The sequence below is a fragment of the Vitis vinifera genome, chromosome 14, assembly GCF_030704535.1.
Source record: "Vitis vinifera cultivar Pinot Noir 40024 chromosome 14, ASM3070453v1".
Lineage (NCBI taxonomy): Eukaryota > Viridiplantae > Streptophyta > Magnoliopsida > Vitales > Vitaceae > Vitis > Vitis vinifera.
Window position 1 is genome coordinate 4,915,978 of NC_081818.1, and position 114,023 is coordinate 5,030,000.

At 36.4% G+C, this 114,023-nt stretch overlaps 7 protein-coding genes across 11 annotated transcripts in view; 4 read left to right on the forward strand and 3 right to left on the reverse strand.

The window, feature by feature from the left end:
* The first annotated feature begins 888 nt into the window (after nucleotides 1–888).
* Nucleotides 889–20,506, forward strand: LOC100259022 (sodium/hydrogen exchanger 2). 2 transcript variants are annotated; one of them, XM_059742408.1, is made up of 15 exons: nucleotides 889–1,548; nucleotides 2,636–2,941; nucleotides 3,420–3,538; nucleotides 5,300–5,397; nucleotides 10,690–10,749; nucleotides 10,836–10,882; nucleotides 10,968–11,162; nucleotides 11,279–11,325; nucleotides 18,355–18,421; nucleotides 18,560–18,660; nucleotides 18,782–18,883; nucleotides 19,033–19,171; nucleotides 19,265–19,327; nucleotides 19,544–19,627; nucleotides 19,838–20,506. In XM_059742408.1, the coding sequence occupies exons 2-15, from the start codon at nucleotides 2,765–2,767 to the stop codon at nucleotides 20,159–20,161; spliced, it is 1,623 nt and encodes a 540-aa protein (XP_059598391.1). In that variant the 5' UTR covers nucleotides 889–1,548; nucleotides 2,636–2,764; the 3' UTR covers nucleotides 20,162–20,506. The 2 variants fall into 2 exon arrangements, with proteins under 2 accessions (XP_059598391.1, XP_059598392.1); XM_059742409.1 differs by having other exon boundaries at nucleotides 889–1,537.
* On the forward strand, nucleotides 6,321–9,621 carry LOC132255016 (uncharacterized). Its single transcript, XM_059742410.1, has 2 exons — nucleotides 6,321–6,699; nucleotides 7,530–9,621. The coding sequence occupies exon 2, from the start codon at nucleotides 8,439–8,441 to the stop codon at nucleotides 9,381–9,383; it is 945 nt and encodes a 314-aa protein (XP_059598393.1). The 5' UTR covers nucleotides 6,321–6,699; nucleotides 7,530–8,438; the 3' UTR covers nucleotides 9,384–9,621.
* Nucleotides 20,507–22,932: 2,426 nt separating the features above from the next.
* LOC104881434 (inactive FRIGIDA-like protein 2) lies at nucleotides 22,933–31,159 on the reverse strand. Of its 2 annotated transcripts, XM_010661690.3 has the most exons (4): nucleotides 30,147–31,159; nucleotides 23,943–24,118; nucleotides 23,496–23,844; nucleotides 22,933–23,381 (listed from the first exon to the last, which is right to left on the reverse strand). In XM_010661690.3, the coding sequence occupies exons 1-4, from the start codon at nucleotides 30,811–30,813 to the stop codon at nucleotides 23,032–23,034; spliced, it is 1,542 nt and encodes a 513-aa protein (XP_010659992.1). In that variant the 5' UTR covers nucleotides 30,814–31,159; the 3' UTR covers nucleotides 22,933–23,031. The 2 variants fall into 2 exon arrangements, with proteins under 2 accessions (XP_010659992.1, XP_010659991.1); XM_010661689.3 differs by having other exon boundaries at nucleotides 22,933–23,844; nucleotides 30,147–31,110.
* Nucleotides 31,160–31,583: 424 nt separating this feature from the next.
* On the reverse strand, nucleotides 31,584–49,398 carry LOC100241913 (vesicle-associated protein 2-2). 2 transcript variants are annotated; one of them, XM_002266230.4, is made up of 9 exons: nucleotides 49,018–49,398; nucleotides 48,215–48,299; nucleotides 47,345–47,415; nucleotides 47,168–47,249; nucleotides 45,809–45,924; nucleotides 45,560–45,742; nucleotides 44,810–45,127; nucleotides 33,163–33,240; nucleotides 31,584–32,119 (listed from the first exon to the last, which is right to left on the reverse strand). In XM_002266230.4, exons 2-9 carry the CDS (start codon nucleotides 48,261–48,263, stop codon nucleotides 32,006–32,008), a joined length of 1,011 nt encoding a protein of 336 aa, XP_002266266.1. In that variant the 5' UTR covers nucleotides 48,264–48,299; nucleotides 49,018–49,398; the 3' UTR covers nucleotides 31,584–32,005. The 2 variants fall into 2 exon arrangements, with proteins under 2 accessions (XP_002266266.1, XP_010659989.1); XM_010661687.3 differs by having other exon boundaries at nucleotides 48,709–49,369.
* Nucleotides 49,399–68,311: 18,913 nt separating this feature from the next.
* Nucleotides 68,312–73,245, forward strand: LOC100257302 (acyl carrier protein 1, chloroplastic-like). Its single transcript, XM_002269140.4, has 4 exons — nucleotides 68,312–68,494; nucleotides 70,002–70,103; nucleotides 70,998–71,120; nucleotides 72,842–73,245. Exons 1-4 carry the CDS (start codon nucleotides 68,429–68,431, stop codon nucleotides 72,968–72,970), a joined length of 420 nt encoding a protein of 139 aa, XP_002269176.1. The 5' UTR covers nucleotides 68,312–68,428; the 3' UTR covers nucleotides 72,971–73,245.
* A 487-nt stretch (nucleotides 73,246–73,732) lies between these two features.
* Nucleotides 73,733–79,372, reverse strand: LOC100264088 (protein CANDIDATE G-PROTEIN COUPLED RECEPTOR 2). Its single transcript, XM_002269032.3, has 6 exons — nucleotides 78,570–79,372; nucleotides 75,826–76,017; nucleotides 74,551–74,713; nucleotides 74,346–74,448; nucleotides 74,171–74,252; nucleotides 73,733–74,036 (listed from the first exon to the last, which is right to left on the reverse strand). Exons 1-6 carry the CDS (start codon nucleotides 78,882–78,884, stop codon nucleotides 73,959–73,961), a joined length of 933 nt encoding a protein of 310 aa, XP_002269068.1. The 5' UTR covers nucleotides 78,885–79,372; the 3' UTR covers nucleotides 73,733–73,958.
* Nucleotides 79,373–96,839: 17,467 nt separating this feature from the next.
* The window catches only part of LOC100260652 (coiled-coil domain-containing protein SCD2), a 71,135-nt gene continuing 53,951 nt past the window's right edge, over nucleotides 96,840–114,023 (forward strand). The window contains exons 1-12 of one of the 2 annotated variants that reach the window (XM_019224699.2): nucleotides 96,840–96,929; nucleotides 97,049–97,368; nucleotides 99,797–99,845; nucleotides 100,032–100,347; nucleotides 101,096–101,171; nucleotides 101,411–101,452; nucleotides 101,799–101,861; nucleotides 102,792–102,841; nucleotides 102,929–102,956; nucleotides 111,695–111,769; nucleotides 111,888–111,998; nucleotides 112,084–112,144. In XM_019224699.2, coding sequence (XP_019080244.1) covers nucleotides 97,057–97,368; nucleotides 99,797–99,845; nucleotides 100,032–100,347; nucleotides 101,096–101,171; nucleotides 101,411–101,452; nucleotides 101,799–101,861; nucleotides 102,792–102,841; nucleotides 102,929–102,956; nucleotides 111,695–111,769; nucleotides 111,888–111,998; nucleotides 112,084–112,144 — 1,183 coding nt within the window. In that variant the 5' untranslated portion in view covers nucleotides 96,840–96,929; nucleotides 97,049–97,056. Of the gene's footprint in view, nucleotides 96,930–97,048; nucleotides 97,369–99,796; nucleotides 100,348–101,095; nucleotides 101,172–101,410; nucleotides 101,453–101,798; nucleotides 101,862–102,791; nucleotides 102,842–102,928; nucleotides 102,957–111,694; nucleotides 111,770–111,887; nucleotides 111,999–112,083; nucleotides 112,145–114,023 lie in introns of both variants that reach the window. The other variant, XM_059742849.1, reaches the window with a different exon arrangement.

Below are 114,023 nucleotides of genomic sequence, written 5' to 3' on the forward strand. Positions count from 1 at the left end.
AATCTATTTTTTCATTTTTTTTATTTTTTTTTACTTTTAATTTTTTTTCCCTCACATTTTCCTTCAAACTTATCGGGAACCAACTATAATCTTATTTTTTTTTGGAACCAAATATAATTTAAACATTTTTTTTTACTTTCTAGAATTCTAAGATAACCTTAAAGTTAATAAATTATTTTTATATATTACTTTAAACTTTTTTTTTCAATTATATGACTCTTTTATATAAAAATTAAATAATTTAAAAATATACAATTTTTTTGTAATTTTAATTATATTTATTTATTTATTTTTTATAGTAAAATCAAATATGCTAAAATTATTTTTCTTTAACAGTTTTCTTTCTTTTTATAGTAACCAAACATAGGGCAAGGAAAAGTTGCTATAAAAAATTCAATTTATTTAGTTTTTCAAATTATATTTATTTAAAGACATAAAAAAGACAAGTTGTAATACATATGAAAGTTATTTTTCCAAATAACCCTACTTAAAATTACGTGACAAAACAAACAAGGCATAGTATTGTCATTTTCAAAACATGCATGTGTTGAAAATACGTCATGTAAGTCAATCATTGATGGCCCATTTGTAAAATAATTTTGAAGGTATTATCACAAGAGACGTATCTAAATAATTATTGTGGCATTTTCTCATTAAATGATGGTTGATTTTTCCATCCACCACGTGCTAAATTTTGATTGGTTCAAAATATAGCTTCTATCACATTAGATAACACCCCAACGCAAGGACAGGTGGCCCACAACTTCAGGGTGTGCTAAGATACATTTGATCCCACAGTAAACCCATGGTCCCTACGGCCTGATGTGGAGTAGGGTGTTTAGTTAAAAAGTCAATGGTGGTAATCCAACAGTACCCTCTCATTCTGGCCTATACACGTCGTACCTTATCAGCTTCTTCCCCGCACCGCACGGCTTTGTCTCTCTCCATCGGTGATCCGTCTATCTGGAAATAGTTTTCTCGCCTGTTTCAGCCATTTTCTTTCGCTTTCCAGAATTTTCATCCCGTAGAATTTAAACCTCTGCGAATTATAAAAAGGGAAAAAAAAAAAATCCATTTCCTCCGCACACGCACTCTCTCGTTTCAGAGTTTTTACTTTCTCTGTTCACGAGCCAAATCTCAGCGAAATTTTATCACTATTTCTTCACGCTTCTCTCTGTCAAAGGATCTCCGCAGAATTTCTCACAAATTTTCCATTTTCTCTCTCCTTCCAGAGTTTTTTCATCTTCCAAAATCGGAGCAAAGTTCTGTCTCACTCTCGAGATTTTTTTTTTCAAGTCTCCTCTAAAAAGAATCTCTTCAAGATTTTCTCTTCAACTTATTTAATATCTCATGTTATAATTGTCCTCGTATTTGCACATTTGGATCGAAAATCAGCGCTGAGTATTTGTAATTCGGTGAGAAATTTGAAACAGAGGTTGATTTCTGAATCTCTGTTCGATTTTTCCTTCTATCTCAGAAAATTTGGAAGACAATTGGTGGCTTTCGAGGATGGCGTATTCCGTCCTTTGCCTTCCAGGTGAAGCGTTGGTGAGTTTTATATGTTCTATTTGGTTTCTGAGAAAACGAGAAGTGATTGAAGAGAAGAAAGGTTATTGAAGTAAAAATTTTTTTATGCTGTTTCAGTTTTGAAAATGAAAGTTGCTTTCAAGTTTTTTGAATTAAAAATTGTTTTATGCTGCTTTGGTTTTGAAATGAAAGTTACTTCGCTTTCATTTTCTCGAGGGCCGTAAGAATCAACTTGTTTTGGTTTTTTTGCATAGTTGATCTGAAATGTGTTTTCAGAGTTTTAGAAATTCCTCCTTCATTTTGCATCAAAACGAATTCCTTATTTTATGAGGTTTCTTGCCCTCCTTTTAGTAGCTGAGAATATTGAGGAAAGAAAAAGAAAAGAAAAATTAAAATTTTCCAAAATGAAAATAATAAAAGATCTGCTCAATTAAACTGAGTACTTCTTCCTTAAATTTCTTCATCAGCCAAACGGACCACGATTGGAACTTGAATTCATACTTCTGGTTTAAAAAAAAACAGAGCTTATTCATACTTTAATTGATCTGACTTCTATTTATAAAGTTTTCAAAAAAGAAAAGAGAAATAACGGCTTCTAACAATGTACTGAGAAAGTTGAGAAAAAGAAAAGAACAAATTTTGAATCTCATGTTCTGTTTGTTTTTAGTGTTTCAAAGATGTTCTACTTGCCTAAACTGACCAATTAGCCCTTTTATTATTTATTTATTTATTATTATTATTATTTGCAATTTCTTACCAATGGAGCAAAGCTTTACCCTCCAATTGATTCAAAGGAAAATGAGGAGAATAAAAGACACTGATTTATTGGAACCTTGTGTTTTATATAATGTTTGTCTCTCCTCAACCAGGTGAGTTGAGTGAAGGTTTTTTATTTCCTAATACTGACTAATGAAAAAATGGGAGGCATAAATATTTTATTTCTTTTCTCTCCTGTCTTATATGAGAAAATCAAATAAAGGATAATATTTTCATTTGTAAGTTTTCAGTTAGAAGCATTTTAAATTTCAAAAATTGAATTTATGATGAAATTAACTTTATCTTTGCCTAATTACCTGAATTTCACGTGCATGCTGGTTGGTTTTTGCAGAACTTGTGTGCTTTCTGAGCATTGGAGATTCCTGAGATGGACAGTTCAGAGACATAGATTCTGTAGCTTGCGTGAATAAAGTGATTTGAATTATCAGTAATTGGCAGCTTGGGTGTAGTATATCTGGATATGATGGCTTCCCAGTTTGGTTCAATGTTGACAAGGTTGGGTAATCTATCCACTTCTGATCATGCTTCTGTGGTGTCCATCAATCTATTTGTGGCACTCCTTTGTGGTTGCATTGTGATTGGTCATCTTCTTGAGGAGAACCGGTGGGTGAATGAGTCAATCACTGCCCTTGTGATTGTGAGTCTCTGATCTTATTTTACACTGTGTGCTAAAAAACTCTGGTCAAGACAAGAATATAAAATAATGCTTATATTTTATTTAAGGATAACAAAGAACTCACCTCAGTCAAGTCTTTGCTATTGTGAATTTTCATTCTTTCCTTTTGCTTGGTTGGTTGAGAGAGTGAGGAAAAGAAATGAAGGAAATTTGAATTTCATGTTCTATTTTCTTTTGGTTCTTGATAAATGAAGGACTCTCCTCAACTGATTTGTTAGGCTTAGGCGAGTGGAGGTTGTTGTTTCTCTGGTCTTGAGCAATGAAAATTTATTTTAGATTCAAAATATTAAATTATTTTCATTTCCTACCTCTTCTAGCAACCAAATGGGGATGTCATGTTATTGCACTGTGAAAAAGTTAAAATTTGTTTGTGAGTAAAATATTTCCTCTAAGTCTTATGACAGCAGATTATAGTTGTCTTTATATGGATTGATGGCAGGGTGTGTGTACTGGAGTTGTTATTTTGCTGACAAGTGGGGGAAGAAGCTCACATCTTCTGGTCTTCAGTGAAGATCTTTTCTTTATATATCTTCTTCCGCCCATTATATTTAATGCTGGGTAAGTCTAGCATTCCCATTTAATCTCTTGGAAGAATGATTTATTTAATGCTGGTCTTCAGTGAAGTTTTTATAGTTCTTACTAGTACTCTTGAATGATTTATTATACCTTTTCTTAAACCGCATTGTTCAGTTAATATGCTTTATGGCACTTGAGTCTTCTTGAATCCAGAATTTATCACTAGGTTTACTGCTATTTGGCCATCAACTTTGAATATTTTGGATTAGGCTATGGTCTTTGATTGTTGTCCTTTATAAATTTCTTTTGTGTAAAGTATAAACCACAAAATCAACCTTGGTTGCCTACTGAATGTCTATTCTATCTGGATCCAGATTCAATTCATAAACCCTCTTGCACTTTCTTTAACCATGAGAACCCCTTATTATTATCTATACTGAAAATTCCACCTCCCAAAATTTGTTCTCCCCACCACCCTTTATAATCCAAGGTATGAAAAAAGTTTTGTTATTCGGTTTAACCTTGTTAAATATGATTAATAGTTTGGTTGTATGGAAAGCTAAATTTTGTTATTGTTGGGGAAAGAGCTAGGGAGATTCCAGGTTTAGTTCCATGTACTAAAAAAACATTACAGATAAAAAATGTTTATTTTGTTTCAAGCAAATAATTCAATAGTTAGAAATTTGGATTAGATATGGATATGTATATCTAACGTAGCTGAGTTTTACAAATCCAAGATTTAATATACTGGTATGGGAACCTGCCAGAAGGTGTAAATCTAGGATATTGCATTTTTGCCTAAGATTTTTGATAAGCACAAAATGCATATATATTAAAAAGCGCCAAAAGAATGCACCAAAGTACACGGTATGTATACAAATAACACCTAAAAACACAATAAACAAGAGAGAATACAAAAAAACACCCTCTCTTAACAAGAACCCAATCACTCTACAAAATCGAATAAAGACATAGAACCTATCTTTATGTACATCTTCACTCATGTAAACAAATTTCTAAGAAAGGAGTTCTTAAAATATTGATTCAAATCCTCATTATCAAACAACCTTTGATTCCTTTCTTTCCATATAATTCAAAAAATAAACAAAGGAGCTACTCTCCAAACCTTCTAGTGTCTTTTACCCATAAGGGGACCATGCCATCCTAGGAGAGCTTCCTTAATAGTAGCAGCTCACAACCATTGGATACCGAAAAGAATAAATAGCAATTGCCAAAGGACCCTAATTTGATTAGAAACACTTGCATTTTGAACTGATTAATTCAATAGGTTGACAAGATAATATGATTTTCAATTAATCCTGAAGTTTTCAACAATATGTGAAACTGTTATACTGAAAATTTAACTATGTACTCTACTGAGTTCTGTATCACTGAAAGATATCCAAAGTTCAGAAGATAGCCCTGCTTTCAGACATCTCTTTGTTGCCTATGTTGTAGTTTTGACCAAAACAACTAAGTAATATAATGACGGCAAATTTTAAGGTGGATGACATGCTGAACTTTTGCTTTTAATATTCTGTAATTCTATATTCGATATATGTATTCCAGTCATCTAAGTTTTCTTTTACACTTGAAATTCAGCACGGTTAGAATTCACTCATATTTCTACTTGTGAGCAGAACACCATCACTTCTTGCTAAAGTACTGATATGTTCTTTTTTATTCACATTTTAAGCTGTAACAAAGCTTTCTGGTAATCTGCTGTTTCAAATGATACCCTACTCATATATATGGATTTTCAATATTTCTGAAATTCTTCTCCGAGTCCTTTTTCTGTGCCAGGTTTCAGGTGAAAAAGAAGCAATTTTTTCGGAACTTTATCACTATCATGCTGTTTGGTGCGGTTGGAACACTAATATCTTGTGGCATAATAACATCAGGTATGTCTAACCACCTCATACTGTTGTTGTTGTGATATATGCAAGTCCCTGGAGTAGTTTGCAGAGTCATGGTAAAATCACTAATAGAAAAGACTGAAAAGGATTAAAGAATGAAATGCAGGATATAATAGGAGAAAGTTTAGAAATCTAACATTTTGAGACACTTGGTTGGAGTTTGTCGATTGCTGGAACTGATAATAATAATTGCAACTCTAGAATGTGTTCAATGGTGGAACCTCGTGCTTGAAACAAAAAATATTGGACCTTAAGCACTACAAATTTTTATCAGAAGTGGAAAAAAAAAAATAATACTATTATTAGATGAATCATGTCTTTTCACTGGTACTGGCCCAAAAAATAGAGAATGAGTCTGTTATAATTAATAAGGTGATAAACCATTAGTTTTGGCCTTAAATTTCGCATTCCTAAGCTCTATACACTAGATATAAGGTGCTTATAGAGGTCCTGTTGCTTTGTAGCATAAGTTGGTAAACCTGACACAAGTAGAGTTATAGGAAAAATCTTTATAGATTTAGAGCCATGATTAAATATTTACTTTAAGGAATACATATTACTATGAAGCTCAACCATTCATTGGCTGTCTGTGCTGAGTACTCATAATTTTTAGTTCATTTCATGAATCTTTTTGGTCTAACTAGTCCTGATACAGTGGTTTTAGCTACTTATCTAGATATTCGGTAGTCATATGTAGGAGGAAGTTATCACTTGTCTTTCTTGTTTTGAGGATAGACAATGGGATGTATGTAGATCAGCAGTTTATTTTGGTTTATTTTAACTAAATTTACATCTCAGAAATAACCTGGACTACAATAACATAGAGCTATGAATATGTTTTGTGTGTTCAAATCACCTCTAGGCTGTAATTATCAAAGTTTTCAAAGGCGTATCTCAGGCGCGCCTTAGGGCGAGGCGAGGCAAAAACGCCCTGACGCATAAATAATAAAACGCAATGCGAGAAAGGCGTACACCTTTTCCAATGAGGCGTGTCTGAGGCGCGCTTTGATCGCGCCTTTTACGCTCCGAGAAGAAGGCGCACGCGTTGTAGAAGTTGATGTGGCTATGAAGAAATTAAAAAAAAAAGCCCTAACTGATCCCTAAAGCAAAACCCGAGTCCCGATTGAAGGCAAACAGAAATTGGGAGAAAAACTCCAAAAGGAAACCCTACCTGAAGCGGCGACGGAGTGCTCAACCTCAGGCGGCGACCAATCTAGAGCATCTTCTCCGGCGACGACCAATCGCAGAGCATCTTCTTCGGCGGCAATCCTTCTCGTTCATCTCCAGGTATGTCGCGATCTCCCTTTCTTCGTGTCTCCGATGCTTCCCCCGCTCGGCTTCATCTTGTTCTCCATCTGCCATGGTTTTCTTCATCTTCCATGGCAGTCGACAAATTGACGCAGAGAGGCTGGCTCACTCTTGGCAGTCGGGGTCTCCTTCTCGTTCTCGTTCATCAAATTTTATTTTTTAATCAAATGCCATCCAATATATATGCATATATATATAATATATATATCTATTTAAATCATTTGACCCCAATTTTGACGAGCTCTCTACGCAGAGAGGCTGGCTCTCTCTTGGCAGTCGGGGTCTCCTTCTCGTTCTCGTTCATCAAATTTTTTTTTTAATCAAATGTCATCCAATATATATGCATATATATAATATATATATCTATTTAAATCATTTGACCCCAATTTTGACCAACTCTCTCTCTGAGACTCTCAACCAGCAGCCGTTTCTCCTTCACCATTTATATTTTGTAAATATTCCAACTTAAAATTATTTTTATATTTCTGGTCTAATTTTATTTTTCACCCAAACCATTTTTATTTTCTAAATATTTCAGTAAATTGGCTGCTTTAAATTATTTTTTTATTTTTGGTTTAATTTTTTTTTTCACCCAAATTTTCTTTATTTCATTATTAAATTCTAATTGAAATTTATGTGTATAATTTTTAAATTCTTCTAAAACAAATATTGATTTTTTTAAATTAAAACCAATTAAATTTTGAATTTCATTTTTAAATTCCTTTCAATTATGTCTTGTTATTATTTTTTAGTCAATTATATTATTATATAGAAATTTGAATATTATTATTGGTGTTTTTTTTTTTTAGAATGAGTTCCTCCGATTCGAAATATTCAAGAAAAGATTTTGTGTGGAAGTATGTTATTGAAGTTGCCGGGGAGCAATATTTAAGACGTAAATTTTACAATCAAAGATGCACGGGAGGGGTGACTAGACTCAAGCATCACTTAGCCGGAACTCATCATGGTATGAAACCATGCAACAAGGTTAGTGAAGATGCTAGATTGGAATGCAAAGAGGCATTGGCCAATTTTAAGGATCAAAAAACGAAAAGAAATGAATTGCTCTAAGAAATTGGTATGGGTCCAACTTCAATGCATGAGAGTGCCTTGTCTAAAACAATAGGGACATTAGGGAGTGGGAGTGGGAGTAGGAGTGTAAGTGGGGGTGGGGAACCTATTCCTAGGGGACCCATGGATAAATTTACCACTTCACAACCTAGACAAACTACTTTGAATTCAAAGTGGAAGCAAGAAGAAAGGAAGGAAGTGTCTAGAAAAATTGGTAGGTTCATGTATTCAAAAGGTCTCCCATTCAACACTGTGAATGATCCTTATTGGTTTCCTATGATAGATGTTGTTGCAAATTTTGGGCCCGGGTTTAAGCCTCCATCTATGCATGAATTGAGGACATGGATTCTTAAAGAAGAGGTGAATGACCTAAGTATCATTATGGAAGATCACAAAAAAGTTTGGAAACAATATGGATGTTCAATTATGTCAGATGGTTGGACAGATGGAAAGAGTAGGTGTCTTATCAATTTTTTGGTGAATAGTCCTGCTAGCACTTGGTTTATGAAATCAATTGATGCTTCTGATACAATAAAAAATGGGGAATTGATGTTCAAATATCTTGATGAGGTGGTTGAAGAAATTGGAGAGGAGAATGTTGTGCAAGTCATCACTGATAATGCCTCTAATTATGTGAATGCTGGAATATGAGGCTTATGGAAAAAATGAGAAAATTGTGGTGGACTCCTTGTGCTGCTCATTGTATTGATTTGATGTTGGAGGATATTGGAAAGCTAAATGTTCATGCTACTACACTCTCTCGAGCTAGGCAAGTTGTGAAGTTCATATATGGGCATACTTGGGTTCTTAGCTTGATGAGAACATTTACAAAAAATCATGAACTTCTTCGTCCAGCAATTACACGATTTGCTACTACATTTCTTACTCTCCAAAGCCTTTGTAAGCAAAAGCAAGCTCTTATAGCAATGTTCCCATCAGAAAAATGGTGTTCAAGCACATGGGTTAAAAAGGTAGAAGGTGTGAAAACTCGAAGTACAGTGTTGTTTGATCCAAATTTTTGGCCTCATGTTGCTTTTTGCATAAAGACCACTGTTCCATTAGTTAGTGTCTTGAGAGAGGTTGATTCAGAGGAAAGACCAGCCATGGGTTATAATTATGAGTTGATGGATTCAGCTAAGGAGAAGATTGCATTTAATTATCGGGGCGTGGAGAGAAAATATGGCCTAATTTGGAGAAAAATTGATGCAAGATGGACTCCGCAACTTCATCGACCTTTACATGTAGCGGGTTATTATCTTAATCCTCAATTGCGGTATGGAGATAAGTTCTCTAATGCTGATGAGGTGAGGAAGGGATTATTTGAATGCATGGATAGGATGTTGGATTATCAAGAACGTTTAAAAGTTGACATTCAGTTCGACTCATATGACCAAACAATGGGTGAATTTGGGAGTCGTATTGCAATTGATTCTCGAACATTAAGAAGTCCTACAAGTTGGTGGATGTGTTTTAGGGGTTCAACACCGGAGTTGCAAAAGTTTGCTATTCGAGTCCTTAGCCTTACTTGTAGTGCTTCGGGATGTGAAAGAAATTGGAGCACATTTGAGTCGGTAATACTTTTATTTTTGTAAATTTTTATACATATATTTCTATGTCAATGTTAGAGAACCTTATTTCATTTTAACACATAAATTTGATACTTTTATTATTTGTAGATCCATACAAAAAAAAGAAATAAACTTGAACATCAAAGGTTGAATGCTCTAGTGTATGTAAGATACAACACTAGATTGAGAGAGCGAAGTCTACAAAGGAAACAAAATGTTGATCCGATTTTGGTAGAGGAGATTGATTCAAATGATGAATGGATTGCAGAGAAAGAAGATCCCCTCCTCCCCCTTGATCTTTGTTGGCTTCAAGATAATGAGTTATTCAGTATTGATGCCATTAGAGCTGTGTCATCCAACTCCCAAGAGACTGAAACATCATCGGATCACATGGTTTCTTCACATTCCTACAAAAGGAAACATAATGAAGTACCAAGTAAGTACTCAAAAATTGAAGTCATAAATTTGATTAAATTTAATAAAAAAACTTATAATATTTACACTTAATTAATTCTTTATGCTAGGTACAAATGGAGGCAAAGGCAAAGAGAAGGAGTTGAATTTGACACCAATTGATGAAGATGAAGATTTACATGAAATGGGGATACATGATAGTGGACATTTTCCTACTATTGATACATTGGATGAGGATGATGATGACCTTGAGGATGAGGATTTAAGTTGAAACAATTGACTCTAGTTGTTATTTTATGACTTAGTTATGGATTTTTTGTAAAAGTTTAGAACTATTATGATGGTTGACTCTATTTTCTATTTCATGACTTAGTTATGATTTTTTGTTAAAGTTTGAAACTATTAGTATAGTTGAATCTAGAATCTATTTTATGACTTTGTTATGGTTTTTTTGTGAAAGTAGGGTACTAGTATGCTTTTTTTTTTTTATGATTCTAATGAATTGCTTTCATGTTTCTATTTATGCTATTTTATTTTATATATTTTAAAATATTAATTAATTATATAATGTGAGGCTCAAAAAGCTTACGCCTCAACGCCTCGAGGCTTACGCCTCGCCTCACGAACACAAAAATGCCTCGCCTTACGCTTTCGCCTTTAAAAACTTTGGTAATTATAGAGAGAAGGGTAATCACCTCTAGGCCGTAATAAGTTTTTTTTTGCAGTAAGCTTCTTTGGTTATTTAATATGTATATGTATATATTGATATAATTTTGTAAGGAGCTCACAATGAATTTTTTGAGGTGCTAGATGGTCATTGGTATCGGTAACCATCATGTTTGGATTGGTTCTAAGTAAATGGAAATTTTTTTAGCATCATCTGAACATGATTGTAATTCTCTTTTGATTGACACAGGTGTTATGCAATTCTTTAGTAAATTGGATATTGGTTCCTTCGATATAGGAGATTATCTAGGTATTACCTGATCTTATTATTTTGTTTCACTAAGATTTTCAGTTTCCCAATTTGAGCTATTATTGTTTTTTCCACCTTTTCTTTAGCCATTGGTGCGATATTTTCAGCAACAGATTCTGTTTGCACGTTGCAGGTATGGTGCATTACAAAGTTATAGCAGCCAGACAACAATGGTACCAATAGTTGTGAAACTAAACCTTTTCCTTCTGATGATGCAGGTGCTTAACCAGGATGAGACGCCTTTACTTTATAGCCTGGTCTTTGGGGAGGGGGTTGTAAATGATGCAGCATCAGTTGTTCTTTTCAATGCAATCCAGAGCTTTGATCTCACCCACACCAATCTCAGGATTGCTTTGCAGTTTATTGGCAACTTTTTTTATTTATTTTTTACAAGCACTATGCTAGGAGTCGTAGTGAGTCTCTCTCTCTCTCTCTCTCTTGATCTCAATCTTTCACACAACTCAAACACACATTTTTTTTTAATATGTACAAGCTAGGAATAAATTATGCAATCTGTTTGCCTTTGCAGGCTGGGTTGCTCAGTGCTTACATTATCAAAACTTTGTATTTTGGCAGGTATGTTACTTTCATGATCAATGTCATTTGAATCATATATCAACTTGCTTTCCTGCTTTATGTACTCTGTTTTGTATAATTTGATGTGACCTGATCTAAATATGATATTGATGAGGCATAATTTGGCACGTATGTTACAGTCATAGCCTGGAGGAGTGATTGGCTTGGTCTTTTCTTTTTTATGGTCCAATCATAAAATTAAATGTTCAATGATGTCATAGGATAGTGTAAAGAAGGACTATAGGCATACCTAATCAATTAAAATTTGCTCAAATTTGATATATTGGGAGACACTTTAGACATTAGTTCTGTTGAAGGTCAATTGACAATTTGTTTTATTGTATTTTATTAGTAGGTTATCAAAACATTTCATGTCACTATATGGTGTGATGATAAACATTTCATGTCACTTCATGGTGTGATGATAATACTGTCAGTGGAAGGATTTGGCATTGAATGGACTCAAGTGGAGTTTCGAAAGGTGGAAAGTGTTGGTTTGCCGTAGAATCTAAGACGTTTGAAATCTCCATTGAAGTGGTCCGAGGTAAACTGAGAGGAACTATTTTGGAGAGGAGTAAAGGCTTTTCCTCTTGGATAAGATTTGGTGAAAAGAGCTTAAGTCTACTGTTGGAAGGTGTGGAAGCTTGGTGTAGAGGAGAGTCAAATTCGGGGCGTTTAAAAGTTTGGGAAGAAGGAGGAAGAAAATTTAGGCTGAATTGTCGTTCTAATGAGGCTGGGAGGTTTTTACTCTGCTCGGTCAGAGATGTGGAAGCTAAGAAGTTCTGTTTTGTTTTTCCAGAAGGAAATGGCTTGGTAGGGGGTTGGTTTCTGTTGGCTAAGAAGTTAAGGGCTCTTGGGGTCTCCATTCCAATTGTGAGGAATAGCTTCCAGTTTGATCTAAGTACTGGCAAGGTGGGGAGTAGTGTCAAAGGTTTAGAGAATGAGTCAGGTTCGTTTGCAGAAGTAGTGAAAAGGAAGACAGGAGAGTTAGGGGATTCTTTAAGGGTGCACCTAGGGGAACATGAACTGTTGTGTAGGGAGGAGCAGCTAGGGCGTTGTCTGATGGGCTGTTTTGGTGGTAGTCCTGAGTCCATTCCTCTACTGCCTTCTTTGAAGAGATGGGCGTTTGAAAGTTGGTTGCTTAAGGGGGATTTAAGAATTTCCAGGCTGGGTGGGGCCCTTGTGTTATTTGAGTTTCAAAACAAATGGGAAGCTGATATGGTGCTTTTAAGAGGGAGCAGACAATTCAAGAATAGAGATTTTCTCTTGCAAAGGTGGGGACCGGAAGTGGGGTGCACTTGGAAAGAGAGTCTTGCTAAGGAAGTTTGGGTAAGGGTTGTAGGACTTCCTCTTCATCTTTGGAGTAAGGAGGTTTTTAAGAGAATTGGAGAGTGTTATGGGGGGTTTGTAGTTGTGGATGAGGAAACTGCTTTCTTCTCCCAGCTGCAGTGGGCTCGGATTTTGGTCAAAGTTTCGCGGAAGAAATGGCCAGGGTCTCTGCAGGTGGAGGCTGGTAATTCTAGTTGGGAGCTTAGCCTGTGGTGGGAAGCTTCACCGCGAGTGATGCAGGCTGAGTCAAGCTCCTGGTAGCAGATGAGAAAAGGATGTGAGGTTAGGGATGAAGGTGGGGGAGTTTCACGCGCTAAAGCTAGATTACGGGAGCCTCAATTTGAATTTCAAAACAGGGGGTCAGATGTGCAGGTGGCGTGTGGCAGTGGACTAAAGACTGCTGACGGTGTAAGGGGCAGGCCGACAGTAACTCTTGCAGCAGGCTCCTCAGTGAGTGGGCCTGGGCCTAAGTCTGGTTGTTGGGTGTCTTCAAAAGGCGCAAGTGGGCCGGTTTTAAAAGGAGCAACGGGTTGGGCCGAGGGCCTTTCTTCCCTAAGCCCTGTGGTTTCGGGCTGGGGAAAGGTGTGAAAGGAGCCTTTTGAGCCTTGGAATCCTGAGGCCCATCCGAGTCCTTTTGGGGAGCCCGTCCCTTCTAGGGCTCCCTCTGAGTTTGTTGGGAATAACGCGGGGTTGGAGTAGGAGCTACTGGCAGTGGGAGACGCCGGCAGCAAGGTTTCGTCTCTTGACCGTCTAAAGCTCACCGATGAAGCTCTTTTGGATGAAGCATCCAGGTACCCCCTTCACCTCAAACTCCCTATTCTCTCTTTGGGGCTTGGGGTTTCTTCTCCTTCTACTCCATTCTTGGGGCCCGATGTTGCTGTGATGGGGAACGGGGGGGTTTGCAGTGGGATGTTTGGGGTAGCGGAAGGAGCAAGGAGTAGGGTTCCTTTGCGTGAAGAGAGGTTGGAAGTCTTTTCAGCCTGCGAAGGGTGGAACTTGTCTCCGTGGGCTGCGGGTGGCGGTGCAAAGGGTCTGAGCTAGCTATAGTTCCATTTGGAGTGGATTTAGAAAGTCCATTAGCGGAGACGATGGCCCTTCAGCTGGATGAGGGGGAAGGAGAGGAAGGATGGAGTTCCAGTTGCCTTGCGAAGTTCAGTCGTTGTCTGGGTATGCCGACAGAAGGGTTTGAGGAGGAAATTTTGTACCTTTTGAGGATAATGAGGGGGAGAATTGAACAAAAGAGCCAGGACAGGAAGTATAGAAAGACGAAGTCTTCGGCTTCAAAATCCAGTAGGGAATTAAAGAAGTTGGAGTGGACAGTAAGCTATAAAAGAGCTAGAGTGGCTACCAATGCAGGCAAGTTTGGAGGGGCTTCTGGATTGGGGTGCAAATGAAGATAAGGATTTTATCATGGAATGTTAGAGGGGCAAACGATAGTGATAAGAGAAAAATCATTAAGTTCGTCATAAAATCCAATAAAGTGGATGTGGTGTGCCTGCAAGAAACTAAAATTAAGGAAATGAGTACGGGGCTTGTCCGCAGTCTTGGGGTGGGAAGACATCTTGACTGGAGAGCAATCAATTCTAAGGGGGCAGCTGAAGGTGTTCCGGTGTTTTGGGACAATAGAGAGGTTGAATTGTTGGAGGTGGAAGAAGGGATGTTTACAATATCTTGTCAGTTTAAGAATTGTGTGGATGGGCTGAGGTGGGTGTTCACTGGAGTTTATGGGCCGGTGTGCAGTAGGGATAGAGAGGATTTCTGGGAGGAACTCGGGTCAATAAAAGGGTTATGGAGAGATCCTTGGTGTGTGGGGAGAGATTTCAATATGGTCAGATACCCAGAAGAGTGTAATAGGAGGGGTGGGCTTTCTGCGTCAATGAGGAGATTTACAGAAGTGGTGGAGGATTTGGAGTTAAGGGACTATCCTTTACAGGGAGGTCCTTTTACATGGTGAGGTGGGTTAAATAACCAGTCCCAGTCTAGGCTTGACAGGTTCTTAGTGACAGATGAATGGGACAGTATGTTCAATGGGGCCGTGCAGGGAATCCTTGCTAGAACAGTCTCTGATCATTTTCCCATCCTCCTAAAAGGTGGAGGTTTGAAGAGGGGTCCATCATTGTTCAGATTTGAGAACATGTGGTTGGAAGAAAAGGGGTTCATGGATCAGATGAAGAGGTGGTGGGGGAGTTTATCTTTTACTGTGTCTTTCAGCTTTGTTCTGGATGCAAAACTAAGAGCCTTAAAAGATATTTTAAAGGTCTGGAATAAAGAAGTTTTTGGTTTAATTGATACTAAGAAGAGTCAGGCTCTTAGTCAGGTGGAGTACTGGGATGAATTGGAGAAACATTCAACTCTGAGTTTGGAGGATTGTGAAGCAAGGAAGGAGGCTAAGGAGGCTTATAAGACTTGGGTGTTGAGGGAAGAAATTTCTTGGAGACAAAAGTCTAGGGAACTGTGGTTGAAGGAGGGGGACAATAACACTAGATTCTTTCATAGGATGGCGAATGTGCATAGCAGAAGAAATTGGTTGTCCAAGTTGAAAGTGGATGACTGTTGGCATACCGAAGAAGGGGGGTGGCGTCTTGTTGTTGAGGGGCTGTCTTTCATGAGGTTAGCTAGCAATGAGGCTGTGGGGTTGGAGATTCCTTTTGCGGAAGGAGAGGTGTTTACGGCACTTTCAGATCTAGGCAAGGATAAAGCCCCCGGTCCGGATGGCTTTACCATGACTTTTTGGTTGTTTTGTTGGGACGTAGTGAAGATTGAGATAATGGGTTTTTTCAAGGAATTCCAAGAGGGGCGGATTTGTTAAATCTTTGAATGCAACTTTCTTGGTCTTAGTTCTAAAGAAGGGAGGTGCAGAAGATCTGAAAGATTTCAGACCTATCAGCCTTGTAGGCAGCCTCTACAAGTTGTTGGCCAATAGAATTAAAAAGGTGATGGGGAAAGTGATTTCGGAGTCCCAAAATGCCTTTGTGAAGGGTAGACAGATTTTGGATGCAGTTTTGATTGCAAACGAGGCTGTGGACTCAAGGTTGAAAGACAATGTTGGATGGGTGTTATGCAAGTTGGATATAGAGAAGACTTATGATCATGTTAGTTGGAGCTTTTTGTTGGCAGTTCTTAAAAAGATGGGTTGTGGGGAGAGATGGATAAAGTGGATAGATTGGTGCATCTCCACTGTGAAATTCTCCGTTTTAATTAATGGTTCTCCATCCGGTTTTTTTCAAAGCTCGAGAGGGTTGAGACAAGGAGATCCCCTCTCCCCTTACTTGTTTGTGATAGCCATGGAAGTGTTTAGTAGTATGTTGAGAAGGGCTATTAGTGGGGGCTTCTTATCTAGGTGGAGGGTGAGTGATAGGAGTGGTGTGGGGTTTCAAATCTCACATTTGTTATTCGCGGATGACACGTTGGTTTTTTGTGAGGAGTCTTTAGATCAGATGACTTATCTAAGTTGGCTTCTCATGTGGTTTGAGGCGTATTCAGGGTTGAAGATCAACTTAGAGAAGAGTGAGTTGATCCTGGTGGGAAGAGTGCATGATATAGAGGGATTGGCCTTGGAGTTGGGTTGTAAAGTGGGTGGGCTTCCTTCTTGTTATCTGGGATTGCCTTTAGGGGCACCTTTCAATTCATTGGCTGTGTGGGATGGGGTTGAAGAGCGTTTTCGCAAAAGGCTTGCTATGTGGAAGAGTCAATATATATCTAAAGGAGGGAGACTCACCCTAATAAGAAGCACTCTTTCTAGCATGCCTATTTACTTTATGTCTCTTTTTACTTGCCAAGAAAAGTGAAGTTGAGATTGGATAAGATTTAGAGGGATTTTCCGTGGGGTGAGGGAGCTCTCATCCAAAAACCTCACCTTGTCAGATGGAACTTGGTTTGCTTGGGAAAAAAGAAAGGTGGGCTAGGTGTGAGAAATTTAGCTTTGATGAATAGTGCTCTTTTGTGCAAGTGGAATTGGAGGTATGCTAATGAGAGAGAGGCGTTGTGGAGGCGTGTAATTAGCCTCAAGTATGGCGAATAAGAGGAGGGATGGCGTACTCGGGATGTAATTGGGAGAAACGGTGTTGGGCTTTGGAAAGCAATCAGGAAGAAGTGGTGGTTGTTAGATTGTAGCCATGTGGGTAATGGGCAAAGAGTGAGATTCTGGAAAGACAAGTGGTGCGGAGATGGGCCACTTTGTGAGTCCTTCTCCTCTCTTTTCTCCATTTCCATGTCTAAAAATGCTTGGGTTTCGAAGGTTTGGAACCCCGTTGGAGATGGGGATGGCTGGATTCCTCTTTTTGCAAGGGCGTTTAATGATTGGGAGATCGATTTGGTGGAGCGTTTGTTGTAGAAGATCCATGCCTTCAGGGTTCAAAGGGAGGAGGAAGATACAGTGATATGGACAGCTTCAAATGATGGTGCTTTCTTAGTTAAGTTTCTTTATTCTGTGTTGGAGCGGGGGGGTTCTTCTATGTTCCCTAGCGAAAGAATTTGGAGGGTAAGCGTGCCTCCAAAGGTAGCTTTCTTTGCTTGGGAGGCTTCCTGGGATAAAGTCTTAACTTTGGAGCAACTTCAAAGGAGGGGGTTCTCTTTGGCAAACAGGTGCTTTCTTTGTCTATCCGAAGCAAAAACGGTGGATCATTTCTTACTTCATTGTGTTAAGACGCGGGTCTTGTGGAACCTTCTTTTCTCCCTTTTTGGTGTATCTTGGACTCTTTCGTGTACAGTGAAGGCAACCCTTATTGGATGGAGTGGAGTGTTTGTAGGGAAAAGGCGCAAGAGGGCTTGGCAAATGGCTCCTTTATGTATATTTTGGTCAGTCTAGAAGGAGAGAAATAGACTAGCTTTTGGGAATGAGGAACTCTCACTTCAAAGGTTGAAATATTCTTTTGTATGTAATCTTTGGTCTTGGGTCAGGGTTTCCTTAGTAGAGAGCCCTTCTTCTCTTGTAAGTTTTTTAGACTGGATAGGCTCCTAGTAAGGGAAGGCGATGTGTATACTCCCTGTATACTTCGAGGGCACTGGTTTTTTGGTGTTTCCTCTTTTTGATTAATATACTTACTTTTTACTTATCAAAAAAAAAATAATACTGTCAGTGCAAATAATATGTATGATGTTTTCTTATTTATAAAAATTGTTTCCTTTTAAGATTGATATTACTGGTTGAAAAAATTGGTTAAGAGCTTCTGATTCAATTGATTGGACCGATATTTGTTGTTTTCTCCTAAAACCTTGTCATATCATTGGTTTGATTCAGCTTTCGCTATTGTTGAGTGTAACAATCTTTTTCTGGCAAGTAACATTTAATATAACAATTTATGGACCTTTCAACAAGAAAGAATTTCTTTCTTCTTTGTTTTTATGTTGTATCTGAATTTGTTCAGTCTACATTACATGAAAATTTTCCTACTGAAATTCCAGGTCTGTGCTCTATAATATCATAGGCTTCTCCTACAAGCTTTTGAAATCTTGATCATAGAGATGGTAATTGAGTCAGGGAAGCGTAATGTATCTGTATGAAATGGGGATGCCATTGGCACACCATTATTGAAAAGAGATTTCATTGCATTTGGCCGGATGAAATTAAAAAATTCTGTTATTTGAGTCCCCAATTTTATTTTATGATAAAACCTCAGATCATGTAGGAATACATATAATAATACGAGAATAATCATACTAAAGACAAAATACACTTACAGAATTTCTGACAAAATCCAGGCACTCTACTGATCGGGAGGTTGCCCTTATGATGCTTATGGCATACCTTTCCTACATACTTGCTGAAGTAAGATTTCTTTTAACTTCTTGGGCACTTCCCTGGCCCCTGTTGTCTATTGGCATTGAGTGTTCTATTTAGATTCAACAGTAGATATATCAATCATTTAAAGTCTTTCCATTGTTAGTAACTTTGGTTGTCCTGCAGCTATTCTATTTGAGTGGCATTCTCACGGTATTTTTCTGTGGGATTGTAATGTCCCATTACACGTGGCACAATGTTACAGAGAGTTCAAGAGTCACTACCAAGTATGTATTTTCCTGAAAGCAATTGGAACATTTTTTGGTCAGGATTTATATTTTTATTTCAAAAAATAGGTCATTACTGGCTGTATGCCTGTTTTAATTTCTGTCTATAAAATTTCCACAGGCATGCTTTTGCGACCTTGTCATTTGTAGCTGAGATTTTCATCTTCCTTTATGTTGGTATGGATGCCTTGGACATTGAGAAATGGAGATTTGTGAGCAAAACGTATGTTCTTACTATCTGCAGAAGCATAGTTTATCTATTTATAAAACCCCTCAATTTGGAAACAGATTATATGCGTATGTATTTTTTTTTTTTTTGCACAACTTGAACATTATTCTCACTTGTTAATCCCATAATTGATATTTCGGCAGTCCTGGAACATCAGTTGCTGTGAGTTCGATACTGATAGGTTTGGTTCTGGTTGGAAGAGCAGCTTTTGTTTTTCCCCTATCCTTTTTATCCAACTTAGCCAAGAAGAACCCAACTGAAAAAATCACTTTCAGGCAGCAAGTGGGTGCTTCCTTTTTTCCTTGATGTTTGGAGTTCATCATTCTAACTTACCAATTGAATTACCAAATCTTATCAACATTTTTCATTGTGTAGGTTATAATATGGTGGGCTGGTCTCATGAGGGGTGCTGTGTCTGTGGCCCTTGCTTATAATCAGGTAAAATATGGATGAACGTTTTGTTCTGTGGGGCTAATAAGACGATCACCATAGGTTTCAAGAAAAATTATTGGTCGATTTACGAGTTATAAATTGTAAGAGGAGAAATGTATTTGTGGATGGTGAGATAGATTCATGCAATTTCAAAAGGGCAGGAGAGGTTTTATTAATTTAAAAAAAAGGATATAATTCCTTATGGTGTTACAATATATGCAGTTTGCAAGGTCGGGACATACTCAATTGCGATCAAATGCAATCATGATTACCAGCACCATAACAGTTGTTCTTTTCAGCACAGTGGTAAGTTCTCCTGCCTGCATCACAAAATACTGCTTATACTAGACTTTGGTGGTTTCTCTTGGGCATTAGAAAGATTTATATTTCCATCATTTTGAATTCAGAGCACAAAATATTATATAGACTCGCTCTTTGAGTTAGAGCTTACATGTTTAAGCACCAGATTGCGTGAAAATGGAGGGTAAAGTTAAGGCTTTTGATGGTATTTTTCAGGTATTTGGTTTAATGACTCAACCTCTTATAAGATTCTTGCTTCCTCATTCAAAAAACACAACCAGCATGGTATATTCAGACTCATCAACTCCAAAATCGTTTGCGGTGCCACTTCTTGAGAGCGCACAGAACTCTGATGCTGATATGGGTGGCCATGGTTTCCCACGCCCTAGTAGCCTTCGCATGCTCCTGACAACCCCGTCTCGCAGTGTTCATCACTACTGGCGCAAGTTTGATGATGCCATTATGCGTCCAATGTTTGGTGGGCGGGGTTTTGTCCCATTCGTTCCTGGCTCACCAACTGAAAGGTCTGCCCCTCAGTAACAGTGAGGAAAGAGCCGCAAAAATACAAGCCTACATGCACTGTGAAGAAGTCCAAATATGTAAGTCTGCTTGGAACCTGTGCTAGTGTTGCTTTCTGTGAGCTTTTGGTGTGGCTGATGAGAATGCGTTTGTATCATATTTTATCATTATATCTTTCATGTATTATATATAAATAGCTTATTTCATTGGCCCCTAGTGTCATCTAATGAGGGTTGCCCAATAAATTGATTCATCCGGTCTTTGTATCAATAGAAACTTCTTGGGTTTTAGTAGGAATTTAGTGTAATATTTTTCTAGTAACTGTTTATATTTTGAGGATTAATAATCGAACACCACCTTTGCTTTTGGGTTCTGCTTCACATTTTGAATTTTGGGGTGGGTTTGAACTGTGAAGATGGATATTGATACTGAAGAGCCATGGTTTTACCCCAACTCATTAAAGTTCATTTCTGTATACACTGATAAAATGTGAGGGAAATGATTAACGAATGAGCTGTAAGATCATTTGTTAACTGCTCTGCTCATATCGAATTATTACAGCCTCTACCATTTAAGCTCTAGCATTACAGTGGAAGTTGAACGCTATTTTTAATGGCTGCCCTTCCATTTTGTAAAGCTAGTTTTCTGTTCTATGATTCCGCCGAGATCTGTTAAAGGAAAGCATTTTTGGACTTTTACGGTACATTTGGCCATGTTGTCTTAAACTTGTTTTTAAGTTAAAAAGGAAAATAAAAACTTGTTTTTTTGGTGTGTTTAATGAATTATTTTTAAAAATAATCTTTTTGTTTTGGTTTTGTAAAAGCATTGTAAATTTAATTTATATAATATAAATTATATTTGATTCAAGTCTTGTTAAAAATGGAAATAATTTTATTATTATAAATTAATTAAAAAATAAATAGTTTTTATTAAAACATGAATAATAATATTATAATAGTCATAAATTATTTTTTTTTATAAAAAAATATATTATTTTAGTATATGTTAGAAACATATTAACATATTCGTAAAAAAAATTTTAACACGAGTCAAATTTTTTATATAGTACGAATTAATAATATAGTATTCTATAACATTTTGATTTAATATGCAATTAATTAAATCAATTTTTTGATTCAAAATTATTCTTAAAAGTAAAAATTCATTAAATGATTTAAATTGTTATTTATTTCTAAATTTATAATTTATTTACCTAAATTAAAACAATTTATTTAAATCTATTTTTCGAGTTCTAAATTATTTTTAAAAAATTTTAAAGTCATTAACAATTATGTATTTAAAAAAATAGAATGGCTATTAACCAATTTTTATTCATAAATGGTATTAATAAATTTATTATTTGAATTTCAAATTATTTTTTTAAAATTATTAAATTTGTTAATGAATCCAACTTATTAAGTTTTGTTTAATTTGAAACTTATTAGCTTTGATTAAAAAAAAAATAGAAAATAATAATTCTATATAGAAGAGAAACAAAATAGTCATTTTAAATTAATTTTTGTCCAAAACAATTATAATATTAATTGAATTATTATTAAAGTTTTAAATTATTTTTTTAAATTATTAAATTTATTAACAAAGTCAAGGGATTAAATCTTGTTTACTTTGAAATTTATCTTAGGAGAATTATGTTTTGGGGGTAGATGGGCCCCCAAATTAATAAAAGGTCCATATAACTCTTCAAATTGAGCCCAAGACCCAATGAAAGTATGGAAATTGAGTTGAAGGATATCATCCTTCAGTATTTCCAACAATGCCCTTCGTTGATTTTGAGAAAAAAATTAATATTTTTGAAAAATACTTTTATTTAATTTAAATTTTTTTAAAATAAATATATTTAATTTAATATTTTTTTAAATACTTTAATTTAATTTAATATTTTTGAAAAAAAAAATTATTTAATTTAATATTTTTGAAAAAAAATTTATTTAATTTAATATTTTTGAAAACTACTTTTATTTAATTTAGTATTTTTGAAAAAAAAATTATTGAAAAAAAATTATTTAACTTAATTTTATAAAATATTTTATATGTGTTTTTAAAGGGTATATTTGTCCGTTACTATTTCATATCCTTCAACTCAATTTAAAGAGTTATATGGACCTTTTGTTAATTTGGGGGTCCATCTACCCCCAAAACATAATTCTCCCATTTATCTATGTCATAGTACAAAAAAAAAAAAAAAAAATCAAAAAATAAGGATTTTATGTAAAAGATAAATAATAAAATTATTTTAGACCAATTTTTGTCCAAAAATTTATAATATTAATTGATTCACTATTTGAATTTTAAATTATTTAAAAAATTATTAGACTTATTAATAAATCCAAAATCCAACGATTAAATTTTATTTAATTTGAAATTCATTTGCTTAGTAAAAAAAATCAAAAAATAATAATCCTATGAAAACGATAACTAACAAAATTGGTTTAGACTCATTTTTGTTCATAAATATATGATATTAATTGATTCATTATTTAAATTTTAAATTATTTTTAATAATCATTAGACTCATTCATAAATCAACATATTAAATCTTGCTTAATTTAAAGTTTACTTACCTAATTAAAAAATTGTAAAAATATGATAAACTAACCCATACATTTAAAATAAATTTTGATTTATGATCAACAAATGTTATTAAGTTTCATAACTTTTGTATTAACTAAATCAATTTTTTATTTTTAAATTACTTTTAAAATTAATTAATTTTATATATCAAATACAGTTTGATTTGAAATGTATTTACTTAATGAAATGTTTTAAAGAAATTATAAAAAATCAGAAAAGTATTATATTTTGAGATTTTTTTTGTATAAACCCTCCATGGCCAAGTAAAACCATCTGTAGAAGGTTAAACAAGAGGCAATCTAAGGTGGATGCTGCTGAGGTGGTAAACCATAGCCACCAACATAGGTCACCGGCCTGTAACCAAGTGGCAATGGCACATTACCAGAGTAATGAGGGACAGACCAATTGGGGTTTGCATTAGCAGCCATGCCTGCAGGTGTTCCAGCCAAATTAAACTGTCTTGTGCCCAGATTTGCAACAGCACCCGGGTGGGTTGTGGTCAGACCGAACTGCCCAGTGCTCCAACTTGCTCCAAAACTCGATCCATACTGCTGAGCTGGTGGGATCATATATTGGTTGACAGGATTGAAATTAGTCAATCCATAGTGTCCAGCCGATAAGCTCATATGTGGGTTAGTGCGAGCGGAGCCTGCCAAACCATAATATCCAGGTGGTGCAGTTAAGTATGGCGCCGCTTGACTAGTCAACAAGCTGGCCTGCTGGAGATGGTATGATTGCATAGACGTAATAGAGGAGGAAGTACCAAAATGACCCTTTGGGGCAGCTCCTGCTAAAACAGCTGTCTGGCGGCGTTTATTTCCACTCTGCTGATTCGATTGAGCTTCCAGTGCCACAGCACTCCGCTTTTTTCCAGTCTGTTGTTGAGGCTGAGCCTTGGAGGCAGATGCAGGGCCAGTTGCTGGAGAGGAGGGGGCAGGGGATGGAGTGGGGTCAGTGGCAGCAGCAATAGCTTCATTCTCTCTTTTTAGCCTTTTGAGCTCTCCAATGTTTCTGCGCAGGGGCTCAAGCTGGAATTGGGCTTCAAGCTTGTATTTAGAGATGCACTTTGCTACAGCTCTCAGAGCAGCCAATTCTTTGCTTGCAGCCTCTTTCTATGGGGAAATTTAATGAATGCCGTATGCAAAGGATGGCAGTTCGCTCTTAAACATAGGAAGTCACTCATGGAATCATGAACAAGAGGCGTACATACCTGTGCTTCAAGTGAGAGCTTTCCCTTCTTGCGAATTTTTTTAACTGCCTTCTTGGTAAGCCTCAGATGAGCTTTGATCAGGTGTACTGGTGGAAACAACTTGACAAGCTCAAATTCGTAAATAAATTTCATGGCCTGAATTTGCCTCCCCTTCGTGATGAGTTTTTGGATGAATTCTGTACAATTGGAACATATAGTTCAGATATCATCACACTGGCATAGCAATATAGAAAGCAACCAAAAATAACTTTTCAACACCTCTATTCATCAATACACACAAGGAAAATGCACATCTTAGATGGGGCTGCTAAAAATAGTAAGAAGCAAACATGAGATCAACAGTAAACTAGATCATTAATCAAGCAAAACTCATAATAAATAAGAGCAGGATTCACATCAAGGACATAGTTAACAGAACTCTTCCTGGACAAACATTGCAACCACTAGGAAAGCTAGTCTCTGAAATTAATAGGAAATTATTTCTATTTCCTAGGATATCTTTCAGATACCTGATGAAAATTATTGAACATAATTATCCATGGCAAATGTTTCATCAATCTTAAAATCTCTCCAAAACATCTAAGTTTCCATGTAGCTTGAAAAAAGAAAAAGAAAAAAAGAGGGATGAAAGTCTAGGAGAGGAGTTCATGCGTCTTCATTAGACTGCATATCATAGTGGTTGTAATAGTATCTCATGTGTCATTTTGTTAAAAGCATCAACTAGCATTATGTGAACAAGGCTGGTTTATCCAGCATGTTTCCTGTAGAGTGTCATCCAACATATGGTAGGAGCCACCTTTCATGTATTTGAAAAGTGTAGATCGTTTGTGCTGCAGGCACAACAGTAATTCAAGTGGCTTTTCTAATTTTATTTTCATTTTGTACTTTTTCCAAACATTAGATCCAGTCTTAAATTGAAGTTCTGAATAGACTAGTGAGTCTATACGATACTCAAGGCAGACCTTAATTTTTAGATTCTTTGTATTGTATTTCCAGTACTTCATATTTGTTTTGAATATTCTGGCATTAGGCTTTTCGATCTTCTTCAAACAGTTCTTTTGATGCACTACCATCTGTATGTGTATGAGGTCATGGTGCAATAAAAAAACTGAGGAAAATGAAATGAAATGGATAATTCAGATTAGTTTCATTGAATCATAGGAGAAATGGGCCATATACACACTGTGCTAGGCAACCATAGATCTTAGTATTGTAGAATACACAGTTATAATATCCAGCCCTTCTCGAGGTTCACAATTCATGCAAAGAAAGCCACTTTTAAGAAGGAAAATGAAACCAAATTTCCAATCCTAGAGTCACCTGCCTGTTCCACATCCAAAGAATGAAATAAAGAATTCAATGAAAAAACACATTCTTGCACCTCCCAAACCACTGAACCCAACCTCCATGCGTGGCAAAAACCCATACAACCTACCTAGGAATAAACCTCATCTTTGGCTTCCAGTCTTAAACTGTCCTCTAAAATCCCAGATTCAAATGCTTTTCTTTCCTCCACTTTCAACGTATGTAATAAGACATTTAGCCTCCTTTTCAAAGACAATAAAAGGGGGGTCAGGAAAATCCATCCATAAGTTAAAACCTCTGCACCAAGCACCATGCAGTAAAAGCATGAAACTGTCATCCCAAAGATGGAAATATTTAACCTTCACCTTGTTGCCAAACCAATCCTCACCCAGGCTTCCATACTTCTAGACAAGAAGACATCTTCGTAAACTATCTTGTCCACTGTATTTCTCAAGAATCATTTCCTAAGAGTGCTTTATTCATGATCTGCAACTTTCTAAAACCCAAGCCCCAAACCTTTTGGGATGCACACAGAATTGCACTCCACTAGATTATACTTGAATACCTTCCCCATACATATATTTCTTTGAATCTTCTCAAACTTCCTAGCCACAGTCTCAGGTATGGTTAAACAGAGAAAACATCAGGAACCTAAAAAGACTACTGCTGCCATCTGCATAACCTCACTCTTTACAAACTTACCTTCAACTGAGACCCAATGCACCATCTGCATACAGAATCTGACACAGCAGCACTGACAAAACAAACCATTTTCCCTTAGGCTAAAATCCATCAAAGAATCATTGTTCCATAGCCTTGGAGATGAGGCTCCTAAAAACCTCCATGCTAAGATTGACAAGAATGGAAACCATGGATCACCCTAACTGATGCCTTTGAGGACAACAATGACTAACACTTGATAGGACTTCCTTACACTACAAGCCAAAATTATTCTCTTTTTGATTGGCAAAAAAAGAGAACATACTTAAGGTGCCTTAAAAGAGCACAACAAAGTACACATGAGGTATACAATATGTGGCAAAATGCCAAACACAGAAAGAGAACAAAAAACAACCTCCCTCTCCTTACTTTAAGTACAACTAATCTACAAAGCTTGTCATGAACATTAGTTGGTGATCAATGTACATCTTAACCCATTCCAACAAGCAAAAGAATATTTAATTGCTTGATCCAACAACTCGGCATCCTCAAAGGACCTCTTGTTTCTTTCCTTCCAAAGGTCCAAAACCAACATAAAGGAGTGGCCCTCCAAGTTTTCTTTTGCTTCTTCCCCACAATAGAATTGTGCTAGCATAAAAGATTTTCTCTAACCATGGAGTGCATCACCCATGTCACATTAAACAAAGAGAAGACCAATTGCCACAACATACTTGCTTTGGCACAATGAATGAGTAAATGATCAACTGATTCTTCTTCCTATTTATACATGCAGCATTTGTTCGAGATTATCCAACCCCTCCTTTTGAGTTTTGAGTTGGTCAATCATTAGAATCTTTCCCAAAAAGGCTTCCCCCGCCCCCAAAAAAAAAAAAAAAAAAACGAACACTATCTTCATAGGCACCCAAATTATATTGGTTGGAAAGAGGCCCCTTTCTACCCTAGGGTAAGGATGCGTAGAGGGATTTAACTGAGAAAATGTCACTCTTGTTTTCCTTCCAACAAGAGAGAGAAAGACGATCCCCTTGCCTCAAACCCTGGGAACTCTGAAAAAAACTAGAAGGGGATTCATTGACTAGAACTAAGAATCCTACCGTGGTTATGCACCATTTAATCCATCTAACCCACATGTCACCATATCCTATGAATCAACATCGAGATTTAGAAATCCCAATTTATGGTTATAAGTCTTCTCAATATCTATTTTGCAAATGACCCCATTGTTAGAACTCTTAAGCCTCAAATTAATAGTTTCATTGGTAATAAGTACCACATCCAAAACTTCAGCAAAGAACTTGCACAATACCCTAACCAAGTTGATAGATCTAAAATCTTTCAACTCTTCTACCCCACCTTTTTTTGGAATAAGGACTAAGAAGTTGCATTTAAACTTCTTTGGAAGGTAGTGTAAAGGTACCATGATCAAAGAACTCTGGAAAAAAAAAAAAAAAAAAACCCCGTGCCTCATCTTTGACAATATCTCGACGAGCTTGCCAAAAAGCCATAGAGAAACTATCTGGTGCTAGGGTCATTTCCCCATATAACTTATATAGGGCAGCAAACACCTCCTCCTCTAGAAAAGGCTCATCCAAGCTCTTCAACTAGTCAATCCCTAAAGATATGATATTCATACCACTATTTCTAAACCTCTAATCCCCTAATTTGAAGCCATAGAAACCCCATTCTTTAACTCAACCTCCTCAATTAGCCAAACACCATTTACTTTAACCTTGGTCAAGAAATTTTTCCTATAACACACATTGGCCATTTTGTGAAAAAAAAAAAAAAAAAAACTTGTTATTTTTGTCCCCATCTCTTAACCAAATTTCTCTTAATTTCACCTCCACATAGTCTTTTCCATTGAAGCCCACTTGCTAAACTCCTCCACCGTCACCCTTTTGGCCTCAACCACCATAATCAAAAAGATATGCTTGTCTCTCCTTAGAATCCAAAAGACCAATTCGGTTTAAAGCCTCCAGCTTCCTAGTAGAGACATTCCCAAATATCTCTTTGTTCTACAGCTTTAGGTCTTGCTTAAGTGTCTTCAGCTTCTCTGCCAGAATGTGGCTAAAGGACCCACTCACAGTATACCCGCCCACTAACTCCTAATGAGATCTTTAAACCCTTCTACTTTGAGCAAATATTATTCTATCCTTCCCAAAAACACCATAATCATGATAGGCACGCTAAGAACTGCAATGTACACAAACAAGCCTTCTAGATATCTAGCCTACATAGAGAAATCACAATATACACAAACTAGCCCTGTACATATCTAGCTTGCAGAGAACCCAAGGATTGGTGACTAAGATTCCATCCCCTCAAAGGTTACCAAAAACGATAGAGAGAGGTAATGAATTCCATGACCCAAACAATAAAGGGAGCAACAAAACATTTTTCATCTTGATAATTGAGGACTCCATCCCCTCAAAGGTTCTTGAATTTATTTCCTTCCAAGTAACACCAAGCCAAGCAAAGAGGAACCACCGTATGACCAAAAAACAGTAAAGGGAGTAACATAACCTCTTTTAGCTTGGTAATTAAGATTCCATCCCCTCAAAGGTTCTCAAATTTTTTTCCTTCGGAGTACACAAAGCCAAGCAAAGAGGAATTGCTCTTCACTCCTTTCTCCTATTGTTCTTGATATACTATTATTCTAACTTAGAAAGAAAACCATAACCATAAAGCCTATGAAACCGGGGAATGAATTGACAGGTGTTTAGTGGTTCCTCCTTACTGTTGTATAAGTAACCAACCGATCAAGCTCCAACTTCCCAACTTAAGACTGCCCATAGTCAATATTTTTTTCCCTAAATTACTATTTCAAAGAAAGCCATTTTTAGACAGGAAATAGATCTCCAAAACCTCTTAAGCATTCAACCTTCACCTTCTTCTCCTTCATCTCAAGTTTGCCAAAAATCTCTCTATTCCATCCGTTCATTTCTTATTCAAGAGCAGATTTTTGGAGAAGTGAACTAGGCCATCTAATAATATACCAAAAGTACCATCATCCACCTTGTCCAAGAACTTTTTCTAAGCCCATACTTTTAGAATAGACACAGACCTTGCCCAAGCCAAAACCCCTTGTAATACAAAAGATGGACCTATGAGGAATGATTACACCCCATCATCACAGAAAATGCCTTCCACTTGCAGGGGAAGGAGGAAAATGCCTAACTTAGACAAACTTGATCCTCTTCATAGTTGGACCATGTGAACTACTACATCCCATTGGCATAACCAATGAGCTAATTCATGGAGGACACAAAAAAATAAAAAATAAAAAGGCAGAAGAACATGCTATACTCATAACACTTTTAATGGCATGTATGATAATGACAACTCCAGCATGTCCAGAGATTCTCATCCATAAAAGCGCCCAGTTACTTACAAGGAAGTAAAGGCATAAACAAATGCTAAGGTATTACTCCTCCCCATGCACGAAGGATGGAGAAGGTCACCTCCTATAGATCGTGAAGGTGACTCTTTAGAGCTTTCATGGACTCAGGCCCATGGATGGAGTGGGTGTCTAAAAACACCCTTATGAGGATAATATCTAGCTATATCTCCCCCAAAGGATGGAGTGATGTAAACTGAGCCCTCACATGACTAGTGTCAACTCACCTCCCCCTTCATAGGTATTGTGTTAACCTAATCTCTAGTAGGGGCTGATGTCAACTTGACCTGTCCATGGTGGTTGCATGGAGGTGACTCCTAGAAAGGTGTTCAACTGACCTCCCTTAGAAACATGATATTTGCATGATTCCTCCCTTCTCTTTGTGTGAGTGGTATTGATATGCACCTCCTTCTATGTGAATCCCATTCCTCAAAATTTTCCCCATTCCATGATCTCTCCATTGAATGCCCACGCTTATACAACTACTTGGGTCAGAAGTATATCTAGGAAGGTCCTACATGAACTTGGTGCATGATGATCTGTGTTCTAAAGGCGCAAGATATGCAATCAACAAACTTAATTTATTACATGGAGAGATAAATAAGATGAATTTCCCAAAACTGAAGACGAAAATAAATGTTATATAATATATAACATGGGCTTGTTTTATTTCATTCGCTTCCTACCATTTCATGGCAACTAATCAGAAGTTTATAACAAAACATGCAGACAACAACATTAACCATTCAGTGCATGTGCATGTGCATATGCATATACAACATACATATAGAAATTCATGGAAACCCAACTCTACCAAAACTCACCAGGCATCTTCTCCTCAAGCTCAAGAACCCGACACAACTCTGGTGCCCGATCCCGCACTGCAACAACCTCAAAAAGCTCCAAAAGATCATCTCTATCAAATTCCCCCACCAACCCATATATCCCCAAAATCTCCAAAAACCCCATTACTTCCCCCATACTCTCCATCCTCATCTTCTCCTTCCACTCCACCGCCAACCGCCTTGCCTTCTCCCTCACCTCACCGTCGACCTTCGGCGGAATACTAACTAACTGAACCAACTGCTCCAACAACAGCACGCAATGCCTAACGACACTCTCCTCAAAATCACCCTCACCGTTCTTCAAGAGCAGCAGAATCGCATCCAAAACTAGGGTAGCTGGACTTGGCGATGATCGAAGGGCGTCGGAAACTTGGCTACGAATGGAATTGGGTTGTTTGTGGCTAAAGAGATTGATGAGAGTGGACGGATTCGATTCAATTTGCTGCAATTGAGATTGGAGTGTCTCGAGGCGGTTTCGGATTGAGGAATGGAGAGAGGAGAAGTGGGCGTCGAGGTCGGACCACTGGAGAGTGAAGGAGGCGACAGAGGAGGCGTTGGATTTTAGGGTTTCGAAGGCTTGTTGGAGGGCTTCCTTCTTCGATTCGGCGAGTTTGAGGTCCGCTATGATCTTCTCCAGTTTCGACATTGTTGGAGAAACCCCAGCCCTACCCTAGGAGGAACAAGAAGAAGAAGAGATTGGCTCATAAAACGCTGCGTTTTGGCGGGACTCCGCCGATTTCGTGTTCGAATCCATGTCTTGTTTTGCTTTGGCCTCCGTCTGCCCTAATAATTCTAACAAATTTTTTAAATCAATTTTTGAAAAACGTTAAAATTTATATATATGATGTGATTAGAGTATCTCAAAAATATAAATTGAAGAATTTGCTCAATAAAAAATACTAGCTTTTACAGAGAAAAATAATTAAGCATAAATTCATAGTGGAAGTCGGAAAATTCTTTTCTGAGTTCCAATTTTTTTATTCCAATTTTCAATGGTTGTACAAAAGTGAAAGGTTCCGATTTATTTTACATATTTTTAAATATTTTCTATAATATTTTATTTTCAATCATTTTTCTTATTTATATAAAAAATAATTAAAACATATTTTCATAAAACACCTTATTTTCAAAACAAGTTTTTAGAATGTTTTACGTCAAAAAAAAATAAAAAAAATATATATATATATATATCTCAAAACATGTTTTCAAATATAGAAAATAATTTTCATTTGTAAGAGTAAAAAAACATTTTTTAAGAAAACAAAGACAAGGTTGCTATTTTTAAGAACTGTTTTCTGAAAACGGTTTGACAAACTAATTTTTTAAACCCAAAAAGAGTTTCTTAATAAATAATCCAAACATGCAGAGGAATAGGAATGGAATCCAATTCTCATTCTCTAGTACGCGATCGACATATGACTTGAAAACTCATTCCCTTTATTCATATACGGGAAAAGGGTGGGCTACTGTAGAAGAACATAAGCTTGCTACAAACGGGTTTCTTCTCCTATCCCATTTTCCCTGATGAAAACAAAATGACCACTTTTAAGAGACCAACAGTATGAGATATTGCCTACCCAACTCATTCATATATGTTTTCCTTTTTCAGTTCTCATAACATCATATTTCTCAGGCCATCCTTCAGCATATCTTAAAACCTTTTGCATATACACACAAAATATTTATGATCCTGGTGAGGATTGGCAACACTAAACAAACTTTCCCTCCATGCTATTTTGCATATTAGGTTAAGAGGAGACCGACTACATTTCTGATTACTTACAAATCTTCTGTGGTCGTCTCTGCTTATGGCTTCGTTTCATACTGGTTGTTCTTATTCAAGAGTGACAAAGGTATCCAAGCATGATACTGACCAGTGCCACCATACATACAAATAGAAGAGGAAATCCCGCCTGAGCTCTCCTTCCACTTCTCTTGCTTTGAAACACTGCCTGTCAAAAAGAACATGCCCATGTTTTAAAACCAAAACCAAAAAGAACTTATGTGCAGCAATAACTAAAAAATGAGTTATAACGGAAAAATAAAAGGACTTGTGAAGGTACAAGCGGCATCTGCAGAAGATTTCCCCCCCCCCCCCCCCCCCTTTAAACATGTAGCTGCATTCAATTAAATATACATAGCTTGAATCAGAGATTAATTTAAAGACAGATTTTAGAGTTCACATGGCAATTAAGAAACAATTTACAAAATAATGAAAGATCACTACTGAAGTGATTGCTTCTTTACAAAATCCCAATAGTACTGCCAAAGTCATATGAACCCATCAGGCTTGGAAGCTTTATCCCTACTCTAGGAAGACAAGGCAGAAAACACTTCCTCCTCTGAGAAAGAAGCTTCCAAGCTCCTTGAGTCCACATTTTCTAAGAAAGTGGAAGGCATTCTACTGATGCTAGGATTCTGGTCCCTCACCTTCATTGATTTTGCAAACCACTCTTCAACATATGCATCCTCAAAGCCAAACCCCAATCACTCTAATGCTAGCCATGTAATCTCTTCTTCTGCTGGCATTGGCCATTTTATGAAAATAGCCAGTGTTCTTACTCCACTCCCTTAACCACAGCCCTCATGACTTCCGCCCCTAAAAACTACATCTACATATATATATATATATATATATATATATATATATATATATATATATATCTTTTCTTCCTTCTCTCTAAATATTCTTAAATTTTTTCTTTTTTAAATTTAATAATCTGCTAAGAAAGTTGAAAATAAAAAATAAAAATAATATTAAATCAATCAAAACTACAGAGTCATATTCAAAGCAAAGTAGGGGTATTCGACAAGAATCTCACACCCACACCCATGTCATCTCTTGTTGACAAGTGTATGCTAAGTGAAATTGGAGAGTTAGGGTACAGCAGACTAGAGGTAATTTATGAAACATATCGTTAGGGTTTATGGCAGTGATTCTGGACATGATAACAAAAAATAATAAAAACAAAAAAGATGCAGTTAAAGGAGTTACTAGTTCTTGTTGTAGATTCTCCCTCTCTTGAATGGTTAATCTCCTCTCTTCTGTTAGCTTTGAAATGGTAACTTCAGCCTGCAAAGGAAGAAGACGAAACTTGATGATCACATCCCTGGCACATGAGGGAGTGGAAATGCAACCATGAGACATTGTTGTAGACATCCACATCACTAAGGTAAGTGAGAAATTCAAGTGCAAGATCAGGCGTCCCATGAAGTATGAGTCCTCCAAAACAGATTTATAATCACAGATGGTTCTCAAAAATTAGAACATGCTTTTTATGGTATTAGGAAGTGCAGTGCACATGTAATCATTGTGAATACCATGGGAAACAAAATACCATCTGAGTGGAACGACTGAATTTCCATGGCATGTGGTTCATTTGTTTAGGCCTACATAAATTCAACTCAAGAAAGCCTTAATCCAAACTTCTGCATGGTTAGTTCTAAATAGAAAATTGCAACACTATTTTAATCAATAGAGGAAAGTTTTAATCTTATGGAACACTGAGACATACTTGCATGTCTAAGCCCAATTGCATATAAAACTTTCTTTTTCTATTTTTGACAAGCATATGAAAAAAAATACATATACTAAAATAAAGAAGAATATATACAAAGAAATATAGCAAAGGCACACTACAACACACAAGAAGTATACAGAAAAAAAATAAGAAAAAAAAGGTCTTGGAACCAAACCTCTTCAGCTATGAACCTAAGTAATTAACAAATTCAACACACGGAGAAGCCTCTGCTATACCATTCCTTACACAATCCCAACAAATTATACACACACAAAAAAAAAAAGGGTCTTTGAACGCTTGCCCACAATGCTCCACATTTATCAAATGCCCTCTAAATTCTCTCCTGCCAAATTGTCTAAAATAAACACAAAGGGGACCCATTCCAACTTATCAACATCAACCTTATAGAGGAGTGGATCACCAACCGAATCCTAAACACAAAGACCAGATGTCACAACATTCTTGTAGAGATTCAATGTAAGACAATGTGATCAACATACTCCACAAAGAAGACCAAATGTCACAACATTCTTGTAGAGTTGCAGTGTAAGAGAATGTGACCATTCCCTTTTACACATAAAACATTTGTTCCCCAAAGACAAAGATCTCCTTCTCAATTGATCTAACGTCAAAATCCTTCCCCATGTAGGTTCCCATACAAAAAACCCCACTCTTGTTGGGAACCCTTGGGTTCCAAACAAAAACATGGAAAGGATTTGACAAAGAACTTACTATTCTTAGTATCCATCACCTCCACATTTCCTCACTACTTGCTCTTTGAATTTCTGCAGGAAAACCTCCACTGTCCCTAACTCCCAGTCGTGGAACTATCTTGAAAAACACAGGCTCTAAAGTCCCCTCTCCCCAACCTGCTCCCAAGCATCTACTACCGACATATTTTTGAACTGGCTATGCAAATAAGGTGGGAAAGAGTATCTCAACAGTAAATCTTCACACCACCTGTCCAATTAGAATCTTACTCTCCTGCCATCCCCAACAATAAAGTAAGCTCTACTTATAAAAATCTCTCAATTTTTTCTTATTGCCTTCCACATTCCTAAGTCAAATCTTCCCTTGACACACTAGAGCACCAACCACCCATTTCTTCCCTAAACTTCCCTATGATAACACCCTTTCAGAAATACTCTTTTTTTTAAGCAAATCTCTAACACCACCCACCCAAAAGAGTGATATTGAGAACTAAAAGATTTTTTATGTCAACACCCCTTCCTTTCTTGGTCAGACACACCATGGACCATATAAGCAAATGGAGCTTTCTTTCAAGAGCTCTGTCCTCTTCCTCCCTCTCCTTCCCCTTTTTAGGCAAATATTATCTCTTCCACAATGTCAACCTCTTCTAAAACCTCTCATCTACCACGTCCCACATAACAACCAATTTGAAAGAGGTGCCTAAAGAAAGCCCAAATTAGTGGAAGGAAGTTCCCCCACCAGGCATCCCAAGGTAGATGCGAGCTCCTCTACCATCCCAACTAGGATTAGCTCACTCTTTTCCATATTAATTTTTATCTCATTACCAAAAACAGTTCCTCCTCTGAGAAAGGATTCTCCAAGGTCCTTGAATCTGCATTTTCAAAAGAAGTGAAAGATATTCCGCTGATGCTAGGCCTCCAGTCCCTTACCTCTGTTACAAAACCATGAAAGGCATTTGCAACCCCCTCTTTTATATTTGCATCCTTAGAAACCCAAATCCCATTCACTCTAACGCTAACCATGTAATTCCTTCTTTGATGGGCATTGACCATTATATAAAAATAGTTAACATTCTTACCCCCCCCCCCCCCCCCCCCCCCCCCTCCCTTAACCACAGCTCTCGTGACTTCTACCTCCAAGAGATTTCATCCTTGATAGCCCATTTATTATTCTATTCCACAACTAGCCTTTTTGCTTCAATCTCTTCTACACTAAGGATAGATTCCCTCTCCCTAGAACCCCATAATCCAATTTGATTCAAGGCCTCTGCTTTCCTAAACGAGGCACTCCCAAACACCTGTTTGTTCCAAAATTTGAGATCCTCTTTCAACACTTCTAATTTCCAAGCCAACACATAATGAATGATCATAATAAAGGATCCTTTCATACTATAGCCTTCACCAACCTTTAATCTACTCTCTAAAGCCCTCTACTCCTTGCCACATATTTTCAAATCTAAAGAGAGATTTTCCCTTCCTCATCCTTTGTCCATCTAACAAGATCGGGGTGTGATCAAAGATCAACTTAGGCAAACACTCTAAAGAAGTCTATAAAAATGACTACCCAAAAAATTGATTATTCAAACTGCTATACTACATGTATGGCCCTCCAAATACATCACACAAATTCAGCTTCTCAATAATGTTTGCACAATGCCTCATGGTTGAGGAGTGCTTGGGACAATCCTCTTTCCCCTTAGGAATATGACCATACTAAAGTCCCAGCTAACGCACCAGGATCATCCCACAACTCTCCAATGCCAACCAATTCTGCCCATAAGTCCTCTCTCTCCCTCCTAAGAGCAAGCCCATACACCTTAGTAAGAATTCATGCAAAATCATCCTAGCAACTCTTGAAACAGCAAGAACCAGAATTTTTTTTTTTTTTTTTTTGATAAGTAAAGAGAAGTATATTAAATAGAAAGAGGAGACACCAAACTAGTGCCCTCTAGGTATACAGGGAGTATACAAAAGCAGCCCACAGGCTCTAAACCAAGGAAGCGGGAAGAAACCCCTACCCTTAACTAGAGCCTAGCCACTCAAAAAAGCTAACAAGAGAACGAGGGCTCAAAACTATAAACACCCTAACCCAAGACCACATATTACATACAAAAGAATGTTTCAGCCTTTGGAGTGACAACACCTCATTCCCAAAAGCCAACAAATTTCTTTCCTTCCAAACTGACCAAAATATACATAAGGGGGTCATTTGCCACGCCTTTTTACGGATTTTCCCCACAAACGCTCCATGCCATCCAAGGAGAGTTTCCTTAACTATACCAGAGAGAACCCACGCCACACCAAAGAGAGAAAAAAGAAGATTCCACAATGCCCGTGTCTTAACACAATGAAGTAAAAGGTGATCCACCATTTCTATTTCAGAAAGACAAAGAAAACACCTATTTGCCAAAGAGTAACCCCTCCTCTGGAGTTGGTCCAAAGTTAAGATTTTGCCCCAGGAAGCTTCCCAAGCGAAGAAAGCTACCTTAGGAGGCACATACACTCTCCAAATACCAACATAAGGGAACAGAGCAGAACCTCCGGGCTCCAGAATAGAATATAGCGACTTGACCGAGAAATCACCACTTCTAGATGCTGTCCAAACCACCTTATCCTCGTCCTCCCTTTGCACCCTAAAGGCTTGGATTTTTAGCATAAACCACTCCACCATCTCAATTTCCCAATCATTAAGTGCCCTTGAGAAAAGAGGGGTCCAACCATTCCCTACACCATCTGGGTTCCACACTTCCGATACCCAGGCATCTTTAGCCAGGGAAATGGCAAATAGAGAAGGGAATGACTCGCAAAGAGGCTCATCTCCGCACCACTTATCCTTCCAGAATCTCACTCTCCTACCATTACCCACACGGTAGGCTAAATTGCTATACATACCCAACCACTCCTTTCTAATAGCTTTCCAAAGCCCTACACCATGCCTCCCACTTACAGCCCGAGTACACCAACCCTCCTCCTCTACACCATATTTGTGATTGATCGCTTGCTTCCACAAAGCCTCACTTTCAATGGCAAAACGCCAATTCCACTTACCTAAGAGAGCTTTATTCATCAAAGCTAAGTTTCTCACCCCCAAACCACCTTTCTTTCTTTCCAGACAAACCAAGTTCCACCTAACAAGATGAGGCCTCTGTTCAAGAGCACCTCCCCCCCACAGGAAGTCCCTCTGAATCTTCTCCAACCCCAGCCTTACTTTTCTAGGCAAAAGGAAAAGAGACATGAAGTAAACCGGCAAACTAGATAGAGTGCTCCGAATTAGGGTGAGTCTTCCCCCTTTGGAAATATACTGTCTCTTCCACATAGCCAACCTTTTCCTAAACCTCTCTTCAACACTATCCCATACCACCTCTGACTTGAAGGGTGCCCCCAAAGGCAAACCCAAATAACTGGAAGGCAGACCACCCACCTTACAACCCAACTTCAAAGCCAAATCCTCTATATCATTCACCCTCCCTATCGGAATAAGCTCACTCTTCTCCAAGTTAACTTTTAACCCTGAGCAAGCCTCAAATCACATGAGAAGCCAGCTTAGATTCGTCAACCGATCCTAAGACTCCTCACAAAACACCAAGGTGTCATCCGCAAAAAGCAAATGAGATATCAGAATCCCTTCTCCACCCCTGCCTCTAACAGTCCATCCTGATAAAAAACCCCCACTAATGGCCCTTCTCATTAAGCAACTAAACACCTCTATAACTATCACGAACAGATAAGGGGATAGGGGGTCTCCTTGTCTCAAACCCCTTGAACTTCGGAAAAATCCGGAAGGAGAACCATTTATAAGAACAAAGTATCTTACAATAGAAATACACCACTCTATCCACTTAATCCATCTCTCTCCAAAGCCCATTTTCTTTAGCACAGCCAACAAGAACTTCCAGCAGACGTGATCATCAGCCTTCTCTATATCCAACTTGCACATCACACCCCCTTGATTGCTTTTCAATCTGGAATCCACAACCTCATTTGCAATCAAAACTGCATCAAGAATTTGTCTACTCTCCACAAAGGCATTTTGGGGTTCCGAAATCACTTTTCCCATTACCTTTTTTATTCTACTTGCCAACACCTTGGCCAAGAACTTGTAAAGGCTTCCCACAAGGCTAATCGGTTTGAAATCTTTCAAATCTTCTGCACCTCCCTTCTTAGGGACTAAAACCAAGAAGGTTGCATTTAGAGATTTTACAAATCTGCCCCTTTCATGGAATTCTCTAAAAAAAGCCCATAATTTCAACCTTCACCACATCCCACCCAAAAAGCCAAAACGCCATTGTAAAGCCATCCGGCCCCGGGGCTTTGTCTTTGCCTAGATCCGTTAGAGCTGCAAACACCTCTTCTTCCGAGAAAGGATTCTCCAACCGCTCAGCCTCACTGTTATCTAACCCCATAAAAGAGATCCCGTCGACACTAGGGCACCACCCCTCTTCTTCTGAGTACAGCTCTTGAAACGCCCCCACCACACTATTTTTTAAATTATTTTCCTCTGAATGCCAACAACCATTAACTTTCAACTTGGACAGCCAGTTTCTTCTACTATAAGCATTCGCCATCCTATGAAAAAATATGGTATTATTGTCCTCTTCCTTCAGTCACAACTCCCTAGACTTCTGCCTCCAAAAAATCTCTTCCTTCATCACCCAAGACTTGTAGGACTCCCTTGCTCTATTTCTTGCTTCACATCCTTCCATATTTAAAGCTGCATATTTCTCCTTTTCATCCCAATACTCAACCTGCTTAAGAGCTTCACCCTTTTTAGCCTCAACTAACCCAAACTCTTCTTTATTCCAAATCTTTAGAATATTTTTAAGGGCCCTCAATTTAGCATCTAAAATGTAGCTAGATGTCCCTGTAAATTTTAAACTCTCCCACCACGTCTTCATCTTGTCTTTGAAACCCTCCTCCTTCTAGGAGGATCGGGAAGTGAGTGATCCAAGACAGGTCTGGGGAGAATACCCTGCACAGTCCCATTGAACAGATTATCCCAGTTATCCGTCACTAAGAACCTATCCAGCCTAGACTGGACCTAGTTATTCAATCCTCCTCTCCAAGTAAACTGCCCCACATCAAAGGATAATCCCTCAGCTCCAAATCCTCTAACACTTCTGAGAATCTCCGTTGTGTATTTTTTGGACGGTATGGAAGGAGAGGAATAGATTAGCGTTTAGGGGGGGGGGGGGGGGGGGGGTTTTGAATGTTCAAAAGTTAAAGAATTCTTTTGTTTGTAACTTGTGGAGTTGGGTCAAATTGTATGTAGGTGAAGAGGCGTTCTCCCTTATAGGCTTTTTAGAGTGGATAGCCTCCACTTAAAGGGAGGTGATTCTTTGTTTTGTTTTTTGAGGCCTATGCTGTCTTGTATACTTCCTGTATGCTGTGCGGCGTTTTGCCTTTTTTAATGCATATCTTTTACTTATCAAAAAAAAAAAAAAAAATCTCCTCATTGAAGCAATAAGCCCACCTCCCCTACTGCGCTCCTCTGGAAACCTTACCAAATTGAAATCCCCTCCCACACACCAAGGGTCACTCCATAACCCTTTAACTGACCCAAGTTCCTCCCAGAACTCCTCTCTATCTCTTCTGCATACCAGCCCATACACTCCAGTGAACACCCACACTACACCATCCACACAATTTTTGAACCGGCACAAAATTGAGAAAACCCCTTCTTCCCAGCCCACCAGCTCCACCAATCTATCGTCCCAAAACACCAAAATACCCCCAACTGACCCCTAAAATTGACTACTCTCCACTCTATATTTCTTCCCACCCCTAAACTTCGAACAAGCCCCGTAGTCATTTCTTTAATTTTAGTTTCCTGTAAACAAACCACGTCCACTCTCTGGGATTTAATTACTGACTTGATAATCCTCCTTTTATCCCTATCATTAGCCCCTTTAACATTCCACGACAGAATTCTTATCTTCATTTACACCCTAATCCTAAGGCCCCTCCGAAAATACCCACGCTAGAACCCATTTTGCCTTTTTGTAGCTAACAATCCACTCCAACTTCTTGAGTTCCCTACTGGATTTTCAAGATTTTAAACTCGTCTTCCTAGTCACCCCTTCCTTTCCCTTTTGCTCAATTCTCCCCTTCATTCTCCTTAAGAAGTATAAGATTTCCTCTTTGAAGCCTTCCGTCGGCATCCCCAAGCAGCGACTGAACATCGCAAGGCTGCTTGAACTCCACCCTTCCTCACTTCCCCCTTCTTCTATGTGACAGGCACTCCTTTTCTCAAAAGGACTTGTAAAGTCCTCCCCAACTGGTACAAGAGCTAACCCATTCCCTCTCTCAGCGTCACCTGAGTCCCAAGAATGTTCACTCCAGTCTCCGAAAGCTGACGCAGCTTTGTTCCTCCCCACACTTGGCTCAAAACGACCCAACTCCCCTTTCGCTCCATAATCCAACCCCTCTGATACCCCTACAGCCTCAGCGTGGCCCTAGAAAGAAGAAGAAGAAGAGGATCCCCGAAGCCCCAAAGCAGAAGAAGAAATAGGACCAGCGTAATACCTGGAAGCTTCCTCCATCAGAGCCTCGTCGGTGACCCTCCAACGACGCAGCGTCAACTCCATGGCGACTTCAACTTCAATAGCCAAGAGCTCCGCTTCCATCCCCCCTACACCCTCCACGGAAGCAGACGGAGCCCTAGCCGAGGAGGGACGCTCCAAAAACCCCGTGCCAAAAGTGGGCTTAGGAGCGCCCCCCCCCCCCCCCCAAAAATCCGCCTCTTCAAGGCTGACAAACAATGGGCCTTTGGCCGAAACCACTTCACCACTTAAGCCCAAGCAGCCATTCCCTTTTAAAGCCTTCCCCTTTTCTTTTCTGGGCCCAAACCCACTATTAGAAGAGCCCAAATCAGTTGCAACAGGCCTCCTACCCTCTGCCACCACTGCAGTTGCCGCCTCCCTTTGCCTTTTGCCACACACAACCTGCTCCCCTGTCCCTTGAGACTGCAAATCACTTTGAAAATTTTGAACCTCTCGCACGCTACCACTGGCACGTGTATCACCCCCTCCCTCATCCCTGACATCCTGCCTCTCTTTGAACCAGACTGACCTTGTTACTACCTCCGAGAACCATGGAGGATTTTCCCACCAGAGACTCACCGTCCAACAAAAATTCCCGGCTGCCACCTGCAACGTTCCCGGTCTAAACTTCCCAAGGGCTCTCACCAAAATACGAGCCCACTGCAACTCGGAGAAGAAAGTAGTTTCCTCATCCATAGCTATGAATCCCCCGCAACTCTCTCCTATACTCTTGAACACTTCTCTACTCCAAAGGTGAAGTGGTAGTCCGACGACTTTCACCCACACTTCCTTAAGGTGGCTCCCATTTCTACAACACCCTACTTCAGGTCCCCATTTCTACAGGAAAAACTCTCTCATCTGAAGACATCTACTACCCCTTAAGAGCACCAAGTTTGCTTCCACTTTATCTTCAAATTCGAACAACACTAGGGCTCCACCCAAACTGGAGATTTTTAAACCTCCCTTAAGAGACCAACTTTCATACGCCCACTCCTTCAATAAGGACAAAGACGGAACGGCCTCAACACTATCACCAAAGCATCCTACCAGGCAGCGACTAAGTTGTTCTTCCCTACTGAGCAGGTCACGCTCCCCAACATGCACCCACAAAGCTTCCTTTAATTCCCCTGTCTCCTTTCTCACGGCTTCTGGACAAACTCTTTTCCCTTTCTCTTTTCCTTTGACTCTATAACCATCCTTTATAGAGTTGGAGGTACCCAGATCACCTTTGCTCATGGCTGGATTAGAAATTCCAAGGGCTCTTAGCTTCTGAGCCAGCAGAAACCACCCTCTTACTAAGCCTTTACCTTCTGGGAATACTAGACAAAACCTCTTTGCTTCCAAGTCCCTCACCGAGCATAGCAGATACCTACCGGCCTTATTTGAACGACACTCCAGCCTATATTTTCTTCCTCCTTCTTCCAAAACTTTAAGGCGCCTCGAGCTTGACTCTCCTCTGCACCAGTCTTCCACCCCTTCCAACAAAAAACTGAAGCTCTTTACACCAAATTTCATCCAAGAAGAGAAGCCTTTGCTCCTTTCCAGAATAACCCCTCTCGATTTGACTCGAATCTCTTCAATGGAGATTTCAAACGTCTTTGATTCCACTGCAAACCAACTCTTACCCCCCTTCGAAACTCCTCTCCCCTCCGAGAAAGCAGCCATCCGCACTCTGTGCCACCCTGTGTGTCTAACTTACTATTGGTTTGATTCCATAGTTAGAATAGTTTGGTAGATATTATGAAGTTGTGTCCTAAAATACATGGATAAGAATCAGGGAATGCAAAAGAGGAATTGTGTAGGATTCAGACACATGAAAGCTCAACAAAAAGCACACCAGAACTCTTCTACCGAAATCAGAAAATCACCAAAATGGCTTTCACGGCAAGAAACAGAATATGGCACCTACCTCGATCTCTATCAAATCTAGAACTCTATTGCCCCATAAAAAACTACCCAACCAGTTGTTCCCTTGATTTTCAACTCTTTCAAATCTAAGAATCTACCCATTCCAAGGGTGGTCCTTAATAGCCAAATGGTCATCCGCTGCACTTGGCTTCTTGTAAGTAAACCAAGTCAGCCCTCTGAGACCTGATTAAGGGTTCAAAAACTTTATGCTCCTCCCATCAATTGCCTCTCTTTCATTCCAAGATAGAACCCTTAGCTTCAGTAGCAAATAGGCATTAACTCCCACCCATTCTTTCCACTCCTCTCCTTCTTTGAAACTTCATTATAGTTGACAGAGCAAGACAATTTCCTTAGCTCTCTTTCTACTCTCAACAAGGGAATCATCCTCTTCAATTCCTTAGGACAAAGTCTCTAGGCCTCCTATCCTCCATCTTCTTCAGCAAGGATAATATCTCATTTTCAAACCATTGACAAGCATACCTAAGAACTTGTTGAACATCACCTGTTTCTTAACATATCATTTAGTCGTTGAATTCCCCCATCTCCAGGCCTACAATAGAATTCCCCCATGTCAACACCACCTCCTCAAACCCCTTGGACTGCTCACAACATTTTCTAGGAACTCTACCAAACTACCATCATGAGAAATCATCTGCAATGGTCCCTTGACAGAGCCCACAAGCCCCTTTGAAGACACATTCAAAAGAATCTTGCCACCATCAACCCTCCCTGAACTCCCCATAGCAATCAGCCCACCCAAAGAAGGAGGAGAAAGCTCCCACCCCTCAAATAAACAGGAGAAAGAAACAAACCTAGAAACCTCACCGGCTTAGCTAAAAGAGTTTCTTCTCTATGCCCAATGCCACCTCAAACCCAAACACCAACTGCACCAAACGAATATTCCCCTCCAAACACCAACTATCTATTGCCCACCTCTTCAGAGAAGGAGCATCTAAAAAATCATCCCATCTTCCCACTAGACAAAGCCGAAGGGCTTCCGATTTCCTACTCACTTCTGCTTCCACTGTTTGAATCCATACAACATCACCCACCTTTATCTGAGAAGAACAAATTATTTCAGCGTAGGACTTACCAGAAACTGGGGTTGATGGACCACCCACCACAGCTGAAGAATTCCCCTCAAGAGGAGAACCGACCACACTATGATTGAGAACAACACTAAGGCTTCTTAACTTCCTAGCCAGAGTTTTCCATCACCCTGAAAACCCCCGCCCTTTTGGAAAGACCCAAGGAAAAATGTTTCACCTCCACTGAACTGACAGAACACAATAAGAAGCATCCTGCAACATTGATACAAAGCTCCAGCTCATAGCACCTTCCCCCTTCTTGACACCATTCCTCCAGACCTTCATGCAAAGTCACCAAACTCCCTTCTCTGAACCTTATCCCGGTGAAGAAACCTCTACTCTGATCTAGGGGCTTGCCTACCACTCTCCCTTCCAGCACCTCAACCAAGATTTCAAAGGATTTTGCTTCAACTCCAAACCAATCTTTACCTCCTTCCATCTAGAAACTAGGCTTCAAGGCATCTCATCCTAGTTAATTTTAAACATGCAAATAATGCTCTTGAAAATTCAGCCTGTTGTTGCTTGGCCAGAATATAAAACATATTTGTGAATATGAGCCAAAAATGGAGAACAATGACAAATATGTATACAATCAGGGATCAAATAGACCCACCAACATGCTGCCCCAAACGCCCTCCACCCAAAAAAAAAAAAAAAAAAAAAACAGCCCATGCCACCCATCCACAACCACACTTAATGGCAAGAAGTGACACTAGATAAACTCTTGAAACTGTTGCATGAGAAAACTAAAGAAATCCAGCTTTTGCAATTTAACAAGCAGGTGAACAGGAAGGCCAGATCATACCATAAATTAAGTTGGAAAACAGTCATTTTGCTTCACCCTCCAAAAAAAGAGAAAAAGAAAAAAGGACTAACCTCACTTAGCTTTGACTCAAGTTGATTTAGTTTTGACTTCATCTCCTCTATATCTTTAACCAATTTCAGTTCCTCCACATCCCTTGCTTGCTTTGATTCCATGTCATCTACCATTTGAGCCACTTGGGCTGCTGTCTTGAATTCCTCATCCACCTTTTGGGCCATTGGCTTCAATTCCTCAGTATCCACCTTTTGAGCCACTGGCTTTAATTCCTTGTCATCAACCAGTTTAGCTGCTGGTTTTAATTCCTCATCAACCAGTTCGGCTGCTGGTTTTAATTCCTCATCAAGCATTTCAGACTCCTCATCCTTAGCAACCTAAACAAAAGAAAATGTAGAAAAAACAATGGATCATATTTCTAAAAGTAAATATGTTGGGCTTTGCATTATTGGACTTCAAACTCTATGAAACAATTACTCATAATAAAATCAGATTTAGCATCCTAGAATGTGATCTTTTCCACTATCTCACAGAACCAAAAAAAACAGGGAGAGAACAAAACCCTTGTTGAATAACACAATTGGAACAAAATTGAGCCCCAATATACTCATATTTACATATTATATATTGTAGATCAAAGCATAAAACTATCTTGTAAATTAACTAACAGCTTCTTACAAGCTCCAAAAATCTACCTTGAACAATAACTAATGGCCCCTTACAACACCAGGAGCCAATAAATGTGTGTTGTGTGTGTGTGTGTGTGTGCGTGTGTGTGATGGAGAGAGAGAGAGAAGAATGTCTCTTACTACGTGATGTGGGGTAACAATCTTGACTCTACTTAGTACTTCATCCTTTGGCAGTGAAGCTTCATAAACTGGAACCTGCGTCAATGCTCCATTGATCGGTGATAGCACTGGTGAATTGGGTGGGCTGATCAAGATCACTCTCAACTTATTCTCTTCAATGTATTTTCCACTGTCTTTGGAAAACTGCCAAACAAATCATGAGAAACGGAGATAAGAGAATCAAGGTCAACTGTGGCTACAATTGCTTACCATGCCAGGTGTAATGTCCTCATCGCTTGTCCCAGCGGGAACAATTGTGCTTTGAACTAAGAACTTGTCTTTGCAAATCATGTCAGGAGGGGCGGACCGTTGAGCTTGCATTGTGACTACATTAACACCGAAGGAAAAAGATAACAACAGTAACAGCAGCAGCAGCAGCAACTACAAGCAAAACCCTTTCTTGTCTCTCTAAGCATCTATACATACATAAGACGTATGTGTGTACGTATTTGTGTGTCTCAACTTGCATGTGTGAGTGTTTGTAGATAGGGAAAAAAATGGTGCATCAGATGTACTACTATATTTAAGTTGGTTCTGTTGCCTCAATTCATGATTCTGGAAATTAATTCAAAAGGCAACACAACCAATTATACAGTGCATTAGAATTAATTGTTTTCCAGAAGTGCTAATATATTTGTTTGAAGAGTTCTAAATTGATACATCCAAGTAGCAACAGGCACCTCTTTCTGATTCCTAGCAGTAGTGGCACAAAATCTTATTTCATAATAAAGGGGAACCATAATGCACCATGCATACTTCAATCTCTGATCACTCTAAAATCAAAGAATGCACATTTTCCTGATGCTATCTACCCCTCATTAACTCATTTACCAGCATCATTGATGAAGGGAATTATCATCACCCATTCCCTTCTTGGGTGTGGAACTTCCAGCATAATAGGTTAACGATGCCTCTTCTCCTGCAATTTGATGTTTGTCACCTATGGACCATATGATAGGTTTGCAGTTGACCCACTGGCTTACAGATTTCTATTGAGGATGTTCTTGCTGTCTTATTGCCAAGATGAATTCTCTTGGACCTTAATGGACAACCATTTCAGATTGCACACATAATTTTGATCGCATTCTACCCAAAAGAAAACAATCCAATTTTCTTATAGTTCTCATCATTTCTAATCCAAATCCATGCACTTGATCTTTTTTTTTTTTTTTTTATCAGTAAAAGTTATTTTTAATGCCTTTAAAATGCTTCCATGCACTTCTTGATCAATCAGGCAACTTTTCTGCACATTATTCTCCAAGGATCAAACTATCTTCTTTATCTTTACTTCAGTTAATCATTTACTGGGTATGATTATAGATCCTCAAATGAATCATATCTTGATTCAACTACTTTATCCCTTCTTTCAACAGGCTAATATTTTAACAGACAGCCAGTTCAAAAAAGGAGGGAAATTAATTGGTTTTCCTAGTATTTTAACCCCATTTAACTCAAAATCCCCGTTAACTGGAGACAAACTGAAACCTACAACAAAAAATGTATGGCCGTTCAAATCTCACATCCGTAAACAAAAAGGAAATGTAATTGCTCAAATGTCAATGAACGTACCTGTAAAATCACATGTTGAATTTGGCTTAAGAACGCCTGTGTTAGGTCTCACACAGTATTTCTTTGGGGAGGTGGTTTTAACCTGCCAATATCATACTTAATTATATCTGAAGTTGCATCTTAACAAATGAAAATTGTCACTACTAATACTTCTGCAAAAACATAAACAGTTCCCACCTTGTAAGCGACATGGTGATAGGTGTTATTGACTAGTCGAATAGAACATGAGCTTTGCTTCTTCACTTCAACTATTAAGATTTAACCAAAAAAAAGGAAAAAAGAAAAACCAAAGGCATAAAATATATCAGTCCAGAAAATTAAAATAAAAACTATTTGAGTGTCTTTTGGGATACACTTCCTGTTTTTAGTCTTCAAAATCAGAAACTTCAAGATAAAAGTAGAATATCTTGTACAATAAGTATAAATTTATCTTATATCTTTAGAAGTCACTTCCAGATTTTTTAAAATTTGAGGTGGTAAAACTTTTTTGATACCTTAATTTTTTTGAACAGTTTTTAAAACTATTACTTTTCCAAGGTAAGCAAACAAAAGTTCTCATATCTTAAATAAAAGTTACTAAAAGTTACTACCGTTTTTTATTTTAAAAACAGAAAATAGGAAGTTTATCCAAATGGACACTAAGTAATAATATTATCTGAATTCAATTGCTAATATCCTCCTCAAGCCAAGCCCAACCAGTTGTAGGGAAAAAAAAAAAAACAGGAAAATATATAACCAAAAAATAAGCATATAGGAAAAATTTAACATCTAATTTGCAAGATAATAGAAATTAGTTCCCATTTGCTTGGTAGCCATACCGAGGATACAATAGAAAGGAAAATAAACAATTTTTGAACTTTATTTGCCATTGTACTATTGAACAAAAGAGAAAATGTATCACTTTGATGCTGTTTGTTGAAAATCAAACACCAGGTATGCAATTCACTGCATTCAACACGTTCAAAAAATGGAAGAGAACACTATGATCGTATATCAGGGATCAAGAACATTAATGAAATATAACCCATGTTTGAATCATGTACTCACATGTGAATTTGAGTTCTCGAGGTTGAATGTCCACAAGTTCTGAATACATGATTCTCACTCAGCATCCAAAGCTAGCTGTATTAACCTGCAATCTCAATAAAAGAGAAACAAAACCCATTTTTAAAATCTCCAAAGCAACCTCGCCATCAACAAAAACCTCTGTTTGGCTGCTGATACAATATAGGCAAAAAAAAAAAAAAAAAGAAATCAAAATTTGGGTCCCAGACTTTTCCCTATGTGGGATCCGTGTAGAAAAAAACCTCCGCACACGAGCCTAATGCGACTCTTTCCCACAAAATGTGATGTTTGATTGCCGAGAAAATACATGAAGACACAAAAACTTTTGAGCGCCAGCTTCCCATTATTTGGGACCCATGGACAGGAAAACCTACAGAGAAGAGACTGATGCAACTACCATCCACAAAATGCTCTGTTTGTACGCTGAAGAAGTACAGGGAAAAGAAAGAAATCGAAAATTTGAGTCCCACACTTACATTATCCGGGACCCACCGACAAGAAAACCTCCACGGACGAGCCTAATTCAAGCTTTCTCAATTCAACCCCATTCAAATTTTAAAATTCAAAATTCAAAACTCCAAATTTTCTTCCATTTTCTTGACAACCAAACAGAAAATACCGAGTTCCACAACCCCAAATGTTCAAGCCCGCATCCCACAGTCAGCACCAGCTCATCCTCACACCCATTTCCAAACCCAGATCGCACGACATCACAAAACGACAACACGGGCCACGAAACGACTTCGTTCGGAATGAGAAAAACTGAAAAAGGTAGAAGTGCTTACACTGTGGCCCGGTGGGGCTTGGCGACGAAACGCAGGTAGGAATAGAATGAATGGCGTGTATGGGGCGATGAATTTAAGGTGGGTTCTGAAAAGTCCAAGTCTTGGTTCGATCAATAGACTGAGAAACCCTAGAAGAAATTCTAGAGAGACAAAGAGAGAAGCAGGTTTTGGGGGGCAGTGAAACGCTGCGTTTTAAGGAATCAGAGCGGAGAGGAGTGACGTCCAAGTCGAGAGATCGAGAGAAAGATAAGGGATTGGGGCGGTAGTTGTGTCTGCAGGGGGCAGTTGTACCGGCCGTTTTAGCCTGTTGCTTTCACCTGGGTCGGCTCGGCTCCGCTCCGCTCCGCCGTTTGGCACATATTCTAACAAAAATAGATTAAAAAGGAAGGTTCCCCTTAATCATAGTCCAATAAATACACTACTTAGTTTTTCTAGATTTTGCTTAAAATCATATCTTATTTTAAAATGAAGTAAATTTGAAAAATATTTGCACTAAGCCGATTGAATTTTCTTATTTACATAAAGTTTAACGGACTAACCTGAATTCAATCTTTGAATAGATTTGAACAATTATTTTTAATATTCCAATTAGGGTTGAGTTATGTTTTTCCAATCCGAACTCAATTTTTATTAGATTTGAGTTAAAAGCATAATTTTAACTTGATTTAATTTTTTTTATAATATTTATAATACAACTTATCATATATAATAATATTTATTTATTTTATTTTAAAAAGTATATCAAATTATATTATATCACATGTTTTTCATTATTTTTAGAAAATATATAAATTTATGTTTATTCTTTTGTTGTTATCTTAAAATTTTGTTTTATTTTTAATTTAAATTTTCATATAAATACATTAAAATAATATTATAGATAGATTTTTAATTATTCAACCCAATCAACCTCAATCTAATTTGCAAAACACTAACTTAAAACAAGTTTAAAAAATTGAGTAGGGTGTGCCACGATTATAGTTAGGATTGAGTTGAGTTCGAATTAATTATTTTTTACTTCAAGTTAGATTCAGGTTAGTCATTAATTCGACCAACTCATTCAAATTACAGCCTTATATCTTATTTTGAAAATAAGCAAATTTGAAAAAAAAAATTATAAATATACTAAGTACTTAAATTGAATACGTTTTATTTTTCTGAGTAAGGGAATTCTAATTTTTTTATAAAAAAAAATAAGAAACAAAAACATTAGTAATAATTATATAATTATAAATAAAGAAATTGCATTGGTCTCCCATTTTTACCGGTCGGGAATGGATATTATTGATTTAATAAAGAAGAATTAATACGAGTGAGTTATAAGTCTTAACTTTGTTAATATCTTTATTTTTAAATTCTTTTTTTTAGCTTAAAATAAATAAAAAATAAATAAATAAATACAAATTACTTTTGAAAATAAAACGGTTTCTTGAATAAATAAAGAAAATAATATTAATAAATAAATAAATACAGGTGATGGTACAAATACAATAAATGAATAGAGACAAATGACGTGACATGACTTCGTAATTTGTAATTTTGTGATTGGTAGTGCTCTCGCCATACAAATATGTCATGCAGCTCTCTCTTTCTTATATTATGATGCTACCATTTTTATTTGTCTATTCCCACAACGCTACCAACTATATATTTATTTTTTAAATGTATTTCCAATATTGCCAAAAATAGCTGGATTTTCATTATCTAAAAGGATCATCCCAACCCTATTTCACTTTTTGTCTTTCATTTCTTTGTCATATATTTTGTACTTCCAAAGGGAAAAAAAAAAAAAAACAAAGATTTTATTAGGAGGTAGCTTGGCATATTTAACAAAAATGAAATATTGAGAATTAAAATTCTTTTAATATAATTACGAGAAATACTTTGTTCGCTAAATTGCCAAATCCATTTAAGAGTAATTTTAAAAAACTTTTTTAGAGCTAATTTGATATTGATTTTAAAACTATTTTTAACTTAAAAAATGGTTTTTTTTTTAAATTAAAAGTTCATTTGACAATAATTTTAGAAAATATTTTTAATATTTAAAAAGATTTATCATTTAAGTGTTAAAAAAATTAAAAATATTTTTTAAAATCACTGTCAAACACACTTTAAATGGTTTGTAAATTTTAATAAATACTTTTAAAATTTTGAAAAATTACTTATAGTATTAAAAAATTATTTATAATGATTTTTTGTAAAACACTTAATATGTGATTTTCTTCAAAAACACTTCGAGTAAAAATATTGTCAAATGCACTATTAATTTAAAAAATATTTGAAAAAAAATTGATGTTCGACATAATTTAAAAAACACTTTTAAAATTTTGAAAAATCAATTGTAATGTTTCCTATAAAAACATTTATGGGTAATTCTCTTAAAAACATTTTTACTAAAAACTTTTCAAATAAAAACACTATCAAATACACTTTTATAGAAATAGATTAATAATATTTATTATAAAATTATTTATATCATGATTCATGAGTTTATTTTATAAAACAATTCTTTATAATGTTATCACCAAATGAAAAATACTTATACTATGATTCATGAGTTTATTTTATAAAATAATTGTTTATATTGTTACCCCAAAAAAATTCATAATTCACAATTTTTTTTTTATGACAACAACATTTATTTGATTTTGAAATAAACTATAATTATTACGACTCCATTTAATAATATTTTTAAAAAACATTTTTAAATTTAAAAACTATTTTAAAAAAAGTCAAACTTAAGATAACATTAGAAAGCAATTTAAAAAAAAAACAAAAAATAAATCGGTTTTTAAAAAATACTTCTAAAATAAAAAATGTTTTAAAAAATAATCAATTCTAAAATAAAATTTAAAAATTACTTATAATATTTTTTTGAAAGGTGATTTTCCCAAACTACCCAAAAAAAACCGCTTCCATGAGACAAGCCATCAAAATGAGACAAACCATCAAAGAGTGGGAAATTTGAATTTTAAAATGGTAAAGCTTATCCTTGCTTCCTAAACTTTTCACAAGAAATATTTGGAAATTGCAAAAGTATTGGAAGGATTGCATACTTTAGACCGCGAAACGGATCTAAGTAGCAGCGATTGAGTTATGGATTTGTGTGCCCTAGGCCCCTACCAAATTCAATATCTTTTTTCTGTCAACTTTCTACCTGTACCCCATCATTTTTACCATATGCTCTTACCACTTTCACCTTTTCATTAAATTGCCCTTTTCAATATGGTACAAAACAAACCGAAAGGGAAAAGAAAAGAATGGAAAACATTAGTTACTGTGATCAATTTTTCAATGTCCCAAGCCAAAGGCTACTTTTTATGAACAACTTTTGTCACATCATTGTAAAGTTAATTATTTTACTTTTGCTTGTTTTCACTTGAAGCCACACCCCTTTGGTTGGTTATCTTTCTTTCTCTTCTTTTTTTTTAATATTTTTTAAAAATATTATTGTATGGGGTGTGATAAAAAAATGTTACATTTATTCTTAACAAAGCATTTCTTGACCAAAGAAATTAAAGATTTGTCAAAGAAAGGAAGCCTTTGAAAGGAGAGTGGGGTAGGATTCAATGTTGGGTTGTCGAAGGTAATAGGAAAAGGGTGTGATATTTAAAAAAAAAAATAAAGTTTGTGTCATGGTTGTGTGAGCTATGAAAGGAGAGTAAAATTTTGAAATGATATATTATTTGGTTAATTAATTCCGATGGTTTCTTGTCGTTCGTTCTATGTTGCAATTACTAATTAGCAAATGTGGAATAGTTTTGAGAAGAGGGTTTTTAAACTCCTTACTTTTCAAGAAAGTTATGCGATTGTATTTGAGGTTGTGTTAGATGTATTTTTAAGTGAATTAAAAGAGAAGAAAGAGATAAGATGTTTGGGTGAATTTAAAGAGTGAAACTTTTTAGATAAAGTCGATTGATTTTGATTGAAAATAAGATGATTGAAACCTTTCCTAATATATGTAACTTGGGATACATTACTCCTAATAAAAAGTATGGTTTTCACTTACTATGGGGAGGGGGACCTTAGACCAACAATGAGGAAAAAATGAATATGGTCTTATGGGCAAATAGATGCTACCTTTTAGTAAAGGGAGGAATAATTAATTGACCTAATCCACTTTCATTGCACTAAAAATAGGATCTTGTACTAGCTAGAGTTATTTTTATTTGATATAGAACGTTGTAGTTCTTTTTTAACTAGAAGAAACCTTTCTAAATTGGCATAGTCTTATATAAAGAAAAATTTGAAGAAAAAATGGAGAGTTACTCATTTGTATTTATTTTAGATCGTTTGGAAGATGAAAATAGAAAGTCATTTGAGTATATGAAACTTATGAATCAAGCCCTCAATCTTTATTTTTGTATACTTCTCGATTGAATTGAAAGGTTCATAGTTGAGATGTCATTAACTATGGTAAATTTTGTTAATATACTATTAATATTTTCTCATTGTGTTTGCCAATAAAACAAATCTTAAAAAAAAAAAAAAAGCCTTATACAAGGAAAAGTCATTAGTTAATATGTTGTAAAAGTAGGATAGAAGTGATCAAATAGAAAATGCTATGTAAATCTAATTGTTTGTCTGATTGTTTATTTATTTATTTATTTTTAGGATAGTGTATAAAAGAATTTTAAATAAGAAACATGAAAAAATTTTAGAATAATTTTGAAAATGATAGTTTCAGGCCAAAGTTTTTATTTTTATTTTTTTAAAATGTCCAAAATCATTAATTTCACTAGTGTGTTTAAGACTTTTAAAAATTAGTCCAAAACATATTGTCATTAGCATTTCTCTTAATAATCTTGAAAATCATGACAAATATTGTGATTTTTAAACTTATTTTTAGAAAATATTAAAAATATTTTGTTAATATCTAGAGTTGAATTTATTAAAAATATTTTGTTAATATCTAGAGTTGAATTTCTAAAATTAATTTATACTTCCCCGTTCCTACTTAGAACTCAACAGAGAGTCCCGATAATTTCATCCATTCTCAAAAAATCTAACTATAAGTTAGTCTTAAATTTGATATAAAAATGAAAGTCCATTTGACCGTATTTTTTTAGACTTGTTTTTTAAAACTATTTTTTATTTTTAATTTAAAAATAGTTTTTAAAAATAAATTTCTCAAAATATAGTTAAATAGACACATAATTTCTTTTTTGTTATTAAAAATAGGTGAAAACAACTCCTACTTATTTTTTTTACTTTATTTTTAAAAATTGTTTTTAGAAACAACTTACAAACAATGTTAAAAATTTAAAAACAATTTTCTATTTTCACGGCCTTCTAAATAATTAAAGATTCTGTGATAAAAATGACTATATGGGACCATGTTAAATTTTAGGGTACCACTCAAAATATGAGAGATACTATAAATGGACATACAAAACATGTGAGTGGCAGATTGTGTGGGACAAAGTGCCTCTCTACCTGCCTTCATTAATTTTCACTTCTCAGGACAGAATGCACATTGCCTCACCACTTTCCACGCCCATGTGTTTCAACTTTTGCTTTAGTTGTAGCAAAAATGGAAAAGTATAAATATTTTTCCTATTGATTTTAAAATATATATTTTAAAAAATGAAAATAATTTTAATAATTTGAAAATTCTTAATTAAATCAAGAAAATATGCTTCTCGTGCATTTGGAAAAGCAGGAACATGTCCCCTACCCCTCAATCTTCAAATTCTCAAAGCCTTATTTAGAGAAAAAAGAAAAAGGAAAGATTTTTAGGTACTGGTTATCTACCTATTTTTAATTTGACTTTTAAAATTAATATAAAATAAGAGGAAAATACTCACTAAACCATCCAATGAGTTATTTTATTAAGAGAATAGGTTACACTTCGAAAATTTTTGTCATTCAAATATTAAAGAGTTTAAAAAACGGTTTTAAAATCAATGTTAAATGCAAGCGTTTTTAGTGAATTTTGTTTATAAGTGTTTTTAGGAAAATTACTATGTTTTTTATAGTAATTTTATGAAATGTTTCTAACATTTTAATATTTAAATTTTTTTATTAATATTATAAGTGTTATAAAATATGAGATTTTGTACCATTATGGTAACTTGTGGATGATCATCCATAAATATCTTGTGTAACTCCCTATAAAAGGGAGAAACACTTGATGAATTTCAATAGAGTTTTTCCGTGCATTCTATTCTCTTCCTACATTCTAATTTCTCTTTCTTGTTTTCTTCTCCTTTCACTTTATAATTTTACAATATGTTATCAGTATGAATAGTCTCTACAAAAGAAATAGAAAGATTTTTCTCTATTAAGAGTAATAGAAAGATGTTCTTCTCTTTAGAGAAATAAGAAATGTGTTCTTTTCTTTAGAGAAATAGAAAGATGTTCTTCCCTTTAGAGAAATAGAAAGATTTTCTCTTTTCTTTCTCACAAAAAGGTATGTGATAAACTTATATCATGATTTTCTATTTTATTACCGTTTGATCTCTATTTTCATATATTTTATTTTATTTGAATTCATAAATATGTATAATCCTTATAACTAGAAGTTATGGGGTAAATTATAAATTATAGGGTACATTCATAACTAGAAGTTATGAAAAATATGTATAATCCCTATAATCATAAATTATAAATTATAAGGTAAATTCATAACCAGAAGTTATGAAAAATATGTGCAATACCTATAATCATAAATTATAAATTATAGGGTAAATTCATAACCAATAGTTATGAAAAATATGTACAATCCCCATAATCATAAATTATAAATTATGGGGTAAATTCATAACAAGAAGTTATGAAAAATATGTGCAATCCCTATAATCATAAATTATAAATTATAGGGTAAATTCAAAACCAATAGTTATGAAAAATATGTACAATCCCTATAATCATAAATTATAAATTATGGGATAAATTCATAACCAGAAGTTATGAAAAATATGTGCAATTCCTATAACCAGAAGTTATAAGGGAAAAATTATAAAATTACAAATACATGACCAGAAGTTATGTATATGATGCTTAATTATTTATAAAATTACAAATACATGACCAGAAGTTATGTATATGATGCTTAATTATTTATTTTTAATTATACGGTATAACTAGAAGTTATACCAAACAATATTATAGCCAGAAACTATAAAATAAATAAATGTTTATAGCCTGAAGTTATGTACAAATCTACATAATGAAAGTTCATAGTCCGAAGCTATGTACAAATCTACCCAATGAATAGTTCATAACCTGAAACTATATGCAAATTTATATAAAAAACAGTTCATAGCTTGAAGCTATGTACAAATTTAAATATTTTCTTGTTCTGACAAAATCATCATGGCCTGAAGCTATGAAAGATATTAACTTTTAATTTTTTTAATTTCTTTTAATTATATTGTGTAACTAGAAGTTATACATAAATTGTTCATAGCGTGAAACTATGTACAAATTTGCATATTTTCTTGTTCTGAAAAAATGATCATAATTCAAAGTTATGAAAAATATTGACTTTTAATTTTTATTTTGTACTCACTTATTTTTCGTAACAGGAATTATAGAAAACAATTTTTATTAACAATAGTTTCATAGCTAGAAGCTATGCATACAATTTCTAATTCTCTTGTATAACCAGAAGTTATTTAAAACAAAATTGTCAATGAATCTTGGAGCTATGATCAAAGAAGGAAATCAAGCATCCCTGCAGGATCGTACAAAAACACTGATATCCCCTATACCATGGTTCTTATAGTAATAATTCACCAAATTCTTAGAAAATGAAAGTCTTATTACACCACCAGAAGTGGAATAATACTGAGGTAAAACAAGAAAATGGGAAGTGTTTATAAGATAAACCTCCTAAGAACCATGAGAATAATTGTTATACATGTAGTATGAAGAGACATTAGTCGTGTACCTATCGTACGCCCAAACATTTGGTTGACCTTTACCAAGCATCAATAAAAGGAAAGGAAGTTGAAATGAACTTTATTGATAGTGATGGCCAAGTGGATCTAACCCATTTAGATGTTTCGGATCCTAATGGGAAAATTGACCATCTAATTGGTGATGGAAATGTTTGTTATGATTAAATGTTATGTTTTTATTTAAATATTTGCAAATAAGTTTATTTTGTTATCATATTTGAACACATTGTTTATTGTTCATATTTTATAGTTTATTTCACATTTTATTATTTATCATTTAAATTCTTTTCTTTATTTATACTTGAAGATATATGGATCTCTCTCATACCTTAATCCATCACTACAATTAGTTTGATTATTGAAATACTTTCTAGTTTTTTCATGTATAAATTTCTCCATACTTATAAAATCAAATGTGTGAGATACTTATGAAATATATAACTTTAAATTATATTTTCATATTTGTTTTATTGTGTTATATATGCTCTAATTGCTTTTACACAAATTATTAAGTTAAGTTATAATTGATGACTAATATTTTTTTCATTGATTTTAACTATTTCTCTATGATAATATTTATTCAATTCTATAAAAGTGAAGTCTTTATGACAATGTCTTATGATTTGTTACTTTGATGAAACTCTTGTCTCATTAATTGCACAACATTGATGACAAACAATGTTAATACTATATAAGGTGATAGAAACCTAATTAAAAGCTCCAGAAGAGCTTATACTATGTCACTAGTAGTATTTGATTCCATGTGAATGACATTTTTATACGATGATAGATCCAGAAGAATCTTATAAGACCAACTTGGTCCCCCGGGGTAAAAGGTCATATGGATGTACATTATAAAACCAGAAGTTTTTATTTAGTGACTAGTCTACCTATATACTTAAAAGATAGAATGACATGTTGTGCAGATTATCATTTTAATGAGACAATTTTCCCACCGTTAGGAGGAGAAGAGCCAGTTCCAGAAGAAAGTTGTGAAATTATTTGGAATGCATTGACTTTGACTCATCTTGATCCTCATACAAATCAATGTGAACTAGAAGTTCAAAGGATCATTCATTTACAAAATCTTGCAAATCAATTACAAGATGCATTCATTGATATAAAGAAAGTGACAAAGTCATATATGCCGGCTGCAAATACTCCAGCACAGATTGATGTCCCTATAGAACAATTAACAAATTAATCTAAGATATACCTAAAGCGTGGTAGACATGTCGGCTCAAAGGATGTAACTCCCCGAAAGAAGAGAACCCAATAAAAACTTGGCACTCTAAAAGAAACCATCAAAATGACTGATCGGTTTAAAATTGATAAATCTATAGTCCTAGAAGAGGCACAAATAATACAAGAAGCTCCTAAAGAGGCACATATATTGAACAAGAAGCCCTTGAAGAGGCATAGGTACCTGAAAATTTGTGAAATCTCAGTAAGTTATGTATGCACGGGAGGAAAATGGGATCAAAATAATATTATTATTAACAATATTTTCACTTTCCAAGTGGCCTTCGATATCATAAGAAATGATGAAGATCCTGAATCACGAAATTTGGAAGAATGCCGACATAGAAATAATTGGCCAAAATGGAAAGAAGTTATATAAGCAAAGTTAAACTCATTAACAAAATGAGAAGTTTTTTGACTTGTAGTCCAAACACCTAAAGATGTAAAGCCTGTTGGGTACAAATGGGTATTTGTACGAAAACACAATGAAAATAATGAGATCATAAGATATAGAGTGCGATTAGTAGCACAAGGTTTCTCGCAAAAACTTGGTATTGACTATGAGGAAACACTCTCTCCCGTCATGGACGCAATCACATATAATTTCTTAATTAGTTTGGCAGTCCCAAAAAGACTAGATATGCGTCTCATGAATGTTATTACAGTATATTTATATGGATCCATGGATAATGCTATATACATGAAAATCCCTGAAAGGATTTAAATTGCTTGAAGCAAATAGTAAAAAGCCTCGTAGCATGTACTCAATCAAGTTACAATGATCCTTGTATGAATTAAAGCAATTTGGACACATGTGGTACAATCGCCTTAACGAATACTTGCTAAAAGAAGGACATATGAATAACCCTATATGCCCATGCATCTTCATTAAGAAATCAGAAACCAAATTTGCAATTATTGTAATGTATGTTGATGACTTAAATCTTGTTGGAACTCCTGAAGAGCTCACAAGAATAACAAATTACTTGGGAAATGAATTTGAGATGAAAGTTCTTGGAAAAACAAAATTCTGTCTCGATTTGCAGATCGAGCATTTTCCAAATGGAGTTTTAGTACATCAATCAACATACATTAAGAAAGTTTTGAAGCGTTTTTATATGGATGAAACGCATCCTTTAAGTTCTCCAATGGTTGTCTGATTACTTGATGTGAAAAAGAACTCATTTCGTCCTTGCGAAAAATGATGAAGAATTACTTGGTCCTGAAGTATCATATCTTAGTGCTATTGGTGCACTTATGTATCTTGTTAATTGTATACGTCCAAACATTGCTTTTTATGTCAATTTATTAGCAAGATATAGTTCCGCTCCAACTCGAAGACATTGGAATGGTATCAAACATATATTGCGTTATCTTTGCGGAATTACTAGTGTGGGTCTATTTTACTCAAGGGAATCAAAGCAACAATTGCTTGGATATGCAGATGCAGAATATCTTTCAGATCCATATAAAGAAATTCTTGCAATTCATGAAGCAAGTCGTGAATGTGTATGGCTAACGTCAATGATCCAACATATTCAAGAAACATGCGGACTACCTTCCATCAGAGGCAATGCAACCAAGTTACATGAAGATAATGTTGTTTGTATTGCACAAATTAAAGGAAGATTCATAAAAGGCGACAAAACTAAGCATATTTCCCATAAATTCTTCTATACTCATGAGCTCCAAAAGAAATGTGAGACCAATGTTCAACAGATTCGGTCATTCAATAATCTAGCAGATCTATTCACAAAGGTGTTACCTTCGACCACATTGAAAAAGTTAAGGTATGACTTTGGAATACGAAGATTGAGAGATCTACCATTTGAAATGTTGAAGAAATCATAATCATGTTTACATAAGGGTGAGAATGATAAAATGGATATACTGCACTCTTTTTTTTTTTCCTTCATCCAGGTTTTGTCCCATTGGATTTTACTGGCAAGGCTTTTAACGAGGCAGTTATATTAATCCAAAAGAATATTATACTCTTTTTCCTTCACTAGGGTTTTTCCCATAAGGTTTTTCCTAGTAAGATTTTAATGAGGCATATTCTTATGATCATCCAAGGGGGAGTGTTATAAAATATGAGATTATGTACCTCTATGGTAACTTGTGGATGATCATCCATAAATATCTTGTGTAACTCCCTATAAAAGGGAGAGACCCTTAATGAATTTCAATAAAGTTTTCTCGTGCATTCTATTCTCTTCCTACATTATGATTTCTCTTTCTTGTTTTCTTCTTCTTTCACTTTATAATTTTACAACAATAAGTGATTTTTTTTTTCAGATTTTTAAATTAATTTTTTGAATTTTGTCAAACACATTTTTTTTTTTTAAAAAAAAACTTTTTAAATTAAAAACGCTTCCTAAAATCACTGTCAAATATAATCTAAAAGCCTGTTTAGTAGTAATTTTAGGAAGTGTTTCTAACATTTATAACATTTAAAATTTTTTATCAATTAAATGTTAAAAATATTATAAATATTTCCTAAAATTACTGTTAAACACACTCTAAGTTATGGTTAAAGATTAAATCCTAAAATATTTTTTATTTAATAAATAATTTATTCTTTAGTTTTTATTACATTCAATTATCCACTTTTATATAAATGGATGATAGAAATAATAGAAAAAATAGTAGTGCATATACCATTATTCAAAATAAAAATCTCACTTAAATAAAATTTGTATGTTATTTCAAATGATCTATTTAAATAAAAATCTAGAAAAAAAATCATTACACAATGTATTAACTTTCAAACAAAAAATTGTTAACATTTTTTGTGCTTTAAAAAAAAATTGAAAAATTTTCCTATTCCCTCAAAATAGAATCAAACCAATTCCCATAATGTTTTTTTGGATATTTCTCAATGTCAATGTCCCGACTATTCACAGAAATTTGGAACGTAAAAAGCATATGAATAAACAATGAAATTTCTAACTAACTTATTAAAATTAGGTTTTTATATTTTTATGTTGCTACAATTGAACACTAAATTTTTGGCTTACAAAAATTAGGTCATGATAATATATATGACTCACAAAAGTGAATTGAACTGCTTCAAAAACTATAGGGACATTTTATGCAACAACTTTATTTAAGAAATAGTATTTTCAAAGAAAAACTATAGGTGCATGGGCTTTCTTTAGAACAACACAAATTTTCTTGGGCACATAAGAATTTTCCCCCACATGGATGAATCAAAGGCACCAAAGAAAGGCTGTCATATTCTATGGCTACTAGTAGAAGCAGAACTATTGATCTAAGGAAAGTGAAATGAAACCAACCAACCAGTTGGTTGAGAATTTAATAGAGGCGAGCATGAAATTAAAGGGGTGGACCATGTTGATGAAAATCACTTCTCTGAATTTTGCCTCAACTGCCAGTCTATTTTGGACTACTACTTGCTCCATGGCTTAGGCAACCAAGCCAATTTGCCTTGCTCAATCACACTCATAAGCTTGGAAAGAAAATTTTAAATTATATTGGAGCAAGTGGGAATTGTTGGATGTGTTGAGGATGTTGAACAAACTCAAATATAAAATAAAAATATAATCAAAATATGAATAAATAAATAAAAACTTATTTGAAAAAAAAATGTGAGCAAAAAAAAAGAAAAAATGATTGACACGTGAATAATGTGATCTAAATACATAGTTTCAGTAAGACACCTTTTTTGTATAGTGATATATTATTAGAGGGAATGAAAATAAACAAAAATAAACAAATTATTTTAACTTATTTTTTTATAATTAGATTTTAGTTTTGTATAAATTTAAAAATAATTATATGAATTTATATTAATTTTTAAGTAATTTTTTATATTAATTTTTAACACCAAATGTTATAATAAAGATAACTATTTTTAATTCAAAGAAATGTAAGAAAAAAAAAAGGAGAAATTTGCCATAAGCATCCCAAAGTCATATCCATTCATAAAGTATAACCTTGATTTTTTTCATTTTTATAAAATTAAAATATTTAATTATCAAGTTTTGTGGAAAAACATTTTAATAAATTAGGATCCGTTTAGTCATATTGTGGACCTCGCATTTCGGCTCAATGCGTTTCCCACTCGATGGCGAGCTCGATTTTTATTTGAAAAATTGATTTTATTTAATTAAGAAAATGACTTGGAGTCGCCACTTATTTTTGTTTTATTTTTAAAAGGGTAAACAAAATAAGAAAGAAAAACCTTAAGTGTGACTCCTTGTTTTGGAAAAGGTGGTCTGTGAAAAACCGAATCGGGTTCGGAGGTCAGGTTACTCATTGGGAAGGTACGGTAAAGACCGTAGCACCCCTCTAAGCCCCTAAAGTCGGGTCTTTACTAATAAAATAAAGCAATCATGGCAACGGACGAGTAAATCAATGAGTACCCAGAATAAATCATGCACACGTGAGAATCAAGATATGCTTAGACAATTATCAAAGTGAAAGTAGGTACGCACCTCGGCAACGAGCCACTGTGCGCTATCAAGAGAGAGGTTAGTGCACAATTAAGGAATAATAGCATACATGTCAGAGAGCAGGATAAATAAATCATGTATGATAACCAAGTCAATCAATCAATTATAAAGTCACTTATGTGGGGCCCCCACCAAAGCCCGTTTATTTTTGCATGATTTAATTCTATAAACTCCATTATTCAAAATTACGGGATTGAATCTATGCTTATTTTAAAACATTTTAAAAAACAGAAGAGTTGTGAAAATTGCTTGCCAAAAAGAAAGATGACAACAAAATTTTATTGGAAATGGGACTCTTAGGTGATCTTAAAAACTCTAAGGATGAAAGATAGGATGCTTTGAAATGGTTTAAAAAAAGAAGTTATAAAACGAGGATCCGGACATGTCTGACGAGAGAAGTTGAATCGCCCCCCTCTCCCATCCGGCGTCAGGCGTCGGATGTGAGACGTCCGGAGAAGGTGGGACTTCGGCCGGATAGGATTCCGGATGTGAGACATCCAGAGAAGGCGGGATGTCAGCGGACAGAATTCCGGATGTGAGGCATCCGGAGAAGGTGGGACTTTGGCCGGACAGGATTCCGGATGTGATACATTCGGAGAATGCGGGACTTTGGCTGAACAAGATTTCCGGATGTGAGACATCCGGAGAAGGTGGAACGTCAGCGGACAGAATTCCGGATGTGAGGCATCTAGAGAAGGTGGGACTTTGGCCGGACAGAATTCCGGATGTGATACATCCGGAGAATGCGGGACTTCGGCCGGACAAGATTTCCGGATGTGAGACATCCGGAGAAGGTGGGACGCGCTTGCATGAGAATAGAGATAGGGGTCATGCAGAGTAAAGACATGTGCATGGACATAAACACAATGGGCAGGCCACCAGCAGACGTGCCTCCACGTCTAGCCGACGAATATGCCTGGTAACATGCAACCTCGGGTGTTTGCTGACTGTGAAAGCTTGGAGAAAACTGAAAAGGCTTGTTCTCATCATCACTGAAAACCCAGATTCTAGCCACAAGGTTAAGAGCTTTGAAGCTTCACGGAAAGCAGCTGAGACTTTAGAGCCTTGAGTATGCACTCAGGGAGGAAAAGAAAACAAGGGGATAACAGGATAGCAACAAGAAGAAGAACATGAAGACTTTAACCAGCATATCGGACCCATTTCATCATTTCATCCATGGGTCTAACATCTAGTGAGTTAAGATGGAAAAATACTCGTCAGAATAGGGCATAAAACACAGCAAACTCTTCCAATATTCAATCAATAATCACCAAAACAGAACAACCCAACAAGCGGAAATGAAGAATCATTGAGAATCAGACCTGGACAGTCTGAAAAAAAATGGAAAATATACAAAAAACAAATGGTCATACCTGGAGATCTCCCTTCTCAGCTCTGTGTCCTGGACTCCCCAGCAACTCTATGCTCCTCTGTTCTTAGCTTCCTCTTCAAGTTCCACCAATACTCTTTCCCTTAAAACCCTCTTTCAGAAAAACCTCCTCCCCCCTTCTTCCTACAATGTCGTCACCCCTCTCCCTTTCTTTCTTTGGTGTCTTTTCTCTGCAAGCCACTTTTTTGCCCTTCTATTCACCGGTCAGCAAGCATGGCTTGCCCAACCACTCTCACTGCTGCTGCACGCCTGCTGCAGCCGACATCAAGCCCTCAGCTTCCTGGCTGCCTGTCCCATCTGGCCGGGATTCATGGTCAGAGAGGGGGGGTCCCCCTCCCAGAAAGTTCCTCCACTTGTCAAAGTCCTGCTGCAGCTTCAAAAAGCGAGGTTGATTCCTTATGGCCACTAAGGATGTGACAAGTGGCCCGTTGGGATAGTGACACCTGACTAAAAATGTGATCTACAAAAACAATTAGAGAAAAAGTGACCCATGCCTAAATGGGAGTCTACACATATTTTTTTAAATTTATTTTTAAAAACCATTTTTAAATTAAAGAACAAGAATTTCATAAAATACAGTCAAATAGGCCTATATTTTACTTTTGTTTTTAAAAACATGTAAAAATAATTCCTACTTGTTATTCTTTATTTCATTTTATTTTTAAAAATTATTTATAAAAAACAACAATCAAACAATATTAGGAATTTTAAAAAACAGGTTTTTATTTTTAAAAATAAAAAATAATTTTTAAATCATATGGCCAAACAAGCTCTTAGTATTATTTTTATTTTTAGCATAATTTTAGTTATTATGAGTATGATTAATAGATTTGGTAACCTTTCCACTATCACTAGCACACTTCTATCACATCCTCATCCTCCAACCCCACAACACCCACCCACTGCATGTTCCATTATAATTAATTATGAATTACATGACTTAATTTGCCTACAATTTTATGAAGAAAAATTCCATAGAAAGAAATTTTTTTTTAAATTATTTAAAAACTTGTAATTTTTTATTTTTTAAAATTTTCTATATACAAATTGAATATATTTAGAAAAATACATCTCATTTATTGTATCATGATATTATTTTATGGATAAAATTGATGTTTTCTCATAATACTAGATAAATGGGTAATAGGACTAGGCAAATAATTTAATCACAAGAGAAGAATCTCTCAATCAGCTTAAATAATGGGATATATATATGGTTAAATAATGGGATATATATATGGTTACGTAAGTTGATTTTAAATGATATTATATTTAAATTATTAACTTAAATTTTATTATTTAATTTTTACTTTAAGTATTAAAGTTGTTTGATAAATTTAACTTAAAACTTATTTTAAATCATCAAATTAATATATTTATCTTCATAAATTATAATTAGGGCAAATGAGGTCGAGTAACAATGGAGGTTGTGGAGTAGTAAAGGAAATCATTAAGGTAATTAGGATAGATAAGGGTAAAAAGGTAAAATAAAAATATGAACTTAAAAATATGTTAATTGTTTTTACTTGTTACTTAAAATTGTTTTATATTTAATCTACTTAATAATTTAAATTAAGTTATTAAGTTACTTTAAGTATTAAGTTAAGAGTATTTGATAAAACTTAATATTTATTACTTAATTACTTTAGTTAACTTTAAGTTAAATTATAATTAAAGTCAAAGAAGTCAAATAATAATGAGAGTCGTGAAGCAATAAAAGAGATGATAGAAGTAACATATGGATTTAAAAATAAATTAATTGTTTTATTACTTAAAATTATTTTTAACTTTAAGTTATATCATTAAGTTGTTTTATCAAATATAATTAATATATTTAATAACTAAAATTGAGTTATTAAGTAACTTTAAGTCATTAAGTTGGTTTACCAAACACCCACTTGGTGTATCAAATACCTAAATGAAAAATCGAAGGAAAAAAAAAATCTAAATAATATACTTAATATAAAAATAAAATATCTTAAATCCCATAAAAAAAATTAAAATATTTTTTAGTTATAAATTTTAAGAAAACAAATCAATATTTATAAATCTAATAATAATTACTTGTATAGAAATTATTTATTAATTTAAATATTAAATATTATTTATTATTTTAATGAATTTAAATGTAAAATATATCATAAATATTCTTTAAATACATCAAAATATAATATATTAATATCAAAAGATAAAACCTTAATTATATTAGCAATTCAAAATATTACATCATAAAAAATAAAAAATATATAAAAATACTCACAATTAAAAAGATTGTTTATCAGCGAATAATTTTAATATGACATTTTTAGACAAATGATTCCACTCCACCTTCAATTCATTCCTTTATTGTTTTATTATGTCATAAAAATTACATAATGTCATATCAAAAATAATATATATATATATATATATATATTTATTTATTTTTTATTTAGTAATGCTATTATTAAATTCACAAAATTAAAGAACTTATCATCCAATTGTTGCCAGCCTGATACAAATGAGGGTTTTCTGTGGTATTTTTAAAAAATCATAACATAAAAAATTAATTCTAAAATCACAATACTCTTAAATTTCAAGTAAAACTTATTTTTTGAAAAGATAAAAAATATGAATTCGTCTTTTGAACATACAAATTCAATGTAAAATATTATAAGGTAAAAGGAAAATCCGTCTTTTTGAAATACAAATTTAATACAAAAAATAAATTTGCCTTTTAAAAATATAAAATCATTATGAAAAGGGAGTCCGAGAAATGATGAGTTTACTTTATAAATATATATATATATATATATATATATATATATATATATATATATATATATATATATGCCTAAAATTATAAATCTCTATGATTTTCAACCGTAAGATCATATTTGTAGTTAGATTTATTTTTATCAATTCTCACCTATATTCTCATCTCAAATCCCTAAACTACCCGCATAAGATAATTTTATTTTTTATTTCTTTTTTAACTATAAATCAAGATAAGATCATAAAAAAATTTAATGTCTAGTTTTAAAATTTTATTATAATGAAACTATCCAAGGATGAATAGGTAGCATTCGAATTAATCTCAAATGAATACTTTATTGCTAATTTTCGGTTTGCTCCTTTGAATTAATTATTTATTGAGAGCAATCATTCTCATGTAAAAATAAATAAAATCACTCATACAAATAAACATCAAGATATAACAAAGAAAAACTGTTATCAATCTTAACTGCCAAATCATTCGTTAATTATGTAAAAATGGTATATAGTTTTACCTTATTCCCCTTAATTGATGCTTCAAAACTCGTATTAAAGTTTTGCAATGAAATTTTTAATCTTTATTGAAGAAATACATTAAATATTTTAAAAGTTTGAGAGTGGAAGATCAACCTTTAATTTCGACCATACTTTATTAAGATTCATAAAAGTCTACACTTATTTTATATAAAATATCTCTATTTATGTCTTATAAATCATTTCTAAAATTGTAGAGAGTTTCCTAATTCTAACAAATATTATTTAAAGATAAATACAATTGGACTTTATAAAAAAACATTCCAAAATTTTTGTTAGTTAAAACACAATTTTAGAAATTACCAAAAATAATTTTTTGGAATTAAAAGCATAGTACTAACCAATTTTAGGAAATTAAAGTATTATTTTCCTAATATTTTGTATTAACCTTTATAAAAACTTTACCAAACATATATTTATCTTAAATTTTAAGATTTCAAATAATTGAATCTTAATTTGATAAGTTCGAATTGTGTTATCTTTTACCATATTCTCTTTTATTTTTGCTTTTATTATACTTTTTTTTTTCCTCTCAAAATTTTCAACATGGAAAAGCAACGTAAAAGTTGATGTTATTTTCTTCAAATATTTATAAATTCTTAGAACAAGTCAAGAATTGATCAAACAAAATATTTGAGCATCATTTTTCCTTGAATTTTTTTAGACGAAAAAAAAATTATTTTCATTTGCTAAATTATTATATTTTAAGATACAAGAAATAATAGTAATTTATTTATTACGAAAAATATTATTAATTTTTTCAAAAAAAATAAATTCAAATATATCTTGCTATTATTCCTTTTTTTTTTTTTTCTCGTGACCCAAGCTATCTATTGGGCCTTGTATCAACTTTCAACTTCTACTTACAATCCAATATTTGGGCCCCAGCCCATTAAAATACACCAGTGACAAGAGGGCCGACACATGTACTTCGCCACATTGTTCTCATTGGACAAGTGTTCAAAAGGCGCCTTTTCCTTGGATAAATAAGAAATGCATCCTTGTCAATATCACAGCATAACCACTATATAAACCCCTCTACTCCACGATCTCAAGCACACTCTTCACGTCCTCCCTATTTCTCTCTCCACATTTCTCTGTCAGTCAGATCCATGGCGGCTTTCGCAGGAACATTTGTCTCTGTGCAGCCTCGTCCTCGTTTGCTCCGCCAAAGCCTTGTATATCACCTGCTCTCTCTGATTTATGGTTTCGATTCTTGATCTGTCTTTGTTTCTGGTGTTTTTGGAATTGATGTGATTCTTGTGTTATTTCATATTTCTCTAGCTCGTAGTGATCGAATCGTTTGTTTTCCTAGTTTTTTTATTCTGTTAATTGGAGAGATTGATCTGATTTTTTGAATCATGGACAGTTTCTTCTCCATTTTAGCTGGAAATCTGTGATAATGTTGTGAGGATGTGCTGTTTGTGCTTCTCGGGCCTATCGGATTTGAATCCGGAGATTTGTTTTGGTTTTAAGTGTATGATTGCATGCGAGATTCTGCTTGTTTGTGAACTTCATATTGACGCAGTTGCTTTCAATCTTAAGCATAAGGATTTCCAAATGACTAGAGAGAAGACTTAGCCCCTCTTTAGCATGCTTTTGGCTACTAAAATCTCTTTTCCACGGACCGAATCACTTTTTAGAACTTCTAATGTTTTTTAGTGAGGTTGGGGGAAGACGGGTCTATTAATGTGTGCATTTATACAATTTTGTATTGGGCCTAAAGTTTGCAACTTGATAGAAAGGTTATTATTTTAATCAATTAAGGTTTTTTACATTAGAAAGACTTAAAAAAAAAAAGAGAAATAGCAAGTTCTCTAAGAAGAATTTTGAGGAAGAAATTAGAGATGCCTTTGCTATCCCTATGCTGTTCCTCTCTCAGACATACACAGGATTCTTCAATTCTAATTCCTTATTTTTTTAACCTTGGATTCTGCTTGTTTGCAAAGCTTTTGAGTGTATTTGCAATTCAGGGGACAATAAAAATTGATTATAACTCTTGATATTCATGTTGCACTACTTAACCTTCTAATTGACTTTGTAATTCATGGGCATCTTATGTAATGTTTATTTTACTTTATTTTTTATTTTTTAGCTTTTACATTTTTTTTTTCAGCCTATTCATGGGTTGATTTACATCTTTCTTCCTCCCCTTCTCCCCTCCTGTCTCCTCCAAATAGTTGAATGATATTTCAGAACTTTGAATAACACATGGATGATGTAAATGTGTTATGTCATTAAAGCCAGCCTGTTGCCTTTACTCTGAGAGATTCTCAACCTGTAATGTTCAATTTCAATGAAATAACCACCAGTCTACTTGAAGACCTTAATTTCGGAACCCTAGTTTCAAATCTACATTGGATTGATCTACGTCATTTCTTTTTCTAAAATGTAGAATTTTTGTCCATGTTAATGCAGCTTTGAAGACTGCTATTACTTTTTTTTCTTTGATTAGATGAGGGCTATCATTAATTCCTATTTCTTTCTTATATTTTCATTTGGTCATATCATGTGTTTCATATTGTAAGTTTTCTTCTTTCCTTTTGAGGGGAAAGAATATTGTGGATATTAGTTTTTTGTTTGCTAATTAATAGGGGAATGAATGTTTGTGCTAGAGGTGACATACTTTCTTCTGTTCTTTTATTTAGTGTTGATTATTGATTTCTGTTTCTTATGTTTGAGCAGGCAACAACCAGTATCTCCAGTCTGAAATCACTTTCGTTTTCTAATCGAGGGGGAAGGCTTACATCACAGCATCTGCCACTGCGCTTAAGGGTTTCTTGTGCTGTAGGTTCTTTAACTGATTGTATCTTCACATTTTTATTATTTTATGCATATAATACACAACCATGACAAGGCACCAATTTTGAGTCTGTAAAAATGTTTTACTGAAAAATGCTATTTGACTGGCATTTGGTTGACATGAATGTTTATATTCTGATTCAATGTTCTTTACCACTAACAGTTTAGTCATTTGGAATGGTCTATGTTTGGAACTGAGATGCAAAACATGTAATTAAGACAGGTTCTAATTTGTCATTTGGAAACTTGTGCGGGTGCCTAATGCATATTTATTTGGTTGAACTAGGTTAATTTTGAGGTAAATAAGACAGGTTCTAATTTGTCCAAGATGGGCCCTAGGCTATATATATAGATAGATCGGAAAGAGAATACTTCATTACATGATGTATCATGCAACCAACAACCCCAGGATCAATTGGTAGTCCTTTTCTTGAGATGTGGAAGCACGTTCAGATGGACATAATTAAACAAAAGTGCATGTTTTGGAAGGTTTATACTATCAATAATACTATTTTTTGGGATAGTGGACAGAGGTATTTGCAACTTTTAACAGTCTGCTAGTTCAATCATAATCAAATTGGTGTGCCCTTGAAATAGGGAGCATATGGTAGGCATAAAAAGAAGTACATCTATGTCTTTAATCTTCGTCAAGTCACCAAGCCTCCTCAACAACCTGTGAGGAAAATAGGGGCAGGCTTTGTAAATAACTATGGCTTATTTAGTTATATTTTACATGTCTTATCAGCAGATAGGAGACTTTGCATTAGGTTTACATTTTCTCATAGTCTTGTACATCTTACATCGAGTAGGATAAATGCACTAGTAAGTATTATGTCTCTGTGATTAAACAATGATATGAATGTCAATATCCTTGAGCAGGCGAAACCAGAGACAGTGGAGAAGGTGTGTGCCATTGTCAAGAAACAGCTTGCATTACCAGAGGACTCTGCAATTACTGGTGAATCAAAATTTGCAGCGCTTGGAGCCGATTCTCTTGATACGGTATTTGACAATTATCCATAAGTATCCTAACTGTTTCCTTGAGCTATTTTCTGTGAAATATTCATCCTTATGTAACCATGATGGTTCTTTCCCTGGCTGGTTGAATGAATTGTATTACCCACTGTTTTTTTGCCATGTCTATTTTCAAATTCATACTGCCAATTGCTTCCTCTTGATTTTCTCAAGCAACAATGTAAGGCAGTCAAGAAGAAATAAGAAGACTGGATTTTCTAATTCACTCTGTTGCTCCTCCAAAATAGCATATCTTAACCATTGAAACAGTTTGGCTTTCTTCTCTCTAGAAACAGCTGGCACATATGTGCTATTTCAAATTTTCAGTTTAGTGGATCTTCAAGGAAGCAATGATCTTTATTGACTTCATAGACATATATCATGAGAAGGAGCATGCATATATGGTCTTTATTGACTTACAAAAGGGATATTATAGGTTATTTAAACACATTGGTGTGGATGTGCTCCAGCAGGTGATGGAGCTATCAGAAATGTGGAGAACTAGTTGAGTTATATCTTGAGGCTTTTAGCGGAAGCTAACTACCTAATAGCTTAAGCTTTTGGATTAAAATGGTAGTTTAATTTTGGTATTAAAGCCTTCATGTGTGATAGGATGCTGCTACATGTGAAAAAATGTTAGGATATTAGCCTAATTGTTGGTTGGCTTAATATATACATTGTTGGTTGATTATAGACTTTTAGGTTAGAATGGTAGTTTTAACATTAAAATTTAATTTCCAATCATGATACATTTTCACTGTGTAGTTGTATATGCTTCCTGTCAATCAATGTATAGCTAACTGTGCTTATATTACAAGTGATTTCAAGGCTTTTGGTGTTTGGTATTTGTTGTTTGTCAAAGACATGGTTGTGATTAGTTGGGTTATAGGTAAGTTACATGTTAAGGAGGTGCCTGCCTCAGTATTAAAAGGTTTCAGAAATGCACTACAATGAAAAGACCAAAAAGAACAGAGAGCAAGGTTGAGAAAGAACATGGTTTCCTATTATTTCTTACTTAGTCGATATATGATTTTGGATAAAGCAAAATGGGTTTGGATACTGTTATATTGAGTTAGAGGGGGCTTGAGCCCTTATTTATGATTGACCATTTGGATATCTCATGGTACTTAAATAAACATTTTGTTTCACATGTGGAGCCTTGACAGGCTCCTCTCTTTCTTAGATTTTACCAATGCTTTCTATAAGGAGTGTAGAGTCCCATTTTTTCCCCTTTGGCTGTCCTAACATGCATCCTTGTGTACAATGTTGCATCCCTTTTGTTTGGTGCATTTGAATATAAATATGTATTTGTATGTATGTATAATCAAAATGCACATTATACTGTCCTTTGAAAAAACTTTCAGAAATCATAAATGCCATGCTAGTAGAAATGGATGTTTTTGTTCTAGTGGGATATCAAGATATACTCTATAATCTTCATTTTAAAAATGTTCTATTGCAAGAGTGCTTATCCTATCTAATCAGCGTTCCCTGTTTTGCGCCCCCCCTCCCTCCCTCCACCCCCCTCACTGTAGATTCTGGCTCTCGCAACATGATTTGCTATGTTTGATGTTCGTTTCTGATTCTTGATTGGCCAATTGCTTTTTGGTCTTATATCTCACCATAAATTATTATGTTTTCACCCATCTTTAAATGTCAGTTATTACCAATTGTTGTTTAACCCAATGGTCATGCCATGTGTTATATAGGTGGAGATCGTGATGGGACTAGAGGAGGAATTTGGTATCAATGTGGAAGAGGAGAGTGCCCAGAGCATTGCAACTGTTCAGGATGCTGCAGATCTTATTGAGAAGCTCATTGAGAAGAAGGATGCTTAGAAGAAACAGAGAAATCCAGAGCTGGAGGTTTTTAAACCTTACCTGGCATCTCTTAGTAGCCTTCTGCATGTGGAATCTCAAGCATTCCTGTTACAAACTTACATCTTTTTGTGTGTTGCTCTTCAGTACTTTTTAAGTTATGCCTGGATTTTCGGTTTCATTATAGCCAGAGCTTAGCATGATAGAGTGTCTTTGGTTAGGGTATTCATTTTAGTAAACTAAGCATTGCCAGATTCAGTTCAATATGAATGGTGCGATCTGCAACATTTTGAACATTCTTCGTTCAAGCTATTTCCTGCAATTTTATTTACCAATTTGAAATGCTTGCTTATTTATTGGGGGTTTGTAGGCATGCCTAAAGGGCCACCGTTTTGGTTGCAAGCTTGCAGCCTCGTAGGCATGTTATTTCACAACCTTACAATCTGGTTACACTACCATTAGCAGTATAACAACTTACCATGCAAAACATTAACCCAACTTTTCACCCCTTTTCCTTTTTTCAATAGGCAAGCAAAAATGCTGATAACAGCACTCAGCAAACAAGCCCATCATGCACAGGGAAAGAAGGGAGCATTAGAAAAAATAATTCCCTCTTAACTACCAGCCAACCAATTTTCAGCAGTGGGAAAGAAAAAGGACAAATTTGAGCACTTGATGCTGATGCTTCCTCACTTTCAAATGTTTCTGATTTCTAAACTTAGGGCAGCAATTCATCCATTCAATCCATTATGCACTTGATACTATATATATATAGCCTATAAATTGACAGAGACTCTAAATCGCTTTCCATATAGTCATGTTCGCTTTAGAGTTTGCTATAAAACAGCTCTTGTAAAATGATAAGAAACAGCCAAGTCATTGAAACATTAATCAAACCCTCTTTTAATTCTCTTAAACCACCAAGTCCAATGGGGCCTTATTGTTTATTTACTTTTATATACAGTGTAAAAACCAGAGACCATCTTCTGATTCAGAAAGTGCAGTTGCATCACTCCCAATCAGCATCAAAGAAGCCGGCATCTTTCATCTCAGAGTAGTATACATTCTCCAAATGCAAATCTTCCTCCTGTCATCACAGCACACCCAGTCATAACCTATAGCGAATCTAATCAATCATAAAATAGAGTATTACATGGAATGGGGCAAAACAGATTTCAAAGAAATAACAGAGGAACTTGCAAGGGATGGACATCCGATGACCTGGAAAAAGTCTGCTAGAAATGTAATATATAGAAGGGGAAGATAAAAGGCATGGTAGAAAATCATTGTAAGACCATATAACCTGCAAAAAAAATTAAAGAAAAAATTTAGTATCTCGACTCAATAAATGCCAGTGAAATTCTTTGCTTCATAGAAAAACTAGATTGAGGAATACCAGAACCCAAAACCAGCCCCATTTCCTGTAAGCCCACAAGCAAACAATGCTAATGCATTCAAGCAGCACATGATTGTGATATATTTGTAGAATGCAGGTCTTGCTGCATCAAAGGAAAGAAGAAACAGACTTAAATTTAGTGATTAGGTCTTCAATATGAGGCAAATTCAACTTCAAAGACAAGGCATATATTAGACAATCTCACCAGGTAACCTCTCTCTCCATTTTGAGTGGTACATGAACAATATGAAGCCATAAACAGCAGTAAGCACTAGTTTGTGGACAACCCACAAGCCCCATTTCACCCGATGTGATTGATCATTGTTGTCAATAAACAATGGGACCCCAAATCCAAATAGGTAAATGACCTGAAAAGAAACAGTATCATTACATTATAAAATATTGGGGAAATATTCTAGATTTGTTGTCACAAAGCATGGCATGAGAACAGAAAATTGTATTACAGATGTTGTAGAAGGGGGAAAGTGTGATTCAAAATTGCAGAGGATGCTGGAGCATTTAAGTTGGTCCACTAAACTACAGTTTGTCCCCATACAGAAAATTAGAATTTCTGAGATCTGATATTTCTGAATTCGTATATCCCTTCTAGTGAGAAGGGTGCAACAGTGGCACCATCTACCCACTTCACAATGTAGTGTGCCATCAGTACAGCCACAGAGAAGGGAGCTCATGCTCCTTCCGTGTCAGATTCCTAATATCATAGACAGATCAACGGACATACCACATATACAAAATCATGAACATATCAATGATTTAGAAAGAGTAGTTATGCATCAGATGTGCCACTACTAGTAAGTTAAAAAGGTTAAAATATGGTTAAATCAAACTTCCATTTTGTCATGAGTATGAAGGCCAATTTTCGCATCAACAGTAAAGGTGGGGTTGGGAATAAGCTAATTACAGAAAAAAAAGGGTAGCATGTGAACAACACAAAGCAAACAACCAAGCATATAAATGTATTGTGACAGGAAGATATTGACTCATTAAAGCCAGGTATTAGGAGAGCTTATCCTCACAATTTACAATATAAACCAATTATAGTAATGGTAGCTGGTACAAGTTACACAAAAAACACAGCTACTAAGATCCCCAATTATGAAGCCACCATCAAGAGCTTCAGACATTAAAAAGAAAAAGACAAAGATCAAATTTAATGGCAATGAAACCAGAAAGCTAATGGAAGCCATCTTTACTTTGGAAAAAAAACAAAATTTACTAATAACAATTACTAAATATCAATTTGTTGATGAAGTAATTACATAAAGAGAGAGAACTCAAGTAAAAAAATGAAGAAAAAGTTATTGTCTTCCATCACTCTTGTTCAACTAACTCAAACTAAAAATATTCTAATTGACTTTTAGAAACCAAATCAAAATCCTAGTTTTTGGAAACTTTCCCCCAACTTTATTTTCCAACAGCCAAGAAAGGGATGGAAATGTTTAAGAAAAGCACAGAATACCTTGAGGAGTAGATCCAAACCAATAATAAGTCCTGAGACAACAAAAGTTCGCGTTAAAGCTTCCAATCCACTTGCATAATTTCCTTGGAGTAAAAAGGCCACCAAGCTTACTTCCAGAAAAAGCATCCCAGAAGTTGTAAACAACGATAAGACATTCCATGCTACTGCCTTCTCAGGAGTGCATTCCCATGCCTGGAACAATAGAGGAAGTCCAATTAAGCAACAACTATTAGAAAGCCTTAAATCTTGTAACCAATCCACGAAGTGATGAAATTCCAGTCATCAACATCAGGCATTAGCATCCCAACTGCATTTTAGATAACACATGGAAACTAGCAAATGGTTTCATATATGACAATTTTCATAAATTAGGAACTAAGTACAGGCTATCCCCATCCCTACACCTCCACAAGGGATTGAGGCACAAGACCAATCCTTGCAGATCACTTGACCACCTGCAAGCTGAGTGATAAAGCAAGCCTCAGCAGAGTTGAACCTGAAACTAAGGATAACATTTTATGTGTGGTAAATGGAAATTTTCACACACAAAAAAAAAAGGATAATTTAGGTGATGTTTAGGTACATTTCTTTTTTTTTGCTTTTTAAAAATAAAAAGTTCAATTCCTATAGAATTTAAATTTCTGCTTTTTGGTATTTGTATTTTGTATAGGAGTTTATATTTAAAATAAATAAATAAAGTGTATCCAAATGCTACTGTATTTTCCTGCAGGGGCAGTTTCAAAAGAATTACCCTAACAATAACAGACCCAAGAGAATGAACAGTACTCACCTATAAGGTTGACATTATTTACATAAAATGAGAGCATCGTATTGGAATAACATAAGAAAAGATTTTACGTAATTAAAAAAGAGCTGAGAGGAAGAGGGTTCCTTAAATATGACTGGGATTATTATCCTAAAGTTTTGTTTGATTTGCATCGAATTGGAGCTGAAGCTCTAGAATGGGAACCTGAAGCCCCAATTCGAACTCAAAAGCTTGATTGCTTTGAGTATGCAATTGCAGACAACAAAATTTTGGCAAGCATTGAATCAACATCAGGTCAGTCAATGATCAATTCAAAGGACTTCTCATTGGATCTTAAAAATTCAACAAGTTAAACTTACATTTGGTATGGGCTCTGCTGTATATAGATCAGCTTGACAGTTCAAGACATGGATCACTATAATCTTGTGAGTGATGGATTTTTTTCTCCAAGTCATTGGAATTCAATTTTATTTTTATTTTTTTATAAATAAGAGAAGGGTGTATAAAATAACACAAAAAGCGCACAAAACTACACGGGTTCAAATTCAAATGTAAGAATTCCAAATTAAGAATCCCAACCTTGTCTATAAATAGAGATCCTATTCATTGCAAAAGGTCTTCTACAAGCATTGTACATATTTTTACAGCTAAGCATCTATCACCCATCAATGGAAGACCAACGAGCACTTAATATCTACGTGCAGATTCTTTTGCTCACAAGCCAAAGATCTGCCCTCCATGAGAAAATACTAGGGAAAATATGTCATTGGTGCATGCTGAGATCAAGCTTCACAAATCCCCAATCAAACACATTCTTTAATCTTCATAAATTTAGAAGATCAAAAGAAGGCCTTCAGATATTATGCCCAAGCATAAGCTTGTACAGCCTTTGAATCTAAATCAGGTAAGGAGACCAGATCAAAGGATGTTTAAGAATACATCAGAGATTGAGCAAATTGCAGACATTTCTTTTACATATTAATACAACTTGCTATTGCTCCATGCTTTTTTATTCTTTTGGTTTTCCATTGTGTATACAGGATGTCAATGGATTGGAATTGAATGTAGTTCCATTGACTCCAACCCATAGAAACAAGTCCACCCAAGCAAGATTTCCAAATTCTACATAAACAAAGTTCCAAATCAAGTCCAGTCCTATCCCACCAGCACAGCCTAATATTTAGTTGCATTAATTTTAGAATGGAATGCATATAATGAGCTGAAGCATCCACAGATGAAGCCCACTGCATGGTTTCAAGATGTTTGATCAATTCAAATATGCTGTAAGGCTTACCAGAGGAACACATAGCTTGCTCCCTACAGTAATGTGTCCATGGAAATTTTATACAAGGGACCCAATGCAAGAACAAAAGGAATACAAGAGAAAGGCAAGAGCAATAGCCCCTTCCCTTGCATAACAGCAAGCCAATGGGTCTACCATAGACATAGTCACATCACTTAAGCCCACTCTAACCCACTCCAAATATAAGTATCATTTATTCAAAAGTTTTTGTAGATTGGTCCGTACCTTTCTTTTTTCTTTATTTGTTTTTCTTTCTCTCTTTTCTTTCCTGTCTCTAGAAAATTAGCCCACATGTAAAATTACAATAAATGACGTACTCAGATATATTCACACTTACTAAAACAAATGAGCTATTACAAATTATGAAAAGTAGAAAATCTAAGCATGTGCCTGAAACATGTCTTACTGGTATGACAAAATGTGCATGTCTGCAGAATCACAGAATATTACACCCCTCAGCAAGATTAGTTTTGTCAGTGTTCAATAGTTTGTGACTTTTGAGCTTTCAACCCACAGTCCTAGTTGAATGAAAGAAATGCTCTTTCCCCCTTTTCTTCCCTTACATTTCTGTGCTAAAATCCTTTCTTATTTCTACTATTTTCTTTTCCCACATTTTCCAAGCCACCAAACCAGTCATAATCGAATTATCAACCAAACTAATCAGAAAACACAAACCTGAAGGGAGCACCAAGCGAGATTGAGCAAACTAACGAGCCAAAGACAGCCATAATAAGAAATCATGATATAAGATCGCCCATGTGTGAGCTTCGTGAAGCTCTTCCTTGCCTGAAACCCCAAGTACAGCACGAATAGAGCCGACGGAACAATCAAAGCAACATTATGCCAAAATCCATGACACTCAAAGAGCCATCCGTAGAATCTCGGACCATAATTACCCTCCTTTAGCGTCAAATTATACTTTTCTTCCTGCAAGGTTAAATTCAAGACCGTCGAAAGCGGACTCTCCGCAACCCCTTCAAGAGATCTCATTCTGATCCAACCAGCAGCTACAAACTCATCACACAAAAGCCGAATTCAATAAAATCTCAAACCAACTTCGGATATAGATACCCTAAACCCACGTTCGGTATAAGAATCAGCCACAAACATGAACCGCACACAACAATTCAAGAACCCACCAAAACCCTAACCCCAGATTTGTTGAAAAAAAAAAACCTAGGAAATCCGTAAGAAACCCGACGCAAGGAAACCCTAACCCAACCTTGAAATAAGTTGAAGAAAGAGCGAGAAACCAGATGGATATGTAGAAACCCTAATCCTAGCCCTAACCCTAACCCTAACCCGAAGGGCTTGTCGAAAAAAAATTATAGGCAAATTCAGAGAGAGAGAGAAAGAGGCTTAAAGTGGAGAAAAGGTGTTTGATAGTTTGTTTCGATGATAACATATGGAGAGAAATGTGGTGACAAATATGTTGCGGCACGTCATAATTTTGTTATTAAAGCCATTATCATCATGCCCAAATATTATATTATAGGGAGAATTATGTTTTGGGGTAGATGACCCTAAATTAATAAAAGGTCCATGTAACTCTTTAAATTGAGCTCAAAACTCAATGAAAGTATGAAAATTGAGTTGAAGGATATCATCTTTCAGTATTTCCAAAAATGCCCTTTGTTGATTTTGAGAAAAAAAATTAATATTTTTGAAAAATACTTTTATTTAATTTAATATTTTTTATTTAATTTAATATTTTTAAAAAATGCTTTTATGTAATTTAATATTTTTTAAAATACTTTTATTTAATTTAATATTTAAAAAAAAATTTAATTTAATATTTTTGAAAAAAAATATTTAATTTAATATTTTTGAAAACTACTTTTATTTAATTTAGTATTTTTGAAAAAAAATATTGAAAAAAAATTATTTAACTTAACTTTATAAAATATTTTATATATGTTCTTAAAATGTATATTTGTCCGTTACTATTTCATATCCTTCAACTCAATTTGAAGAGTTATATGGACCTTTTGTTAATTTAGGTCTCCATCTACCCCCAAAAGATAATTCTCCCTATATTATACTCCTTTGCATATTGAAATATATTTAAGAAACCTATCTTAAAGTATACAAGATAATTTAAATTTGATATAAATTATTTTGAAACTTATCCACCTTTAATTTCTTTGTTACGTAGGATTGCAAGTTCAAGCCCAAGATGAATTAACAAATCCTAGTCATCCAACTTTTTAACCCGAGGTCCTTAACATAACCCAATTCTAATCAAGTTTGTCCGACCTTTGGTTGGAAAGAAAAAAACTCAATCAAGGCCTAATATAAGTACAAAAAATAATTGCAAATTAGGTTTGAATGTCAGAATATGTTCAAGTTGGATTCTATCGAGTTGCCCAAATCATGCCTAGATATACAAGAGAAAAAAAAATTTTAATATATAAACAAAAATTTTCATTAAATATAGAATAATTCTTTTTTTCTTTTCTTCTAATCTCCTATTAGGTGAGGTTTTATTTAGGCTATTTTAGTTATTCTAAATTTTTTTATATATGGTCACCTTTCTCTCTCTCTATATATATATATTGTGATTTGATATTTATTATTTAATAAGATTAAGTTAAATTATATTTAAATTATTAACTTAAAACTTATTACTTAACAACATAAAAAGTGTTTATAATGGGTTTAAGGAAAAGAAAGGAAATGTGGTCTTTAAGGTTTGAATGAGTGTGGGTGATGAGGGTCAAACAAAAAAATGAAAGGCCAAAATTTATGTGGTGTTTGTTTTTTTACTTAATTATAAATAGAACTGTTGGTACCTCGCGTTTTTTATGATCCACGTAGTTGCCAGATGGATGGACGCGTGATCTCAACTCATAAAGGTTCTTGATCCAGTCGTCATTCCTGCAAGAAGGCATCCGGACAGGGTGTCCGGACGCACCCTCCGATGGTGTTGTTAGCCATGGTAAGAGAGAGATATAAATCAGTTGGCCTTTTACTAGGTATCAAGAGGTTACCAAGGGATCATTACCTTCTTCTTTGTCTGAAGGCTTTATATATACAACTTCAGGGGTACTGTTCCTCTCTTTAATGGTGAGGAGATATTTTATGTTTGTCATGATGACATTCGGAGGCAGCATGGTCATCGCCCCCCTACTGGCGGTTGTCAGAAACCGTGGTAGGTGATGCTGCTGTCTAGAGATCGTGGGAAGTGATCATGTAAAATGATCATGGGAAGTGACTTGTTGTCACCTCAACCCGTCCTTTCATTCTGTAGATGATGGGACGTGGGTCATGGCTGGTTGTCGTGATAGCGTGTAAGACTTGCTTTACTTTAATTGATGATCCGGACGATTATATCCGGATGGCACATGCTGATTATCCGGATTGTATAGTGGAGCGGATACATTATGAAGGCTGTCCGGATGTCTATGCTCTGTCAGCGTCGTTTGCTCTTCCTTGGACAGAAGAAGCTGAAACGTCATTTGCCTTTCCTTGAGGCGGTCCGGATAGGAGAACCATCATCATGCGTATCCTTAGGGGAATCTGGATGATGATGGTCCGGCTGATAACACGTGTCGCGTGTCACTGTGAGGTGCGTGCCACGTGTTTCCCAGAGGGAGGGGTCCCTACATTGCCCCCCTTTTTAACTTGCCTATTTTGCCCAAAAAATGGGCGGGTTAAAAAAATAACTGGCTTTTTGAAAACTGAAGCGGTCTTTTCGTCTGACTGGGCCACGTGGCGAGTGGGGGTGCGGAAGCCATAAAAGGCATTTATGATGAGCCGCCGACTCTGGGAATTCCCAGGCAGCATGTTGTTTCAATGATAGCGCTGTTTGGACGTTTGGCTTTCCGAGGGCTGGTCCCCCTATAAATAGCGCACTATACTTTCTTTTTCATTTTTTCTACTGCATTCTCTTGAGGGCCTTTCTTCTTCTCGCTTTTGTTGCGTCCTTTGCTTTTCTGAGAGAAAAGAGACTCGAAAGCTCTTTTGTTCCAGTGATTTTGTATCGCGACATTTGTTTGCTGCTGGTGATTTTGCATCGAGACAGCAACCTTTCTTTTTCAAAGCTTCGTTTGGTACGTGTACTTTTGCTGTTGCTGCTCCTTTTGTTGCGTTTGTTGGTTCTTTGGTCTTGGTTTATGATTTGTGTGGGCTGTGTTTGGGTAAGTCGCTTACGACTGTTTGTTTGGCATTTGTTGGTGTTCTAGGGTTCTTTGAGAGTTTTTTCTGACTGCTTTGGGCTAGGGTTTGTGTATTTTCTGGGTTACTTGTGTTTTACCCATTGCGCTTCTTTGTATGTAGATTTTGTCTTTGTGGTAAGAGATGGCTGCAAAAAAGACTGTTTCATCTTCCCGGGCTAGCGAGGTTAGTGGAAAGGCGATAGATAAGTTGGATGCGAAGGAATTCCGGGAACGGTTCTGCATCCCGAATAGCGTGGCTATTGAATTACTGAATGGGAGGGTGCTTGTGCCTTCTGAGAAAGCAGAAGAAAAAACCATGATCTTCTCGAAGGAACAATTCAACGCGGGGCTCCGGTTCCCTCTGCCGGCGTTGTTCAAGGAGTTCCTCCATTTCACCCAGATTCCACCCGTCTTCATTCATCCCAACACCGTCCGGGTGCTGATGGGATGCAGCATCATAAACATGCTGTACAACCTCGACCTCACGCTGTTGGAGGTGTTTTTTGTGTATTCTTTGAAGAAGGTAAAAAATGACATCTTTAGCATGTCTGCACACCTGCCCTCCCTCCAATTGGTAACGGAGCTGCCAGATTCGACAAAGGGAGGGGCGACGGGACACGTGGTGGTCCGGGGTGCTTGGGCGGGGCTTTTGGAGCATCCGGCTAGACCTTTCTCTCCAAACTACTCCTTGGTGGTTCCGGGTAGGTTTGCTTTGCGACTATTGTCCGGCTTTTACTTTGTTGACTTTTTGTTGACTTTTCCGGATGGTATTTTCATCTTTTGTTGCTGTTAATGTAGGTCCGGAATTGAGGGGCCACCTTGTGGACTGGGTGGAAAAGACGTCTTTTGACCGTCTCAGCAAGCTTTTTGAGATAGACGCCAAGGAGAGGCAGTGTAAGACGCTGCTGACTGCGCGGAACCTGACGGCGGTCGTCCGGGAGCCCCAAGAGTACGTCATCAATATTCTCCCCAGGAAGATGCCAAATGAGGTAGTACCTGGGGAGCATTATATTGTGAAGGATCTCCCGATTTACGAGGCGTCAAAAGAGGCTGACGCTGAAAAATGCCGACTTCTCCTGGAGGATCGGGAGAAGAAGAAGAACGAAGGGACCCTTCGGAAGGCTCCCGAACAGAAACGCGACGCAGACTCTCCTCCAAAGAAAACTCCAGCGAAAAGGAGGAAGCTGGTGAAGAAAAATGGGAAGGACTTGAAGGAGCCCACTCCTCCCATGGAATTTGCTCCTCCGCCCATTATTCACGAGGCGGAGGTAATGATAGAGGAGCCAGTGAACGCTGCCCCTCATTCCATCTCAAGCGGATCCGGACACCTTGCGGGGCTGAACCATTCAAGCACCTCATTGGCAGCGGTTGCGCGTCTAGCGAATTTGGCTGAGGAAGCTGCGTCTGTCAACCATCCAGACTCCCGTAATCCGGATGCCGATGTAGCTGAGGCCGTTTGTGCGACCCCCATGGAAGAAGCGGGAGCAGAAAGCCAGAGTCAGCCCTCTGATGATCCGGACTGGCTGGCTCTTGTTCTGGTGACGGGGCCACCCTCAAAGAAGCCTCGCTCGGTGCGCAATCTGAGGTCTGGACTCCTCGGGCGGCTTCAAGAGCGGCAGCAAGAGATTGAAGTTAGTTGCTCATCTGCCCACGACGCTCATCCGGAGGGGGGCGAAGTGGAGATGGTAACTGAGACTCCAACCGTCCCGGTGGTGGTGCCGGCTGAGGTTGCACCCGGGGAGGTCCATCCGGCCGTAAATGCTGAGGTTGCACCCGGGGATGTCCACCCGACCGTATATGTTGAGGCCTCGAATCCGGAACAAGAGTCCTCTTCTCTTGCCTCATCGGAGGGGAATCCTGTTAATGATGCGTCTTGCACCTCTGCTAACCCTTTTAGCTACGCGGAGTTGGAAGAGAAGCTAAAACAGATTCCACCCGGCTTGCCCACTGTCAAGCCTTCAACCCAGATGTTCGAGATGGTGGAAACGGTAAACTGTTTTTGTGCTTTTTGATTGTCATTCTGATGTGTGATTTCTAACTTTGCTTTTCTTGCTTGGCTATTTGTTTGCAGCTGGTGAGTGGTCTCCGTGGCATGGCCAATCAATACGATCTTTTCACTGACCTGCTGCGGACCACGGACTATATGAAGGTCTTCGCCGCTCGGCACAAAGATACTGAAGACCATTTGCGCCTGAGATTGGTGGAGGCCGAAGCCAGCATATCCACCGCCCGGAGGGAGAATGAGGCCCTCCGGGTAGATTTGGCTGACGCAAAGGTCCGGGAGGAATCAATGGATGCCCGTTTGCTTGAGGCAGCAAATGAGATGGCCGGTCTGAAGGGGGAGGTGAGGCAACTCCGGACAAAAGTTTCTATCGAAAAGAAACAGAGGGAAGATTTGCAGCTGCGCTTGGTTGCACAAAAAGAGGAGCTAGAACGGGAGTTTGCTGCAGAGAGGGAGGAAATTGAAGCAGAATATAAAAAACAAGTGGATGATACGTTCATATTTGGGTATCGGTGCTGCATGAAGAAGAACGGTATCAAGCGAGATGTGCCTTCAATTCCTCCGGGTGAAGAAAAGAAACTTCATGACAAACCTGCTCCCTGATAGCTTCTCTTTTTGCAATTTCTTCTGTAATCTTCCTTTTGTATTTTTGTGGTCCGGAGACCTCCTTGTACATACTTTTAGCTATATCAATAAAAATACTTCTTTTCTCATTTGAACTTGTCTTTGCTTTTTTTATTGATAATACTGCTTTAAATTAGACACATTCCATGGTCTAAGTAATGGAGTTCCGTCTAGCTTTTGTAAATGATAGGCTCCATTGTTACTTGCCTTAGACACTATATAAGGTCCTTCCCAGTTGGCTTGGAATTTCCCTGCACCCACTTCAGTAGTATTTTCAAAAACTTTTCTAAGGACTAGCGTACCATTTTTGAAGCTTCTTGGTCTTACTTTGCGATTGTAATGTGCTGATGCCCTTTGTTGATAATCTGCCATCCGGATGGCCGCGCTTTCCCTCACTTCATCCGTCCAATCCAAATTTCTTCCTAATTCCATGTTTGCATCACTTTGTTTTGCTGCGTCGGTCCGGATAGTAGGGAGACCTATTTCGGTAGGAATGACTGCATCCATTCCATATGCGAGAGCGAAAGGAGTATTCCCTGTTGGCCGTCCGGGTGTGGTTCGATAAGCCCATAGGACACCGGGTAGCTCCTCCACCCACTTCCCTTTAGCTTGCTCAAGCCTTTTCTTTAGGACATTGATTAGGGTTTTGTTTGTGGCTTCTGCTTGCCCATTGCTTTGAGGATATCGTGGTGTGGAGTATGAGTTCCGGATGTTTAGCTCCGAACAGAAATTTCTGAATGTAATGCTATCAAATTGTGGACCATTGTCGGCTATGATGGTTTGGGGAATTCCAAAACGGCAGATAATATTTTTCCATACAAACTTGGTGACATCCTTGTCTTTGATGCTAGGATATGCTTCAGCTTCCACCCACTTACTGAAATAATCTGTGGCAACAAGCAAAAATTTCTTTTGGGCAGGTGCAGCTGGGAGAGGTCCCACTATGTCCATGCCCCACTGTGCGAAGGGCCATGGGCCTGAGATTGATTTTAACGTTGTTGGTGGCGTATGTGGAACGGGAGCATACCTTTGACATTTATCACATCTTTTGACATATGCTGCCGCGTCTTTCTTCATTGTTGGCCAATAGTATCCTTGCGAATGAGCTCTATGTGCTAGGGATCGTCCTCCCGCATGATTTCCGCATATTCCTTCGTGTAACTCAGCTAACACATACTGAGCCTCTGACTGCCCTAGGCATCGAAGGTAAGGTCCTGTGAAGGATCGCTTGTACAGGTGCCCCCCAATTAAGGTGAAACGGGCAGCTTGCACCCGGACTTTGTGTGCCTATTTGAGATTTCCGGGTAGAGTTCCTGTCCGGATATATTCTGTGATGTCATACATCCATTCTTGGCCGTCCGCTTGGGGTGCCTCAATGGTATTGCAGGTTGAAATTTCTGCGACAGAGGGGTTGGGTTGCATATGTATGGGCAGTAGAATGGCTTCTTTAATAGGGAGGGAGGCAGCTATGCCGGCCAAAGCGTCAGCGCGCCTATTGTCAGTTCGCTTGATTTTTTCGATTGTCCATTCGGTGAATTGCTGTAAGGTGTTTCTTACTTTAGCTAAGTATCGCGCCATGCGTGCGTCTTTAGCCTCATATTCCTCCTGGACATGCTTTACCACGAGTTGTGAGTCACTGTAGATCCGGAGTTTGGAGACGGATAGAGCAAGAGCGAGGTCCAATCCGGACAAGATGGCTTCATATTCTGCTTCATTGTTAGAGGTAGAGAATCCCAGCCGGATGGCTTGTTCCAAATGTTCCCCAATTGGGGACTGCAATAGGAGCCCGACTCCAGAGCCTGATGAACGTGAGGCTCCGTCAACTCGCAGAGTCCACCATTCTTTTTTACTTGATTCTTCATGCTGGCCGGGTTTTCGGGAATATTCTAGCACGAAGTCAGCCATTACCTGACCTTTCATGGACAGCCTTGGTTGGAATTCAATTCCAAACTCGCTTAATTCAATGGCCCATTGTAGCATTCTCCCGGTTAAATCTGGCTTGTGCAGAATATTGCGGAGGGGTTAATCGGTTAACACGATCACCGGGTGGGCTTGAAAATAGGGCCGGAGCTTTTGGGCAGCGCTTCGAAGGGCTAAAGCTGTTAGCTCTACTTTTGAATATCTGGTTTCTACGTCTGCCAATGCCCTGCTGACATAGTAGATAGGCCTCTGCTCCTTGGGTGAGGGGCAGCGGAATAGAACGGCACTGATTGCCCATTCTGATACCGCCAGATACATGTACAATTTTTCCTTTGGGATGGGGCTGCTCAAGATGGGTGGTTGCATAAGACAATGTTTAATCCTTTCCAAAGCGTTCTGGCGACTGTCCGTCCATCCATGCGCTCCAGCTTTTCGTATTGCCAAGAAGAAGGGTCGCAACTCATCAGTGAAGCGGGCTATGAAACGCCCTAACGCAACGAGTTTGTCTGTGAGGCGTTGTAACTCTTTCTTGTTCCTGGGAGGGGGTGTTTCCATGACTGCTTTGACTTGATCCGGGCTGACTTCTATGCCCCTTTGGCTGACCATAAATCCTAGAAATTTGCCGGCACTTACGCCAAAGGCGCATTTAGAAGGATTTAGCTTCATGCCATACCTTCGTAAGAGGTAAAAAACTTCTTGCAAATGAAGGATATGCTGCTCTCGAGTTTTGCTTTTAACCACGATATCGTCAATATATACCTCTACTAAGTGGCCTATCATAGGTTTGAAGATTTTAGTCATCAATCTTTGATAAGTGACGCCAACATTTTTGAGTCTGAATGACATGACTTTATAGCAATAGAGGCCGTGTGGCGTTATGAATGCTGTTTTTTCTTCGTCATCCGGGGACATGGGGATTTGATGATATCCGGAGAAGGCATCCAAGAAAGAGAGCATCCCTTGCCCGGAAGTGGAATCCACAATCTGATCTATTCGCGGCAAGGGAAAACTGTCTTTTGGACACGCATCGTTGAGATTGGTGTAATCTACACAAACTCGCCATTTTCCTTCTTTTTTGGGTACCACGACTACGTTTGCCAACCAATCCGGATAAGAAACTTCTCTGATGAATCCGGCTTCGAGCAATTTGTCAATCTCATTCCGGATGACTTTTTGTCTCTCCGGGTGAAAGCGCCTAATCCTCTGCCGGACGGGTCTGGCAGTTGAAAAGACGTTAAGCCTGTGAGATGCAATGGAGGGATGAATTCCCTTCATGTCAGAATGTGCCCATGCGAAGATGTCATGGTTCTTTCTGAGAATATTTTGTATGCCCTGAGTTTCTTCTTGTGTCATGAGGGAACTGACGTTCGTGAGGTGATCGCTTTCCTCCGAAATTTGGATTGTTTGTAAGGGATCTGCTGCCGGGGGATCTTTGTCCGCCGAACCCAATAATTGCTATTGGTCGTGTGCAATGCTGGGTTCAGGGGGAGATGCATCCTCCTGGTTGGCCCCTGCTTCACGTGCTATCTGATAGCACTGACAAGCGGCTAATTGGCTGCCATATAGGTCGATTTGACCATCGTTGGTGAGAAAACTCACCATTTGATGGTATGTAGAGGGGATAGCTTTCATGTAGTGGAGCCATGTGCGCCCTAAAATGACATTGAAGGGTGATAGCTCCTGTACTACTGAAAATTGTACATTGAGAGTGACTGGGCCAGCTTGGACCGGCAGTATGATATCTCCCAAGGATGTGGTTGATGATCCGTTAAATCCGGATAAGATTCGTCCGGGGTTTTCAAGGCCCGCGAGACTATGTCCCATGTGGCCAACGACTGATGCTTGCACCAGGTCGGCCGAACTGCTTGGGTCAACCAAGATACGCCGCACATCGAAGTCCCCAATTTCCAGGGACAAGATGAGGGCGTCGCGATGTGGTTGTAGTGTCCGGGTGGGATCTACTGGTGGAAAAATTATTGTTCCATCTATGGGGCGAGGGCCCTCTCCAGTTAGACCCGGCCGGATGGAATTAATGCGTTCGCGTATTGATGCAGCCCGCAATAATTTCTGCCTTTTCCGCCTGGAGTCATACTCCTCGTCAGATGGTCCTCCGTTAATATAGTTGATAACGGCCTTGGGGGCAACTGGGATCCTAGGGGCTCCAGGGTTGTTGTGCTGGGAAACGTCCCTACCCCCAGTATCCGTGCGGAGGTATTGCTTCAAATGCCCTGCTTTTATGAGCCTTTCGACCAGAAACTGGAAAGCTCGGCATGTTTCCGTTGTATGGCCATGATCCTTATGGAAGGCACATCTCCTACTACGATCCCTTGCGGATGGGTCCGTTCCAATGGGTCTAGGCCATCTGAAGTCGGACAAGCCCTGGATCATTGGGAGAAGTTTCTCATACGATATGGAAAGAGGTGTGAGAGGCGGCATTTTCGGGCGACTTGGCCCTTTCTGCTTTCGGTCAGACGGCTTTGGCCGATCCGAAGGTTTATTACTTCCCTCCGTATTATTTCTAGCTGGCCGTCCGGCAACCAAAACTTGCTGAGTGGCCGCACGCACGTCATCTTCGAACATTGAATATTTGTTCGCACGTCTGAACAAATCGTCCATTGTTGTAGGAGGCTTTTTGGCCAGTGATTCGAAAAATGGAGTGCCTGGACAGATGCTTCGTTTGAAGATCTGTAGGACCGCGTCCATGCTGCAAGCCTCTATTTGAAGTACGGCATGGCCAAATCGTTTCACAAATTCCCTCAAGGATTCGTTATCTCGCATTTTTATGTTCTAGAGGGTGCTGATATTCTGTTTGTGTCGAGCAGAGCACAAGTATTGTCCCACAAAAGCTTCGGACAGGTCCCTGAAATTACCAACAGAGTTGGGAGGTAGGCGATGAAACCATGAGAGGGCCTGTCCTTGTAGGCTGGCAGGAAATACTTTGCATAGTAGTGCATCATTGCCAATATCGAGCGTCATGAGCTGTCGATAATGCATGATGTGATCGAAGGGATCGTTGGTTCCATCGTATGTGGAAAATTTTGGTACGAGGAATCCCCTTGGGGGCTCGTAATTAATGATATGAGAGCAGAAAGGCGTGGAGAGCATGTCATCCAGCCTTTTGCCGATGGAGCCAATAGGTGGCCCGTTTGGGATGTTCCTCCCAGTTGGTTGTTCCGCTGGGTGCGAATGAACGTTCCACATCACGGGGGTGACTACGGGGTCACGATGCGGGTGAACGTTTTGCACCATGGGGGTGGCTATGGGGTCAGGGCGTGGTGCCCAAGTTGTGGCCATTGGTGGCCTTGATCTTCCAGGCTCTTGTGGGCCTAGTCTTGCGCGCATCGAATTTGACAACTGGGATTTTTTATCACGTTGTCTTTTTGCTGAAAAGTGAGTAGAGTCTGAGCTTTCCTCACGGGGAGCTCGAGGCATAGGCGTGCGTGGCTCATGAGGTCTTGCGTCGCGTGCTCCTGGGATAGCTCCTATTGTCCTAGGATATATTGACTCCGGTTCTTGTTGAGGCCTTGAGTTTGCTACTTGGCCCCTCGAACGCTGTCGTCGCGGAGGCCCTGATGTTGAAGCCTGGATGCGTAACACAGCGTTTTCTTCTCTCAATCTTTCTGTCTCCTGGAGGAGAGCTTTTAGCTGTCTTTCGCTTGCCAACTGTCTCCTTTCGATGGCTAGGCGCCACTCAAAATTATCATCCTCTTCCTTACCAGATGACCGGCTTCGGGAAGGTGTTGCCATCTTTTTCAGTGACTGAATCAAAGTAAAAATTTCCCACAGACGGCGCCAATGTTGGTACCTCGTGTCTTTGATGATCCACGTAGTTGCCAGATGGATGGACGCGTGATCTCAACTCATAAAGGTTCTTGATCCAGTCATCATTCCTGCAAGAAGGCATCCGGACAGGGTGTCCGGACGCACCCTCCGATGGTGTTGTTAGCCATGGTAAGAGAGAGATATAAATCAGTTGGCCTTTTACTAGGTATCAAGAGGTTACCAAGGGATCATTACCTTCTTATTTGTCTGAAGGCTTTATATATACAGCTTCAGGGGTACTGTTCCTCTCTTTAATGGTGAGGAGATATTTTATGTTTGTCATGATGACATTCGGAGGCAGCATGGTCATCGCCTCCCTACTGGCGGCTGTCAGAAACCGTGGTAGGTGATGCTGCTGTCTAGAGATCGTGGGAAGTGATCATGTAAAATGATCATGGGAAGTGACTTGTTGTCACCTCAACCCGTCCTTTCATTCTGTAGATGATGGGACGTGGGCCATGGCTGGTTGTCGTGATAGCGTGTAAGACTTGCTTTACTTTAATTGATGATCCGGACGATTATATCCGGATGGCACATGCTGATTATCCGGATTGTATAGTGGAGCGGATACATTATGAAGGTTGTCCGGATGTCTATGCTCTGTCAGCGTCGTTTGCTCTTCCTTGGACAGAAGAAGCTGAAACGTCATTTGCCTTTCCTTGAGGCGGTCCGGATAGGAGAACCATCATCATGCGTATCCTTAGGGGAATCCGGATGATGATGGTCCGGCTGATAACACGTGCCGCGTGTCACTGTGAGGTGCGTGCCACGTGTTTCCCAGAGGGAGGGGTCCCTACAAGAACCTTAATGTTTAATAGTGTTAAATATTATATTATTTGTTTTTGTAGTATTTTATTTATATTAAGTATTAAAAAGTAAAGAAAAATCAATATGTTATTTTTTCTATTTAGAAAAAATTACATATTTTGACCTTTTATATTTAGTAAAAAGTTTATAATAAATTATGAAAAAAATAGAAAAACAAAAAAATGAATACAATTTTAGCCAAAAAATTAGGTCAAAATTAGGATGGAATACCGGTTGAAAAAAACTATGAAAGGGAGTGAGTGTAAAATATTGGGTTAAAAGTTTACAAGTGACGAGTAAACTAAAAATGAAAGGCCAAGATTTTAGGTAGTATTTGTTTTTTTACTTAATTTTAAAGAGAACCTTAATGCTTAATATTGTTAAATATTAGGTTGTTTGTTTTTTTAATATTTTATTTATATTAAGTATTAAAAAGTAAAGAAAATTCAATATGTTATTTTTTCTATTTAGAAAAAACTACATATTTTGACCTTTTATATTTAGTAAAAATTTTATAATAAGTTATGAAAAAAATAGAAAAACAAAAAAACAAACACCACTTTAGCCTAAAAATCAGGTCAAAATTAGGATGGAATACCGGTTGAAAAAAACTATGAAAGGGAGTGAGTGTAAAATATTGGGTTAAAAGTTTATGAGTGACGAGTAAACTAAAAATGAAAGGCCTAGTGTTTGTTTTTTTACTTAATTTTAAAGAGAACCTTAATGTTTAATAGTGTTAAATATTAGGTTGTTTGTTTTTGTAGTATTTTATTTCTATTAAATATTAAAAAAGTAAAGAAAAACCAATATGTTATTTTTTTCTATTTAGAAAAAGCCAAAATATTTGGTTTTTTCTATTTAGTAAAAAGTTTATAATAAGTTATGAAAAAAGTAGAAAAATAAACAACCTAAATTCTAAAAACAAATTACTTTCAGCAAAAAGCCAGAAAAACAAACACTACCTAGCCTTACAAATGGGTATGAACATGGGCCTAAAAATTAGGTCAAAAATTAGAATAGAGTGGGGCTGAAAAAAAATTATAAAAGGGAATGGGCCTAAAATATTGGGTTAAAAGTTTAAATGGATTGGTTTTGGGGCAACTTAGGGGTCTATGCATACACCAAAAAAATTAGTTAAACTTTACCATAATTTAGTGAAATTAAAAGGAAAAGATATAGATACAAATTTCACTTATGGAAATAACTATATAGACATAACCTACCTAAATGTCCCAGATTTCTTTGAAATGACTAAGTGAAAAAATTGACCATGTGATTGGTGATTAGAATGTCCATCTACATTAAATATTGTGATGTCACTCTAATTTCGTCATTATTTTTAAAATATTAGACATTTTTTACTGTGAGTTACACACATGATTCCTCTTCACCTCTTCACTAATTTCCTTTTGTTTCAATTTACATGGAAATATATCAATCTTACTTTTTCTTTGTTAGTTTGAAAAATAAATTCCATTGATGAATGTCTTGTGCTACCCTAAGGCTTTGTTAAACCTAAATTCTGATAATTAAAAAAAAAGGCTTATATTTAAAGTTTAATTTCAAGTGTGACAGGCAAAAGGATTTTCATAGATTAATTAAAAAAAAAAAAGCTATATGAGAAATAGACTTTTTTAACCAAAATGATACACTTTCTAAAAAATCTTTTAAAAGAATTTGTTTACCATTTGGTCATGTTTTCTTATGCTTATTTCTAAAAACTGCTTTTAAATTAAAGAATATATTTTTTTTTAGTATTTTATAGAAATAAGAGTGTTTGACAAGTTGTTTTTAAAAAATAAAAAATAAAAAGTTTATTATGATAAGTTATTTTTAAAAATACTTTTTAAATTTTGATTTTGTAATTTATATAATATTATTTAATTTAATTAAGATCTTATTAAAAATAACAATAGTTTTATAATTATAAATAAATTAAAAATTAAATAGATTTTAGTAAAATATGAACAGTAATATTATAATAAAATCATAATTTAAATTTTTTTATAAGCAAAATATTATTTTGTTTATGTTGGAAAAATATGGATATTAATATTTTTGTAAAATCATAATTAATTTTTTTAAATGAACAATAATTATTAATAATATTTTATTTAAATTGAATTTGAAAATGAATAAAGTTTTACTATTTTAACATGTGAATGGACTATTGTTTTTATTACATGCATATATTTAGTACTAAATTATTAATACAGTATTTTAGAATGTGAATTACAACTAATTGGATCAACTTTTTGAATTTCAAATTGTACTTAAGAATTAAAAATTTCGTAAATGAATTTAAATAATTAATTATATCTGACTTAATTTTGAATCTATTTGTTGAGTAAAAAATTTCAGAAAATATAATTATTTATATAAAAGAAATAATGAAGTTATGACTTGTAATAGTTTTGATTTGTTAATTTTTTTTTACTAATTATATCAATTTTTTTTAAATTATTAAATTTATTAATATATTTAATACAATGTATAACTTGCTTTTAAGTTTATCTATATCGTGAGAAAATTTATAAAAATTATAATTATAAGCAGAAAAAACTAATATATTCATTGTGAATCAAAAATGCAAAAATATGATTACTTGTAAAGAAAAAATAAGCAAATAATTCCATATGAATTTGATCTATGACTTTTTAGTGCTATTGAGTTCCATGACTTTTTAGTATTAATTAAGTGGGGTGTGTGGACCCCGCATTTCGTGCTCAATGCGTTTCCCACTCGAATGGCGAGCTCTCAATTTTTATTTGAAAGAATGATTTAATTCGATTAAAAAAAAAACTGACTTGGAGTCGCCACTTATTTTTGTTTTATTTTTAAAGGGTAAACAAAATAAAAAAGAAAAACCCTAAGTGTGACTCCTTGTTTTGGAAAAGACGGTCTGCGAAAAATCGGATCGGGTTCGGGGGTTAGGTTACTTATCAGGAAGGTATGGTAAAGACCGTAGCACCCTTCTAAGCCCTTAAAATGAGTCTCTACTAATAAAATGAAGCAATCATGACAATTAATTAGGAAAATCAATGAATACCCGGAACTATCATGCACATATGAGAATCAGAATATGTATAGTGAATGATCAGAATGAGTGAATGCGTACCTGGGCAGTAAATAGCAACGCGCTATCATGGAATGAGGTTAGTGAATAAACACAAAATGATTATATACGTATCATGGAACACAACAAATCAATCTCGCATGGCAAATAAATCAATCAATCAATCAATTTAGTCATGAATTCACATATGTGGGGCCCCTACCAAAGCTCATTTTATCTTGTTTGAATCAATTCCGATAACTCCATTGTTCGGAATTACGGAATTTGATTCCTTGCTTATTTCAAAACATTTTAAAAACAGAGGAAGTATGAAAATTGCTTGCCGGAAATAAAAGTGGCAGCAAAGCTTTATTAAAAATGTGATTTTGGAACCTAAAGAAACTCTAAGGATGAAGTATGAGGCAATTGGGACTATTTGAATACCAGGATTTAAAAGAATTTACAAAATGGGATTCCGGATGTGAGACATCCGGGGAAGGCAGAACGTCGGCCAGGCAGAATCCCGGATGCGATATGTCCGGATGGAATGGCGGCGGGAGGATTCCGGATGGGGGGGACGTTCGGGTGTAATGGCGGCGAAGGAATTCCGGATGCGAGGGACGTCCGGGTGTAATGGCGGCGGAGGAATTCCGGATGCACGGGGACGTCCGGGTGTAATGGCGGCGGAGGAATTCCGGATGCGATATGTCCGGATGGAATGGCGGCGGGAGGAATTCCGGATGCGATATGTCCGGATGGAATGAACGTGGTTATGAGTAGCATGAAGGTTAGGTATGGGTTGTATGGACATGGGGGCTTGGGTGAGTGGTTTTAACGGGTATGTGAAGGAGTGAAGGATGGCCTGCACCCATGAGATTCCATGTAAGCGAGGGAGCGGGATGGAGAATGAATGAGAGGAAGATGGGTGTGGTAGAGGATGCTTGATTCCTACAAGCTTGAGTGAGGAAATGGGTATGACGACCTAGAGAGAGAGGTGGATAGATGAACGATGGGGACGTAGGCATATTGGATAAAACAATGAATAACAAACGAAAATGGGTATGGGGATGCTGATGAGGCGAGCTTTGCTGCCATGACAACTACTCCAGATTTTCTAGGATCTCCTTCAAGCAAGGATCAGAGAAACGACCCATTCCATGAACGGGCGCCAGAAACAGAGGAAGATGGGAAAAACAGAGCACCAAAGAAAACGAATAACTAGATAAAACTGTAGAGACTTCACTTCATGAATCATCAGTGAGTCCTCCGAGCAGGTGGGAAAATCATATCAAATGCAATCACCCTCATGATTCTCAAGCATTTCGTAATCACAGCAGGATCAGAGCAAGTTAATATGGACAATGGCAAACACAAATGTAGGGTCATACTTCAACAAGCAAACTGATGACCTTCATTATTCACCCCAAACAGATCAATGAGTATTCAAATGTCGATAAAAGATATAGAGGATTGGTAAACATACCTGGAAATCCCTTCTCAGCTCCGTGTCCTGGACTCTTCCCAGCAACTCTACGCTCCTCTGTTCTTAGCTTCCTGCTCAAGTTCAACCAATACTCTCTTGCTCCAAACTCTCCCTTCCTTCCCTTTTCCCTTCAGCCTTTCTTTTTTCCTCCTTTCTGGATTTTTTCCTCTCCTTCTCCTTCTCCCAAAATCTTTCCCCGACACCTCTACTTCTTTCTTCCTTTCTTTTTGGATTTGCCTTCCCTACGATCTCTGCCGCAACCACCTTTTCTGTCCCACTCTTTCTGCAGCCACCTTTTCTGTCCTACTCTTTCTGCAACCACCTTTTCTGTCCCACTCCTTCTGTAGCCACCTTTTCTGTCCCATTCGCGCCCTCTAACGGCCTGCGGGACCCCCCCCTCCAGAAAGTTCCTCCACGTGTCAAAGTCCTACTGCAGCTTCAAAAAGCGAGGTTGATTCCTTATAACCACTAAGGATGTGACACGCGGCTCGCTGGGATAGTGACACCTGGGTAAAAATGTGATATGCAAAAACAAATAGAGAAAAAGGTGACCCATGCCTAAATGGGGGTCTATAGGTGTTTTTTTTTTTATTTCATTTAAAAAAAAATTAATAACCAAATTAGAGATTATATCCTATACTTGTTCTTTTAAGATTGTTCTCTATTTTTACTATGATTTTAAAAATTAGAGATAGAGAACAATAAACAAATAGTATCATGAATTTATTAAAAATATTTTTTCATTTAAATAGAAAACTGGTTTTAAATCAAACAGTTAAATAGACTCAAAGCAAAATTTTAGTAAGTAGATTTTTTTATTTTTTTTTGTGAGTATAAAAAAGGGAGCGTAATAAATATGTTGACAAATATTTTTACATTTATAAAGCAAAAAATAAAAATAAAAATAATAATAATAATTGATTGACAGGTAGAATTACCAGAAAAGGGTCGGAGTCCTTTCTAATTGATCAAATATTGAGGTCTAAAAAATCAATATTTTTGGCTAGGAAATTGAAAGGCTTATAAAAATTTTACCCATTCCGTTTGCTCTGTGGGAAAAGAATTTTTTTTTTTTTAATATATATTTTTTATATTTTATTCTTATATAATATTAATTTATTTGCTACTGCATAAAGCAAAGCAACGTCCACCCGACTCTGTCAAGGTGAGTACGCGATTCAAAAATCCGTTTCCTTCTCTTTTTCCCACGTTTTCTCGGCAGCCAAACACATTTGAAATCTCGTTTTCACCAGATTGAATTATGACATTTCGTGATTTTTATAGCAGCAGCAATGGATCGGATGAGACCTGTGTACGTGAGGGAAAAGAGCAACGCCAGCAGTACCTCTTCGCCGTTGATGTCACCGTTGAACCGTCACTCGCGGTCGGGATCAATCGGTGTGTCGAATCTGAAGAAGACGCAGAACAATGCTACGAAAGCCGCGGCGCAAAGGCTTGCGCAGGTGATGGCGCATCAGCCGCCGGACGATGATGACGATGATGACGACGACGAAGAACTTTCGTTTGATTTCGCACCGGTAGGTGCAGCCGGGAGCACAGGACGTACGGCTGGGAGGACGGTGGTGCGGCCTCATTCTCCTATGGTAATGGCATTTTTGGTTTGATATGTTGGAGACAACATCATACAAGCGTCATATAGTTAATTGAAAAACCTTTGTTTGGAATCCGTGGTGCTTGTTTATCTTTATATCGTTTGTGGTTTATGGGAACTTAATTGAAAGGCATGGACCAGAAAATGAAAATGGAAAATTTTTGAAAGCTCTTGGACTGATTTCTGCCTATGTGCCTTCACATTTGGGTGGAATCTAAACCCAAATGCTTTCATTCCAAACACAATTTTGAGTTTAAACTTTTGTTAGGGGTGGCACAAATTCTCAACATAAAATTGACACTACAGAAGCCCTTGGGATGCTACTCGGAAAAATGCCATTGGCTTGTTTCGATTTTTATTGATTTATTTTTAAAAAGAAGAGTGATCTTGAGAAGACATAACAATATTATCAGCATGATAGTCCATTCCAACTCAATTTAATAATGCCTGTCATCCAATATACAGAAAATTTTTCTTTCTTCCCAGTATTTGGTTGAGCGTGATCTGAACTTGATGGAATATAAAGTTTTTGTGATAGCCTATATGCTCATAAGGTTGATCCTCTATTAACCATTAGTCATGGAAGATGCCAAAATTGTTGATCAAAGGAGTGACTAGAAAACTACTTACAAGTATTTAGTCTTGCTGAAAGAACACTATTGTTTAAATCTTTCTAACTATGTCTTTAGATTTTTCCCTTGATAGGTGATGTTTCCAGAACCAAAATACATATCATGTATACTTTGAGGTATAAGAAAACCCATGATGTCCTTCACGTGTGCCTTAAGCTTATATTTCTTTATGTATCTTCGCTGTGTAATGCAAGGCAGATGGATATGGGAGGCTTATTCAGAGACAAAGCTGGGACTGTTAGGACTCCCTAAACCAGCTAGTATCATATGAGCGGCTTACTGAACCAAAATTTTAGCCTCATCCGAAAGCCAGACAGTGGTGACTTTGATGGGTGTTAATAATCTTATGGTGGAGGAGGACTCCATTAGTGTCATCTTTGGTCTCAAGATTTCACTTGTGGATTTGTCAGATTATTGATTCTTCCTGAGTCTTGAACTGTTCCTTTACAGGGAAATCAAAGTTGACTAAAAGGGAAAATCCTCCTTTTTCCTGGAGTTTGTAAAGGATTCCAAACCCCCTGTGCCCCTCTCCTTGAATACTATGAAAAGCCTCCATTTTGTGTTTATAGAGGAAGAACTAATGCAGTGTGGAGCTAGATGGGTTGCAAGAAATAGTGTTATGAAAGAACGAGAATAGGCAATAAGAAACAAAACAAAATAAGAACACAGATTTACATGGAAAACTCTAGATGGAAAAAACCACGGGTAGAGGAGAAGAAAATCTACTATATCAAAAATTGGTACAAGAGGGCAAAGATGCAAGCGGCTACTACATATGCATAAACATCATAACTTTAAATCCTATACATCATCGCATATAAATATATATGTGTGTGTGTGTGTGTGTAGAAGAGTAATGAATAAAGCAGGTCTATCAGCACAATCCCTTTGCTACCACCACAGACCCCCCAAGAAATCTCATAATTTTAGCTTCACCACATATGTCGCATTGCGAGCTTTTCGAGTCAAACCAAATAGAATTCAGATCACCAAAAACAAATAAAATTTTAAGTGATTAACAATTGCCTTGTATATTGGTAAGAAATCTACCTCAACCAATTGAATTTTTAATTGGTTGAGAAGGTTGAAGGATAATAACTTTATACCACTACCCTTTTGTTTGCTTCCGAGTAGGAGCTAAAGTAGTTGGGCTAGATCTCCTCTCTGTAGTAAATGAATAAATTTTTAGTGATGCTCATCAATGATGTTGACTGAGATAGTACCCTAAGCATTTATTCTTGAGCCTATAGTTGGAAATGCCATTGATCTAAAACCGTCCCTTCTATTCATAACATTTGTACTTTTGTCTTATTTAATGTGATATCATAATAAGATAGCATAAAAATATTTTGGTTACAATTGGACCTATAATCTGAAACATTTTTGCTAAACCAAAATTTCTAATTTGGCATGGGTTGGCCCATAGTTATATCTGCACTGTTGCAATACACATATTTTCTTACTGATCAAAAAAAAAAAAAAAGTTATATTTGCACTGGGCACATTTAAAGGTCCTTTAACCACCATTTCATGCTTATATTGTAAAAATTTTCTCTATGACCTCATTATAGTTCTACGACTTCTCCATGAGCAACAAAAATTTTGGGTAGAGGACATGTGGAGAGATATGTGCTAAAATTATGAAAAAATGGTTTGCATGTCCAAAAGTTGATGGTAAAGATTTTTATGTTCTTAAATTAACCATCTTATAAAATCTTAAATTAATTTCTTGCTCATGTTATCTTTCAACATACTATTCACTTGAAACTTTGATGTCGTTTCTATTAGGCATTTCGTACCTCCCAAGAGCAACCCCCATCTGCCTTCTCAGCATCAGGTAGCCAATTATCTCTATCTGTCAACACTTTTGAACACGCTTCATTAGCTCGTTCCACCACATCTGACCGATCATCTCAATCCATCAACTCCAATGAACAACCACCATCTACTCATTCTGCTATAGCTGGACGGTCCTCTCAATCTTCAAATGCAATTGAACAACTTCCATCTTCTCATTCTGCAGCAACTGGTCGATCATCTCAATCTTCAAATGCTATTGAACAACCCTCGTCTGGTCATTCTGCAGGAGCTGGACGATCATCTCAATCTTCAAACACCATCGAACAGCCCCCATCTGCTCGTTCTCTAGTAGCTGGTCGATCATCTCATTTCACAAATGTGATTGAACAACCACCATCTGCTCGTTCTACAACAGTTGGTCGTCCACATTTAGGAGTCAAGACAGTTCCTATGGTACCCTCTGCAGTACCTATATTACTCAGGCCACCCAATTCAGCGATACAAGCAGAGGCTCCAGTTGATAATCGAAGAGATAAAAGGTATATGAAGCTTGTATAACTTCACATCAAGACATTAATTTATGTAGTTTTTAATGTCAAAGTGTTTTTGTACTGTAATGCTTAACGGCCAAGTGTTCCATTTAAATATGTCATGTTGATTGTTGCTCATCTTGCCTTTGAAATCCAAGAAACAATTGAAACAAACAATTTTCATTCCACCAGTTGAATGTTCCTTATTTTCCCTACAACAAGATACTCTGCTTGTGCATGATTGAGTTTCAGAATTCTTGGTAACCTCTTATGCAGGTATTATTTGTTTCTAATTAAAAATGAAACAAACTAAAAATAGTACTTACTTTTATTCCAATTTGTGCTGTTTTAAACAGAATGAGTAGTCTCTGCCTTGGTGTTCCATTGTACAAATTTTAAGAGCTGAACAGTCACTTTGATAGAATTTTAGTGGATTGCAGATGCACAAGCTTCGTCTTTGAAATAGTCACGACCATTATCTCTCTGTGTTGTTTGTTACATCATTATAGTGCAAAGTAATTCAATCTTCATGGTCAGGGGGTTACCTAAGATGTGTGTTCCATTCTAATTTGGTGGTTCAAATACTTCGTCTTTGAAATACTTAAGATCATTGTCTCTCTGTGTTATTTGTTACTTCATTACAGAGCAACTGATCAAGTAATTCAATCTTCATTGTCAGGGAGTTACCTAAAATGTGTGTTCCATTCCAATTTGGTGGTTTAAATATGCAATCCTCTAATACTTTTTTCATTAGCAGGTCGTCACTAGATATGGGGAACTTAAACTTCAGAGAAGCTAGCAATCATTCCTCTGCTTCTGCTTTACAAGATGAGGTACGACCATTCTTGAAGCGTTTGAGGTCCGTGAGTTATAGTCTTCTACTGTTGTCAGTTTCTAACATAAACATTTTCTCTATCTATTTGCTTTTCATTTTTAATCATTCTCAACCTTCTAGGTTAATATAAATCAATTTTCTATTTCCCTTGCCTAGAAATTTGGAACTCTGTGACAGTTATTTCATTGACTTTTTTCTTTGGGAGATTCCATTAATGAGGCATGAACTTAATTGCAGCTTGATATGGTACAAGAAGAAAATGAAAGTCTTCTAGAAAAGGTGATGCTACAAAATTTTATGCTTCATTTCTTTTATGTATTGTATTGCTTTTGAATTTTTTGTATCTTGTTTAATCTCAAGAGGTATCATAAACTGCTTGAGCATGTCAAACTGTTTTCTCAGTTCAAGCTCTAAATGAGTGTTTTGAAGGTGTCATAATAGCCACACTCAGAGGATTACTTACAATTAAATCTAGTACTATGAAATGGATTCTATTGCAGCACCATCTACTCAAAATCAAATGATGTCCAAGGGAAAAAATTAAACTACTTCAAACGAGTAGATATTAATAGTGTTGTCATATATCTTTTTTGGAATTCCATCATAATAATGTGTGTGTTCACAGCTTCGACTTGCAGAGGAGAGATGTGAAGAAGCAGAGGCGAGAGCTAGGCAACTTGAAAAACAGGTAATATTTTTGTTTATGATAACCAAAATAGGGATTCTTTGTTACGACAACCAAATAACAGGTATTCCATTGTGATAATTTATCAAATATGTAAGATCGTGTTATTTTGTTAGATAAAGGCTTTGCTTTGTATGATTGGTTTTGTATTTTCTTTTTTATTTCACATCTAGTGTTTGTAGAAATGTGGATGACTCAATTATATGCAATAAGTTGCACATTTAGCACTTTGACAAAGTATTAGAATTTGTTGCAACAATTTCTTTATTTTGAATCTTGAGTTTGCTGATGGCATGGCTACCAAAGGTGTAAAGAAAGACGTGTATACAATGGACACTACAAAATCATTTATGTAAAATTTTTAATTTTCAATTTTTATTTTTGAAGTTATTGCTTTTTAAACACTGGCCTTTTCTGCAAATTAATGTCAATGTCTTGCATGTTGATGATTCATTTCAAGCTATTTACATTTTTCTACATGTTTAGATGGATAATCATTTGCACTTCCACCCATTCCAGTTCATTTACCAACTGTAGCATTAGTGTGATTTTAAATTTTGCAATAAATAGGAAGCGATTGGTTTCATCATATTCTTATAATGGCCAATCATGTTTTCCCATGTAGAGAAGCAGACTGAAAGCCTTCCAATGTTGAACATGTTTTTTCTAATGCTAAGAATTAGGTTTCTTTGTTCATAAAAATAAATATTATGTTTAAAGCAGGAATTTGTTGTGTCTTCATGATTTTCTCACATATTATCTTCCCAAAATTCATTTCCAATTTTTATTTTAATTTTTTAAATGTGGTTTATATGTTCCTGCATTGACATAATGAGGATTCATTAACATCTGTGTTCCCTTTTTATTTTATTTTTTATTTATTTTATTTTTACCTTTTGTTGTTAAATCATTGTTTAAGTTTTGTGTTCTTAGGTCGCTACTCTTGGAGAAGGTGTATCTTTAGAAGCCCGACTTTTAAGCAGGCAAGCTTGAGGTTCAGAAATCTACTTGTCATATCTGTTGCAATATTTTCTATATGCTATTTTTCTAATGTTTGTTTTGCTCTTCAGAAAGGAGGCAGCCTTGCAGCAAAGAGAGGTTTGTACCACCATGAGTGTTGCTCTCTCCAGTCTCTATTCATACACAATCTTGAATGTGGATATTATTTTTATAAGATGGATGCTGACATGAATACACATACATGTAATTCATAAAGAATTGGTACAAGTGCAGAATAAAATTGAGCTCTTATATGTTCCTAAGTATATTTATGCCCATTTATGCATGTTTTTGCATCTATAGTTTGTGAAACAAGACTTAGAAATGCATAATACATCATGTGCATGTTAGTCTTTTCCATTTGAGACTTTATAGGTCCATGAGTTTAGCATCATCTTCCCCTTTTAGGGTGCTATTTTATGTTTTTTCTTGTAGATTTGGACAACTCAATTTCTTAAATGAGCTATGTTTGTTTTTCAGTGTGTGATCAATGTGTGCATGAATTTGCACTTTTAGGACCTGTTAGGACTGCAAATACATTGAAACATGCAAAATTGTACACTGTACTGTTGATATCTATTGGTGCATGTAGAATTACACGATCCACTTCTTTTCAATTCATATTTTCCTGAGGCTCAATCTTTCTTGCTTATGAATTAGACTATGTTTATCTTTCAGAACTCATATCACTTGGGACTGTAGTTTCCAGAAACTTAAGAAATATATGATATGGCATAATATTTTAGGCAAAACAATTGTTCATCAATATGTATCTTATATATATATAAAATGCACATTATGTGTCATACAAACACATTTGACAATGTCTAATTGTTTTTAAGGGAAGTCAAGTTTGAAATTTTTTTCTTTAAAAGATTATTAACTTATTGTTTAAAAGGTACTTTTGAGTGACAAAAAGGTTGGGAAGAGAGAGAATGAACCTAAATGGAAACATTATATATACATGTTGTTGAAGAAATATACTCAAGATTGAAATTTAAGTGTAACTATTGTTCAAATGAATATTGGGGCGGTGTCATTCAAATGAAACATATCTAAAATGATTTGAATCTAGAGGATGCTGATAGATGAAGAATGAACACCTTTCATTAATATGTTAGTTTTTTGTTTTTGTTTTTGCCTTTATGTTTTTGTTTTTTTTTTTTTTTTTTCCACATAGGAGATGATGATGAGCATGAAAGTCAATATAGCACACATTCACATAAACATCAATATTCATGCAATTATATTGTTGTATTCGTGTGTGAAGGTAGTTTTGTTGAAATTTGGCATTCAAAGTTAGGGTTTTAATTTAGGAAAGTATTTTAGGAATAAAAAAGGAGAATTCAGTTTCCTAATTTTTAGGAGAGAATCAAGCTAGATTGATATTTTCTTATTCAGTCATTTGTGTATATATATGTGTATGGTGTGTACCGAAAAAATCAATAAAGGAATTCAGAAATTCTTCATGGTATCAGAGCCATTTTTCTGAAACCCTAATCCCTTCTGGCCACCTCTTATTCAGGCCATCATTCATTCCGGCCAAGTCTCTCTAGCCATCTCTCAATCCGACCATCTCTCTCTCTGGCCATCTCTCATTCCGGCCATCAGTCCCTGTTCTCAGAGCCAAGGGAGAAAAACCGAATCGTCGTCAGAAAACATTCACCGCCGGCGACTTTTCCGGCGACGTCTTTTTCCCACACCGCAAGGAGCGCCTGGAGGAGATCTCCAATTTTTCCTAAAGGACCAGAGCCAGAAAACCACCCACGCGTCAGCCACGCGCGTTTTTTCCGGCCGGCGACTGCATCTCACGCGCCGGCGCGTGAGGGCGCGTGAGCCACTTTCCGGCGACGCGCTTCCTCCTCCAGCCTCGCCTGACGCCGACTAGCCACCCTTCATACTTGTTTCTGCCATCCTAGCCCTGCACGTGCCCCTTTTAGGGTTCTTTTGCCTCCGCAGGCCCTCCGAACAGTTTTTCCGGCGTCTTCCGGCTATTTTTTCTCAACCCCAATCCCTGCACGTGCCTTGGGAAGTGTTCTTCTACCTTTCCGGTGGTGCCACGGTTGTTTTTCTTTTCCATTAGGCCGGTATCTCTCAACCATATTCGGCTTTCTTCCTCATCTCCATGACAAAATACGGAATGGCATCATCACAAGTATCCAGCGTCACGGCACTAGAATCAAGGGGCAGTTCTGAAATTCCAAACCTTGGTGGCAATGATTCCTCTCCTATTCTCATCACAGGACACAAATTAAATGACCATAACTATTTACAGTGGTCACAATCTGTGTTGCTGTTCATTTGCGGTAAAGGAAAGGATGAGTACCTCACTGGAGAAGCAGCCATGCTAGAAACTACAGAACTGGGTTTCAGGAAGTGGAAGATTGAAAACAGCATGATCATGTCATGACTTATCAATTCCATGAACAATGACATAGGTGAAAATTTCTTGTTGTTTGGGACTGCAAAGGACATATGGGATGCAGCCAAAGAAACTTACTCAAGTTTTGAAAATACTTCAGAACTTTTTCAAGTTGAATCAGCCCTACATGACTTCCGCCAAGGAGAGCAGTCAGTTACTCAGTATTACAACACACTCACAAGGTATTGACAGCAACTTGACTTATTCGAGACTCACTCATGGAAATGTTTGGATGATGCAGCAACATACAAGAAAATTGTGGAACAAAAGAGACTGTTCAAGTTTTTCCTTGGACTAAACAGGGAATTGGATGATGTTAGAGGCCGAATCATGGGCATTAAACCCCTGCCAAGTCTCAGGGAGGCTTTTTCAGAGGTTAGGAGTGAAGAAAGTAGAAAGAAAGTGATGATGGGATCCAAAGAGCAACCTGCCCCAACATTGGATGCCTCTGCCCTTGCTGCTCGGTCATTTAATAGTAGTGGTGGAGATCGTTAGAAACGGGATAGGCCTTGGTGTGATTATTGTAAGAAACTAGGCCATTATAAGGAGGCTTGCTGGAAGCTTCATGGCAAACCGGCTTATTGGAAACCAAAGCCACGGTTTGACAGAGATGGCAGAGCACACGTGGCTGCCAACTCTGAGAACACATCTGTTCCCCAGCCGAGTCCATTCAACAAAGAGCATATGGAGATGCTACAAAAACTATTAAGCCAAGTTGGCAGTGGCAGTACTACCAGGATAGCCTTCACTGCTAATCGAGGAGGAATGAAGCCGTGGATAGTGGACATAGGTGCTTCTGATCACATGACAGAAGATGCTGCCATTCTTCAAAATTACAAGCCAAGTAATGGTCATTCATCCGTCCATATTGCTGATGGTTCAAAGTCAAAAATTGCCGAGACAGGTTCCATAAAACTTACTAAGACTTGTATCTTGACTTTGTCCTCCATGTTCCAAACTTGGATTGTAATCTTTTGTCCATTAGCAAATTGGTCCGTGATCTCCAATGTGTTACTAAATTTTATCCAAACTCGTGTGTTTTTCAGGACTTGAAGTCGGGGAAGATGATTGGTAGTGCTGAACTGTGTTCCGGGCTCTACCTCCTCTCATGTGGCTAATTCTCAAACCAAGTCTCTCAAGCAAGTTGCGTACAGTCTCAGAGTATGTTAGAGTCTTTCAATTCTGTGTCAAATTCTAAGGTCAATAAAGATAGTGAGATTATAATGTTACACTATCGCCTTGGTCATCCTAGCTTTGTTTACCTTGCAAAATTGTTTCCCAAATTATTTATCAATAAAAATCCAGCATCTTATCACTGTGAAATTTGTCAGTTTGCAAAGCATACTCGAACAGTATATCCTCAAATCCCATACAAACCTTCGGCTGTTTTCTCTTTAGTACATAGTGATGTGTGGGGTTCCTCACGGATAAAAAATATTTATGGCACTCGATGGTTTGTGACATTCATTGATGATCATACACGGGTAACATGGGTTTTCCTTATGAAAGAAAAGTCAGAGGTCGGGCACATTTTTCAAACCTTCAATCTTATGGTTCAAAATCAATTCAATTCCAAAATTCAAGTTCTCAAGTCAGATAATGCAAAGGAATATTTTACTAGTAGTCTTAGTACTTATCTTCAAAATCATGGCATTATCCACATAAGTTCTTGCGTTGACACCCCACAACAAAATGGGGTGGCTGAACGCAAGAATAGACATCTCTTGGAGGTTGCCCTGTGCCTTATGTTTTCCTCTAATGTTCCAAACTATTTCTTGGGGGAAGCCATTCTCACAGCTACCTATTTGATCAACCGTATGCCATCCAGAGTGCTTACCTTTCAATCCCCACGTCAACTTCTCTTAAAAAAATTCCCTCACACCCATGCAGCCTCTTCTGATTTACCACTCAAAGTATTTGGTTGCACGGCATTCGTTCATGTGTATCCTCACAATCGTGCAAATTTGCTCCTCGAGCCAATAAGTGCATTTTCCTAGGGTATTCTCCAACCAACAAAAGATTTTACACCACCATGGACGTCTCTTTCTTTGAACATGTCTTCTTCTATCCCAAATCTCATGTTCAGGGGACGAGCATGAATGAACATCAAGTTTGGGAGTCTTTTCTTGAGGCTGTACCTTTTTCTCACTCAGAGTCACCAAATCCTTCCCAATCAGCGCCCACTGAGTTGTCCACACCCATGCTGCCATCAGTCCAGTCAGCCCAGCCCACAAATGTTCCTTTTCCCGTGACCATCCAGTCTCCCATGCCTATTCAACCTATAGCCCCACAACTTGCTAATGAGAACTTACAAGTTTACATCAGGAGGAGGAAAAGACAGGAATTAGAGCACGGATCACAGCCAACATGTGGCCAATATATTGACTCCATTTCAAGTCTACCTGAAGAGAACATAGGTGAGGATAGGGCTGGAGAGGTGTTAATTCCCAGCATTGATGATTCTACTCTGCCGATTGCATTGAGAAAGGGTGTTAGGAGATGTACAGATCATCCAATTGGGAATTATGTTACGTATGAAGGGCTATCACCATCTTACAGAGCATTTGCTACTTCTCTTGATGATACTCAGGTTCCCAACACAATACAAGAGACATTCAAAATTTCAGAATGGAAGAAGGCAGTACAAGATGAGATTGATGCACTTGAGAAGAATGGGACATGGACTATCACAGATTTGCCGGTTGGGAAGAGGCCCGTGGGGTGCAAGTGGAGTTTCACCATAAAATACAAAGCAAATGGATCAGTCGAGAGATTCAAGGCTCGTTTGGTAGCTAGAGGGTTTACACAATCCTATGGGATAGACTATCAAGAGACTTTTGCTCCTGTTGCAAAACTGAACACTATCAGGATTCTGCTCTCATTGGCTGTCAATCAAGATTGGTGCTTGCAACAACTGGATATAAAAAATGCGTTTCTAAATGGTGACCTAGAAGAGGAAGTCTACATGGAAATACCACCTGGTTTCGAAGGAAGTATGGCAAAGAATTAGGTTTGTAAACTCCAAAAATCCTTGTACGACCTTAAACAATCCCCCTGAGCCTGGTTTGATAGGCTACAAACAAGGTCAGGCTGATCATACTCTATTTGTCAAGAAGTCTCATGCCGGGAAAATGGCCATATTGATAGTCTATGTCGATGATATTATTCTATCTGGGAATGATATGGAGGAATTACAGAATTTGAAGAAGTATTTGTCAGAAGAGTTTGAAGTTAAAGACCTTGGAAATTTGAAATATTTCCTTGGTATGGAAGTGGCTAGATCAAGGAAGGGAATTGTAGTCTCTCAAAGAAAATACATACTCAATCTTCTTAAGGAGACCAGTATGCTTGGATGCAAACCAATTGATACTCCTATGGATAGTCAGAAGAAACTTGGTATCGAGAAAGAGAGTACACCGGTAGACAGGGGGAGATATCAGCGACTCGTCGGGCGCTTGATTTATCTCTCATACACTCGGCCAGATATTGGCTTTGCAGTGAGTGCTGTAAGTCAATTCATGCACAGCCCCACTGAGGAACACATGGAAGCAGTCTACAGGATTCTTAGATATTTAAAAATGACACCAGGGAAAGGTCTATTCTTCAGAAAGACAGAGAATCGTGACACTAAAGTATACTCAGATGCGGATTGGGCAGGAAACATCATTGACAGGCGGTCCACTTCTGGATACTATTCTTTTGTCTGGGGAAATCTTGTTACTTGGAGGAGTAAGAAGCAATCAGTTGTAGCCAGAAGTAGTGCAGAAGCTGAGTACAGAGCTCTAGCACAGGGAATCTGTGAAGGGATTTGGATAAAAAGGGTTCTTAGTGAACTGGGACAAACGAGTTCATCTCTGATTCTGATGATGTGTGATAATTAGGCAGCTATAAGCATAGCAAAGAATCCCGTGCATCATGACAGGACCAAGCATGTTGAGGTTGACAGACACTTCATCACAGAGAAGGTGACTAGTGAGACGGTTAAATTGAACTACGTTCCTACCAAGCACCAAACCGCAGACATCCTCACCAAAGCTTTACCTAGGCCTAACTTCGAAGACTTAACTTGCAAGCTGGGATTATATGATATATATTCTCCAGCTTGAGGGGGAGTGTTGAAATTTGGCATTCAAAGTTAGGGTTTTAATTTAGGAAAGTATTTTAGGAATAAAAAAAGAGAATTCAGTTTCCTAATTTTTAGGAGAGAATCAAGCTAGATTGATATTTTCTTATTCAGTCATTTGTGTATATATATGTGTATGGTGTGTACCGAAAAAATCAATAAAGGAATTCAGAAATTCTTCAAGTTTCTTTTACATATTTTGGTTGGATACTAGTTAGGACATAACTCCTGTTTTTGATTGCTTTTGTTTTTGGTTTTAGCTTTCAGCTAAAGCCAAAGCTAAAACCATAGTTTTCAAAGGGTTTAAAAATTTCCTATTCAATGATTCTTAAGCATACTAGTAAAATTATTTGCATTGAGACTTATTTTTCTAGTTGTTAGTATTGTGTAGAATATTTATCCTATACTATAAGTTCTTTTTGTGCACTGGAAGATGAATAGAAAACAGACACAAATGCACACATGTAATAAAGAAACAAAAACATTATAACCACTTTCATAAAAGATGAAATTGAATAGTAGAATTCTTTATGAAATAACTTGATAAAATATGACACTAGCACACTATTTCAAAAAGCTCTCTTTTGAGCTCAATAAGAGCTTTTGTGTTTGTTTATCTAATTTTATTAAAAGAGGTTCTGGCTTAAAAAGGAGGAAGTAAAAAAAAAAAATCATTTCTCATAGAAGCTCTATTTTAGCTTATATGACTTTTTGTTTTTGGTGCGTAATATTAGTATTTTAAAATTTTCATTAGACATGAAATGATTTCTCATATAAGCTAAAATAGAGCTTCTATAAGAAATAAATTCCCTCCCCCCCACCCCCCGTGTGCCTCTTTTTTAAGCAATAAACTCTTTTTTTAAAATCAGCTAAATGGACATCATGAAAGCTCTTATTGAGCTCAAAAGAGAACCTTTTGAAATAGTGCGTTAGTGTCACATTTCATCAAGTTATTTCATAAAGAATTTGTATGGATATTTATAATTACCTCTTAATTTTTCATCTTCTATGAAAGTGGTCATACGGTTTTATGTTTCTTTATTACATGCGTGTGTTTGTATCTGTTTTCTATTTATCTTCTAGTATGCAAAAAGAACTTATAGTATAGGATAAGATATTTCACACAATACTAAAAACTAGAAAAATAAAGACCAATACAAATAATTTTACTAGTATTCTTAAAAATCATTGAATGTACTCAATCCATTGTTTATACAATAAGAAGAAACTCCCAACATCATTTTCTTCAATGGAGATTCTTCTGGCTGCACAATAATTTCAAGGGAAGTGGTGTTGTAGAACTTAGGAAATGCATTATCAATACATAATTTTTTTTTTCTCACTGCATATACCATTCATTTTTACAAGGTTGACCAGACTGACAATTAAGAATTTGTATCATGAGGGATATTGTTAAGTGAAGTAATCCATCTGTTTTTTGTTGGAATCCATTGCTTAAGTACAAACAGTGTACATGACTTTTCACAATGTCTAGCCTCAGTTTTTTAATTGACCGCTTTAAAAAATTTGGCTCTCTAAATATGGGTTTGAAACATTGAAACCACCTCATTCAAATTACTGAAATTAGTCAATATCATGTTGTCTGATGGGAATGACCATTTTGGGAAGAGCTAATGATGTGCCTCTGGGGAAAAGCTGATAAATCATAAAAAATGATGACAAAGATAGATGAAATACATTGTGTTCTTTCTTTTATTTGATGGTTGTGAATAAAAAATTGACAGACAGAAGTGACATAAGCATCAAAGCAGAAAATACTGATCAGTTTGCAAACAAGTGGATTGTTATAGAAATCGCAGCTAATTCTATATGTTTGTGCTATTCTGCTTTGAGTGGTTCCAGTAATTGGCATCCTTTGCAGTAGCAGTTGTCATATCTAGGAGCTGGCAGGTTTCTGCAGGGGAAGGACTTGAGAAGTGTTCCATAATATCATAGTTCATAAACTTAATGTGGACGATCTGACAGGAAATTTTAAGGTCAATGCCAAGATCTTAGGTGTATAAAAGATGCTAAAGTGGTTAACATAAGGTGGTAAGTATACTAAAAAATCGTGTGGTTGCAATATGAAAGGTATGTGAAAGTGTGCTTGGACTCTAATAGTTAGAGATTCCATACAAAAATTAAATGGTTACTTCATATGTCATGGAAATTTAGTGCTTGGATGTGTTCATGAAGCACCATAAATTAGGTTATATCATTTTTATCTCTCTTTTTTACTGTACTGGAAAGTAGTCATAAAAGGTATGTTAGTAAACACAGTTTTCCTTGCAGGCTGCTTTAAAAGTTGCAGCACAAACTCATGGTGGTAGAAATGAAGAGATTGTAGCCCTTCGGATGGAAGCTGAGGTATCCAGAACTTCTACTTTGTATGTTTTTAATTTTCTTTTATTTTTAATTCTGTTCTTTAAATGGGTCTTAACTGTGTGTCTCTGAAGTTTAATCTACACTTGTAATTTTGTGTTAGTCTGCTAGGGATGAGGCAATATCAACATTGGAGCAGCTTCATGAAGCTGAATCTGAAATTAAAGCACTTCGGACAATGAACCAGAGAATGATGCTGACTCAGGAAGAGATGGTTTGTATCAAACTCATAACTAGTACTTGTTTTCTTTTTGTACTCCTTTATGTCATAGTTACATGATTTGCAGTTTTTGTCTTAGGAAGTTGTTGTTCTTAAGAGGTGCTGGCTTGCTCGTTATTGGAGTTTATGTGTTCAATATGGTAAAGTGATTTTATTTTATTTATTTTTTAACATTTTTTCTGGTGCTTTTTTTTTTTTTTCCTTCATTGCTAGACTTTTTCATATGACTTACAAATTAGTTAGTAGTTTTAGTTGTCTGTGAATCGAGAAGTGACACTCTAAATTCTATCAAACCCACACTTACTTTTCAGTAGTTTTCAATTACAAATGCATGATTTAGGGAATTGAAGACGATATTATACACTTTGTATGCAAAATGTAAATTAAATTAAAGGAGAAATAGTATTTCTCAAGGGAATTGTTGTCATTGAGTTATGAGGCAGGAACAACCTTTTAATAAATAAATAAGATCAGGTTTTTTTTTTTTATAAAAAAAATTGAGAGAAAAAAAAAAGCCCATGTGTGTAGGCCAATGATCTTCACCAAAAAGAAAAAAATATTATTAATGTGGCTTTTGGAATTTATTATTCCGAGAAGTTTCTTAAAAAGACACTAAATAGCCTAATCAAGCAGTAAAAGCACATGCTACCAAACAAATTGAAGATGTGGATAGAAGATCATGAATATGGATACGTGGCAATGGTGCATTTTAAGTGATGATTCCACTGTCATGGCCTTATGTATGTTATCGTAATCTTTTGTATCATAAAATATCACTTATCTCAACAACTACAATCTCATCCCATGGATAAATGTAGTTTGTTAGTGTGTGCTCCATATGTATGCCTTACACAAGGAACTTCATGGAATACTTATCTTTGAGTGTCTATATGGTCCTTGACTTCTCCTAGAAAGCGTGCAATGCTTTTTTTCTTCTTTTTTAGGAATTTCATCAAAAAATAATATAATACCTAAGTCAAGTTATTACTTCCTATTCTTTATTTTGCTTTCATTTTGGAAATTCTCTCTCATCTAAGAGGCAGGAGAGCTATAAAGACAAGGATTGTTGATATGTTGTATAGGCAGAGAGAGTAGATACTGACACGAAATATGGGATGAAAAATAATAAATTCTGTCTTATTAGATTGATTATACACATAGTTTATATAGGAGATTATAAGAAAAGAAATAGGAAACAAGCGACATAATAGAAAATTAACTTATTCCTAAACTAACTTATTCCTAAATCATAAAACTATCTATTTACAGAAATAGAAAACTAATAAAACTATCTATTTACAGAAATAAGAAACTAACAAAACTATCTATTTACAGAAATAGGAAACTAACATAATAGGAAAATAATTCTCTTATTTTATTTACAGCTCAACACTCCCCCTCAAGCTGAGGAATAGATGTCTTCCATTCCCAACTTGAATACAAGATCGTGAAACATTGAATTGTTCAGCCCTTTTGTTAGGATATCAACTAATTGATGTTCTGATGGAACATAGGACATACACACTATTCCTTTCTTCAATTTTTCTTTGATGAAATGCCAATCAATCTCAATATGTTTTGTCCTATCGTGTTGTATAGGGTTATGAGCAATATTGATAACTGTCTTATTGTCACAAAAGAACTTTATAGGACCATCCCACTTGATTCTCAAATCATCTAGAATAATCTTCAACCAAAATAGTTCACACAACCCTTGAGCAATGGCCCTAAACTCTGATTCTGCAGACGACTTTGCTACCACATTCTGCTTTTTACTTCTCCATGTTACCAAATTACCTCCAAGAAAAGTACAGTATCCTATAGTTGATCTTCGATCCACTAGGGAACCTGCATAGTCAGCGTCGATATATGCTTCTAGAGCAAGAGTATTGTTTTTCTTGAACAAAATTCCTTTCCCGGGGTTGCCTTTCAAGTAATGCAACACCCTGTAAGCAGCTTGAAGATGAGGTTCTCTTGGATCATGCATGAATTGACTGATCACGCTCACCGAGTAGGCGA

Excerpts from the sequence above, each read along its gene's own strand:
- LOC100241913 (XM_002266230.4), bottom strand. The coding sequence starts at position 48,263 with ATGTATTCAGAACTTGTGGACATTCAACCTCGAGAACTCAAATTCACA. Across the intron at positions 45,128-45,559 it reads TTGTTACCCCACATCACGTA|GTTGCTAAGGATGAGGAGTC; the intron begins GTAAGAGACATT and ends TCTTTTGTTTAG. Across the intron at positions 32,120-33,162 it reads AGAATCTACAACAAGAACTA|GCAGTGTTTCAAAGCAAGAG; the intron begins GTAACTCCTTTA and ends TCTTTTTGACAG.
- LOC104881434 (XM_010661689.3), bottom strand. The coding sequence starts at position 30,813 with ATGTCGAAACTGGAGAAGATCATAGCGGACCTCAAACTCGCCGAATCG. Across the intron at positions 24,119-30,146 it reads GCTTGAGGAGAAGATGCCTG|AATTCATCCAAAAACTCATC; the intron begins GTGAGTTTTGGT and ends CCAATTGTACAG. Across the intron at positions 23,845-23,942 it reads AGCTCTCACTTGAAGCACAG|AAAGAGGCTGCAAGCAAAGA; the intron begins GTATGTACGCCT and ends ATTTCCCCATAG.
- LOC100264088 (XM_002269032.3), bottom strand. The coding sequence starts at position 78,884 with ATGAGATCTCTTGAAGGGGTTGCGGAGAGTCCGCTTTCGACGGTCTTG. Across the intron at positions 76,018-78,569 it reads TCGCTTGGTGCTCCCTTCAG|GCATGGGAATGCACTCCTGA; the intron begins GTTTGTGTTTTC and ends CTATTGTTCCAG. Across the intron at positions 74,714-75,825 it reads GTTTGGATCTACTCCTCAAG|GTCATTTACCTATTTGGATT; the intron begins GTATTCTGTGCT and ends GTTTCTTTTCAG.
- LOC100257302 (XM_002269140.4), top strand. The coding sequence starts at position 68,429 with ATGGCGGCTTTCGCAGGAACATTTGTCTCTGTGCAGCCTCGTCCTCGT. Across the intron at positions 68,495-70,001 it reads GTTTGCTCCGCCAAAGCCTT|GCAACAACCAGTATCTCCAG; the intron begins GTATATCACCTG and ends ATGTTTGAGCAG. Across the intron at positions 70,104-70,997 it reads GCTTAAGGGTTTCTTGTGCT|GCGAAACCAGAGACAGTGGA; the intron begins GTAGGTTCTTTA and ends ATCCTTGAGCAG.
- LOC100259022 (XM_059742408.1), top strand. The coding sequence starts at position 2,765 with ATGATGGCTTCCCAGTTTGGTTCAATGTTGACAAGGTTGGGTAATCTA. Across the intron at positions 2,942-3,419 it reads CAATCACTGCCCTTGTGATT|GGTGTGTGTACTGGAGTTGT; the intron begins GTGAGTCTCTGA and ends GATTGATGGCAG. Across the intron at positions 19,172-19,264 it reads AAATCACTTTCAGGCAGCAA|GTTATAATATGGTGGGCTGG; the intron begins GTGGGTGCTTCC and ends TTCATTGTGTAG.
- LOC132255016 (XM_059742410.1), top strand. The coding sequence starts at position 8,439 with ATGAGGCTTATGGAAAAAATGAGAAAATTGTGGTGGACTCCTTGTGCT.